At 35.2% G+C, this 144,179-nt stretch overlaps 3 protein-coding genes across 8 annotated transcripts in view; all 3 read right to left on the reverse strand.

Moving 5' to 3' along the window:
• Nucleotides 1–343: 343 nt before the first annotated feature.
• On the reverse strand, nt 344–81,693 carry LOC142344608 (uncharacterized). Of its 3 annotated transcripts, none has more exons than XM_075396408.1 (8): nt 81,500–81,693; nt 72,247–72,344; nt 68,562–68,832; nt 45,913–46,468; nt 42,364–42,698; nt 41,491–41,727; nt 4,279–4,480; nt 344–792 (listed from the first exon to the last, which is right to left on the reverse strand). In XM_075396408.1, the coding sequence occupies exons 3-8, from the start codon at nt 68,764–68,766 to the stop codon at nt 504–506; spliced, it is 1,824 nt and encodes a 607-aa protein (XP_075252523.1). In that variant the 5' UTR covers nt 68,767–68,832; nt 72,247–72,344; nt 81,500–81,693; the 3' UTR covers nt 344–503. The 3 variants fall into 3 exon arrangements, with proteins under 3 accessions (XP_075252523.1, XP_075252521.1, XP_075252522.1); XM_075396406.1 differs by having other exon boundaries at nt 68,562–68,836; XM_075396407.1 differs by lacking the exon at nt 4,279–4,480 and having other exon boundaries at nt 344–829; nt 68,562–68,836.
• A 12,202-nt stretch (nt 81,694–93,895) lies between these two features.
• Nucleotides 93,896–126,282, reverse strand: LOC142344612 (tRNA uridine 5-carboxymethylaminomethyl modification enzyme MnmG-like). The gene is made up of 6 exons (XM_075396417.1): nt 125,724–126,282; nt 125,504–125,606; nt 108,509–108,743; nt 95,636–96,482; nt 94,624–95,136; nt 93,896–94,189 (listed from the first exon to the last, which is right to left on the reverse strand). Exons 1-6 carry the CDS (start codon nt 125,821–125,823, stop codon nt 93,957–93,959), a joined length of 2,031 nt encoding a protein of 676 aa, XP_075252532.1. The 5' UTR covers nt 125,824–126,282; the 3' UTR covers nt 93,896–93,956.
• Nucleotides 126,283–126,427: 145 nt separating this feature from the next.
• LOC142344611 (uncharacterized) overlaps nt 126,428–144,179 on the reverse strand; it is a 324,571-nt gene continuing 306,819 nt past the window's right edge. For 3 of the 4 annotated variants that reach the window (XM_075396414.1, XM_075396415.1, XM_075396413.1), the window contains 4 exons: nt 130,058–132,570; nt 129,153–129,769; nt 127,169–128,341; nt 126,428–126,707 (listed from right to left, as the gene is read on the reverse strand). In XM_075396414.1, the coding sequence (XP_075252529.1) occupies nt 126,544–126,707; nt 127,169–128,341; nt 129,153–129,769; nt 130,058–132,570 (4,467 nt within the window). In that variant the 3' untranslated portion in view covers nt 126,428–126,543. The remainder of the gene's footprint in view (nt 126,708–127,168; nt 128,342–129,152; nt 129,770–130,057; nt 132,571–144,179) is intronic. The other variant, XM_075396416.1, reaches the window with a different exon arrangement.

The following is a 144,179-nucleotide window of genomic DNA, read 5'->3' on the forward strand; positions in this document are numbered from 1 at the left end:
AAAATGTTAACCCTGATCTCCTCGTGTCCGGCAACAATACGTGCATCTGACTATTTGATGTTTATTGTGCTCCTTCAAATTGTGAATAAAAAAGAACCGCTTTATAGGTTTAATTCCAGATTCACATTAAATGTGAATTTGATAACAAAATAATTAAAAAAGATTTTTTTGAGATCATACAAATCAATAAACTGAAAATTACTTTGGGGAAGCGGCAAAAATTAAGCTCAAATTTTTAATACACTTTCAGTTTGTTCTACCAGTTATGAGAATTGCAATTTTAGATTAATTATTTAGGTGATATAATTTCTTCAAGTTCGGAAATTTTTTGTATTGTTGATCTCAAAGTTATTGTGGATGATCTCAAATTTTATGGTTTTGTTTAGTTTTAAAGAAACAAAAGAAACATATGATCACGGTAGATACAGATTTAAGCTTCTGTTCCACGACTGGCATTTTCCATTTAATCGACATTCTGGCCCGAAAAAAGTCTTTTTTAGTTGTCACTGACATATGCAAACTTTGGGATCCACCCATGGAACTTTTGCCAAGCAGTCTTCGAATTTGGCGTAAGAATCAATTCGATCGAATGTCCTCAGTTCGAACTGTTCGAGACCTCCTGTTAGCTGCTGGTTTACAATGACAGCAAAGAATACTGGCTCTTTTTCGTGTCTTTTGAATGCGACAATACCGGAAAAAGTGTACTTTCTTGAACTCCCATTTGTGTGGGTATGATTCTCTTCATACTTTGTGAATTTGGAGTTTGCAGATAAATGAAGCCGTTGGCAGTAGCCTGTGGTACCCTTACACATGTTTCCAATCACCCTAACTACACATAATGTACACTCTTAATAACATGCAGGTAAACTTACCAAAAATACAAGTAAATTTACCTGAAATGTACATGTATTTTAGCGTTCCTTCAAAAAGGCTACCCGCAAAGGATTTAGAGTATACCCTAGTGATGAAAAAATTTAAAATCTTGCAAGAATCTTGCAAGAAATTTTGCAAGGGAATGCATAGTTTTTCCATTTTTTTGCAAGATTCTTGCAAGATTTGTATCCATCTTGCAAGATTCTCGCAAGATTTGCATCCATCCTGCAAGATTCTTGCAAGAATTTGAATCCATCTTGCAAGAATCTTGCAAGATTTTGAATTTACATTTACCTTTTTGTCCTGGTTACCTGGCTGCTTTTTTGCTGTTGGTTGAGCTGAAACAGTTAATCAACTTTCGGAAAATCTTCTAAAGTCAAGTTAAAACCTGAACTTTTTGAGATTTTCCAGAATGATTTTTGTGGTTCTTCCCTCCTCAGCATGATTATATATGCAGTATTTTCGGAACTGCATATCATATATGCAGTTCCGAAATTTAATTCACGTTGACAGATTAGTCCCATTAAGATAATCATGCTGGTGCTACGACAATAGGGCCATTTGATCGGAAGTGCTTATCATTATCATGTTTGCATTGGCCAATCAGATTTGAATACTTTTGGCTCGAACTTAACTAAATAGCGGTTTCAAATAGCACTTAACTACAGTCGATAAGGTTAAACTTTTCCATAATACTACTCAATATTGCCTCTCAGGTGTTGTGGGATCTTATCCGGAAGTAGCGAGTTGGTCATAGTTGCGAAGACGCAACGTAACCAACGACTGTAGACCAAGTAATATTGCGGAAAAGATCACTCATTATACATTATACATTATACAAATATTAATATTATACAAACAATATACAATTTTACTTATTTCTCTGATGTGGCGCATTCACATCAATACATTCGGATGTGATCCCAAGATGAGGTGCGCGACCCAAACCGGCCCTGATCAGACCGACTTGGGTCGCGCACGGGGGATTAACCGCGACCGCTCCACAGAGTCTGGCAGCACTGTCTAGGGTCTGGATAGTCTGATCAGGACCCCATCCAGAGTCTGCACGGTCTCATCAGGGCACTACCTACGGTCTGGACAGTCTGATCATAGCGTGGTCTAGGGTCTCGACAAGTGTTGTGGTATGATCTTGATAGTCTGAACAGAACTCCTTCCAGAGCCTGTAGGGTCTGATCAGCAACCTTTCCAGAGTCTGGAAAGTCTGATTACGACAAAGAGAAGCAATCAAAAATGACCAGTCCCCTGAAGAGAAGTTAGTTAACTTTCGAGGGGGCTGTTTTTGAAGAGCACTTCCAAATGTTACTTGATGAACATAAAAGACCACAATAAAGATTAAGTTCTGGTAAATGTTGTTCAGCTGAAAATTTTGCTTTCTTTAGAAAAAATATGTTTTATTGAAGAACCCAAAAACACAATACATAAAATGGCGTCTTTTTTTCCGAAAATTATAAATTATACCAATGATTAGTGGTATTTGAACAGTTAAAAGTGTCAGTCTTGTACCCCCCAGTTGACAGCCAAACAAAGGTCTGGCACCTCCGTGCGCGACTCAAGTTGGTCTGGCACCCCCAGTGCGCAACTGAAGTAGGTCTGGCACCCATAGTTCGCTCCCCAATTGGTCTGGCACCACAGTGCGTGACTCGCGTCAGCCTGGCACCCACCGTGCGCGATTCAGATCTGTCTAAACAGAGCCAATATTGATCTGGATGGTCTGATAAGAGCTGGCTTGGGTCGTGCACCTCATCCTGGGATTGGTTGTTACTCTGGTTGCGAGGTTGCGAACTTCCAGGAGGTTGGTGGCAGAGCAAATCAGACCTGAATCAGTCTAGAGACATTCTGTTTTTTAGGATGGCCAATACTCTGTTCCTGTCCCAATTTACACTGGCCAGTCTTGATTTTCGAATAAAAATTACTGCATGAAAAATAATATGTTCAGCTTAACTCCCGCCAACAAGGTTTGCTTTATATGCGACTCGAAACCCCGCGTGGGTACTTGTAACATTTAATTTAAGTAGCATGTCGTAACCATTAAGCCTAATGGGCTTTGTGGTAAATGCTGACAAACTAGCTTATGTATCAAAAACTGAATACTACTATAGTAATTACCAGTTAGAAGCTAAAATTGTATGGCATTACACTGCTCAGACATAATTTTCTGGTATGAGTATTTTTCAGACCATACTAGAAAAGTTTAGGCTGGGCGAACTCTATGACGTTAGTATAATCATCATGAAGAAAAACTGCACATTACCGCATTTAAATTATTCTGGAGATTAAATATTTGTTTTGAAACAGGTTTTACGCTTCAAATGTGCTGATTCGGCGCTGAAAGGCTCTATGACTCAAGTCCGGGTTAACAAAAAAGGTCAATTTGAAATTGTATTGGCATTGAAAATTTTTTCTTCTTAATTTTGTTCATTTCTAACTAAAGCAGATGCAATATTTTGCGTTGTGGATTTCAATCATTAAACATTGAAATTTGGATTATGTGTATTCTAGGCATCAGAAGCATTCAAGTTTGGCAACCTCCACCGCCACATATTTCTCTTGGTGGGCTTTGCTTGCAAAATTTTGAATGTAAGGAGGTCAGTCCTTGGTCACTGTAATGATATCAAGGCGTTGAGGAACAAAAACCTGCATAGTCAAACAGTTTTTTTAACTATAGGCGAAAAGTCATATTGCGAGATGAGAATGCAGCAAGCGGAAATAGACTCAATTGTCTATAGTAATGAATAGCTAACACTCAACATTATTTTTTCAGTAACTTTAGCTTTCATTCAGTCTATAATTGGCTATCCAAGGCCAAATTTGCAAGAATTTTTTCAATTGTGGATTTTCAGTAAATTTATGGTGGATTCTTCCTGCAAAAATTTCTAATCATTTTTTTCATGTGCGGGCCCTTTACTCTAGCTATTAAGAACCAATGTATTATCAGAAATCAAAATAAGACTTCACTTTCAAAATGAAGTAAATTTCCTGGTAACGAGAAACTGAATTTCTTGGTGCCTTATCTGGTGTTAATAATCACTCTTAAATCTTCCTCACTCCCCTAACATAATAGACAAGGATTGTTCATTCTATTTATGTTAATATTGCTCAGAATAGGCAAAAACATGCGGATAGCAAACGCAAACCCGTTTCAAAATAAACCTGCCTTATTTCCACTATCGTCCAAGCAATCGATTATGAGTCGATAATAAATCAAAGCTTTTTCCTTTAAATAGAATTTAAAAAGTTCAGCGAATTCAGCCCATTTCTGAAAAATTTTAGCGCGTTCAGCATAGTGCTTCCGCAAAAAGGCGGTGACATATCGATCCATGAAAGAGAGTTTAGATATGAAAAGGTAGCTTATAGAAACCGATTAGAAGAGAAAACATGCGTATTCCTGTTGCATTTTGGGGAATGAGACGGTTGAGACTGGCTTCTGCAGTAGATACAACTCTATCTACTTCCTCTACAATCGCATCGGTGCTATTTCGTTCACAAATACACAGGTCAATATTTCCGGTGTTGATATTACTGGCACGCACATCCAAACAGTTTCGGCTAGGCGAGATTTCTTCCAAGATGCCTCTGCGGCCCAAGCCTGAAGGTTAAATTTGACTATAAACTTCATTTTAACTTAATAAATTGTCGTTGAGGGTTCTTGCAAAATTTTATAGAAACGAACCTACTTGTCGGAAACAACTCATTCCCCTATCGTGAATAAATTTTAATTTCAGTACCATATGTGGTCAAACTCATGCTTGTTTCCGCACTGATTGCGGCTTGTACAGAATGATACTATATAAGAAGCGGCAGGAGAAAAAAAATAATCGAATTGAGGGATTAAAAAATTTCCGCCCAGTTACAACAATTAACAATCAAAGAAAAATAGACAACCCGATTATTTCCATCCAGGTTACATCCGGTGGAAAGTTTGACTTTATCGTGGGCGCAAATTTAATTTTAAAGGGGGAAGCGGACTCATTACGCTGACAATGCAAAAAACGCATCTTTGGTGAGCCCAGTGGACCGAATGCTGGAAACAATTCCAGGAAACCCGGTAATCTTAACTTCTCTCGGTATTGAATACCAAAATACAACAAAAACGTAGATTGACAAAAAATAGTCAGTTCGAAACCTGATCGTAAATAGGTTCTCATTGATTTCTCATTGTACAAATTGAAGCCAGATACGGGGTATACAACAAAAAGTTTTCAAATACATCACGACAGCTTAATAGAGAGTAAGAAAACACATGGGGTTGACTTCAATGTACTTTGTCCAGTAAACGGACCTCTTTAAACTCAGTGTAATCTATCGCCAGAAAATTAGCGAGATTAGCATAATTTTTTATTTTCCTGTCCTGACGAAAAACAAGAACAAAAAGCAAGAGCTAAACGCATCAGACGCAGTTTCGGATGAAAATTGTCACTTTAGGTTGAACCTTTTCAATCATTTTGGACTTGGATACAGGAATGACTCTTCTCAAAGAGTAAAGGACAAACTGTCATTCATCCAGTTGGTAGTAAAAAGGCAAATTTTTGTCATTTTTTTTTTAATTGCTTTGCTATTTTTTCCTTTTTCAGATGTATGAGTCAAAAGAAGTCTCCTCCGTCAGTTGAATGTGCTAAATTGTGTTTTTCTACAGTTATACAGTCTCTTCTTATGTGCATCAGCATATTATTTTCAATTTCCATGAATACGTTCTTCAAAATCTGTAAAATTGAACTCCTAATTCTCACACGATGTATTTAAATGCGGAAAACAGTTCACTGTGTGCTTACATACATAGGCTGAGCTTGCCCCTTACTAGTAGAAGCGATCGAATTTGAAGATATGGACGACAAAAAATCAATTACCTCAAAAAAAAAGGATTTGAAATACTTTCCTTTTTGGAAACTAATTTTTCAATCGAAAGTTCGAAAGTTTATTTTACTGGTTCACAAAATTGCCAGCTCTTTATTTCTCGAATTTCAGATCTACCTTGACTCTCAGATTTGCCAACTAAGAGTTTTGATGTAGAAAGAATTGGCTGCAAAAATATTTACGACAAAAAACCAATTTGTCTTTATTTTTAGCTTTTTCTTCACGCTTTAATAAAATTTCTATTTGTTCTGACCCACTTCATTCGGAGAGGAAATATATGCTCAACTGGTTTTCTTTTGTTCCGACAATTTTGGCCGATCGATATAATCATCGTAGAAATTTGTGAGTAGTATCATTAGAAAGCTTCTCCAGCGTAAAATATGGAAATAAAAAGATTTTTTCAAATTTTGTTTTTATAGGGAGTTGTCGAGGCTTAAAGTTCTGTCAATATTAGCTGTTTCAGTATTTCAGCTGTTTCTGTTCACATTTTCGGTGTTTTTGACCCAATTTTTGTCAAGGTTGCTAAAATATGTTAAAATTGTTAACTGTAGCATCATTGATTTCATCTCTAATGAAGGAGGAGGGTTGCTGAACAGTTCAATTCGTGTTTTTTGGCTAAAATTAAAGTTAAATTTTTTAAAATGCAGATTTTGCGTCAAAATTGAGAACAAATTTGCATATTTTAGCGCACTTGCTTTAAATTTGCTGGAAGTAGACAACTTTAAACTGCCGTCAAATTTTTCTGAAGCTCGAAAAGGAAGTAGTTGTACTCCCATTGAATTTAGGAGTCTTCTGGAATCATAGTTTTGCCAGTTTTTTTAAAATTAAATTAAAGCCGATAATTATACAAAATGTGTTATATATTTTTGACAAATTGAAAAAATTGTTTAATATTTAATCTATTTTGCAACCATTTGAATTATTGAGTGTTTAGTTAGACGCGGAGCAATATCGGGCTGATCTTGATCTCAACATGGATCCAAACGATAAAAAATTTTTAATGGGACGCGACCTTTTTTTCAAAATATTTCCGTTATGTAATTTTTTTTATTCAAATTACTGACAAGAATTTCAAATCACAGATCAAATAATGACAGCTACTACAAGGCTCAATGAGATTATGGTTTCAGAGTTTGGCTCATTGCTTTCATGGCTCTGACCAATTGTTTTCGTAAAACTTTTATGGACTTCTTGAATTTTGCTTCAATTTGTTACTTTTTGTAGCCCAATGTCTTGCTGTCCCAATCAAAGATCGAGTTGGTTTTCCAGGATGTATAACGAACCTAGGCAGCTCCTCAAATTGTTATCTATTCTTTGTTATGACTTCGAATATTTGTTTTAAGAAAACATTGGTGATTTTTTGAACGTTGATTCTACCGAGCGCAGTCTCAGTAAAAATAGGCGAAAACCAATTTTTTGTGTGTTATAAATTGATGTTGATAGCAGTTTTACGTCCATCTAATGATTTCTTTGTTTTGATACCACACGTTTCCATTTTTTTTGTATTTGAGCGGGAATAAATGCATATTTTATGAGTTCAGTTTGTTTCCTTGTCGAATTCTCACATTTTAAAAAAAACCAATTGAAGGAAAGCAAGGTATAAACAAAGCACAACGTTTGGTAAAGGCTTATCTGGATAAGTTAACTGTTTTTGTTCAATAGTCCATTATTTCTGGGCTGAGACACAGTTATCTCGCAAAGTTTTGCGGAATTTTTTCGTTTTTGTCTACGATTATCTTTCTTTTTGTTGTTGTACGCCAAATTCTTGCTGAGGATCGGTTTTAATTGCTTCCAAACATTTTTGTACGCTTTGTTATACGTTGTGATTGATTGCTTCGACCATTTAGTTTTACAAAAATTTTTCGAGACTTCTATACTGTTCATTTTTTGGTTTTCTTTTTGTTGTCTTGTCTACTTTGTCCTTTTATAAGGACGACTCGTTGATGTTAGGATGAATAGAAAAAGATAATTTACAGTTCTTTCGGTTAGCATCTTATAATTATAGTGCCTCGACCAGAGTAAGTTCGTAAAATTGTTTTAAGTTTTGTCTTCTTTCTGTATTTGTTGTCCGTTCTTGACTTAGACTCATTATTAACAGTCCCAAATGGCCTCCCGAGGGATTGAAATCTAACTCATTGCTTTTTCTTAAAGTCTTAAGCCAGTTATAACTCTTGAAAATATAATTTTTCGAAAATTTTTAAAGGTTTTTGAGCTTCGTCATTTTTTAACTATTTTTTTGTGGTTGGTCTCTGTAAGCACAGGTCACAACTCGTTTTCAGTGCGGAATAATTTTTTCTATATAACGGTTTTAGTTTCAAACATTTGCTTCTTGGCTTTGTTTCTTATGTTTTTACGAGATTTCCTAAAATGTTTGAGATTTTTTTTATGTTAGTACATTTTAAAGAATTCGTTTTCTTTTTATTTTCTAACAGTAATCGTTGGCCCCATTGGCTTTGAAGTTTTGCGCAATTAAACATTTGATAATCACATGTCTCAATTGCTTCCAACGGAGAAATAATTGAACACTTCAGTGATTTCCTTTGATATCTGATGACATCAATAAATGTGAAATTAATTGTCTTCAAAAAAGAGACGTGTTTTTGAATTTCTTTGCACTTTTTTGTCGACCTGTTAACCCGTCACATTGAGGACAGGTCCTATATTTTTTACAATGAAGCATAGGTTAAATTGGAAGCATAGGTTAAATTGTTTTGTTTAGGTTTTTCTGTTGCGAGTTTGATTTTGTTATGATTTTTTTATTATAGGCATCGAGTTTTGGTAGCAAGTAATATTTGTTGTTTGATTTTTATTATTGTCCTTAATAGTAGTCCTATTATCAACAACTTTAAACGGCCGTCTATCGTGGCGTTATTGTATTCCATTGCTTGTTTATCTAACGATGTGTATGTTTTTGAAAGTTTTCTATCTCTTCATCATTTGGTAGTCAATTAAGTTAAGAATGTGGATGAGCGAAGTCGGAACATCATGTGCGTACGCACATTAATGAACCTCCTTGTTCAACTTTATATTCAGTTTACGGCATTGTTTCCCTTGTTTGCCAATTCTTAAATTTTTGTAAGAAAACAGGTTTGTTCAGAACACACCAAAGCAGATTGCTTAATAAAAGAGTAGTTAATTTGTTCGAAAATTTGTAGTTTCTGTTCAAAAAAAGAACAAAAACAAAAGTCAAAAGAGCAAAAACAGACACTGTGGGAAGATATGTAGGAAAAATTCCCGGATGTTATCAGTCAAAAATTGGGTTCAGATACTAAACTTGACACGGCGCAACATTGTGATCCCGCAAGTTGAATCATTTACGAAAACAAACGTTCTTTGTTGATGTTATTGAATTAGCACAAAACTTTTGAAAAAAATTGCTTATGTATAACTGATGTAGTGGGAATGTTGATGTAATTTGTCTTTATTCATGTGCAAAAAAAGCTTTTTGATAGAAAGAAAGAAAGAAAGAATAAATTTCTCCTTTATCATAAAAATTATGAACAATTTAATTAATTACATAATACATTATATAATTCATAATATATATCAATTGAAATTACTTACATATCAAAGGTATCTCGGAGAGGACAGATAAACGGGGCTATTAAGCCCACCTAGTATCTGCCCTGGCTAAAATTAAATAGCTTAGAAGAGAAAACGATGAGAAAAAATAATTTTTTGATGTCGAAAACAGAAAAATAATTTTTTTTTTAAAAAAAAGCAGTTTTAAGCTCAAAACGATTCTCTCTTTTGACTCATTACCAAATAACGCTAACACTGTATGCTGTGTTACGCTTAACGAGAGAGCCACTGATTCCTGGCAAATTTTTTAAAAAAGAAATTCAAATAGAATTTTTTTACTGCAATTCAATTCTTTATCGTCAATTTTCTATGTGTAGACTTCGTTATTGTGCAAAAATAATACCATTTTTGAGGCCTCGGCACTTACAAAGTAAGTGCCGCAACAATTTTTGACAAGAGTTCATGGAAAAGAAATAGGTGAAAAAATATTTTGAGGGTGGATACGGAATAAACTATTTAAAAATATAGGATACCAGCTCCTCATTGTTTAGCAAATAACTTTCTTTAAATTTATGATAAAATAGCAATATTTTTTGCCAAATTTCGGTTTCAATGTTTGGTGCTAGAACTTCATTCTTTCTTAGCGTGTTAAATAGCTTTGCACAACGATATGAAATAGAGGAGCGCTCAAACTGCGTTTTAAAGGAGGGTATCTTTAGGTAGTTTTTGGTAGATCTTCTGGTGTTTCTGGTACTATGCTCATATTCAAAGAGTTCATTTAGATAGCTTTCGCTGTGCATCTTTTTCAATGATTTCAGGACAAATTTCAGTAGCTCAAAAACATGGAACTCGAATACTGTTAGTAATTTATTAAAGATAAAAATGTCCCTAGAACTATCTGACCTTTTCCTGAAGTAAATGAATTTTAAATTTTTTTTCTGCAGAATGTAGATAGGTAGAAGCGACGAGTAACTGCAACAGCCATATACCAAAATACCGTATTGAATTATTGGGTTAACATTGCTTCGATAGTAATCAATAAGCTGTTTACGGGGTACATAGTGACGCAGCTTACATATAATACCACACTGTTTTGAGAGTCTTTTCTTAATATACTCTATATGTGATTGAAAACTTAATTTACTGTCTACATAGATTCCGAGATACTTACAGAGATTACGAACTTCAACAGAAACATCATCAAAATTAAACACTGATTTGGAAGCACTATTTTTATTCCTTATATTCATTTGTACTGTTTTATCCATATTTAGTATTAACTTTTTAGCAATCAACCAATTAAGGTGCTTTGCAGATCTTCTTGCACTGAATTATCGTCTTTGTTGATTGCGGTGAGGTTTGTATCGTCCGCAAACAACATAACATCAAGAGATTTGCAAACTAATGGCAGATCATTGATATAAATGAGGAACAATAACGGGCCCAGAATTGAGCCTTGTGGAACCCCACAAACTATAGATTTCCACAATGAACAAGCTCCATTTACAATAACCCGCTGTTGTCACCTTTTTAAGTATGTTGTTACCCAACTTAGAGCTGGGCCTCTGATGCCAGTATTTTCGATCTTTTTCAATAAGATATCATGCTCAATGGTATCAAAAGTTTTTTTAAGATCAAGATAGAAACTGATAGCTTTTACATTTCGGCAGTTCAATCTTATTTTTTCAACTAATTCAACTAGAGCGTCAATTGTGCTGTGTTTGGTACGAAATCCAAATTGCCTATTGAAAAACAAATTATGATATTCCATGTAAGCATATATGCGAATGAACAAAGCACGTTCAATAATTTTACTCCATACAATTAGTAGAGAAATTGGTCTGTAGTTATTTTCATCAAGTTTTGATCCATCCTTGTGAAGAGGAATGACTTTGGCCTTTTTCAGATCATCGGGAAATATTCCTTCTTCAAAAGATAAATTGATTATCTGGGTTAGATATGGAATCGTAACATTTGATGATAACTTGACTATGACATTTGAGATATCATCATCACCAGATGAGAATTTATTATCTAGATTATCAATGATTTCCCTAACCTCGTCACAGGTTATTGGCTTTAGATACATTGAGTGATTAACTTCGTCCATCTTAGTTAAAGGAAGGTGTTTAATGTTGTATTTCAACTTCGGACCAACATTGGTGAAGAATGTGTTAAATTCTTCAGCAATGTCAGCGCTGCTTTGATCAGTGCAACGTGCATTGCATGAATTCAACGCAGGGACTTGCGAACTTTTTCGCGTTGTTCCTTTAATATCATTGAGTAACTTATATGTTTGCCTTGAGTCTCCAATACATGATTCGAATTTTTGTGCATAAAAATCTGTCTTAGCTTTTTTAACACTTTTTCCAAACTTGTCGCGTAACAATTTGAATTTTTTTGCTGCTTCATTGTTATGCGGTTTTTGTTTCATACTTCGATGTGCTTGGTTTTTTTTTGAAGCGCAAATTTTTAAGGGTGTTTGTAAACCATTTCGGTACTTTCGATTCTTTATCAGCCAAGCATTTAAGAGGGGCATACTTGTTAGTGATCTCCAGGAAAAGGCTGTTGAATTTGTTGAACAACTCATTGGTACTATCAGATTCGAAAAAGTGACACCGATTTCTTAGGTTCCAGTCTAAGTCAGTTAAATATTTCGACCGTTTTTCTTGATCTTTTATAAAACTTATGTCTCTAAATGGCAAATAGTTTTTTTCAGTATCAACATTAATTGGCCACTTCATTAGGATGGGATAATGATCTGAAAAGTTTTCATGAGTTAGTACACTAAATTCAGGGCTGGCAAAATTTTGATATATAAAATGATCTAGACAAGTTGCGGAGGTAGAAGTTTCCCTGGTAGTTTCAAGATTAGCAATCTCAAAATTATTAGCAGATATCGTGCAAAAATAATTCGAATGTAATTGATTCTTCACATGAGTGTCGATGTTAAAATCTCCAGTTATAACGGTAGGACAATTTATGGAAGTTAAATCATTCAAAAATTTATCCAGCTTTTCGACGAACTTTAATATATTTGTTCTTGGTGGATTGTAGATAGTAGCCAATTTAAATCTATATTTATTGTATTGAAGAGAGACCAAAAGAGTCTCATCCATATCTGTTGAATGTGTTTCTAACAAGAATATTGGATCCTTAATTTGAATCATTACACCTCCGCCAAGCGTGTTCCAATTCTTAATTGCATAATTATTATAGCCTGGAACTAATAAGGAATCGATGTCATCATTTTCAGTCAGCCAAGTTTCAGTGAGACATATGACATTTGGTGGAGACTCAAGACTATGAACAAGTGCTTCCAAATCACTTAAGTGTTTTTTTTAAAGAACGAACATTAACAGTTAGTATGGAAATTGATAAATAGGATCTAGCACATGAAGATAAAACTGATTTAGGTTCTCTCTCCGTGCATTTCTCTGCCGGAGAAATGCCGCTGAAAATGAAAACAGTTTTACACATCTTGCAATTGATAGCCTAGTTCATCACCACCTTCGTACAGTCCCGTTGTCTTCTGAATAGATCTTTCATTCTTGTATTGGAAAAAAATGTTACTTTCTCGGGTCCAAACCATTGCAATACGATTATCGCGCTTCATTAGGTTAAAAAATGCTAAACGGGGACGACTACTATCTTCTAAGACTTTAACATTGGCGTATCCGTCAAGATTCTCCAAACTTTTCTTCTTCTTCAGCATCTCAATTTTTGAAACTCGCCTGTTGAAGCGGACAATTATTGGTCGCTTGCCTCTCTGTGAACTTGGTAGCCTGTGTGCAATTGAAATGTCCTGCTCATCCACGTTAACTTCTATTTTGTTCGCAAGTTTAACAACTTCCTCGATAGTCTCCGCGTGCGCTTCAGGTTTTCCATCATCCTTGATAACCTCAGGCAGTCCAATAATCTTGATGTTATCACGCCTGTTGTAACTTTCCAGTAGCTCGGCTTCGGATAGGGACTTCAAGTTACATCTTTCTTCTTGCACAGTTAATTTTTGAGCGAACTCATCTTTCAATTTGGCAATTGCATCGTTGATGGCTGCTGATACCGAATTCCGAACTTCTGCTTGAATGCCTGCAATTATACTTGGCATTTGAGCTGCAAGTGCGCTTTGAATGACTTCTTCCATCGATCTTTCTTCAAGCGGACTCAGTTCCGAGCAACCTCTTTTGCTTGCACTTGCCTTCATCAGGGGGGTGCGATCCATGTACCGGAGAACAGGTGGTTGTCCATTGACGTCATTGCCGGTTTGGTCATAACTCATCTTAAACTATTTAATAAGTTTATCACAACAATTAGGCTAATGATTACATTACAGACATTACAGACCACTCAATTTGCGCAGAAAAACAAAAAAAACAAGCCGGCAGAGAGTGGAGTTAGCTAAAAAAAACAATACATTTGCTTCCAATTGTAGATAAAAAAGATAAGGATTCATTGTTAATGAATTGCAATTGATAGCGCAATTCTATTTGAAACACTCGTGTTGTTGAATAAATTTTTCGGAGTAATTTAAAAGAATTTAAAAGATTATGTTTTGTTCTCAATTCTTTATAATGAAACCCACCTTTCTACAGCGTTCATTGGTTGACGTAGAAAAATATAGAGCTTCAAGTCAATCTTAGAAGACAAATAGTGAATACAGGAATTTGATAATGATAAACAACAAAAGAGGCAAATCAAACTAAATTCACTGGTTAGTTCTCGAAATGACATCACGCTCATGACAACAGCTGACAAGAGTTGACAAGAGTTGAAATAAACGCAGCTGTCTCTTGGGCTGTTGCACCTTGAAAAAGAGAAATAAAAGCTTGAGACAACTAAGGTACCCAGAATTGATTAAAAGAAAAAAAGAGTAAAAACCAGGCACTCATTTAATTTTTTTATTATTCATTATCTATTTTGCAAAAGTATTAATCTTTACGGTTTACGACACCTTAACACATATTTTCAATACTCTGAATGGTTTTTTCTGCCTACTTTTGTTGTCTTTAATAGGCGGTAGAAATTTAAAAAGGAAGAAATAAATACCAAAAATTACCAAAAGACAAAGGTATGCAGACAAGAAGAAAGGGTCGGAGTTTGACATTTTTTTTCTCAAAATTATTTTTAACAACTCCCCTAAAACAATTTCCGCAAAAAAGAGCAGCGTCTGAGCGTTAATTTTAAAAATCCCTGTGATATCGTTCTTGTTTGCCTAATAAGAAAACAAAAAAACCGAAAAAGAAAACGCCAAAAGGTAAAAATGAGTAAAATGTTGGTACTTCCTTTGTTCTTGAACAACATTAAGAGAGCTCTTTTGTTGTATTTAGTTTTAAGAACAAAGAGCAAAGTAAAGTTCTAGAGTTATTAAAATTTATATTAGAAGTGCCAATAAATTTATATTAGAGGTGCCAATTTCATTTTCTGAGGTAATCGTAGGCAAAGCGTGTTTTGGAACTTTCAACACAGCAGGTAGATTGCAAAAATAACTGCAAAACAGACTTGTGTGCTGCATACTATTGGGTCAAAGACAGAATGAAATTGATATTAGTTGATGGAATTTCTGAAGCATCTTATACAAGTTATTTAAAAATAAAAGGTATTAAAATCTCCCAAAAAATTTTCAATAATCTTATAATGGTTACCGTACCGACAATTTATTATTATAGTACCGACAGTATTTAGTTTATGAGGGTTCTTTTTGATTTTTAAGACTTAAAAAAATTAATTGACAGTATTAATAACAACAAAAAGTCATTTAGAAATGCAGTTAGTCTTTTGTGATAAATAGGTTTAAGCTAAACAGTTTGAGACTCACTGCCATTTAGTTTATGAAGTTACGTCACGCACATAATATCAGTAAAAGAACCGAAGAAGTGGTATAATAAGGAAAGCAAATTGTTCTTTCGAGATTTGCGGAAATGTAAAACAAAAAATGACACTCAGGCGACGATACAGACAAGAGCCGGAATACACTGGAAATCGACCAAAAGCTCTTCCTATCTCAAAAACTTAACGTTGCTGCTGTAGATTTTTATGTCAAACGATTTCCAAAAAAAAACAAAGGTACATAAAACAGAATCTTAAAAACACTGTCGACCGAAAAATATGATTTCATTAAAAGCCATTGAGGTGATATCTGTGAGGGGTTCAGAGGAGTTGAATGAGAAAAATTGGAAAAAAAGTTGTCAAATTTGCAACGCGACCGTTTCTTCTAGCACAATAATGACTCCTTGTCAACCATTCAACTTATCTTAGTGAGTAAAGAAAGTGAGGAAAGTCAAAAATGACTCCTTTCAATTTTAATCCAAACGTCTGAACAAATGTTAAGAACACAAAAACATAACCGATAAAATGCCGTGAATGATCCAAAACAAAGTTGCACAATAAAAATTCTCAATGAATCTTGCTTTAATCAAACAAGAAACTGGAAAAAAAAACGAAAACCTAATTCACTAAAAACCATAGAAAGTGTTTTTGTTTTTTAACATTGCAGACAATAATTTTGTCTGGATGAGGTAGGCCTGAGAAAAGAATCTGGACGGCGTGACTATGATTATGAGGCAGTAGTTGCGGGAGATGGTTGGGTTTGGGGCTAGAGGGTTAGAGGTAATCACGGGAGGAGGTATGAAGCGGTAGCTAAGTAGGGGTTGCCTATAGTTTTAATAGAGAGGAAGGACTACTATGGGAAGAAAATTTGAGACTACTCCCACAATGATTTTTATGAACTTAGATATTAGCAGCAATTGTTTCCTATTACAAAGTTTTGACCTTGTATGTTGCCAGTGGTTTCTAATTGCTATATATTAGAATATAAACTGCTGTTGAACTTCCGTGGTCAAAAACGGAAGTCAAATTTCTATAATAAGAACCCAATATCCAAAAAGAATGGAACTAAATCCAAAAATAAATTGTCAGCTAAAATACAACGCCAGAATACCCCAAACGAGAGTAGTGGATAAAACAAGGGATTCAACCACCAGTAAAATTTGTCCCTTTCTCCTAACGCTAATCGCGCATGTCGAATCGGGCCAATTTTTACTGTTTGTTGAATCCCTTGTTTTATCCACTACTATATTCACCACTATAAATACATACTACACGCACAATTTTGTGTACAAAAATGTACATAGCTAGTATAATTTATGCAATTCATACACTAATATCCAAAAGTTCTCAAAGCTAGATTTAAGCCTAATTTCATATCTAATATGCCAAACTATACTGAAATAAATCAGGTTAATCATCTCACAAAGTTTTTTTCAATAGAATCGGATGGACTGAAAATAACTCAAAACTGCTTAGAATTGGATAATAAGAAACAAGTTTCTTTAAAATTTTTAACTTTAACCAGGAGACGATTGATCTATGATGTTTAACTGAGTGATTCTATGTACCTGGTTACATTTTTGAGCCGAGTCTTGGGAGGTCTTGTTAAAAGGTTGACTCGCCTTTACCACGCTACGGCAGTACTGCTCGACCTTTCTTAATGGCAACTGTGGGGGAGGGTGCAACTACAGAATGCTTGAACACCTTTAATTTTAATTATTAGGCTGACTGAAGTCTAATATTAAGCTGACTGAACAATATTAATGTATCATTTTACAGGTTTTTGTAGTGAAGTGAAACTCATGATGAATAGCCAAAAAGTGCCGTGGAGAAAAAAGGTCCCCACGTGGAGAATTATTCTAGAACATTCTTTTTTCTAGAATATTCTCACATGATTTTTAACTTAAAATTAGTTATCATTTCCCAAGTAATTACATGTTTTAAAGTAAAATAATAATTAAATCCTTCTATTAAATTGAATGATTTGTATAATCTATTAAAAATTAAATAAATATTTTAATAAATACTTACTTTACTAGCTAATTTTTAAGGGTATCTTATATTCGAAATTTTCACTTGTTTTCATTCTGTTAGTGGTGGTGGCTTTCTTTGTCAATGGCGGCGGCCTTTTTAGCATGACATGCACTTTTCATTGGATCTGCTAAGCAGTGTAATGCGATGTTAAACCAAGCTTGTTGACTTCTTATACTATTAGCGGTTGCTAAATATGAAAGAAAGCGAACAATAATAGCACAGTCAAAAACACTGAGATCGGTGGAAACACAGTGATTAGTGTTTTTCTATGTCTTCTTGAATATTATACTTATAAACATGCTCTCTGAATTGATTTCTAGTATGACCATATCAATATCTAAGAAGATAAATACATAGTCTACATTTGCTTTTTCTAAATCTATATAACGATATATGTTTATAAACATTACACATACTACACGTTAGATATTGATCAGGATCAGAATAATGATATCCCAAATGTTCTATATAATCTTTAACCTTAACCATATTTTTACATACATAACAAGAATATTCTAATTCTTTACAATTATTACAACATTCTTTCCAAGGTTTATTTATACACTTATCGCATTTCAATTTCATTTTTCGAAAAATTATTTTTTGATTATTCCCCTAAAAAACTACATCATGTCTCAGTCAACAAATACTAATGTCATAAACTTCTGTGATGTCTGTAATCTATCCTTTGAATCAAAGAAGGCTTTATACAGGCATCAATCATACGATCTCAAACATAAGGAACTATTGGAGAAAATGTTTGAGTCTGAAGAAGAGGAAATCTCGGAGAGGGTGTAAAATTTGGATGAAGATGATTATATTATTAAAACTAAACCAGCCACCAAACCTAAAACTAAAACTGAAGAGGATATCTAAACCAGAATTAATCATGAATGTAAAGAATGTCATGAAGAATTTAGAAGTAAAGTAGCTCTAACTACTCATTCATATAGTCACAATCGCATGTATCTAGAAAACACAGAAGACTTCAATATAAACTCAAGTCAGAACATGAGAGAATTTTATATTACTGATAAAGGTGGGAATTACATTGAAGATATAGATGAAGCAACTAATTACTCTTTAGAAGAAATTAAAAACTGTTACCAGTTTCGTAAAGTTAAGAGTTTTAAATATAAATTCAAGGCTGAATGTGATTATAAGAAGAGAACCAAAGAAGAAGTTAAAACTACAAAATATTCTTTAATACTGATTATATTAAAAATAATGCAATATATGAATATGGTGACTTCAATCGGTGGCTAGATTTCGAAAAGGAAATATATGAAGGTTATGGTTATGATTTTGAGTTTCTTGGAATAAGAAGTACTCAGTTAAACATTGAACCAACTAAAGCATCTATTGGTAGTTATCTAGATTTACCTCCTGATCTCAAAAACTCTAAATCGATTTTAAATATACGTAGTTATAAATACAATTGCTTACAACTAACTATAACTGCTTGGCTACATTCCGCCCCACACCATGCAACTCGAGAAAGTAAATATGTAGATAAACTAATTGAACCAAGACGACAACATGAAGATGATTTTGCTTATATAATAAGAATACAGAAATTGTATAATATTAATATTTGGGTATAGACACCTTGTGGTAATGGTAAAATAGAATTGTTTAAACAAGTGGATGATTTTAATAAAGATAGAAAAGATGTAAGAATACTAGTTTGGAGTAATGGTCAAATAGAACACTGTGCCCTAATAAAAAATATAGAAACCCTGTTAGAGCGACCAAATAAAAATAACATAAAATATTATTATTGTGATAGGTGTACCTATTGGTTTAACTCACAAATTAAATATGATAAACACGAATGCAGCAACTCATTCAAACCAGAGATTGTTTGTCCTAAGAAAAAACATATTATTTTTATAAATGAACACAAACGTCAGAATATAAAAAATATTATAACTGCCGATATAGAATGTTGCATTGTTGAAGTCTCAACTAATGATTTAAAATATGTAATAGCTGAACATATTCCAATAGCTGTGAGTTACACCTGGCAAGGTTTCTTCAAACACTACTTCGGTCTAGGCTGCATCAAAAGATTTGCTAGAGATCTGTTAGAAACAGAAACTGAGAATAATTTCAAACATAATGAAAAGATGATATTCACAGAAGAAGATAAATTATATCATGAAACTAATAACACTTGTCATATCTGCAGTAAAACATGTATTATTAAAGTAAGAGATCATTGTCATGAAACTGGTAAATATAGAGGACCAGCATGTAAAATATGTAATCTAAGATACAAACAACAAAACTTCATTCCAGTAATATTCCATAATGGCTCTGGCTATGACTTCAACCTACTATACAGTGAACTCTTTAAACAGAATAATGATAAAAGAAAAGTAGATAACATACCACTAGCTGCTGGTAAATCTAAGATGTTTAGCATTGGTTGTCTCAAATTCTTAGACAGTTATAACTTCTTAGCTATGCCTCTAGATCAAATGGCAAAGATATACGGATGTAAAACCAAAACATTATATCCATATGAATACTTTGGTTTAGACTCCTATAATAATCTTATAGGTAATCTAAAAAAAGAAGACTTCAAATCCTCACTACATAGTAAGTTACCAACACAAGAAGAAGTAGATAACTTTAATAATGAAAACAGTCATAAAACTGGAAAATATCTAACTATAGAGTATTTACAGAATGATGTGGAAATATTAGACTATTGCATGAAGGAATATGTTAAACTAAGTATGAAAGAATTTAAGCTCAATCCACTACATTACGTTAGTCTCCCGGGTTATAGTTTTGATTGTTGGTTAATGTCAAGTGGTGTAACATTAGATACATTACAAGATAAACAAGTGCTAGATGATTTTGTTGGAGCAAAGAGAGGTGGTATATGTGGATTAATGGGTGATAGATATATAGATAACAGTGATGGTAAGAACATATGGTACATAGACGCAAACAACCTATATGGTTATGCAATGATGCCAAAGTTACCTTATAAGGATTTTGAGTTTGTTACTACTACTACCCTAGATCCACGAACAGACTTCGTCCGTGGCAAGCCAAGCGGGTTCCTCGATGTAATATTGAATACTCCAGATGATAGTGATCATGGTTACTATATAATTTGTGATATTGATTATATTAATGAATGTAAAGAGAGAACAGAGCAGTTAGCACTAATACCTAATAAGAGAAAGATAAATGATAATGAATTGGGATACCGACAAAGAGAGAAAAGTAAAGCAAGATCCGAGAAATTATTCTTAGATCAAAACAACAAAACAGAATATATGGTTCATTATAGTATGTTAAAGTTCTATGTTAAGATGGGAGTAAAAGTAACAAAAATACATAGAGTAATTAAATTTAAACAAGATTATATATGTAGCGATTATATTCAAAACAATACAAATAAAAGAGCAACAGCTAAAACTGAGGCAGAAAAGGATGTAAGGAAATTAATGAATAACTCATTATATGGAAGAATGTGCATGAATCCTCTATACTTCGTTCAAAGCAAGTTCTTGCATGATGAAGAAAAGATAATGAAAAGTGTAAGTAAACCAACATTTAAGAATATAACTAGATATAAGGATTATAGCCAAATTGAATATATAAAGAAAAAGATAGAATATGACTCTCTGGTATATGTAGGTGTTACTATATTAGAATTAAGTAAATTACACATGTATGATGTATTCTATATTATTCTACAACCATCTCTCAAAAATCTACAACTCCATTATATGGATACTGATAGTTTTGTATTAAGTTTTACTGAAGGTAATGTCGACAATGAACACATGGATTTAAGTGATCTAGAGCCCCCTATCAAAACAAATAAAAAAGTCCCTGATAAATTCAAACATGAAATGGGAAGTAAGATCATAGAAGAGTTTGTAGCCTTAACACCAAAGACATATAGCTTTAAAGATTATCCCAACAAAACTAAAGAGAAAGGAATAAAGAATTGTAACAATGCTAAACATGAGGAGTATTATAATGCACTAATGTATAATACAGAGAGAAGTGTAGATTAATGTAGAATACAAAAAGTTGATGATAACATGACAACAACAAAAACAAGTAAGATAAGTCTAAACACATTTGATGATAAAAGATTTTATGTAAATAATATTAAAAGCTATCCTCATGATGAGAATCTATATCTAATCAAAAGAGATTTAATAAAAAATGATCCGCCAAGCATCGTTAGATGGAGACAAAGACCTACTGGTTAATAATATTCTAGAACTAACCATTAATGATGATAGAAAGTTAATTGAAGTTGCTATTATATTATATAACGAGCTTTGCTAATTTTTATAACAAATAATTATAGACCTAATTCATTCATTACATCCATCTGGTTGGTAGTTAGTATATTATAAATCATTATCTGAGCCATATATTTTTCCATGGTGTCTCCCATGATTGTATTCTTATGTAGTGTAGCTCCAGCTATTATAATTCTAGAATTTTTATTATCTTCCCAGCCCCATCTACATATTTAGAATAATTTGAAATTATCAAATAATCATGATTTGGTTCCTTAATATGATCAATAAACTCATCTATAGTATTACAACGTCTTTTACAAGCTAAACATCTTTTTAGATTAAGAGAGAAGCTGTTTTCATTATCCATTTTTTACTCTTATTATAATTTTTCAATACATATAAAATGACTAAACTAGATAAACTTATAGAATTAAATAATCTAGAAAAACGAAACAGAAGAAATAGATTAGAAGATAAATTAAAACAACAAGAGTATTATGGCGAAATAAAAGATTTATTTGATCCTCTAACCAAAATTATCAGTGAAACTGCTTCGCAGATAAACGCAAACAATGAACAGAATCTAGCATTAAGTGAACAAACATTAAGAGCAATAGATTGGCAAAATCAAGAGTTAGATAAACAAACTAAGATGATCGAGCAAGCTGGTTCCCAGTTTAATGAAACTGCTTCCAAGATTGGTGAAACGTTAAAGGGGACCATAAAGCAAACTCAAGATATAGCACCAGTTTATGTTGATACAAAAACAGCCAAACTTCTTCATGACATGGGGGCTCAAACTAATCCTCAATTAAAATTAGAACTCGTAGATTTACCTAGTAGGAGATATAAAATGAATGGTGTTGATATAACTCTAGAGCAGGGTGCATTTTTAGTTAGGGATAATGTATATGAGTTTTCAGAAGGATTTACTGATTTTCTTACTAAAACAAATGTAACATAAGATGATGAGGTTGAGGAAGATGAAAACAAAATTAAAAGGCTTTTAAAGGATATTAGATATGATTTAGGAAAAGAGGATCAGAAAAGCGCTAGATATAGAACAATAAAACATATAATGGAGGTAACAGATGATATATTTGGCAGGGGATTAAATGGCAACCCAAACAGTTTAGTAGAAAGACTAGAATTATTAAAATTAGAAACAAAAGCTGGTCATGATGGGTTATATGATGAAACGCTAGATATATCTAAGCAACTATTATCTATGAATATTATTAATCAAAACCAACTAGATAATTTTGTTTTTAATTATGTTAAATAGGTGAAACCATGACTACGTCCATCAGGGAACCTGCTTCGCAGATGACTATGGCCATAAATAAAACGATAGAAAAACAACAACAACTAGCTAAAGAAGTATTCAATCCTCGAATAACAAAGTTTAGAAGACAAAGAATTATAACATTATATAAAGATGAAACAAGGTCAGCTGATTTATTTGATAAGTCATCTCTAGGTAAATACAACAATAATTATAAGTTTTTATTAACAGTTATAGATATATTCACAAAATATTCATGGGCTATTCCTTTAAAGAATAAATCTGGTTTATCTATAACTAATGGTTTTAAAATAGTATTAAGTGAACATCCACAAGGTGGCTCTGAACCTAGAAAACCAGAAAAGTTATGGGTAGATAGAGGTAGTGAGTTTTACAAAAAAACATTTAAATCTTTACTTAAAGAATATGGAACCGGCAAAGCCGCTTCAGGGATAGAGCTATATTCTACTTATAGTGATTTAAAGGCTGTGTTTATAGAGAGATTTAATAGAACATTATTACACATAATAAATGAACCAATGTTCATCAATGGCGATGGTAACTGGGTAAATATATTAAATGATGCTGTTGTAACATATAACAATAACATTCACTCAACAATTAATATGACACCAGTTGACGCTTCTAATAATCCTGATAAAGTTAAATACTATGTTAATTCCACCAAAGCAACACCAAAACTTAAAGTTGGTGATTATGTTAGAAATGCAGATAAACGTAATATCTTCTCTAAAGGTTACACTTCTAATTGGAATAGAGAATTGTTTAAAGTGAATGAAGTTCTAAAAACACATCCACCAACATATAAAATAGAAGATATTGATGGAGAGATAATAGAAGGCAAATATTACGAACAGAAATTATTAAAATCTGAGTTTGATTTTGAATCTAATAATAAAGTTTTAGAATCATTAAATATCAGGGAACCTGCTTCTCAGATAGACCTCCGGTCCTAAGTCTAATTATAATTCTAAGTCTAAGTCTAATTGTAAGACTAATTACAAGTCTAATTACAAGACTAATTATTATTCTAATTATATGTAAACAAATACAAAGATGACAAGAAATAGATTCAATCAAGCTAAACATAAATCAACATCAACATCAACAAACAACTTAACACTAAATAAGGCTCCTGGGTTATTCCTAGAAGATAATGATGATATTGATATGAAGGATACCTATAAAATTACAAATGTTCATCCTCCTAGAGACGAAAAAAATGTTGTTAATAAAGAGTATTGTGACAATAACTTATTATCCTCTTCTAATAAAATGGACATTTTAAGTAGAAACCTAACTGAACTAAGAAAGGGTGACTTTGATAAAGTTACAACTAAAACATTACAACTAAACGAAACACAAGTTAATGAAGAACTAATTAATGAGTTTATTGAATCAACAAATGAAGTCAGAAATACTGTTAAGTTTTGTAATAAAGTTGCTGCAGATACTATCTCTAAATATAATCAATTAAAGCAAGAATTTGATAATAATAAGTTTAATCAGAATATCACTAACATACAACTAGATGAAATGTTTACTAACGGTCTGAGAGAAATGAAAGAATACAATAAATCTCTTAGAGGTGTTATAGTACAATATATAATTGCTATACTTTTACAAAGTAAGTTACTTGATAATAAAGAGAAAGATAGACTTGAGATGCATTATAGTTTTAATCAAGAAGATATAATGGAAGAAATAGAAAGAATTTTTGCTAATGAAAATAAGCAAAGCAATGACCAATCCAACAGCACCGAGTGAGAGATTACTATATCCAGATTTGTCATCAGTATCAGAAAGATTGATAAACGAAAAGATTCAAGCTAATAATAAATTTAACAACAATATTAACATTATAAAAGATATTAGAAATTATTATGAAACTGAAACCAATAACTATTATAAGAAGTTAAGTAGGTATAAGAATTATCTTAACCTAGCTGAGATAACAGAAATAGCATTATCATCAATAGCAACAACTGCAACAACAACATCAGTTTCATTAACAGGTATAAGATAAGTTTATTCTATAGCAACAGCTTTTGCTACAGCAACTGTTTGTGGTTCATTATCAAAAACAATTAATACTAAAATTAGAAATAAAATTATAAAGTATTCACAAATGTGTATTTTAAGTAAACAGTTTAGTGATAAGTTTAATAAACTATATACTAAATTAATGAATGATAATAAAATAGATAATGATGAGTATAGTGAATTTGTTAAGTTATATGGGGATTATAAGAAGAATAAGAAAAACAAGCTGAGTATTTTTTTAGATTAAAGATATTAGTGCTTAGTAATAACAATGTTTTTAGTAATAATATTATTAGTAATAATATTTATCCGCGAAGCGGTTATACCGATCGATAAATATATAATCATAATCTTAGTTATAACCATAATCATAAACATAATATAATCATAATATAATCATAATCATAATCATAATCATAAACATAATATATTCATAATTATAATCAAATAATTATCTTTTCTTTGTACCTAAGTATAACACTCTTCCTTTTTGTACTACTTTTATACCTTCACCAGTAGTTGCAAATTTAATCAAATCAGGTGTGGCTGATAAAGCAGCTCTAGGGTTTCTAGATGCAGCTGCACTTCCTATTTTACTTGCTATTTCTAATGCTCTTACTGGATTTTTAGCTACTTTCTTTCCAAAGTTAACTGTAGCCCTACCAACACTTTTAAAGAAATCTTTAAGTCCTTCTGCTTCTATTGTTGCAACAGATACTGTCATTGATTTATTCCTTCTACATAAAACACAATTACCTTTTAACATCTTAGTTCCTTTTGAAGTAATAGCTCCTCTTACATTAACAGTAGCACTATAATGTCTACCTCCAACACAATATGAATTAGTTTTGAACTTATTTAAAAGACTCATTTCTGTATATAAAAAAAATGGAAGTAAAAAAGTATAATCCCTTTGTTGTTATTAAGCCTAAGCCTACGGGTTCCACCCGCGAGCTAAGCTCGAAGACTGAGCCTAAGCCTAAGGTTAAGCCCAAGCCCAAGGATAAGCTTGAAGCTAGAGGCTTGGCTCTAGAGAATAAAAAGAAATTAGACATTTTTTATGCTAAAGGTTTTGTTAATACTAATAAGAAATAGTTAGGTATTAAAAAGAGTAACAATTAGAGCTGACTAGCTATAAATATAAGTATAAGTATATGGTTATGTATAAGTATAAGTATATAATTATAACAATAACTATATTATACTATAATTATAAATTATCGCTAGAGTTTTATCTAAAATTATAATTATCGCTAGAGTTTTATCTAAAATTATAATTATCGCTAGAGTTATATCTATGACTTAAATTATATCTATGACTTCAATTATATCTACAACTTAAATTATATCTATGATATTATGACTACCATCTTATTACCATCACTATTCACTCTAACAATCTTTCTAGTTAATACTAATGCATGACATATAACATCTGCAACTGCAGCACTAAATTTAAAATTAAGTTGTATTGGTTGTGGACCTATATGATCCCTTTGATGTCTAGTATCGAATACATATATTCTATACTTACTTTTGAATGTTCTATGATTTATATATGGTTTTATATTATGTGGTAGCCCATTATAATCTTTATTAAAGCTAACAATCTCTTTAAAAGCCTCATTAAAATTATTGGTTCCATAATTAATATTGATTCTATCCTCGGGATAAAACTCACTACCAATCTTACAATAACATTCAGTAACATTCATTACATCAAATGTACTTGCATCATGAGTTTGTTCATTAACATTATTACTTTCAAAACCAACTATTATATATTGTGGTCTTTCCATACCAATTTCCATACCTAGATCAAACAAGAAGTTAGTAGCATTGGGTACATTCTTATAAAATGTCTTCCTTTCATAATAACTAAAGTCTATATTATTCTTTCAATTTAAACCCTTTTGCACAAAAATTCTATTATCATTACTAGGATCAATACTAGGTACACACCATGATATATCTCTAATTTCTATATTACCATCATTGGCAACTGCACCAGGATTAGCATTAACTCTATATAGAGCTCTATCATTATTATTCCTTTTTATTATTAGTTTAAATCCTAAACCATATATAATCTTTTCTAAATCATTTACGAAACCAAATAGATCACTCATCTTTATCATCATATACATATGTCCTCGTTGTGCAGCAATATGGTCACCTTTAAGTTGACTATCTCTATTGCCCTGATTTCTAACAAAACCACTCTCATATTCATCACCAGTACTAGTTAATAACTTATACATCAATAGATTAGGATGACAATGATCTATATATTCAATAGTCCTACCACCATTGGTTTCAAGCTCAATTGAACTAAACAATGCCATCATACCATAATTAACTAATCTAATATTAGCATCATTAGCAAATACACCACCAGCATCATCTGATACAACAAACTCTATCTCTAGATATGAATCATGTATATTTAAGTGATTCTCTTCTCTATTGAGTATGATATTAATATTGGTATTAACCGTATTCATTGTTGCTAGATTATTAGGTTTATATTTTATAATCTTACTTTTATGTATATCATTATTATAACCATAAGTTGTATCCAAATTAAAATCCATTTTTATTAGTTAAAAAATGACTGATTCACGAAGCGGTTTCACCGATAGTTTAATGTTAAGAGAACTACAAAATATACACGAAGCTTTAACTAAAACTAAAGAAGAGCATACACTTAACTTTAGAATGATAAAACCAACAGAAAAGTTTAACTTTAGTGAACCTATACTTAATACAACAAAATTAGGTTTAATTAGATTATCTGTTTATAATTCAGTGTTTAATGTGAATAGGAGAAACAATCAATTCTTATATGCTAGTACTGTTATAGAAGATGATGAAGCATTACCTCGGGCTCTTAGCTCTGATCCCAACCTTAACCCTATCTCTACCTCAAGCCCAAACATTACATCTATACGTAATTATAATTATAAAGGAATCCCATTGCTATATTCAACTATTACACCGGGAGCATATGAGTTAACTGACATAGTAGAATTAATAAAAGAAGAAACTGATGGTAATGTTATAATAGAACCTGATAAGAATATGATGAAATGTTTAATGGAAATAAAACAAGGAGCACTCAGCTTTGATATAGAAAACTCACTAGCCTCATTACTAGGATTTAGAAAAAAAATTTATAAAAAAGGTAGATACAAATCTCAGAACATTATTGATATTATGGGTTTTAGTACTATTAACATTCATTGTAATGTGATATCTGGAGCTAAAGATAATGGTAAAGATACAGACATACTATATACTTTTAATCTAACTGAACCACCAGGTTCTTGATAAATATTATACCAACTAATATCTTGTATCAAAATGTAACTAAAGTTGGAATAGAATATATAGAATTTCATATTAAAGATGAGCATGGAAGACCTATAGACTTTAATGGTGATGTATTAAGTTTTACTTTACATTTGATTTAGACTTATACTTACACTTACACTTAGACTTATCTGTGAAGCAGGTTCCCTGGTACTTATACTTATACTTATCTGTGAAGCAGGTTCCCGATACTTATACTTATACTTATCTGCGAAGCAGGTTCCCGATACTTAGACTTGTACTTAGACTTACACTTATCTGCGAAGCAGGTTCCCTGATACTTAAACTTAAACTAAACTACAAAACTCTCCGACCCCAATTAATTCTTAGTTTACCATTAATATTTTTATTTTTAGTTATATCAATGACAATATAATTATAAGGCTCTTTCCATACTTTATTACATATATTAGCAAAATCATTATAACTAAGTTCAACATTATTAAAGAAATCTTGATATATAGATATGACGACTTTACCTCTCTGTTCAAATAAAATAAACAGATTACAGTTCTCTCTAACACTCTGCCTATCCAGAGAGAACAGGTTTTGATTAAGATATATCATATTACAGTTATTATGTCTACCTCTACAAAAGTATTCATTAATAACTGGTTCTTTGGCTCTAACATCATCAAATATCATTAGTTTCTTTAAGCCTTTGGGTAGTTTATCAGGAGATGGTAAATCTTTTATATCTTTAAAAAATTCAACATCTGCTTTTGGGTTTATTCTTTCTATACCATGGTACTGATCACCAGTAGGTCCAATGATGTATATCTTATAAAAGTATATATTAGCTAGAATTAGTTTTTTCAATAAGAATGTCTTACCACATTCACTAGGACCAGATATTATACATCTAAAGTTATCTGGGAATGCGGCTTCAGTAATTATTTCATCATCATTTAACCATGAATATAGATCATCATTTATGTTTACAGATATCGGTGAAACCGCTTCACGGATATTATTAGTAGGACTATTACTATTGCTATTCCTATTAGATTTACTCCTTTGATATTTTTCATCAATTAGATATATAAAATTATCTCTATCATTATCATTATCATTATCATTATCATTATCATTAACAAAATCATTAACATTATCATTAACATTATCATTAACATTATCATTATCATTATCATTATCATTATCATTATCATTATCATTATTAGCAAAGCTACTTCGTAGATCTTTATCAATGATAATATCACTATCGTTATCATTATCATTATCACTAACATTAGCATTATCATTATCATTAACATTAACATTATCATTATCATTATCATTAACATTAACATTATCGTTAACATCACCTCTACTACAATTCAAACAAAAACACATTATATATTCCTGGATATTTACATTGATTAACTAAAATATTCAAAGCACTTTTTATTTTAAATCCTCTATCAATAAAATAGATCATATATAAACAATAAGCCCCACAATAAGATTCATCAAATTGTTGTATTCTCTCATTAGAGCCTAGATCAACATATTCTTCTCAGAATAAAGGTGGTGTTTCTACACCAAAACTATCAAAGTAATTTGTTAGACCACCTTCTCTTCTTATAACTAAATCCCAATGTGTACTTTCAGTTGGATGCAGATTTACAATAATGTTGAATTAGGGTCCCTGATACTATCTGGAGTTTGATCTCTCATTACAATCTCAATTGGTGTTAGACTTATATCTTTACCTATATCTTTTATTCTGATATCACTCATAGCATTATTATCAATATTAAATTTATTATTGAATTCCTCAAAAGTTAGGATGAGCATTTTTATATAATAAATTTGTTAAATCTAAGTCTAATTATAAGTCTAAGTCTAAATCTAAATCAAATCTATATTTATTATATAAAAATGGAAACAGGTAGTGCAGTTTTTATTTTTATTATTATAATTGGAGTTTGTTATATAATATATGATTCAAGACCAAGTAAATATACAAAACTAGGAGAAAGCTTTGGTGGTATAGTTAGATTTGAATATGAAAAGTCACCACTACATACTATTGTTTATGGTTGAACTGGAACGGGTAAAACATATTTTATTAGACAATACTTAAAGTTATACTTAGACCATGATCAAGTTCAAGATCAAGATCAAGATCAAGATCAAGTTCAACATCAAGTTCAAGATCAAGATCAAGTTCAAGATCAAGTTCAAGATCAAGTTCAAGATCAAGTTCAACATCAAGTTCAAGATCAAGATCAAGTTCAAGATCAAGTTCAAGATCAAGTTCAACATCATGTTCAAGATCAAGATCCGCGAAGCGGTTACACCGATCAAGTTCAAGATCAAGACCAAAGGTCCATAGTTATAGTTTGTAGAGATGACAGAGACTGGATAGATCCTGAGTCTAATAAGTTTTATACTGGGTTTAATAAATGTGATATAAATATGATCACAAAAAATAATATGCATAAATTTCAAAATTGTGTAATAGTACTTGACGATATGGGTGATAGGTTAAATAAGGATATAGGTTATTATTTTACTGAAGGTAGACATTATAATATTCAAATGATTGTAATGTGTCATAAACCAGCTCAAACAATTAATACAGCAAGAATGAGTTGTGATACTATTTATTTAACAACTTATAATGGACCTGACCTATTTAAAAACTTTAATGAGATATTTAAATGTGAACATGACTTCAATAAAATAATTAGTAAATTAAACAGTAACTATTATAATTGTACAGATGGAATGTCAGATGAACCTCGTTATGGTATAATTAAATATAATAAAGAGGAAAATACTTTTATTATTATTAGTAGTAATAAAACAATGATATATGATTCAAGAGTTGGTTTCCTTGATTTAAAATCTCTTAGTCTAAAAGATGATTTAGAAAGAGATGATATAAATAAACTTATATCATATATGAAACAACTAATGATTAATGCAACAGATAGAAATGTTATTAATCATGATAATTGTCAGTTTTATTTTAATAAACTTCTTACTTTAAATAATATTAATATTCAGAATGATGTTTTAACAAAAGAGATGATTAAGGGAAAGGGTATGAAAATTTTATCATATATTGGTGGAATTATAGGCACAGGTTTATTTATATTTAATTGTTTTTATCTTGATTCAATCTCAAGAAATGCTGGAACTGTAGCAATGGGAGCAAGCACAATGTTGAGTAGAGTAAATACATTAGTTAATGTTGGATATGGAGAAGAAATGGAAGGTGAAACACGAAGCAGTTATACTGATAGTGAAACATGGTCGAAGACCTATCAGGGAAGCAGTTATACTGATCAGTGTAACTGTGACTTCGTCAGTGAAGAGATGGAAATTTTGAATAGAAAGGGAGGAAAGTTTTTAAACAAATTATATATAAATATTGAAGAATTTAGAGAAGAGATTATAAATTTTGTTAAAGATAAAAAAGAATTAGACCTTGATTTGATCTTAGATAAGAGATGTAAAACTAATACACTCAATACTTTAGGAAATAAATATTTAGCAGAGTGTATCACATCTAAAGATAATACTAAATATTTAATTGAAATCATGGCTAAATATTATCCACAAAGTTTGTACACCGATTCTACAGCATAGCTAATGTTATCTGCGAATTTGCAAAACAACTCCGTTGAGCAGTTTGGTAAACCACGAACAAAGTTCGTTGGAGAACCACGAGCAAAGCTCGTTCACTGATAATTTTATCTATTAAAAATGCTTTTACAATGTTTAGAGTGTAACTATAAATGTGGAAACATTGCTGTTTTAAAATATCATTATGAATCATTTCATAAAGATAAAACTGATAAATGTATGTGTGGTAATATAATATTAAGTGGTATTTGTGCTAATGAGTTTTCCCCATGGGGTTGTTCTTTAAAAAATGAATCTAGTTCTAGTTCTAAATCTAGTTCTAACACTAGTTCTAATTCTAATTCTAATTCTAGTTCTAACCCTTGTTCTAGTTCTAACTTTAATTCTAACTCTAGTTCTAACCCTAGTTCTAGTTCTAGTTCTCGTTCTGGTTCTGGTTCTAACCCCAGTTCTAGCTCTAGTTCTGGTTCTGGTTCTATCTATGACTATAACTCTAACTCAGATCCTAACCCCAACCCTAACCCTAACCTTATCCCCAACCCTAACCCTAATCTTATCCCCAACCCTAACTTTAACCCCAGCTCAGAAGTATTAACTAGATGTTGTAATAAGTGTAATTATATAAAACCACTAAATAATTTTGATGAGGGTAAGTATACATGTAGAAGTTGTACTTCAGCTAAAGTTAATTGTCCATATTGTACTTCTGTTGTGAGATATGATGGGATACGGGCTCATGTAAAAAAACAACATCCAGATATAGAATTGACTAGAGGATTTAGTAGAAATTTAACTGATCGGTGTAACCGCTTCGCGGATAAAACAATTAATCCTAGTTGGCAAAGTCCTAGAGCTGTAAGTCCTTTAGTTATTAACCAAACAGAGGAAAGTTGTTCATGTAAATACTATAATTTTGTATCATTTTCTATTAATAATGGAATAAATATAGAAAAAATAAAAGAAAACATAAATTTATTGAAAATTATAGATAATTTGAAAAGTATAAAAAAATAAAAAAAAAATATCAAAAAAAGAGGGAACAAAGCGCGAAATCTTTAAGAGCGAAAAAGAGCGATCTTTTCTACTGGTGACCACTCCGAATAAGAGTGAATCACTCTTAAAGAGTGAAATGTAAATTTTGCTTTGATTTTTTGATTTTTTGTTTTTATGTTTGATTTTAATTGATTTTTTATCGAATTTAGAGTTGATATATAGTAGCGGATAAAACAAGGGATTCACCAAACAGTAAAATTTGGCCCGATTCGACATGCGCGATTAGCGTTAGGAGAAAGGTACAAATTTTACTGGTGGTTGAATTCCTTGTTTTATCCACTACTAACGAGTTGCTTCATCATACAATTTAAGCAAATCACTAGTTTTTCTTAAAAACATGGCAAAAAAATTCTTATGTTAAAAAAATGGCAAAACCAGAAAAATAGTTGGCTAATAAAACTATAGATAGTGTGTTTTAAAGTTTTAAAATTCCAAAATGATCGCACATTTTATTAGCATGGGGTTTTTGGTCGTGTTTTTTTTTGGGGGGGGGCTCATGGGGGAATTGGCGTTGAGGGGAGATGGGGTGAGAGCCTGTGGTAAGTATTGTCGTCTTATGAATTTCTGCTAGGCTCCAGAGTGAGGCGAATCTGTCGCCCAGAAGATCAATCAAATAAAACAAACCAAAGGTTTTGAGTTGGTGAAGCAAGCGTTACTTTGTTACTTTGCATTTTCCCCTCTTCCACTCTTGTGAGCTGTTGCAAAATAGATTGCCTTGAAATAAGTTAAATCACAATGGAGCTCGTATTATCAATTCTAGTTAATTAGACAACAAATGTCAAAAAAATTTTTGCATATCAATGGAAAGGACAAACCTAAGACAATTTATAATAGTAAAAAACAATATCCACGGTTCACTTCCCAAAAGAACTAAATCAAAACCGCTCACAGTATCCCAACTGGTCTTGCAATTACACACTTCTAGAGTTCAGTCTTACTCTCAATGTCTTCCCTGCTTTTTACACTATATTTAAAGCGTAGTCCCGCTAAACCAACCACTTGTGCGAAAATCTCTCCTGTGTCCAAACTTCTGACGTTCTCCCAAAAATCTCCAAGGTCTGCCAAGTCTGCTAAAATTTATCTGTGTCACTTCAATTTATATTCTTATTCTCTTAATTAAACATTGCAACTTACACTTGAAATCTGTCACAATCTGTAGGAGGGCTTTGTTTGCTATGTAAACGAATCAATATAAAATTTTGCTCTGTCAATCAACTGCTACCAGAAATTGTTCAACTTTCTCCTTATCTTAAGTGCACGACCTTTGGACGCGTATGTAAGCAATTCCACTCCGCGTTATCTCATATATGCACTTGACATGGCAATCAGTATTTGCTTAGTAAACATTGAACGTTGCTCTGGAACGTTCTTATTCTTATTCCTCTATTCCCGTTATAAATTTATTTAGCTGCAATCAATCCCTGTCAAAAATCAAGAGCCAATTAATTAACTAAACTCAACGCTAAAGCTAAGAGCAATCGTCATTCTGAGCTTTCTCAACACCTCATGCAATTCCCCATTTAGCAGCCGAAATATCTAATATTCCTAAAATCCCACAATTAGACCTCCAGGGGTCAATCAAATGTCAATCCAAGATTAGTGGTCAAGTTGATAAAAACTAATTTTTGTTATAGAAAATCCTCTCAGAGTTGCAGCTACCCACAAAATTTAATGGCCTAACTCCCATTAGACTACGGGCAATGACCGCGCACACTTTTTATCTACCTCCTGGATGACTCCAAAATTCCAAACCTAATAACTCGCAAAGTAGTGCTCAAAACGTCTTCGGATAAAAATTTCTAGTAAATATAGGATGCTACCAAATTGCCTGCCAAGTTTCATGACCAACGGATTAGCCGTTGAGAGTCGTTTGCAATTTGAACATTTTCCACGAGTCCTGCCAATAAAAGTCCGAAATCTAGAGAAGTGATCGAGATGGGTATATTTTGTCACTAACTCTCTTGGGTTATCATAATTTTACAATATCAAACTCATTTGGGGCAAAAAAATTTTGTATTTTTCGGTTTTCGGCTTTCAGGTCGTCCCGCAGCACCCCGTGAAGTTGGAATCTCGGTTTGAGAATATCAACAATCGAGAGCCCTTGAAATGTTAAACTAACCCTCCAAAAATCTTAGAGCTACAACCAGTACTCCACGAGCAATTCGAATTTTACGTTCCCCAATACGGGCGTGCGCTAGTTCCGTGCAGGTTGTGCAGGTTGGTGGTGGTCAAATCTGACACCAAAATGGGATTCCTCGTACCCAAATTAGTCTATCCCCCATTTTTTAGGTCAATCCGACTTCAATTTTTCGAAAAAAAATACTACTTCAATTTAGGTGCTAACTGCCTTCCTGTGATAAAGAGCAATATTCTCAAAAATCGCCATTTTACATCTTAAACCCTTCACAAAATCATGCAAGACCTTAAAGAATACGTGCATGACATTATGACTAATTAATCCCGTTCTTACTTACTCAAACAATCATATTTCACAGTAAAATACCTAAAATCCTTCAAATCACACAACTTTGCATTTTCCCCTCTTCCACTCTTGTGAGCTGTTGCAAAATAGATTGCCTTGAAATAAGTTAAATCACAATGGAGCTCGTATTATCAATTCTAGTTAATTAGACAACAAATGTCAAAAAAATTTTTGCATATCAATGGAAAGGACAAACCTAAGACAATTTATAATAGTAAAAAACAATATCCACGGTTCACTTCCCAAATGAACTAAATCAAAACCGCTCACAGTATCCCAACTGGTCTTGCAATTACAAACTTCTAGAGTTCAGTCTTACTCTCAATGTCTTCCCAGCTTTTTACACTATCTTTTAAAGCTTAGTCCCGCTAAACCAACCACTTGTGCGAAAATCTCTCCTGTGTCCAAACTTCTGACGTTCTCCCAAAAATCTCCAAGGTCTGCCAAGTCTGCTAAAATTTATCTGTGTCACTTCAATTTATATTCTTATTCTCTTAATTAAACATTGCAACTTACACTTGAAATCTGTCACAATCTGTAGGAGGGCTTTGTTTGCTATGTAAACGAATCAATATAAAATTTTGCTCTGTCAATCAACTGCTACCAGAAATTGTTCAACTTTCTCCTTATCTTAAGTGCACGACCTTTGGACGCGTATGTAAGCAATTCCACTCCGCGTTATCTCATATATGCACTTGACATGGCAATCAGTACTTGCTTAGTAAACATTGAACGTTGCTCTGGAACGTTCTTATTCTTATTCCTCTATTCCCGTTATAAATTTATTTAGCTGCAATCAATCCCTGTCAAAAATCAAGAGCCAATTAATTAACTAAACTCAACGCCAAAGCTAAGAGCAATCGTCATTCTGAGCTTTCTCAACACCTCATGCAATTCCCCATTTAGCAGCCGAAATATCTAATATTCCTAAAATCCCACAATTAGACCTCCAGGGGTCAATCAAATGTCAATCCAAGATTAGTGGTCAAGTTGATAAAAACTAATTTTTGTCATAGAAAATCCTCTCAGAGTTGCAGCTACCCACAAAATTTAATGGCCTAACTCCCATTAGACTACGGGCAATGACCGCGCACACTTTTTATCTACCTCCTGGATGACTCCAAAATTCCAAACCTAATAACTCGCAAAGTAGTGCTCAAAACGTCTTCGGATAAAAATTTCTAGTAAATATAGGATGCTACCAAATTGCCTGCCAAGTTTCATGACCAACGGATTAGCCGTTGAGAGTCGTTTGCAATTTGAACATTTTCCACGAGTCCTGCCAATAAAAGTCGGAAATCTAGAGAAGTGATCGAGGTGGGTATATTTTGTCACTAACTCTCTTGGGTTATCATAATTTTACAATATCAAACTCATTTGGGGCAAAAAAAATTTGTATTTTTCTGTTTTCGGCTTTCAGGTCGTCCCGCAGCACCCCGTGAAGTTGGAATCTCGGTTTGAGAATATCAACAATCGAGAGCCCTTGAAATGTTAAACTAACCCTCCTAAAATCTTAGAGCTACAACCAGTACTCCACGAGCAATTCGAATTTTACGTTCCCCAATACGGGCGTGCGCTAGTTCCGTGCAGGTTGTGCAGGTTGGTGGTGGTCAAATCTGACACCAAAATGGGATTCCTCGTACCCAAATTAGTCTATCCCCCATTTTTTAGGTCAATCCGACTTCAATTTTTCGAAAAAAAATACTACTTCAATTTAGGTGCTAACTGCCTTCCTGTGATAAAGAGCAATATTCTCAAAAATCGCCATTTTACATCTTAAACCCTTCACAAAATCATGCAAGACCTTAAAGAATACGTGCATGACATTATGACTAATTAATCCCGTTCTTACTTACTCAAACAATCATATTTCACAGTAAAATACCTAAAATCCTTCAAATCACACAACTTTGCATTTTCCCCTCTTCCACTCTTGTGAGCTGTTGCAAAATAGATTGCCTTGAAATAAGTTAAATCACAATGGAGCTCGTATTATCAATTCTAGTTAATTAGACAACAAATGTCAAAAAAATTTTTGCATATCAATGGAAAGGACAAACCTAAGACAATTTATAATAGTAAAAAACAATATCCACGGTTCACTTCCCAAATGAACTAAATCAAAACCGCTCACAGTATCCCAACTGGTCTTGCAATTACAAACTTCTAGAGTTCAGTCTTACTCTCAATGTCTTCCCAGCTTTTTACACTATCTTTTAAAGCTTAGTCCCGCTAAACCAACCACTTGTGCGAAAATCTCTCCTGTGTCCAAACTTCTGACGTTCTCCCAAAAATCTCCAAGGTTTTTCGAAAAACTGGTAAATTGCCTTTTCTAATTTCAAAATGCAAATAAATTTCTCCCACAAATTACTAAACCATTCCTATGATCACCCAATACATTACTGAACAAGTATATGCTAGTACGACCCGTTATTTATACCGTTATTTCATCCATACACTATCAAATTTTTAATTAAAATATCAAAAACTCAAAAACTTTCGAAAAACATCAATTCGGGTACTAGTAAATCAGATAAAAAAAATAGTAACCGGCCGCGCACCCTTTATGAACTATGGACAATCATTATGGGAATATCCCCACAAATTTTCAGAGTCCAATGATGAATATAACTTAAAGAGTTGAGAGGTACCAGGTTTGGGGGTCACCATTATTTTGCAATTTCAACTCGGGAACTTTTATTTACTTCATATGCAAATTCCAATTCGGTTCAAAGTATTTAGTTCCCTTCAAATGTTCGCTCTCTAGTTTTCTTGCAAAATTTAAATCCCCGATTTCGACTTTGGCCTGATGCAGAAATTCAATTTTGCTAAGTAAACAAAATATATCGACAGCTCAATATGCTTTTTTTGTTCATTAATTTGTTTGTTTAAGATTTATCACTCAACTGGCGCCTTCGAAACAATTTATCCTCCCTGGCGCCTTCGAAACAATAACCCTTTGAGAAAGAACGCTTATTTCAAACACCTAATTAACTTGTCTAAGTTGACCTAATTTATCTAACTTACTCGCGGTACCTACTTATGAAAATTTCCTGAGTTCTACAAGTGTTCTATGGGGTAGGTAGAAAGACGTAGAAAAGGGAGTAAGTTGGTGAAAGCATTTGAATGAATGTGGGATTGTACGAAAACAGAAGGCACAAAACATAAACATTAAAATACTGGAAACAATTCCAGAAAAAAATTAATTGAAATTAAACCTATATAAGCTTTTCGTACCATCACCAAGAATAAAATTTTTGATTAAGGTTGTTGGTGCAGGTTGGGTGGGGTTAGTTGAGGTCTTAGCCAAGGGATGTAGACAAACGCGGACGTAAGGTAGACTTAGGTTGGTGATCGTATGTAGGGTGATTGGATAGGTCGGGTTGAAGGGGTAGGCACGTGGATGACGGGTTAGGTAGTCAGGTGGGCGGTTACAATGGTAGGTAGGTAGATGGGGTCAGGTAGATAAGTGTTAAATAGACGGGTAGTTAGGTAGGTAGGTAGGTTGGGCGCCAGGATGGTGGAGGAGATAGAAAATGAGGGAGGGATATTTGTGGCTTTGGTAGGAGGGGGGAATGTTATGGAACCATAACTCCTCAAAATGAACTCTCGATCTTGAGTTTCACCGAAGCCCAATGTTCGAAAATCTGAGTTACTGTTTGAAAGAAGGATCAAGCTTGTTCGAAAACTTTTAACAAGACGTGTGAAAATTGGATAGCGAGGAAGGACTGATACGGGAAGAAAATTTCTCAAAACAAAGCTTTCGAACTTGAATGCTTTCAACAGTTCCGAATTGCTACGTATGTTAGCTACTGTTGAAGTCCAATCAAGTTCGAAAATAGAAATCAACTTTCTAAAACGTAAGTCAATATTTGAAATCCAAAAATACCACCATATATCTCAGCTCAGCTTCCAGCTTTGCAGCTATAGTAAATTTTGAAAACAACGTAGCTTAATTAACACCTAAAGAACCTTAATTTGTTAAGATGTGCAGATCTGGTTAGCTATGAATAGCAATGAGTTATATGATTTCACTTCCCCAAACAGCATTATTTGTTTTTGGATGGCACTCGTGTTGAGGAATTTTGTTTTTCAGTTTTAAGAAATCGTCGTTTTTAATCGTTTTTATTAGACAAAAACGATCAAAGCCCTTACGTGGTAATCGTCGTTTTGTTCGTTATTTCGTTATTATTTTTATGTAGGAAATGATCGTTTTTTCCAAAAACGACGAAAAAAACGTGATCCCCGCTGTGATTCGAACCATTGACCTCTCGATAAATTACCTAATGCCCTGACCACTGCGCTGTCATGCCATAATTCAGAGATGCCAAAACGCTCTAATAGAGAAAAACTAGTTCAAGAGTAATCAAACGACGAAAAAACTATCAAAAAACGACTATTTCTTTTGAAAAAAAACGACGTAAGAAACGACAAAAAACGACGAAAAACGATCAAAAAACGACCATTTCTTTTGAAAAAAAACCGACGTAGGAAACGACAAAAAACGACGAAGAAACGATCAAAAAACGACAATTTCTTTTGAAAAAAAAACGACGTAAGAAACGACAAAAAACGACGAAAAACGATCAAAAAACGACCATTTCTTTTGAAAAAAAACCGACGTAGGAAACAACAAAAAACGACAAAGAAACGATCAAAAAACGACAATTTCTTTTGAAAAAAAAACGACGCAAGAAACGACAAAAAACGACGAAAAAACGATCAAAAACGACAATTTCTTTTGAAAAAAAAACGACGTAAGAAACGACAAAAAACGACGAAAAAACTATCAAAAACGACTATTTCTTTTGAAAAAAACGACGTAAGAAACGACACAAAACGACGAAAAAAACGATCAAGAAACGACAATTTCTTTTGAATAAAAAACGACGTATGAAACGACAAAAAACGACGAAGAAAATATCATTTCTAACACTTAAAAGACGACTTAAACGACAGAAACTAATGAAAACGAAGAAAAGACGACAAAACGACGAAAATGACGGCAAAACGACGAAAACTACGATTTCTTACAAAATATTGTTGTTTTTTCATCGTCCTCAACACGGGCAATGATGCCAAAGACCAAAGTGTGAAAAACTTTTAGAGGTTTGTAAAAGGATACCCTTAACAAACCTTGCCTAAATCTGAGACCAAAAACAACTTTATGACGTAGTTTGAATTCTTTTTCACTGATAGCGATGCAGTAATTGCCCTAAAAATTTAAAGCTTTCTTATCCTTATCTCTAATCATCAATCCGGATCTAAGCCATGGCTCTCGTATGAGTCTGTAAATAATTCTGTAACCATGCGTTTTTTTCACAGTATCGTTTACAGACTTACAGGAGATATCTAACTATTCTGTTCAGGAATTTAGAGGAATTCTTCTCTAAATTACAAACAAAACAGACCCAGGTTGAGGTGCCATCCGGAAGTGACCTCTGAAAGCGACCGTGACAGACGAAAGTAACCTCTGATCAGACCATCCCAAACCAAAGTATCCTCTGATCAGACTAAAGTGCGCTCGGAACACTGTGTGCGCTCGAAGTGCGCTCGAAACTGTCTCTGATCAGACCTTTCCAGACGGAAATGACCTCTGATCAGACCAAAATCAGACCACTGTCAAGGCGATTGTGCGACCATGGCCTGCACACCGTCTGGAATTTTCTATCAGCTGGACCTTTTGGTTCTGATCAAAACCATCAGACTCCAGGTGTGTCTGTGATCAGAATGCTGCTTTTTGTTGCCTCTTGGCAGAGCCAACATCTCTGGTTAAAAGAAAACAAAAAATCAAAAGAAAAAATTTCTGCTCCAAATGGTCTCTGATCAGACCCAATTGCGCTCAAGATCTTCGCTGATCAGACAAATGTGCGCTTGAATCCGCCTCTGATCAGACCATTCCCATCCTGAAGTGACCTCTGATCATAACATCCCCAGACCGAAGTGACCTCTGATTAGACTATTCCCATCCTGAATTGACTTCTGATCATACCATCCCCAGACCGAAGTAACCTCTGATTATACCATCCCCAGACCGAAGTGACCTCTGATCATAATATTGTGCGCTCGAACCAAATTCCAGACCCTGTAATTTTGGTCTGGGAACACACCGTGTGCGTTGGACTTGGTCTGATCAGAGGTCACTTCCGGATGGCACCTCAACTTGGGTAGTGTTTTCAATTCGACCACTTTCACAACCGCACCATTATATCTAATATGCTAACCACTGCGTTCTTCCTCTTCGCCTTGCTTCGAAAATTTTGTCAAGAGGTAATGCACGTCAGTCACAGTCAGCAGCCGCTCCTGATTAATTTCCATCGCTTTCAACTCGTCAGGCGTGAAAAACCTCAGCGGGTTCTCTGGCATTACAATGAAGAGAAACGGGTGCCACTTGTCCCGTACTCCCTCGGGACTCTGGCTCTGCACATAATGTGACCATTTGTTCGAGTGATCAGAGAGTACTGTTATTGAATCATTCGATTGCAAGTTTTAAAATGCCAGCATATCCCTGCAGCTTCAAATTCTTAAGTACCATACTTTCCTATATACACTTCCAGATTTTAAAACTTGCCACCTTCGTATTTCTGATGAGGTTACGTGACTCTGTAAAGTCGCAATTTGTTCCATAAAGTTGAAATAATTAAACGTTAGAGATATGCAATTGGGCATCAACTAATTGATTTGAATGTCAGCGCTTCTTCTTTAAGCTCCATTTTATCAATTTTGCTTTACATTTTTAAATTTTGAACGTCGACCCTCAAACTCTGTCCTGTGGCTCGCTCTTGAAATATTTGCTTATTTCAATTTCACGGGCCATGCTATACTTCGAAATTCTGGTTGACATCCCAAACCGCTACGTGGTCATTTTCATTGATCCATCAGCTTGAAACTTAGGATTGAAACGCACATATGCAAGGTCTGAAGTTCTGCAGTGCTAGATTTTAGAATGCCAAAGTTCTTGCACAGTGTCTTTTTATTCATAATGGTTGAGTTATGCTTCAAAAGGTGCTTCAAAAATCTGGCTAATATCTGGAACTTTTCGAGGTTCTCTGTGTTGATATAGAAAATTCTCAGTGACCTACAAAGAGTGACGTAACCTATACTCATGACATCATTCATGTCTGAAGTGACTTGGTGCAAATAATAAGCCATCGACGCATCCAGGTGTTTAATGTGTGTGAAATGGTCGTTGTGAGCCATATTTGTCTCCATCATAGTGAAGAACTTGAGACCCTTGGAGTACCAGTACTTCTGGGTGTTGTGAAGTTGGTTCAACTGGTGATGGGTGATCCGCTGACCATTGAAACACTTCTCATATTCATACAGCATATTCCATCGTCCCGTTGAAGACTCCAACATTTGGCAGATTGAAGCAGAGACGCCCATATCATCCAGCTCCAGATCTTTCTTATGTTGCAGAAGCATAGAGAACCTATAATAATTCAAGATTTTGAACGACTAAGAAATGGGTTGTAAAAAATAACGTGCCATTTTTTGTATTCAAATAGTCGAGAGGTCGAATTTATGAAATGCTTAGTAAAGTCCAATAAAGTCGAGATTTGGGATACTTCTCAACCTGAATTGCTTACATCCTTGACGACCCGCGTAATGACCGCCTGCCAAATTTTTTTCTGAACCAATATATCTTTCTTGTGGTCTTTTCAAAGATAGTTTGGATCAACCTATCGTCCATCTCAACTACTTCGGGTCCCCGGGGTCAATCTCGAACTTTTCATGCCCAATATCAGTCGACAACAGTCGGTCGTTTCTTAGGTCGACCTCCCAACAAGGGTATTCTTATAGGACGCTTGTTGAACATCCCGGGCCTGAGTTCCATTAAAAATCAGTACTGAATCATAATAAATTCATTCTATTTTTTTCTTATCAGGGCACTTATTGTTCCGACCCCTCTTGAGGGGGAAGGAACTATATACTCAAATGGGTTTTTTTTGTTCAGTCAATTTTGGCCGATCGATATATTCATCGTAGAGAGTTGAGACTGGTATCATTAGAAAGCTTGTCCAGCGTAGAATATGAAATTAAAAAGATTTTTTTCAATTTTCGTTTTTTACAGGGAGTTATCGAGGTTTTAAATTTTGAGAAAATAGAGATATTCCGGTGAGATATTTTTCACATTTTCCGGAATTTTTGACTAAAACTTCGCCAATTTTGCTAAAATTTGTTAATTTTTTTTTAATGTTGAATTTTATTTGTAAAGACAAAAAACTTTATTGTAGGCTATTTTTTAAAATTTTTTGTCAAAAATTCTGGCTAAATATTTCAAGTTTAAGAATTTTTCATCAAAAACAGCACGAAAAAAGTTTCCTTAGTCCAGTTTGTTAAATTTACAGGATCTACAGGATGTACAGAACCCAACACCACTAACATAATCATTTTAGATTCAAAATGGGACTTTTTGAACTTCAAATTCTGTTGAGAGTGCTCTGTAATTAAAAAATTTGCCGTTTTTTGCTAAATTTATTCGTTGATTATCAAAAACGCAGCATCTATTTTTGAGTTCTTAACTAACAAAATATCAATATCTAGAATATCTATGATCCTAATAGACAAACAATATTAGCTGAGCTATTTTTTTTGACCAATCTTGGACTGGTATAGTCCAAAAATAATTCGGATTGGAATCAGTCTGTCTTTTTTATTTAAGAAAAATTGATCTTTTCTACCTTAATTAAATAACAGAACATTTCAAACCAAAACTCACTAATGATAGTTACAATTGGATTCCTAAATAGCTGCACATTGTTGTATCTAATTGATTACTTAAGAGCTTAAGGTTGTTTTGACTTTTAAATTATTTTATATTTAAATAAATAATGACTTATTGAACTTTGCCTCTATTTCTCTCTTTATTTGGTCAACTTGTAGCTTATTGTCAGCAATGAAAGAATGCTTCTTCTTTCTATTGAAATCAAATTCAATCTTTATTGCGGTTTTACGCCTTAACTTATGTTTTTCAGGCTTTGATAGTACTAGAATTCACATTTTTTAAATTTTTTTAAGGTACTTGCCCATTTTTCACGTTTTCTAGTTTTGTCACATTATCACGTTATTGACAGTTCGTATATAACCTCATAAGCTTTCGAACTAAGGCGCAATTGATAATATTAAAATCCTTGGAGAAATAGATTCTGAATTTAACTGCTTCGACACTACTTTCTCCAAGAATTTATTTGAACTTTTTAATTTTTGTCTTTAGATGTCCTTTTTACTTTGTCTTTTTAGTCGTATGAAAATTCCAGTACAATGACCCGGTTTCATTGGTTCTTCATGGAAGAATAGATGATCCGATTTTCTGATATTAGTAGATAGTTGATGGATTTCATGAATCTGAAAACAATTGTTCTATATATTAAAAAGAGACACTTTGTAAATTCACAATTTTGCTCCTTTTATGGTCGGTTTGTTATCTAGTCTCGTTCGTTACAAACCAAATATGACAATCTTAGTGTCATGGGAAGGTTTCAATCGGGATTGGTGTCACACAATCCAATGTTTTTAAAGAGTGCGTTGACTTTACAGGCTTCGACACGGAAAAAAAGTATATTAATTTTGAATTTTGTCACATTTGACCTTTTTTTTAGACGTCAGACATATTCTGGATAATTTAAATTCTCAAGGCCTTAGTTTGGAAGAACAAATGTACCTATTTTATTATTTCATTCTGTGATTAATCGCGTTCATATCTTTGGAAGTATTTTTTTCGAAAAAAAAAATAAGGTGTTAATTAATTTTGCATTTGTTTCATTTTTATCTACTCGTTACCTAGCTTCATTAATGAGAGGTAACATAATACATCATCGATGCTCGCAGAAAGTGCAGTCGAACATATTTTGATGGCCACAGTATGGCTTTACGGTTTCGAAGGCGTTTTCTGCCAAGTTTTAATTGATTTTTTGTTCGTTGTCTATTTGTTGTTCTTTTTGTAACCGCATAAAAAATTGAATACCGATAGCTCTTAATTCATTCTATGGAAGAATTGGCAGTCGTGCATCTATGGGATATTTTAGTTGATTTCAAAAGGTTTTCATTAATTTGAAATTAATTGTTTAAAAAAATAATCGAAGTTTACAATTTTACTGTTTTTGTTCTTTATTGTCTAATTGTTACCAAACCTTTTTATTGAGTAGTCCCATACCTTTTCTCGTGAATTAAAAGTTATTTTGTTTAATATCAGTTTTATCTGACGCTATTTTGATTTGGTTATTAAGTTTTGTTTTTTAAAACGGACATGAAGTTTTTGATGTAATTAATTTTTGTTATGGTTGTTTGATTTTGCTGTTCGTCTTGACTCGCTTTCTTAATATTTGCACATCTCATCACTCTAATCTACCATTATTCACTCCACCACTGAGTTATTTGCTTTGGAGGCTATATTTGCTTTGGAGGGGGTCGGAACCTTATGTGCAATTGCACATTACCGAGTCGCCTTGTTAGACATTTCATGGTAAATTTCAGAGTAAAAATCTGAGATTTTTCTGAATATCATGAATCTCAGATTCTGAATTCTCCCTGAACACAATGAATTTTTATCCTGATTTTTTAATAATTAGTATGAAAAAAATCAAATCGGCTGGAACTTGGAAAAAACTCATAAGCTATAGTAACCAAACTTAGAGAAACGATACCTTTGAAAATCGTATCTCTTTTGAGAGCGATATTGGTCAGCGTAGCAGATGTCACGTGAGAATGAAGTCATGTAACCACTCTCTTTCATTTTTCTGAAGAAATGCTTTCCCATTGACTGAAGAAACTCATCCTCAGCCACCTTTGTTGTGTCATTCGGCCCATTGAACAGCCGGTACATGTGTGATATTGTGCCCGTGTCAATGCTTTGGAACAATTTGTATTCAAATACTTTTCGATCTTTACTAGCCGAAAGCCTTCTTAGCAGACTGATAACTTTCGGCCAAGCATAATACATGATTGTTCGAGAAACGCTGTCTATAAATAAAAGATTGATGCTCGGTTTCTTCGACATGGCAAGTTTGTTCGTTTTCGATGCCCTGGCGTCATTTTTGATCAACGCTTTTTGAAATGAGAATAGCTGTTGTGCAGAACGATTGACATCTAGGCTATAACCACTAAGTTTGAATGCAAAGAATTTTACAAATGTTAAGGCGCATCTTACAAAGACGAAATCTTCCTTTGTAGATATTTGAACAAGACGCTTTTCCAGTTTTCCTGGTGACCATAGTACACGACAATCAATCAACCAATCATACAGAGAACTATTTTAATCCGAGCTAACTGTGTTAATATGAGTTCAGAATTCCGCTGTTATAGAGACAGGTGTGTTTTGGCTACCCAAAAGTCAAAACAAACTTGCCTCTTCCCCTCTTTTCCAAAATCTTACGGTACTAACGGAGCTCGTTTCGTATACGAATAACATAGCTAATTCAGTATAGCAATCGCATTAATAACGGTAGGCATTTTGGCCTAGTTTTATGGTATTCGTCTTGTTACATTTTACGAAAAAGTGGACTTCGCAGTAGCTTTCCAGATTTTTTCATTTAATCGTTGTAGAAATTTAGCGGTCTACGTGCGTGTCTGCGTTGGTGATGGATTGGTGGGGTAATTCTGTATATCATTTTCTTAGCTGTTCCGAACCTTTTGATTTGATTCATGTCATTTCAAAATTGTTTTCGCACAAAAAACTGACTGGAATTGGTCAAATTTGGGCATCAATTTCGTCTCACAAGTTTTCAGACTATTTAGGGGACTTATTTGTATAATAAGTTTTCATGTTCCTTTGCTTGTTTAGAACAATGTTCTGGTTTTGTTCACAATTTTTTGCAGTCATTTTCTTCACTCTTGTTCTTCTACGATTTAATTGATATTCATCGTGATGAATGGATGTCTTGTGTGCAGTCAATAACAAAACAGATTCATTATCACATGAAGTTCTGTGGAAAACAATTGGTGGGAATTTAAGGAGATTGATTTAATGAGATTTTGTTTTTGTTCTTTGCCCTTCTCTTACTTTACATGGCATGCACCAGTTTTAATTCGTACCTCATGACGTATAATTTCCTACAGAAACGCTAATTATAACACTCACTCAGTTAAAATGAATGTTTATTGAGGTGGCAACTTGTAAATAGAAATTGAAAAATGTTAAGTTTGTTCTTCTTTTTGTTTTCTTTTATTGTTTAAATTGAACATTAAAAAGAAGCAAATAAGATATTCGGCTCAATAATTAGCTGAATCAGAAATTTGTGCTAATAGATAAAAACTTATTTTCGAGGCCTCATAATCACATAATTATTGCAAATTCTGTCTCACGGGCCATCTACTTTTCTGTGTTTATTCTTGTTTAATGAAACTTTTTACGCTAGTATATGTTTTACGTTTTTTCTTGAAGGCAGACATCACTCGACAGGTTCTGGCCTATTTGAATGTCTCTCAAACGCTGTTTGTACCAATGCATTGTACTTTTTATACAGCCTTTGGAAATACAAATCTAATCTACGATTTGGAAACGAAATAGTTGAAAATTGAAGAGAACTTTTTGATTACTCTATTTTTAATGAGCAGTTGTCAGTTATTGCACAGAAATGTGAAAAATCCAATGAATACAGCTACTCACAAGAAAGTCAAAGGCCCTGAATAGATAGTTGCGAATTCTTTGTGAAACAAATATAATCCCAAAAACAATTTGCAGCTCATTGCTTTATGGCTGACATTTCTGCGTGCCCACATAAATCATTCTTTTTCAACCAGCAATTCATTCTGATAATTTTACAATGCTGGTTGAAATTTCAATATTAAAGTTGAGTTTGCGCTATCAGAAGTTTGTTTATCTAAAAAGTTTAGTACAAGGAGACAATGAATATAAACAAAGATCCTTGGTAATGCGCGTTTGCAAATAATGTTCCGACCACGTTCATCTACATTTTTTGTTTAAATTTCTACAAAATGAGGAAGAGAGAAAATTTTCAAAAACACAAATTTAATTCAAAAATAATTTCTAGTATTCCTGGTGCCCATAGTACACGACAATCAATCAACCAATCAATCAAGGAACTATTTTGATCCGAGCTAACTGTTTTAATATGAGTTCAGAATTCCGCTGTTGAGACAGGTGTGTTTTGGCTACCCAAAAGTCAAAACAAACGTGCCTCTTCCCCTCTTTTCCAAAACCTTACGGTGCTAACGGAGCTCATTCCATATACGAAAAACATAACTAATTTAGTATGGAAATCGATTACTAATGGCAGGAATTTTGGCCTAGTTCTATGCTATTCGTCTTGTGTTACAGGACGAAAAGCATAAAACTAGGCCGCAAATAATGAAAAATGCTTGAGTTCAAAATACACTTTTTTCACAAATTATTCTTGTATGAATAAAAAAATTGCCTCCAACTCAAATCCCTTATTAAAGTGATTAACGCAACCTTAGAGGGACAATGAGACCTGTCATAATTAATTCTATGAGAACAAAAAAACATTTGACAACAAGAACCATTAATTACATCCAAAAATCAATGCCACATTTGTTGTGTTGTTCGGCCCATTAAACAGACGGTACATGTGTGATATTGTGTCCGTGTCAATGCTGTGGAACAATTTGTATTCAAATACTCTTAGTTCTGTACTAGCCGAAAACGTTCTCAGCAGACTGATAAAATTCGGCCAAGAATAATACATGACTGTTCGAGAAACAATGTCTATAAATAAAAGATTGACGCTCGGTTTCTTCGACATGGCAAGTTTGTTCGTTTTCGATACCCTGGCGTCGTTTTTGATCAATGATTTTTGAAATCAGAAAATTTGCTGGGCAAAATTAATGACATTTATGCTATAGACACTAACTCTGAAGGCAAAAATTTTTACAAATGTCAAGGGGCATCTTACAAATACGAAATCTTCCTTTGTAGATATTTGAACAAGATGTTTCTCCAGTTTTCCTGGTGACCATAGTACACGACAATCAGTCAACCAATCATACAGAGAACTATTTTGATCCGAACTAACTGTTTTAATATGCGTTCAGAATTCCGCTGTTGGAGACAGGTGTGTTTTGGCTACCCAGAAGTCAAAACAAACTTGCCTCTTCCCCTCTTTTCCAAAACCTTACGGAGCTAACGGAGCTCATTCCATATACGAAAAACATAGCTAGTTCAGTATGGAAATCGATTACTAATGGCAGGAATTTTGGCCTAGTTCTATGCTATTCGTCTTGTGTTACAGGACGAAAAGCATAAAACTAGGCCGCAAATAATGAAAAATGCTTGAGTTCAAAATACACTTTTTTCACAAATTCTTTTTGTATGAAAAAGAAAAATTGCTTCCAACTCAAATCCCTTATTAATGTGATTAATGCAAACTTAGAGGGACAATGAGACCTGTCGTAATTAAGTCTATGAGAACAACAAAACATTTGACAACAAGAACCATTAATTATATCCAAAATTCAATGCCACCTTTGTTGTGTTGTTCGGCCCATTGAACAGACGGTACATGAGTGATATTGTGTCCGTGTCAATGCTGTGGAACAATTTGTATTCAAATACTTTTTGTTCTGTACTAGCCGAAAACGTTCTCAGCAGACTGATAATCTTCGGCCAAGAATAATACATGACTGTTCGAGAAACGCTGTCTATAAACAAAAGATTGATGCACGGCTTCTTCGACATGGCAAGTTTGTTCGTTTTCGATACCCTGGCGTCGTTTTTGATCAATGATACTCGAAATCAGGAAAATTGCTGGGAAAAATTATTGAAATTTATGCTATAGACCTTAACTTTAAAGGCAAAAAATTTTACAAATGTCAAGGGGCATCTTACAAATACGAAATCTTCCGTTGTAGATATTTGAACAAGACGTTTCTCCAGTTTTCCTGGTGACCATAGTACACGACAATCAATCAACCAATCATACAGAGAACTATTTTGATCCGAACTAACTGTTTTAATATGCGTTCAGAATTCCGCTGTTGGAGACAGGTGTGTTTTGGCTACCCAGAAGTCAAAACAAACTTGCCTCTTCCCATCTTTTCCAAAACCTTACGGTGCTAACGGAGCCTATTCCATATAAGAAAAACATAGCTAATTCAGTATGGAAATGGGTTACTAGTGGCTAGATTTTGGCCTAGTTTTATGATATTCGTCTTGTGTTTCAAGACGAAAAGCTTAAAACTAAGCCACAAATAATGAATAATGTTTGTGTTCAAAAATACAAATATTTTTCAAAAATTATTCTTGTATAAAAAAAATTGCTTCCCACTCGAATCACTTATGAAAATTGCTTATTAAAATGAATAATGCAACCTGAGAGGAACAATGATACCTGTCATTATTAAGACTACGAGATACAAAAAACAACAAAACTGTTTAACGACAAGAACCATTAATTACATCCAAAATTCAAAGCTTACCTTTTTTGAAAAAATACCTAATATCAAAGTCACAATTGAGTTCAATAAAACCTTAGCTAAAATAATTCACCACAAAATCACTAAAAAACACGGCAGCGGTCTTTATTGAGATTGGGTAACAAGTAGACTTAAAAAACAAAAACGCCAGTGTTAAAAAATTCGTTTTTATTTTTCGAAATTAAAAAATTTCAAATAATTAAAACCATTAGATTTCAAGTGAAATCTTCAATTAGATTCATGTTTAATCATAACTCCATAAGAAATCAATGAGATTTGTCATTATCCAGAATATGATTTACGTCTACAAAACAAACGACAAATACAGATGAAAAAAAAGTCCTATTAATTTTTGCAAACAAACGGTGAGCCGAACCCGTCAAAAACCATAATCTATTCCATAGAAAATAAAAAAAGGCTAATCAATTTCAATTTTGTTGAACGCCAATAGTGTGGTAGGTAATTGCTAAATAATGAGACTAGCCAACAACGAGACGAAAACAGCAAAAAATGGCAAAAGAAAAAAAAGTTTCAAAAACAATTAATTTCCAAGTCAAAAAAAAGTTACTGTGAAATGAAATACGTCAAAACAACCATTTTTTGTTTAAAAAATCCATTGAAATCTTTCATTATACAGAATTTGTCACAGGTCTACAAAAAGAATGAAAATTAAAGACAAATTGAAAATTGAAATAATTAATAATCGAAAAACAAGTGTTCAAGCCGTTATATCAATAAGCAATGCACCAAAACGTTAAATTTGTTTAATTCTGCTGTTGTTCAAAATCAATAAATTTAAATGCAATCTGTAGTTATTGTCACGAGGTAACAACAGACAAAAAAGCAACAAAGATCAAAATAAAGAAAAAAACAACCTTTTTTTAAAAGCATTTGATTTCAAAGTCATGGAAAATTTTAGCTATTATCTGTAATAAGTAAAAATGAGTTTTGTTGTTTAGACTGCCCCTAGAACCTGCTGTCAACCTGAATTTTTCATACGAAAACAAAAAAAACAAACAAAGACAAAATTTAAATTAAATTAAAAATAATAGACTCTGCTTTGAGACTGCGTCGAAGCCGTTAAAACCAAAATGCATTCACTGAAAGAAATGATATACATGCCATTCTAAACGCAAACAATTTGACATCTGACGTCACAATAATGCGCAAAGACAAAAAAAGAATCTCAAATCAGTGAAAAAGTTCAAAAGTCGAAAAATCTTTATGAAATCTCATAGTATTAAAGCCGAAAACTTTACTCATTACTTAAAACACAAAATCGGCAATAGACATTAAATTTTTATCTCTTAGAAATTCAGTACGACTTGTAATTGCTGACTTTAAGCCACACGGTAATCAAAATTTGGCAAAGCTCAATAATCCCTTGTTTAATTTGAAAACAAGTGTGCCTTCAAAAATCAAAATGACCATAAGCTTTCGACAAAAAAATTAGGGTTTCATTCAAAATCTTTAGAGATTTCAATCAAAATCTTTGGGAAGCCAATTGAAGCAGCCACTAATGTATCCGGAATAAAATTGTTCTGTTCTGCATTTAACATAAAAAAACACCAAAAAAGTAGAAAAAACAGTCCGAATTTTTTAGACCACAAAAATTACTATTAGACCAAAATTAGCCTAGATTTTGCATCGAACCAAAATCTAGCTCTTCCGAATATTCTTGATACGGATAATTTGGTAAAAAAAGGTCGTTTTTTTTCAAAAAATGATGCATTTTGGATACTTCTCGAAATAAGTTAAAAGAAGCCGGCAAAAAATTTAAATTCAGAGCCTTCTCACATGAGGCCGAAGTGAAAATACCCCCTTCTTGAGTTTACTAAATTTCTGTCAGTAGTTTTAAGCTAAGTGATACCGGCAAAATGAAATAAAATGGCCTGAAAAAGCATATTTTGTGTCATTTGTTATAAAAAAAAGTATTTTGTTTCAATTTTGAAAATTTGAGCCAAAAATTTTGCCAAAAAATTGGAAGAAACAATTCAACAACATTCTTCTTTCTGTAGAAGTAAAACAACACACTGTCGACAAAAACACTATGCTTGACAATTTTCAGCAAAATTTGCAAAAATTATTGTAAAATTACGGAAAATGTGAACAAATACAACGAGAATGTGTCGATTGATCACTCAAATTTAAACCTCAATAGCTTCTTGGAAAAACCAAATTTCCAAACAATCAGTTGAAATCTATATTCTGCGCTGAACGAGATTTCTAATGATACCACTCACAACTCTCTTCGATGAATATATCGATCGGCTAAATTTGACTGACCAAAAAAACCCATTTGAGTATGTAGTTCCTCCCCCCACTAAATTGGGATCATCATTTCATCGATATTACATATTTAGTGGTACGAGCTTTTTTATTTTTTGGTTCCGTTATTTTTTAATGAACATTTTTACAGTGGTATATCTATGACTTGGAAACGAAATTGGAAACGGAACTTTATGGTTTCTCATCAATTTTCAACGGTTAAGTATCACGGTTAAGTAAAGTGTAAAAATTTCAATGATTACAGATAAGGACAGCAAACCAAAAAAAACAAATTCCACAATTTAATTCATTTTTTGTTGCCCCGAATAGATAGTGGTATGCATTTTTTTGTGAAACAATTATATACAACAATTGCAATTTGTCACTATTTTTTTATGGCTGACGTTTCTCTTCGCCCACAACAATCACTCTCTTTTTAATCAGCAATCCATTCTGATAATTTGAGCAATTGTCTACATTGGTAATCAAAGCCAAGCTTTATTTGACATTTTACTGGACAAATCTATTGCGATTGAATCGTTCTTTATGGCGTCAAAATTGGTTCTCTCATTTTAATATTTTTCCCCTTTTTAAACTTGACAGCCCACAAAACTGAAAACACGACTGAGGATCATTTATGCAACTCAAACTGAAGCCAGACAGATGTGGTAGCAAGCAATTGCTATGTCCACGTTAACTTCAATCTTTTCCAAATGCCTGTGCGGCCTGCGTCTGCAGAGTGAACAAAGTTTTAAACCTTTGATCAGGGAAAATAGTTATTTCATACAAACCTGCACTGAGAATTTATTCGGAAGCATGCATAGATGTCTCCACATCAGTTGAATTATTTAACCAGATCAATTGTAATTGAAAAAAAATCAACTGCCGGGAGGGAACAATCCCAAGAAAAGTTCAACGCCTTAAAGGTGTCCCAGAGAACAATGCTTAACGAATGCTAGAAGCATTTAAAGATAAAAGATCGATAGAAGCATTTAAAAAGATCGATTAAGTTTCTGTCTTTGAATACATAATTAGTTTTGAAATCAGTCAAAAAGGAATTGAAAACTACTGAGTTTGACATTGACTTGAGGTTTATCGGAATTAAGTTATTAAACTTTGCAAATTTGAAGACGAAATTCATTCTTCTTCGTGCTGAAAACTTATTATGTTTGTCCGATAGCGCGTCACTAGCAGCAAGTTTATCTTTTCTCTAGTTTTCATTTTGTACACACAAAGGTTCTCGTTAAAAAAACTTAAAGGGTGATAAATTTTGCTTTTCTTCAAAACATCTTTGGACACTTCAAAAAAAAAAACATTTCAAAAACTGAGAGCAGAATTCTTTGAACTACAAACGTTTCAGTTGACCGAAATTATGCTTTTCTAGTATGAATTGTAAAAAAAGAAGCCGTTTATTTTTTTCTGAAAAATTTTTATAATGGAAACAGAGTTGATTTCAACATATTGCTGACTCTTTTCAAAACAGTTTCGATTAGAAATGATAAAACTTCCAGAAAAATCCCACAGTTCATGTTTTTTTTCTGCAAACAGTTTTTATTTATTCAAAAAAAGTATCCAATGAAAAATACTCTTTCAAAAACACAACCTCAAAATAAAAGTCATCCTCACAACCTCTAAAAGTCATGTGCCTGCAACTATTAACATCATTTTTGTTCACCCATTTGGAAAGTAGTTTAACATTAGCAATTTAAAATAAATTGGATAATAGCCTTCGCAGTAGCATTCGTTACAAATTTCAGCTAAAGGTTCTCCAAGTGCAGTCAAACACATCTTCAGTTGGTTATTACCTAAACCATCATGGATTTGAATTTTTGATTTTTTTGAACTATTGTATTTTTTAAAATAAGTGTTATTATTTTTTCATTTGGAGCAGTTTTTGGGGCAACAAAAACACCTGAGACTATTATTGCGGTTGGTTCATGCAACTCATTTTTGTCAAATTGAATTGCACCTATTTGCAGAAAAGTTATTAAAGTTATCAGGCGATAAATCTATGTTTACTTGCCTTGACAGATTTTTTGATGTTTGAGAAACCTATTGATTCTTTTTCACAATAGGCAATCTCATTAGGAAGGGTTTTCTCCATTTTTTTCTTGCCCAAAAGTATTTAAATCTATACACTTCTGTTGGACGGGTAATCCATTTTTGAAAGTCTGCTTTTTAAACCGGGTGCTTAAAACAGTTTTTAAAAATTGAATTTTCTGGAGCAAATCTTTCAAGGAAAATTGTTTTATTTTTCAGGTGAATAAGTGATCTTGGAGCCCATTTTTGTCTACATTATGATAGACAATAGTAGAATGTAAAACAAAAATTAAGATCTGAAAACTCTTTTGGGACATCCTCTATTTTTTAAAACTGAACGAGCAGGAAATTTTTTTTTTCAATTTTTTTAAAATCAATGGCAGCCCAGAGATCTAATAGAAGGGAACAGTGATTGCTAATTAAGTTTTCAAGGTGAATGTTTTTTAAAAAAGTGTCTGCAATCAAATGATCCATGCAAAATAGAATTTTTTGGTATTTGTTCGCGTAGGAAAAGTATTTAAAATTTGTTAACCACGTGATGTCACTGATTTGAAATACTCAATGGAGAAAAATTGATTTCAGTATGTCAAACTTAAAATTACCACAAATTACGGTTTTTGTTATTTTGATTTATGTTGTTTGTGAAAGGAAGTTTGTTCAAGAAATCATCATCGTTTAACAAATGTGTTTTGTATTCTAATTGGAGTTTTAATGTGACGAGAAATTGTCGACGACAAATTCTAAGAATGATAGTTTTTATCACACTCTACTGTTTCAAAAAACGTCATTTTGAATAAAAAATTACTAAGATTTATCTATGTCCGTTAGTTGTTTGTGTTGTGGGTAATCATTTCCTGCTATTCATTTAAGAAGTAACAACCAAATGGGTCATTATGAGTTTGGCCGGGTAGTATTGATAAAAGTTTTCGCCCAAAACTGTTGATTAAACATCCTGGTTGGTCATGACGGCTTCTTAGAGATCATGTGTTTAGAAAAAGTACATTACTGTTAATAAATTCACTTATTACGCTTTTCCTAATCAATGTTCCCATAATCAAATTAAGTGAAGGTCAAACAATAAAAATTATACCACTGTTTGTTTTGCAGCACGATAATGTATTAAAAACTTCGGTCACAAATCACCACTATCACTTGGCCCGCCATCAAAATCGATTTGTTTACCGTCTACAAATGTATTCAAGTCGATATTGAAATTTCTCGAATCACCAAAGTTTGTAACATATTCCCAGGTTGTATGTTACTGGGTAAAGCGAGTAATATATCAAAATGCGTCATTTTTCTTAGCCAATCAGAATCGAGTATTTAAATGCGCATACAATTCGTTCCAATTTACGTACGAAGCTCGGAAAAAGTGCAAATAAGATAATTTCAAGTAAATCTAATCATAAGACCTATCAAATAAGACATGATTCGGCTCAGTAATTTTCGGGTTTTTGGATGCATTGGTAAAAAATGGTGACTGGCATTGAACTGATTCGTTATCAGACAAAATACCGGCTAAAAGAGCATCAAAAATTGCCGTCTAAAAAACCACTTGTTGCTATGTACGTACTAGACTTAATACGTTAACAATGTTGAAACGTTGCTTTATATTGTTTGTATAGACTGACTATATCGATTTGAACGATAAATTGAATCTTCGAAAGAGTGGTTTTACACCTTTACAAGTGGCGCCCACAAGGGACTCGATTGCTTGTTTATTTGCCAGTAGTGCTCACAGCTGACTCCAGAGGAAAGAACAACAGCATCAAATCCACTGTTCCTCTAATTCTGCTCAAGAAGCAGATCCACACAGTCACTATGCTGCATCGGATAGAGCCAGCAAATCGATAGCGGAATTAATAATGAACGAACGCGACTACCTCCAGCTGTGTTATCCCTCGTGCCATATTCTGCCTCACCTTTTACAAAAATGAACACAATAGGAAGAGAGGAACAGAGAGAATACCCCAAAACCCTCACAAAGGAAGTGGTCTACACAACAAGCTCCAACTGACAGTGGAGACAGTGGAGAAGCGCCGGAACAGCCGAGGGTGGCCAGCAAGGATGTTCTCACCTAGCCGAATGAAAAAGGCATGTTCCCTCTGAAAACAGACATCTGGTGTTTCCTTAGCTTTCAACATTGAAATTTTGCGGCCTGAGCTTACGCAACGACCTGAAGTTAGTTTTCAAAACTGTAAGAACAGGACATTTTTTCTCCAGTAAATTGATCAAAATACCAATTTAGACGGCAAGGACCCAACCCCTAATGGGAAGTATTAGTAATTTCTTAGAGACATATTGCCTTAAGAAGATCTTTAACTGTATCAGCTCAAAAAATAGTCGGTCACCATTAACACCCAGAAACATAGTTTTTGAGACGAAAAAACATCGATTTTGAAAATTTTTGATCGAATTACCGAAAATTCGAAAAAAATGATATACTCGGTTCGTAAATCAAAAAATAACCTCTGATACAGAAAAAATTGAGAGAATATTCTGCTAAATTGTCCAATTTTGAAAATTTTTGGTCAATTTTGATACAATTCTAGAAACTTTAGAAAATCAATACCGAATATTGATAAACCGTATTTTCAAGCTTAAAACCGTCCAGTTTACTGGACTACCGTCCGTAATCAAGAATTTGCAAAACAATTGAACAAAATTTGAAAAAATTTGAGAAAAGCATAAAATTTTGAAAAATTTGTCGAAATTTTGACTTTTCAACTAGAAGGTTAGTCAATTGAGTGAAACTAAATACACACAGATAATCTGTGAAAAAATTCAAAACCTCCGGCCTACAAAAAAATTATCAAATTGCCAGAATTCTGTTTCGTCGCTCGTTTAGGTAACGTCTCGTACCCGTCCTTTTTTTCCTTTCACTCGTCAATTCTCCGTGTTCCGTTTTTTTCACAATAACGTCGCTCTCCCAAAATTTCGCTTTTCGTTTCTCCGTCTACTTTTCCGGATTTCGCTGTAGTATGTTGTCATATGTGATGAAGTATGTTGTGTTCGTTGCAGTATGTTAATTATGCTAGTATGCTGGTGGGTTGTTTTGGTCTTGTTGCTTTCTAAGGTGTGACTTAAGTTTGTTCTAGAGTTACGACTAGTTGGTTCCTGGACTTTTTCAACTTACTTATTTACTAGCTCCCTGTTGTAGTATATTGATTTTTGCTGCTGTATGTTTGCGTATAACTGTTTGATTGTTAGTTGGTTTGGTCTTTTTGCCTTCTAAGGTGTGACTTAAGTTTATTCTGGAGTTACGGCTAGATTGCTTCTTCACTTTTCCAGCTTTCATAGACTACAAAAACGCTGCATATTATTGACTTTTGCTGCAGTTTGTTTAATATTCTTGGTATGCTGATCAGTTGTTTAGGTTTGAATATTGCTAGTGTGTGACTTAACTTTATTCTGGAGTTACGGCTAGTCAATTTCTTGCTCTTTTCATCCGTTTAGTATCTGCCTTGCCGTAATTTAGCTTGTTATTTGTATTTATGAAACCCCATAATGACTTGTGCTAGTTTGTCTAGCAGTAGCATCTCTCCTCCTTCCTAGGGCGTGACTTAGGTTCGTTCTGGAGTTTTGTTTGATTGAGTTTGTTTGATTGAGTTTCGGCTAGTTTGTTTGATTGAGTTTGTTTTTGTGGTTTGTTAGCATAGTACTTCCCGGCCTCCCCGCTCGTTGCTTAATTGTCCCCCGCCCGTTCCGTCCCGCCTTTCCGTTTCGTTGCGCGCTACTCGCTCAACGCCTACGTCCTGTCGGTCTCGTTTCCCGTTTCTTCGTGCGTCGCTCATTCCGCGTTTCCGTCCCGTCCCTTGCGTCGCCTGTTTCCTACCCGCGTTTTCGCCAGTTCCGTTCCGTCTCCTGTTTCGTTGTGCGCCGTTCACCCGTCCTTCCCCCGCCCAGTCCGCTTCGTTTCCCGTTTAATCGTGCTTCGTCCACCTGGTCCTCTTTCCCCGTTTGCCTGTATTCCTGTTTAGTCTTACGTTGCTTTCAAGCACGTTAGACGCCCTTTCCACTTGGTTACTCACTTTCGCCGAGTAATTCATTACTCGGTAACTTCTTTTCGGCTCCTCGACGTCTTGATTATCAAGTCGTTGTCATCTGGGTTCGGTATAACCCTCATTCCACGTGTTTGGTTGAAAGTTACTCAACATTGATAAGTTAGCCATTTCAAGATCGCGGCTAGAAGCTATATTGACACAGTTGCTGACCGTGAAACCGTATGTGAGGGCGTTAATCCTTAAGGGCAGTCTAGGAGAAGTTCACGCCGAACAACATCATCAATGTCCAGCCAGCGTAAACATGACTTTCTCATGCCAAAACTAAAACGCGAAGAGGTCGAAAAACAAGAACAAGCTGCCATGTGCCTCGCTAAACAAAAACACGAAATTGCCATAAGAAAAAAGGAGCTTGAAATGCAAATGGAGCAGATGGCACTTCAAGAATTGGAGGAAGACCACCGCCAGCGTGTTGCTGCAGCTAAATTAGATGAGGCTGAAATAATGGATAATCATTCTTTGTTTAGTCACCACTCAAGTGAACTGAAATTGCTTAAAGATAGGGGACCAGATAGAAGTAAGAGACTTGTCCAGGATTGGATAAACTCTTTTCCAGCAGGTAATTCATTGACTGCTGCAAGTGAGTTAAATTTTTCTCGTCATGATTCAGCAACCGCTGACCCTCCTGTTCAAGATACTGCCCCTAGTAATCCTCCAGAAAACACAAGTAATGTTGCCGGTATTTTGAATCATCTTGAAATGCTTTCTCAGTACACAAGGCCAGGAGTTGCAATTTCTATTGCTCAGCAAGAAGCGTTGTATCGGGAATACCTCCAGGCTCAACTACAGCAATCACTCAGTGATCAAAGGGTTGAGCGGGCACATAATCCCTCAGGCAGTGGTAAGGTGAACCAAGTGAACCAAGTACCCGTCGACGTACAAATTGTCGCACTCCCACCACCTCAGCCACCTATGCAACCTCGACGACCACCATCACCCGTTATGGCACCAACGAACTCCATGTTTGTACCTGATTTTTCAACAAACCCGCAGGTTCATAATTTCTTGGGTCCGAAAAGCTCCAGTGTGCCTGGTGAATACATATGTCGATGCCTCATGTTCCGCAACTACAGAATCCATCTCAAAGTAATATTCCACACCAAACACCAGTTCCTATTGCCCATTCCCCGCATAATGTCCTTCCAACTCTAAACCCACTCGTGAACCAGCCACCCGTAATCCCGCCTCAACAGTTGTTTATGCCGCAGCCTCCCGTGATTCCCTCGCCCATTCCAGCAAGCACAGCAACATACTTACCCGTCTCCAACACTCCGCAACAAAACACTGACCATTCAGCTCAAACCCGCACGGTACCGTGTATTACCGCACCGAAACGTCCTCTTAACCCTAACCCCGATTTAAATTTGTGGCATTTTCCTCAGAACACTTCCCCAAACGTAAACCAGGCGACAAATAATACTAAAGTCTTTAACAATGTTCAACCGTACCTACCCCCAAGCACAGCTAACCCCGCCATCAACCATTCCATCTTGCAAGTGAATGCACAACAAAATCCTAATAGTAACCACGCAGCAACCTATAGCATCCCTGTTAACCCCTTTAGTACAACTACTAACATCGCGCCACCTTTTGTCACGCCGGTTATACATCCAACATACCGGCATACTGCTCCGATACCATTGTGATGGGGTGGCCCACCGCATCCCAAGCCTCCAGCGCCAGCATCTGAAGGTGCAAGCTTGATTAAGGCATTCACTTACGCCCTGACTAGCAAGAGGAATGATCCGCTTCCCGAATGGAAGTTGTCCCAATACAATGGGGATCCCCTACAGTGGCACGAATGGTATGGTCAATTTAAAAGCGCAATTGACTCTCAGTCCTTAACTGATGATATAAAATTGACATACCTTAAGACCCTCGTAACAGGTAAAGCTAAGAGAGCTATAGCTGAGTTCGCCTACTACGGCGTAATGTACAAAGACGCACTGAGGACCATAGAACGTAAATTTGGCCAACCACAGGCGGTCGTAAGTGCCCATTTGGACAAACTCAAGAGCTTTCCACCATTGAAGATGCACAATAGTGATAACATCATAAACTAATCGGCGTGCATTTCAAGTCTTGCCGGGGTATTTAAATCGTTGTCATATGATTCGGATTCAAGGAGTGCTGCGCTTCTCAACACTGCCGTACAGAAGCTACCACCCAATATGAAGGATTCATGGTCACTATTCACGGTCAAAAAGCATTGGTCCAACCTACTCTTCTGGACTTCAATGACTGGTTAAAGGAGAAGGCTGAAGCGCACGATTTAATGAAGAATACCGCAACTAAAGCAAGGACTGAGGATACCATCAACCCAGTAACAAAGTCAAAAGTTGCATCAAAGGCATTTGCTGCAAATACTCAACACAAGAGTAATCTTAAGCCGCAAGAAAGTTCGCCGTCAACATCAATCTCCAGTTGCATTGTATGCAAAGGCAGCCACCGGCTGTGGGAAAGCCGTGTCCTTAAGGAAAAGACGCAGAGAACCAAGGTCGTGGCTCAAGCAAAGCTCTGTTTCTCTTGTTTGCGTGACAAACACATATTTAGGCAATGCCCAAGTCCCCGTAAATGTAGAAAAGATGGTTGCAATAGCTCCCATAACACCTCACTTCACGGAGCTGAAAGGGTTTTTCCAGCTAAACCTTCAACACACAACAACATCGATACTTCGAAGTCAAACGCAGGTACCAGTAGGCCGTCTACCGGTCAACAACCAAGCAAAACAACCACTTTGTCTTCTGTGACGGATGTCAAAGGCCGCCTCCTTCAGGTCATGGAACTGAAACTTACTAAATCTTCTGGTACTAGTACTACGGCGTTGGTTTTATGCGATACCGCTGGCAGTAAGTCTTGGGTGTCCGATAGTCTCGCAGCTAGACTCGGCTTGCAGGGTACCGCATTAAAACTGACCGTCAAGGGTATAAACACGGAAGAACTCATAGACACAAAGGTGGTCAATTGACCGTGACACCTCATAGAGATCAAGACTTCGAAGCATTTACTAAACGTCCCTACGTGAGGGAAACATTAAACGTAGGTTCCGACATCATTGAAGTTAAGTCCATGCAAGAAACTTACCCACATCTAGCCGTCCTAGATCCAGTAAAGTATAGCTATGGGAACATTGAGATGATACTTGGACAGGATGTCTACCATGCCAACCGCCCGTTAGAGTACTTTGCAGCCGACGAAAAGTGCTCACCGTTCGCTGTTCGCTTGCCCAAGGAGTGGGTTTTAAGCGGTCCACTTCCGTCAAGTTCAAGTTTAGTCTCAACGTGTTTCAAAGCCAATGTCAAACAGGATTATGAATTAGCTTGCCAGGTTAGGTCTTGGTATGACATGGAACCGTGCAGCGCCTACAAGCAGGTTGACCCACGATCCGCAGTGGATGCTCGCGTGCAGGAAAAACTTGAAACAACAACTTTTCATAAAGGCCAAAGATACTATGTCGGTATGCTATGGGCTGATGACAACATCCAGCTCCCGAATAACTACTTTTCGTCACTGGTACAGCTCAAGTCTCTCGAAAAGCGGCTTTCGAGAGATACATCTTTTAAAGAAAATTATGCTAATACCATCCGTGAAGACTTGGAAAAAGGTTACTTAATAACAGTCCATGATGCTCACAAGGTCGAGCAACGGTCAGTTAAAGAGTGGTACCTACCACATCATCCCGTAACCAACCCGAAAAAACCGGGGAAAGTGCGTAGGGTATTAAATGGTGCAGCAAAGTTCCACGGTACTTCTTTGAATAAATCTTTGCACACTGGCCCCCAACTGCTCCAAAACCTAATCCACGTACTACATAGGTTCCGTCAACAGCAATTCGCTGTGTCCGCAGATATCGAGGGCATGTTCCTCCAAGTGGGTGTCCCTGACTGTGACCAGCCATCTTTGCGTTTTTTGTGGCGGGAGGACCCCACAACAATTGTTGTAGTGTATCAATACACGCGCCATATCTTTGGGGCTAAAGACTCGCCAACATGCGCTAACTATGCATTGCAACGCTCGACACGAGATATTGTCAGTCAGTACCCGGAAGCAGCTGTCCTAGAAAACTTCTACATGGACGATTACTTGGATTCGGTGGAGTCACCTGAAAGGGCTCTCAAAAGATCGAAGGAGTTGGTACATCTTCTCCATCTCGGTGGGTTCAAGCTTACTAAGTTTGTAAGCAATGTACCAAATCTGGCTGATCGAATTGATGGATCACCTCAGTCCAGCGAACCAAAAGTAATTGCCTCATCTAAGGAGGAATCTTCGCACGTGCTTGGGTTGAAACGGGATCACAACAATGACACTCTAGTTGTGAGTCGGGGTACCTCCAGTACAGTAGCTAAGTCTTTAACACAACGCTTGGTTTTGAGCCTAGTGTCTAAAGTATTTGACCCCATCGGCCTAGTGGCACCATTTACTGTTGGTGCCCGATTGTTACTAAAGGACATCTGAAGTGTCAGCGGGCAGCACTGGGATGAAGAATTGCCAAAAGACATTGTTGAAAGGTTCCTCGAATGGAGTGTAGATCTACCTAAACTTGCCGAAATCACTATACCGAGAAGCTACTTCTCCGGAATTTTTGAACACCTCGAACTGCACATGTTCGGCGATAGTTCACAAGAAGGCTTTAGTGCCGTTGCATTTCTCCAAGCCCGAGTAACAACTTCGAGTGGGCCCCAAACGGAGCTTGCGTTTGTCCTGGGTAAAGCTCGCGTAGCACCTATGAAGATCATGACTGTTCCAATGCTGGAACTACAAGCAGCGCTACTGGCCGCTCGATTGAAACAAGACATCTGTCGAGCACTTACTGTGCATATTAGCAAAGTTTTTATGTGGACCGATAGCACTACTGTCTTGCAGTGGCTAAACTCCACAAGCAAGCAGCCAGTATTTGTTGCAAACCGTGTATGCGAGATTTTAGAACACAATAGCGTTGACGAATGGAACCACATTGCCTCAAGCGATAATCCGGCAGATGCCGGCACTCGTGGTATGTCCGCTGAGGTTTTGCAATCAAGTAGCTGGGTGAGAGGTCCAGATTTCTTGAGAAGCAAGGAATTCGCGTTCGAACCAAGCACTGAAGTAGTAAATAACATCAAACTCGGTATAGTAACTAAGGAAACTGTTGAAACAAATACATCATTGGCCGCATCCGTAACCAAGCCAACTAAAGAACCGCCCCCGCAACTAATTCCCTTCGATAAGTACAGTTCTTGTCAGAAGTTGCTACGGATAACAGCGTACCCACTCCGCTTGTTACCTTCTCACGAATGTTACCGTAATGCCAATGGTAGCATCATAGACCCCACGGAGCTTGACGAAGCCGAACGTCATCTCCAGTATCTTGTCCAAGGGGAGTCATTTAATGCGGAGAGAAAAGATCTCCTCGAAAACAAACCCGTTAAACGGAGTAGCCGTATTGCCCCGTTTTCTCCCTTTATTGGGCCAAATCGTCTCATCCGATCGGCAGGCCGCATCAAGCGGTTGGTCGAAGTTGACTTTGATGTGAAACATCCTATCATTCTTGACGCACGCCATGCATTTGTAAAGTTGTTCTTCAGGCACACCCACGTTAAACATCATCATCAAGGTATTGACTACCTGAGGGCAAAAATACAGGAACGCTATACCATCCTTAAGTTACGATCCTCAATGCGTTCAATTAAATCCAACTGCGTCACGTGCAGAATGTTCCGCGCTGCCACTATTCAACCCATTATGGCTGACCTCCCAGTAGAAAGACTCGCATGCCAGTCTCCCCCCTTCACGAACACCGGGGTCGACTATTTCAGCCCGTTTTACGTTGCTGTACGTAGGACTACCGAGAAGAGGTGGGGTTTCCTCTTCACATGCTCAACTACCCATGCAGTTCATGTTGAAATCGTTCGGTTCATGGACGCCAGTTCGTGTGTAATGGGAGTGGAGCGGTTTGTCTCCCGTCAGGGCACACCTGCCATCATTTGGTCGGACAATGGCACTAACTTTGTTGGCGCGGAAAAAGAACTACGCGAGAATATTGAGAAGTGGAACACCATCAACATCGCCGTCGAACTTGGCCACAAAGGCATTAAGTGGAGGTTCAATCCGCCCAGTTTGTCACACCAATGTGGTTTCTGGGAGAGAAAAGTATGTAGTTTCAAGCGCGTACTTTACACAATCCTTGGAACACGTCGCCTCACAGATGAGGTTTTAAGTACCACTTTTTGTCTGTTCGAACACGCACTTAATTCACGTCCGTTAACGCCCGTGAGCACCGACCCGTCTGACCTAGGCGCATTAACACCCAATCATTTTCTCCTCGGTAACCAAGCACGTAGTCTCCCTTCCATCATTGGCGTAGATGAGTTTGATCACCGTAAGCGTTACGCCCGCGCGCAATCTTACGCTAACGCTATTTGCTCTCGTTGGATCAAAGAGTACGTACCGGCGCTGAACCGACGTTCCAAGTGGCAGACGCCTGCCGAGCAACATCTAAAGACTGGTGACTTGGTCTGGGTAGTTGAAGAGACCAACCCAACGGGTTACTACCCTATTGCTCGGATCACTGAACTCCGTTACGGTTCACACAGCGTCGCACGCTCCGCCGTATTGCGCACGTCCTCCGGATCGCTCGTTCGCCCGCTTGTAAAATTAGTGCCGATTCTCCCAACATCTTCTTCTGGGCCGGAGGATGTTACTGGGTAAAGCGAGTAATAAATCAAAATGCGTCATTTTTCTTAGCCAATCAGAATCGAGTATTTAAATGCGCATACAAATCGTTCCAATTTACGTACAAAGCTCGGAAAAAGTGCAAATAAAATAATTTCAACTAAATCGATTCATAAGACCTATCGAATAAGACATGATTCGGCTCAGTATTTTTCGGGTTTTTGGATGCATTGGAACAAAATGGTGACTGGCATTGAACTGATTCGTTATCAGACAACATACCGGCTAAAAGAGCATCAAAAATTGCCGTCTAAAAAACTTGTTGCTATGCACGTACTAGACTTAATACGTTAACAACCTTGAAATGTTGCTTTATATTGTTTGTATAGACTGACTATATCGATTTGAACGATAAACTGCATCTTCGAAAAAGTGGTTTTACACCTTTAAATTGTAAATTCTCCAGATTAGGTCCGTTTATTTTGATTGTTAGTAGAATTTTCTGCCACTATAATTTCTGATGAAAAAGTTGAGCCGTTAGATCAAAACAATGAATCGTAGTTGCTTTAATTCTCAATGAATTCTTTCGTTCTTTTCATATTTTTTTGTTTCTGAAAGTTTTTCAAAGCTTTTCCTTCCATTGCAGTAAGTTAACGCTCCTTTTTCACTATCACGTTTTTATAGTTCATTGTATTGACTTTGTAAAATCATTTTACATTACTATTTGTATTGGTAGTGTTTAGATTTCTACCGCCAGCTGATTCTAGGATACTGCGCTGTTTTTCTTGAAGTCGTCCTCGCATTTTAATAACTTCGTTATTATTTGCATTACGTTTGCCTGCCAATTTCGGTTCTATGTTCTAAACAAATGTTTTCTTCTTGGATTGTAAGTAACTCACAGTAATCTGAGGAAAATGGATTACTTTTTTCCATTTTCCTTTAAAATGAAAGGCCTTGAAAGTTCTCGGTTGAGTTTTATGTTCCAGGAAATTGTTCAAAAAATACAAACATGACGTGCAAGAAGGTTGCTGTCATTTTTTAAGGGTAGTTTGTAAATTGCAAAGAAATCATTTAACAAATATTGCTATTGTTTGGATACCATTTCTTTAAAAGGTTCAGCTTTGGACTAAGTTCAGTATGAATTCCGTCTTTTTGGCGAATTCGGCATGTCAGGCAAATGACTTTTACTTAAGGTTTTCGTCCGGAATTGTTTCATTAATATCTCGAGATTGTTGGCCATTTGTGGCTGAGAAAAGTTTAACACAAAAGGAAACAGTAACTTGACACGTTAGGGATGCGCTCTGTTAAAAAACGCAGTCAATTAGACTCATGAAAGAATAAGCGATCAAACAATTTAATGTTTCGTAAGCACAAAGCCAAACATCTTTTCACTGGAGTTCAATTCTTGTTCAAGGTCATATTCTGGAGAGTCTGCTTTGAGCACAGTAAACAGTCCAGATTGCATTGTTATATGCTCTAGAGAGTCTGAGCAAAATCTTTTCCAGATCTTGTACGATCTGATCAGAACACTTTCCCGAGTCTGGAAATCCCGATGATTGGATAATGTGGGACAACACGAGTCGGCAAAATTTTTAGACATAAACAAAAAATTCCGGTTAAGAAACATGACGTTATCTTGACACACGGCACTTTGTGCAAGGCTACCCTTTACGGATTTTAAAGTTGCTACCACATGGCTTTTCAGAACATACTCGGTAAGTTCTTCAGTTTGACGAGCAAAAAATCCTTAGTCCATCGAGAGGTATGCTGCGCCTGAATAGTTACAGTTCCAGAGCGCTGCTTGTTCTGCTTTGTTGAAATAGCATGTGATTTAAAAAACTTTTAGTTTTTGCGCTGTGACTTTTCACACAGTTTGCCAGCTTGCTTGAAACGAGCACGAAAATGCAGTAAGCATCAGATAAAAACTTTTAACGTAGATTGAGAAAAACAAATTCACTTCTGTTGAATTTGCCGGAGATCGATCAGTTGAACATTTTCGTAAGCTAAACAAAATCCACAATATATCCCCAGGATGAGGTACGTGATCCAAGCCAGCCCTGATCAGACAGACTCGAGTCGCGCACGGGGGGTCAACCGTAACCACTCAAGGGAGTCTGGCATCACTCTCTACGGTTTGAATAGTCTGATCAGGAATCGAGTCAGAGTCTGCAGTCTGACCAGGGCTCTACCTGCGGTCTGTACTGGCTGTTCAGGGCCCCGCACATAGTCTGAATAGTTTGACCATAGAGTGGTCTAGGGACTAGATAGTTTTGTGCTATGATCTGGTTAGTCTGAACAGAGCCCTTTCCGGATTGTGCACGGTCTGATCAGGCCCTTTTCCAGCTTCTGAAAAGTCTTCCCAGAACCAAGAGGTCCAACCGAAAAAAAGCGAGTCCCCAGAAAAAAAGAAGAGATGATTAACACCCGTCGGGGACTAGTTTTTGTATGGCCTGTATGGAACCATATATGGTTCCTGGATATGGTTCCCAAGAAAGGTCAACCCGGGCTGTTGCTTGAAGAGAACTTCTCCCAATTTTACTTGATTAGCATAGAAGACCATGCTAAAGACATATTTTTCGTAATTGTTGTTGAGCTGAAATTTTTTTAAAATTTTGTTTGGAATCATGTAATCAATCATTTTTACTGAAAAAAAACCAAAAATCATACATAAAATGACTGCTACTTCAACAGTTAAAAGTTCAGTCGGTCTGGCAACCCCAGCGCGCGACTCAATTCGGTCTGGCACCCCCCAGTGTCTGATCAGGAGCCAATTTTGGTCTTAATGGTCTGATCAAAGCTGGCTTGAATCGCGCACCTTATCCTGGGAATTTGCTTAATTGACACGTTTTAGGTTGATTGTTTGTTTGAATTTTGTCTATCACCTATTTTTCTGTCTGAAAATCTTTCCCACAAAATAATGCCCGATTCTGAATCTATCGTCCCCAAATACACCCGTGCGCAGTTCATTTGGACAAAAGAGCAGTTGAAGCTGTACACATTTGAGTCAATGTCCCAGGTCTGTTCACACAGGGTGATGTTGTTGGGCTTGGAACAGTAGACATCGTCGGCATTTAGCATCCTCTCCATCACATGGCAGGCGGTAGAGGGGTTGATCTGTGCTCTCTTGCAGGACACCTCATCTCCAGAAGGGATCTGGCTATGATTAAAAGACTATTGATTACCTGACAGCTCTAGTTCAGAGTCTCTCGCAAAATACGCGTTAACTTGATGAGTTTTCGCGATCTTACTCAAATATATGGCCCCCACTTTTGATAAACCGAAAAAGTTTTTGCCCAAAGCCGGCTAGATGTTTTTTTTGGAAACGTAAGTGACATATTTTTCAGCGGATAGTTTTTCAGCCATTCATAATTATCCGCTCAATGTGCTCAAACTTCAGCTACTTTTTCACATAAACTTACCATTTGCCAACACATTGTTCGGATAATTTCAAATATTTAACCGCAGAAATTTATTATATGCAGCGGCTGTCCGCTCAATTCTAGCATTATTTCAATACACTCCAAAACTCTATACCCAATTTTAGCACGCCCCAGGTTGAGGTGTCAGACGGAAGTGACCTCCAATTAGACCGTTTGGGATCAAATTAATCTGAGATCAGACCATCCGAGGCTGACGTAAACTCTGATCAGACTGTAGCGCGCTTGGAACATTGAGCTCGAACTGCGCGCTTGGAACATTGAGCTCCAAAGCTGTCTCTGCTCATATCTTCTCAGACGAAAGTGACCACTGATCAGACCGAAATCAGACTAATGTCAATAATCTTGTGCAATCCTGGCCCAGATCAATTCCACACCATTGTCCAGATGTTTGTGCGCTTGAAATGGTCTCTGATCAGACTATCCCCGGCAAAATTTCAACTGATCTGATTATTTTGTACATTGCCATACCGCGATGCGCAGATATTTTCGAGACCATTATCCAGGCGTTTGTGACATCGAAATTAGTTTAGATTAGACTATCATGCACTCAAAAAACACTTCCGATCAGGTGCGCTCGAAACCTCATCAGAGCAGACTAGTGTGCACTCAAATCCACCTCTGATCAAACTTATGTGCGCTCGAAATTGTCTCTGTTCAGACTCAAGTGCACTCGAAAAAGTCTAATCAGAGAATGCTTTATTGAACAAATCTCTTAATACGGTTGTAATATATTCTTTTAAAGAAATTGATTTTTGCAGTAATAATTTAACTAAGGAAAAGACCAACTCTCAGAGTACTGCCAATGAAAACAATAGTGTTGAAAAAATAGATAGTTCAATATGCTATATGCTATTGGCGCATGTTCCTGAATAAATAGATGAACTTGGACAGCTTTCAATAAAAAATTTCTTGATCTGCAGTTATTCAAAATTACTTGTAAAGGGGAGCGGCAATTGCTATCAGCTGAAACCTTAGTTCTGAACTACGCCATAAGATTTTCGAAAACTTTTTAGTCAGAACGCTGCCCTATCGTTGGCTCCGAGCAACAACTTTCAGTCAAAAATACGGTAACAAAAATGGAAGGAAAAAAATACTCTCGAAACGATTTCTGTTCAGACCCAATTGCGGTCGAAATCTTTTCCGATCAGACTATTAGCTAATTGAATCCGTCTCTGATCAGTCCAGACTTTCCAGACTTTTATGCGTTTTGACAACTGTCCAGACTTTTATGCACTCGAAACAATTCGCAGATCGCTATTTTGGTCTCAAAACTCACAGTGTGCGTTTGCCTTGAGGCTGATCAGAAGTCACTTCCGTCTGGCACCTCGACCTCGGTTTTTTCCTCTTCTCCCAGTGCGGTACCTGTTCAGGTATTAAGATTTTGTCTGTTTTTGCAATAAAAAGGGATTAATTTCACTTTTTCTGATTCGTTGAACTAATGAAAGGAATGTAAAGAAAATTTGCTGAAAATTCTGAGAATTGGCTGATTGCGTGAACTTTATACAAGCACAGCGCTGAATTTGCTCAGCTTAAAGTTTTCCGAAGTGTTGAATTAATGTAAGAGATCTTAGAAAAATAGAAGATAAGTCATCTTTTTGTACGAATTTTGCCCCAATTTATTAAAGAAAGGCTCTGAATATGCTGAATTCCGCCTTTTTAGAAGTGTTTATATTATGTAAGGAATGTTCAGAAAAATAAGTTTAATTCTTAATTAAAATTGGCCATGACAAGTCTTGAATCTATTTTTTTCATCATATTTAGCACCTAACAATAAACAGTCATGACATTAAGCACATCTCGTACATAATTTTCACGCATTCCGCGGATTTCTTAACAAATATCTTCCAACACCCTCCGCAAACTCGACACGGGAATTACGGTCGACCAAAAAACGAATGTGCTTGACTGATTGACTGAACTTAGGTCCAAAAAGCTGATCGAAAGAAGACTCATGAACAGGTCAATCTCAACTGACCGAGCAGTGACGGAAATCGAGTAGAAACATTAACAATGTGTTCGACAGGTAAAAATAGAAGAACCAGAGTATGATTCAAATCCTGTGAGAATTTGCGCGAAACTGTTCGAAACGACTCGAATACACGCAATGCCCAGACCGATCAAATAACAATGAGAGGGCACCCAAAACTGAAAAAAAAATTGAGTCCCACTTCAACCTCAAATCGAGTAGGTTGACTCACGAAAGTACCCTACTCAACTGACCATGAGAAAGAATTGACCGCTGCGAATTCACGATTAAGCAAGGGTCTTTGCATAAAGTTTTCAAGTGATTAGTGCTATAGGTGTCTACCGGTTATAGAATTTTTGAGTAACTTTACCTTGTTCCATGGCAATTAATCAGATTTATCACAATAAAATGTAAATAATATATCACAAACGTTATTGCTATGTAAAAAATTGCTTCCAATTTTGGATACTTTGGTATTTACTTTTCACAATAATTTGAACAAAAACTAAATACAAAATTTTTATTTCAACGCAGATTAATGGGAGTTGTCTAAAAGTAAAACGAGGAAAGTAGCAAATGAAAAATATTTTTAGTCACCAAGATTCAAGCACACATACACACAAAAATTGATAAATGATAAGAATTAAGGCGCTTCTTTTTTGCTTCGTTTTCGCACCGTTTGACTGCGCGACCGAGTATCCCCATAGATAACAGCCAACAGGTAGCTCGATGACGCAAGCGTATAGATGATGTCGTTGGTAAGGTCGCCAAAGCCATTTTGGTCTGGGAAAGTTTTATCAAAACACATTGAAGTTTGATGCGAGGTCCACTTGCATAAATTGTTAGTCAATAAATTCTCTATGGCCTGATCAGATGTGATTTCGGTTGGGACGGTGTGGTGTGATCAGAGGTTTAACTTGATGAATCTCAAGCTCTGGTTACTTAGTATTTTATTTACGCTTTCTTAAGCTGGGGTTGCTTTCAGCAGAACATCGCTTTACGATCGTTTAAATGATAACTGCGTAAATATTAGAAGACATCGAACGATACATACATACATATGTATAAATGTATTAAAAACAAAAAAAACAATCGCAATCCGGGTTGCAAACAGACAGAGGGGTTTGAAACCAAGAGGATTCTCAATATTGTGTAACTTGCCTTGCATGAATAGTGAAGTTGTCGTATACCTCCTGACAGCTTCTTCGCTTCCAGATATCGTATTCATCTCCATTGGGCCCAACAAGAGCAGTCTGTCTCTACAACAAAGGTTCTCTATTAATTCGAAGAGGCAGAAGTTGTTTCGTTTTCGCAATACACTTTGAGTTCCTGAATGCTTCCGGATTTTTTCAAAAACCAAAATTTCATGTTCAAACGAATCATGGAAAAATTCCAATTTTTTCAAAACATGCTTTTCTGTACTTGCTTCGTTTTCCCTTTGACCAGCTAAAGTAAAACAAAAGTCTTTTAGAAAAAAAACACGTTAACTCTTGAAATGATATATAAAATACATCATGCAGGTAGTGTATGTAATCAACTGAAAAGTCAATTCTGAATTGAGAACAACAATAATTGGATAAAAAAAATAGAAACACCACATATCATGAACTGAAAATAATTTCAGTTAGCGAGGAAGCAAACTCCGAATTTGCTGAATAACAAAAACAATCAGGCGCAAGATTTATAGCTGATGCAAAGGAATAGAACATGTTGTTAAAACTTGCTGCACAGAAAAAATACGATTATTAGAAATCACTTTTTTTGCGGATTGATTTAAAATTTCGTTTTATAATTTCAAGTTCCAGATTTGTCCCGTACATCTAATAACCCCTCTATAAAAGAAGTTGCTATTCCATTTAACAAATCTTGTAAATTTTGCTAATATGTCATTCTCCATGGCCAACTCAACAATTTTACTCTTAAAGAAGGCGAGTGATGTTGTAGCTCCGTATCTCTTGCATACGATAAATGTATCTAATTAACGTATTTTTCCCCATCATCTTAATTACAAGCCAAAAGAAAATATCCAGAAATAAAACGTTTTTTTTTCATGAGCCTGAAATAAGCATTCAGTACAGTTGATCATGACATTCCACAAAGCAAATTGTATACTTATGATATACAAGGATCTTGTCATATAGGGTTTGTATCATATCTATAAAACATCAATCGTCAAGTTGAATTGAATGTAGTATCTTCAAAATGACTAAAAGTGAGGTTCCTTACAGCCCAATTGTTAGTCCTACTTTGTTCATTATATACATCAATGATCTTCTTTACAGAGATATCCCTTTTTGTCGATGACACTAAAATAAATGCTCTTAGTTTGTCTAATTACAGACATACAAAGAGATCATGATGAAGTAAGCAATCGGTTGATAGTCAACTGATTTGGGACTTTTTTGTCTGAGACTGTATTGTCTGGGACAATTAGCTATTTGGTACTGTTTCGTCTGTTCACTTTCTCAAATTAGAGCGGGCTACTACAGATCACACAAAATGGGATCTCTTTATGTATGCCGATCTAACTTGACAAAAGATAAAACAAATCGAAGGCAAAGATATATGCCTAACAATTTTTTGTGCAATAGGTCACAATTTAAAGATGGGGGGACTGAAAGTGTTGTTTATAAAAGCATGAATATAATTGTACCCACTTACTAATTACCAGTTGAATAGTTGAATCGAGATGAGCTATTGTGGTGATGGGTTCAGCGCTTCTTGTTATGAGTTGATGTATCATAGTTTGTGCGAAAAAAGGATGGGCCGAAAGAGGTTATTTGTTAACAAGTTGTTGAATTGTTGTTCATTGTTTAAAGAGTTATAATGATAGTTAAGTTAATTTTGTAAAATGGAAAAAGACCTTTTTCAGCGGTCCAAATCAGAAACACTTTTGATTTCATCCTGCTTCTTTTCCTCATTTTTATCAGTGAAGCATCGGGTCGATAGAATTTGAAAACCTTGTTGACGTTCATAGTGAAGCGGTTTCCTAATTTTCTGTTGGCCGAGAAATCGAGAGAATCAACTCTGCTCATCATAAAATTTCTATTGTTTTTTCCTTTACCTAAAATTAAAAATCAGGAGTCTTGAGCCTCTTTTCTTTTTTGCGTAGGCGCCTTAACTCTTCTCCTTCAGCTCATATGACCTTGAAGTTTGCGGACGGAAATCATTGCTTTCGTTCAGATGCACCTACTTTGCTTTCAGTAGTTTCCCTGAGTTGCAAATGTCAGTCCAATAACAAGGAAATTGAACAGTATTAGCGGTGTCTACTCATATTTAGTTCTAGTTCTAGTTTGGAATTGGTACTCGATAATTAAAACTGAGGAAAGTTTAATAATTAAAAACGAAAACAATCAAGAAGTTAATATATTGTTCGCCTAAGCGCGTAAATTTGTTTGGCGGATGCTAAGAGCGGTGGTAATTAATGCTTTAAAGTATACGGTCGATATGCAGGATTAATTATCCGTTCATTTCTAGCAATCCTAACACAACAAACTTTATTTCCAATCAAAAATTGTGCATTATTTGTGTAGAAATTAAAGCAACTAATCTAAAATTTAAACGTAATACCAATTTAATTGGAGCACAACGCACTTTCAGCGGTTTCAAACAGCAAGCACACACATTTTTAACGAGAACTTTTTTTTTGTTATTGATGATAAAATTTTTACGGGATGAATTTCCAAAAAAAGTCTTGCGATCAATTCAAAAACTAATATTAAAAGGTGAACCCACCAAAAGAATCAGCCGTACTAGAAAAATTCAGGTACAATTTCATGAAAAAATGTGAACTATCTGGATAAATTGTTTGAGCTATTGCAAAATAAAATTTTAACAAAACGAGTATTTACCTTTATACCCCCACTTAGTGGTCAGCTAACCTATAGCCCCCAAAAATTTTTGATGGTTATTTTTGTATTTACAAAACATTTTCTGCAAAAATCTAATTTTGTGTCGGTTGACTTGTCTTCCACAACATCAAATAGCCACTGTTTACAATTATTTTATTTTAATGGTTTAAAGGTAACTAAACTTCTCAACATAACTTTAAAAACTCACACTATCAGAGCAGAAACCTAAATGTTTAAAACCTCATTAATTAGTTCGTAGAGATCTGAACAATTAAAATCTCGCCATTGTTTGATTTATTCTCGTATTTACTTTCTGTGTCCAGACAAAGCAGTCACAGACAAAAAAGTCCCAAAAAATCAGATAAAGCAGTCCTAGACAAAATAATCCCAAATAAAATATTGAAACATTGTAAATATAATCCACAAACAAATGAAAATACAACCTATGCACTGTTTTTAATTGATAGGAATTCAGAATCAACCAAAAACTTGTTTCAAATTACAATAAATGGCAAAACCTATGTTGTTGTAGTTAGCCTAATATTTGTTTAAAGAAATACAAAAATAAGAATAACTTAAGTGGTTTCTTTGTTAATTGGTTTTCATATGTTTTACTCTATTTTTAGTTCGGACTAATTTGCTGGGGACTGTTTTGTCTGATTTGGGACTTTTTTGTCTGAGACTGTATTGTCTGGGAACAATTAGCTATTTGGGACTGATTCGTCTGTTCACTTTCTCAAATTATAGCGGGCTACTACATATCACACAAAATGGGATCTCTTTATGTATGCCGATCTAACTTGACAAAAGATAAAACAAATCGAAGGCAAAGATATATGCCTAGCAATTTTTTGTGCAATAGGTCACAATTTAAAGATGGGGGGACTGAAAGTGTTGTTTATAAAAGAATGAATATAATTGTACCCGCTTACTAATTACCAGTTGAATAGTTGAATCGAGATGAGCTGTTGTGGTGATGGGTTCAGCGCTTCTTGTTATGAGTTGATGTAACATAGTTTGTGCGAAAAAAGGATGGGCCGAAAGAGGTTATTTGTTAACAGTTTGTTGAATTGTTGTTTATTGTTTAAAGAGTTATAATGATAAAAAGTTTTTAAGTTAATTTTTTGCAAATAGAAAAGGACCTTTTTCAGCGGTCCAAATCAAAAACACTTTTGTCTTCATCCTGCTTCTTTTCCTCATTATTATCAGTGAAGCATCGGGTCGATAGGGTTGAAAACCATGTTGACGTTCATAGTGAAGCGGTTTCCTAATTTTCTGTTGGCCGAGAAATCGAGAGAATCAACTCTGCTCAACATAAATTTTCTATTGCTTTTTCCTTTAACTTAAATTAAAAATCAGGAGTTTTGAGCCTGTTTTCTTTTTTGCGTAGGCGCCTTAAATCTTCTCCTTCGGCTCATATGACCTTGAAGTTTGCAGGGGGAAATCATTGCTTTCCTTCAGATGCACCTACTTTGCTTTTAGTAGGTTCCCTGAGTTGCAAATGTCAGTCCAATAACAGGGAAATTGAACAGTATTAGCGGTGTCTACTCATATTTAGTTCTAGTTCTAGTTTGGAATTGGTCCTTGATAATTTAAACTGAGGAAAGTTTAATAATTAAAAACGAAAACACTCAAGAAGTTAATATATTGTTCGCCTAAGCGCGTAAATTTGTTTGGCGGATGCTAAGAGCGGTGGTAATTATTGCTTTAAAGTATACGGTCGATATGCGGGATTAATTATCCGTTCATTTCTAGCAACTCTAATGCAACAAACTGTACTTCAAATCAGAAATTGTGCATTATTTGTGTAGAAATTAAAGCAACTGAACTAAATTTTAAACGTAATACGAATTTAATTGGAGCACAACGCTTTTTCAGCAGTTTCAAACAGCAAGCACCCACGTTTTTAACGAGAAGCATTTTTTAATTATTGATGATAAAATTTTTATGGGATGAGTTTCCAAAAAGTCTTGCGATCAGTTCAAAAACTAATATTAAAAGGTGAACCCACCAAAAGAATCAGCCGTACTAGAAAAATTCAGGTACAAATTCATGGAAAAATGTGAACTATCTGGATAACTTGTTTGAGCTATTGCAATAAAGTTTCAACAAAACGAGTTTTTCCCTTTCTACCCCCACTTAGTGGTCAGCTAACCTATAGCCCCCTCCCCCTCCCCAATCATGGTAATTAAACCATAATGGGAGGGGCTATAATTTAATGGGGACAGACCCATCAAAACTGTTCCTCATATTCTGTTTCACAATTCAAGTAGCGTACATAACCAACCTTTGGAAGAATTCCTCTCAAACAACGACTGAAGCTTTAGTTTTGCTTGTAGCTTAAACTTTTCGGATGCTAGATGCGCTTTATATGATGGTGGAAGAACACTCGACAGGGTACAAAATCAAAATCAGAAAAATGCGCATAAAAAGCCAGAAATTCTGCCTACTTAGTGGCATCGGTAAACCTTACACTTAGTTAGAAACCTCGACTAAGGCTCCAATAGAGCTACATAACGATTTAGTGGCCCGCCTTTAACCTTTAGTGCCTTTTCTTTTGACAAAAATTAAAATCTCTCAAGCGAGGAAACAAAGACTCTAGAAACAGTCAAGCTAAAATTTTCCACTCGACTTCCACAGTTGGATCTTTTCCTGTGTCCCCAATACCTGCACTCCCAGTATTGCGCAATAAATATGAAAAATATGGAAAGTGCGATTGGTGGTGGAGGGGCCGACTTATCCGGGGGTTCCGTGTGGGGGACACAAATGGACAAGATCCAATAACTTTGGCCAGACCCATTGATGCAAAGCACGCCACTTGTTTTTAAATCTATAAGGCACACCAAAAGAAGGCATGTTTTATTTTTTAACACGTTGTTTACAAAAAGCTGAGCATAAAAAGGTTTTGCATTACCAAAACTGCAAGGCAATGATCAGAAATTTTACAAATTTGCTAGGTTTCCTCATTTCAAATTAAAGCAAGGAGGCTCGGTAATTTGCCTATGCACATAAAGTTCCGACCCCGCTCATCCGCATTTTTGGCATAAATGTCTGCCAAATGAGGAACAGATAGAAAACCCCCCATAATTCAAGTATTTAAAAAAAATGTGTATCAAGAAAAAGATCACCTCCAACGCAAAAAACTCAGTGGAGGAAAAAACGCCGCATTAGATTGACGAGAGAAGCTATTATTAAGAAAGTAAGTCAAGACGAACAACAAAATCAAACAACAAAAACAGCAAGCATTAACTACATCCAAAATTTTGTCCATTAAAAAATATTATTAACAAGGTCACAAAAGCGTCAGATAAAACTGAAACTAAACCTGTACAAATAACTTGTTTTTCACCAGAAAAAAACAATATAAGACCACTCCAAAATAAGACTTGGTAACGATTAGACAAAAACGTACAAAAACAGGAAATTAAAAAAAAATTGGCTATTACTTTTGAAAACAATTAATTTCAAAGTAATGAAAACCATTGGATAGCAATTGAAAACATCCAATCTGTTTATGATCACATACGCCTCTATAGGAGGGAATTAAGACCCGTGAGTATTCAACTTTTTGTGAAGTTAAAAAAAGAACAACAAACAGAGACAACAAACAGTTAAAACTTGAAAAAAGTCAAAACTTGACAACAAACAGTCAAAAAAGTGTGGTATGCGACCTCTCATTAATACGTCACAAGCAGACACAGAAAGAGAGAAGAGGGCAAAAATAAGTAGTACTTTTGTATTTTACTAAAACAATTTTTTTTCAAAGTTATGAACGCCCTTGGCTGAAAAAATGAAATTTTTAAAAAGGTTCGTTCAGTCGTCCAAAGGAAGTGCCTGAGACCTGCAATTATTCAGAATATGTCCAACGTTTAGAAAAAAAACGTCAAATATAGACGAAAATCAACACTTACTCTACACTTACTCTACATCAAAAATTATTGAGACCGGTCATTATCCAGAAAATTTCATAGGTCTAAAAAGACAAAGTAAAACTACAGTTAAAGACAAATATAAATCATCGACTTTTTATGTTCAATTATGCCTTAAGTTGACACCAATAAAAAATGCAAACATTCAATCATGTGATAACGTACAAAACCATAAAAAATGTGACAAATGGGCGGGCCAATGCCTAAAAATAAAAATATGTGAAATCCAGTATAATCAAAGCTAGAAAACTATAACTTAAACCGTAAAACAACAAAAAGATTAAATTTGAATTAAATAAACAGAAGAGAAAGCACCAGGAAGAATAGGAAATTCAATAAGCATTGTTTATTTAAAATAACTCTTTTAAAAGTCAAAACGACCATGTTTTTTCGACTAATGAAAGTAGATACATTGGAACTGCTTAGAAAGGCAATTGGACCTTTCAACAGTGAGCTTTGATTTGAATTTTGAGTACCAGGGCGCACCTAATGGAAGTGGTAGTAAGAAAGGCCCCTTTTAGAGTTGACAAAGATTGTCTTAGTTGTTTTGGGTGGAATTTTATGAAAAAAAACGGAATTTTGAAATTTTCAGCCAAAATGTTAGCCAAAAAAATTTAATCAAAACAGCCATCAATACTTTTTTGTCATTAACATTAAAATCAACAGTACAATTGTTAATAATTTTTACATATTTTAGGAGAATTGACAAAATTTCAGGCAAAAATTCCGGAAAATGTGAATAAAAATAACGCAAATCGGTCTTATATTCACAAAAACCACGATAGCTTGATCTTGAAAACGAAATTAAAAAAGTCCTTTTAATGCCATATTCTACGCTGGACGAGTTTCTTAATGATATCACTCACAACTCTACGATGAATAAATCTGTCGGTCAAAATTGAGTGAACAAAAAAACCATTTGATTATATACTTAGTTTTCATACCCCCGCCCCTCAAGAGGGGTCAGCACAATTTTATACCCAGCTGCCAGAGATCTCAGCTCACAAATAACAAGGCAGACCAAAAAAAATGAAAATAGGTCTATATTGGAGGCAATGCTCATGTATGGCCACATGCGGTTGAAGGGAATATAAATTGTTAAAGCTCAATGATCCATATATTCTTCGTTTTCAATTTTATCTCCGAGCAGACTAAAAGTTCTTTTCGGCTTGGTATATTTATCGTTTACACAGATATAAATTAAAGCAAAAGTGGCTGGCTAATTTTTGAAAGTAAGTAAATTGACTGACTTATATATCTACCCGGGAACAGTAAGCTGGGGTCCCAGGTTGAGGTGCCATCCGGAAGTGACCTCTGATCAGACCGTGCCAGACGAAAGTAACCTCTGATCAGACCATCCCAGACCAAATTATCCTCTGATCAGACTAAAGTGCGCTCAAAACACCGTGTGCGCTCTAAGTGCGCTCAAAACTGTCTCTGATCACACCTTTCCAGACGGAAAGGACCTCTGATCAGACCAAAATCAGACCATTGTCCAGACGATTGTGCGACCATGGCCCAGATCAAACCCAGACCATCGTCCAGACGATTGTGCGCTCAAAATTACTTCTGATCAGACTAATGTGCGCTCAAAACTCACTCCTGATCAGACTATTGTGCGCTCGAAATCACCTCACCGCACGAATTTTGTTATAATATATTCATTTCATACAAAATGATGTTTGCGTTATCAAATTCATCTAAAGAAAAGACCATTATAAAAGTATTAATGCTAACAAAAAGATAACCCAACTGCTGACAAAAAATTTATTTAAAATACATTAGTGCATATTTCGAACTCAATGGATGAACGGAGACAGTTTTCCATATAAACCATGTTATTCTACAGTTAAACAAAAATTCCTTGTGAGGGGACTGGCATGTTCTATCAGCTGTAACCTCTTGTTTCTGATCAAAGACATTAGACTCTAGATGTGTCTCTGATCAGAATGCTGCTTTTTGTTGCCTCTTGGCAGAGCCAACATCTCTGGTTAAAAGAAAACAAAAAATCAATAGAAAAAATTTCCGCTCCAAATGGTTTCTGATCAGACCCAATTGCGCTCAAGATCTTCGCTGATCATACTAATGTGCGCTTGAATCCGCCTCTGATCAGACCATTCCAATCCTGAAGTGACCTCTGATCATACCATCCCCAGACCGAAGTGACCTCTGATCATACCATCCCCAGACCGAAGTGACTTCTGATCATACTATTGTGCGCTCGAACCAAATCCCAGACCCTGTAATTTTGGTCGGGGTACACACCGTGTGCGTTGGACTTGGTCTGATCAGAGGTCACTTCCGGATGGCACCTCAAACTGGGGTAGCAAAAGTTACCCTGTATAAAATATTACATGCGTGAAAATGTCACGTAAAATAATGCACGGGAGCACGGAATAGAGTCGCAAAAATGACCAACCTGGAGTTTGTAGTAAATTCCCAGTTTAGTAGAATCTGACATTTGGGGAAAATCATTGTAATAAGAACGCCCTCCCCCTTGTAATTACGTTTATATGTGAAAAAACATCAGGTTTACGTGCGCCGGGGATGCAAAAGTTACAGGCCCCCTAACCGTGGGGGGCTGCTGATTAGGAATCACCAAAGATTCCACCAGATAGATTAGCACGTCTTTACCTGAGTCACAGATTTGTTCAAGAAGAATGAGAAGAACTGCAACAAGAGTATCATAATAATAATAAAAGCGAGAAACTTTAGAGTTCGAGGAGGAACCATAGTGAACTAAGCCTCAACTGGCTTCAGTTGTTTTATGTAATGGTTAAGTGACTCCGCTTGAAGTCACTGAGAACTTCTGGCGTTTATCGAGAACCGCGAAGCAGTTCGAGATATTAAGTCAGAATTTAGAAGTGACTTCTGCAGAGTCACTTAACCATGCTTAAAACACGAAACGTGCACGTTTTAAAATGACGAAAGTCAACCAAATTCAACTTCTGGCTAAGTAAGTGACAACTTCTACCCAGGATGAAGTCCGCGACCCAAGACACGTATTGGCCAGACCGACCATACCCAAAACAGGCATTGGCCAGACCAACAATACCCAAAGATAGGTAATGGCCAGACCGAGCAGACTTTGGCAATCATTGGCCAGACTGAAAAGACTTTGGAGAACATTGGCCAGACTGACAGGATATTGTCCAGACCATTGGGCAGACCGAAGAGACCCTAGGCCAGACCATTGTCCATACCATCGGCCAGACCGTTGTCCAGACGAATGGCCAGACCGAACAGACCCTAGGCCAGACCCTTGCCCAGACCGTAGGCCCGATCATCCGCCAGACCGCTGTCCAGTCCAATGGCCAGACCGAGCAGACCTTAGGCCAGACCATTGTCCATACCATCGGCCAGACCGTTGTCCAGACGAATGGCCAGACCGAACAGACCCTAGGCCAGACCCTTGTCTAGACCGTAGGCCAGACCATCCGCCAGACTGTTGTCAAGATTAATGGCCAGACCGAACAGACCTTAGGCCAGACCATTGTCCAGACCGTAGGCCAGACCGTCCGCCAGATCGTTGTCCAGACCATTGGCCAGACCGAACAGATCCTAGGCCAGACTATTAGCCAGACTCATTTAAACGTGTAAAAGCATCCAATAAAATTTATAATTTATTCGTTTCAATTTTTTGAATGACAAATGAATATGAGATTTTAATTTGGCTCTTATTTGGCTGGACCTCTAGGCCTTGAAAATTGGTATTGGCCAAACCGAACAGGCCGAAATATGGGTATTGACCAGACCGAACAGACAGAAATATGGGTATCGGCCAGACCGAACAGACCGAAATATGGGTATTGGCCAGACCGAACAGACCAAAATATGAGTATTGGCCAGACCGAACAGACCAAAATTTGGGTATTGGCCAGACCGAACAGGCCGAAATCTGGGTATTGGCCAGACCGAAATATGGGTATTCGCCAGACCGAACAGACTAAAATTGCCATTGGCCAGACGGAAGGCGCGACCCAAATTTTTTCCAGACCATTGTGGACGGTCGCACCGGACCCCCTGTCCGCGACCCAAATCGGTCTGGCCAATACCTGTCTTGGGTCGCGGACTTCATCCTGGGTAGCATTTTGACTTCTGGCACTGCAGACTTTCGGCATTTTAAAATGTGCACGTGAGTGTTTTAAGCTGACATGAATAACCAGGAGCGGCACGTGCTACTGGAAACATGTTCATATTAAGTTCATCCGCAGAAAAGAGCGATCCTCTGCACGATATGAAGATACTCCATAATTTTAAGAAAGGTAGTCAGAACTAAAAACTACTGTAAGCACTGGGGAACCGGAGGGACTTAATAACTAAGACTGTTGTATCCGGGTTGAGGGTTTAGGCCTAAATTTGATCACTTTAAAAACACCTATTTCAATATTTCAAAAGTATGTTCAAAAACATTGTGAATCTTAAATCGGTCCTGGATTATATCTGCAAGATCTGAAAAAAATTCACTGACCCTCAAAGATCGATTAACAAAGAAAATGACAGAAAAGTTTTAAGAAATCATTCGCATATGCTAATGAAATGTTGCTGAAAGTCATGATATAAATATCTTCCGAAGCATTTCTGTGTCTCTAGAGGCTATCAACTAGCCCAATTCCAAGCCTTAAAAAATCCAATGGCTCAGAGATCGACATGCAGTAATTTATATAAAATTGAATATTCATAAAACTAGAAATTCCTATTCCTTCTATTAAAATATTGAAAACCTTTCCCCTACCCCCTAACAACTATGTTACAACATACTATCAAACCCTGGAGGAGGTTACCTGGCAACTTAGGCAAGAAAACTCAATAAAAGACAAATGTTTTAGAAAAACTTGAAACTTTATCAAAAACTTCTGAAATTTGAAATGTTAAAACAGTTCCATTGACAGTAACAACCAGGCACCAACTTTGTTGCAGACCGTGAGTTGGTTTTCTGGCACTTAAGAATGGACAAATATCAAAAATTGACAAAAAAGTTTAGGAAGACTCAAAAGAATTGCAGATTTTATCACAAAAAAATGCAAAAATTTGGGACATTAAAATGCTGAAAACTATTCTATTGTTATTAGAAACTATGCAGTATCCTATTATCAAACCATAAAAGAGATTTTCTAGATCCTAAGGCTGGAAAAACAAAAAAAAAGAAAAAACGTTTAAAAGAACTTGAAAAAATTGCAAGATTTATCAAAAAAATTCCAAAGTCCAAATCTTAAATTGTTGAACACAATTCCATTGACACTAACAACCATGCAGTAACTTTTAATCAGACAGTCGAATAGGTTTTCCAGCACTTTGAATGGACAAATATCACAAATTATAGGAAAACTTAAAAAAATTGCAGATTTTATCAAAAAAAATGCCAAAATTTGAGACATTAAAATGTTGAAATCCCGTCCATTGCATCTAGAACATCTGGAAAACTATGCGATGCGCCATTATCAAACTTTAAAGGAGATTCCATTGCCCCTGATGCTGAAAAAACGCAAAAAAGGAAGAAATGTCAGAAAAATTGCAAAAATTAGAATCATTTGTGTTTGTAGTACCAAAACATACACTTCAAAAAATGTCCATAACAAGTATTTTTCGCTAGCAAAACACCTTCTCTAGCTTTTAAAAACTTCAACCATAGATTAAAAAAAAACAAAAAGCTCAAAAAAAACAAAGAAAAACATGGAAAATTGCACCATATTGAGACCAAAAACAACTAAAAATGAGCTTTTCGCCTTCAATTAAGGCCATCCCATCAGTTGCACCGCTCTAAGCACTTGCAGGGCTACTAAAGCCCAAATTGGGTCTCTAATGAAATTTAATACCTGCTTGGCTTTACCTGTTCATCCCGTTTTGAAAGATCAAAGTCATTGAAAATGTGTCAAAAGATCTAAAACACAGCGCCCCAATACAATTCAAATTCTTTGAATAGTAATAAACACAACCCTGGCAGAAGACCGAAAAAAAATCGCAATTGCTTTGTGGACCTGTAAAAATACCAATGAAAAGACAGAAACCAAAGAGCAGTGGCAGAGAAAGTAAGCTTTTCTACACATTGTTGTGATTTTTCAATTGATTTAGAGTCATATAAGACAAACAGTTTTCAATTAGAGCAGGATAAACTTAACTTTAAATTATATCATCCTAATAAATTTTGATTAGGTCAATTTCAAATTGAGACAAGTTACAGAGGATCAAAATCAATTCGATAAGAATAAACTTATTCCCATAAGTCTGACAATGACGTCATGTACATGATTTAGTAAAAAAATATTGATGGTTGAAGCAACGACAGTTGCTTTGAAATGAGTGTGGGGTCATAGGTCAAAACAAAAAGTTAATAATCTGTTACGGCTGCTCAAGAAACTCAGCGGAACCCAATCATCGCAGCTTGGTTCTCGAGTTCTACGCCAGCCTGGTTCTCTCCGTTGTTCCAATTGAATAACAAACTCTCCAAAAGTATTCGCCTCGAGGACGTTTAAAAGAACTGTTACCGTAATTGATTGAAACTAAGAAACTATTAAAAGATAAAATAGGTTCTTCGGTCAATAAAAGTGTTGTTTGCTCACTTCTCTCAGAAAACTGAACTAACTCAGAAACTTTGCCTTTTGGAAAAATTTCTAAAACATTTCTTCAAACACAAAGATTAAAGTTGCTTTAGAATAAAATTACAGTCCAAACAAAAACCTAGTACAATTTGTAACAGCTTCTCATGGTGCTAAACAAATAGTTTCACTATCAATACAATTCGCTAAGACAAACAGTAATTTAAATATCATCTAGTGCGACTCCGTTCACTAAATGGGGTGGATAAATTTCCGGCACCAACTTGCATCCTTTTGTCGGTTTCAATTTCCGCTTATATCACGAGTTCCAAGTTTCTTCAGTTTACTGTTTAATTTTGTTGATCTCATGCCCCATGCTTCTTCTCAGTAGCCGCTACAAAAGAGTTTTAAAAAATAGAGGATAGGTCCTGCACTAAAATCCAAAGAACTTTCCTTCAATAAAAATTGGTACAACTGGAAATAATTGGGAATGGACTGAGAATACCGACAAAAAACTAAAAAAAAATACCCTTTAAAATGACGAACGTGTACGAAACTTCAACCGAATGTGAAATTTGTTCGATTACAATTTTCTATATACCTCATAACTTTTCCGTAACAAGTTATTTTCTCTCGCAAAAGACCTTTTTCAACTTTTGAAAATTTTAACCTCAGATTAATAAAACAAAAAAACCAAAAAAACAATTTTTAAAAAAAATGAAAAACTGCACCATTTTGAGCCCAAAACACCTAAAAATGACCATTTAACCCTCAATTAAGGCCATCTCAGCAGTTGCACCACTCTAAGCACTTGAAAGACTACTAAAGCCCACTTTGGGCCTCTAATGAAACTTAATGCTGCTGGGGTTTACCTGTTTATCCCATTTTGAAAGATCAAAGTCATTGAAAATGTGTCAACAGATCCTAAAAAGAACACAGCGCCCCAGCACAATTAAAATTTTTTGAATTGTAATAAAAACAACCCTGGCAGAGGACCAGAAAAAAAACAGCAAATGCTTTGTGGACCTGTGGAAATACCAATGAAAAGACTGAAAACGAAGAACAGTGGCAGAGAAAGTTAGCTTTTCTACACACTGTTATGATTTTTGAGTTGATTTAGAGTCATATAAGACAAAGAATATTCAATTAGAGCAGGATAAACTTTACTTGAATATATATTATCCTAATAAATTTTGACTAGGTCAATTTCAAATTGAGACAAGTTACAGAGGATCAAAGTCAATTGGATCCGAATAAACTTATTCCCATAAGTCTGACAATGACGTCATGTACATGATTTAGTAGAAAATATTTTGATGGTTGAAGCAACGAAAGTTGATTTGAAGTGAGTGTGGCGTCATAGGTCAAAACAAAAAGTTAATAATCTGTTACGGCTGCTCAAAAATCTCAGCGGAACCCAATCATTGCAGCTTGGTTCTCGAGTTCTACGCCAGCCTGGTTCTCTCCGTTGTTCCAATTGAATAACAATCTCTCCAAAAGTATTCGCCTCGAGGACGTTTAAAAGAACTGTTACCGTAATTGATTGAAACTAAGAAACTATTAAAAGATAAAATAGGTTCTTCGGTCAATAAAAGTGTTGTTTGCTCACTTCTCTCAGAAAACTGAACTAACTCAGAAACTTTGCCTTTTGGAAAAATTTCTAAAACATTTCTTCGAACACAAAGATTAAAGTTGCTTTAGAATAAAATTACAGTCCAAACAAAAACCTAGTACAATTTGTAACAGCTTCTCATGGTGCTAAACAAATAGTTTCACTATCAATACAATTCGCTAAGACAAACAGTAATTTAAATATCATCTAGTGCGACTCCGTTCACTAAATGGGGTGGATAAATTTCCGGCACCAACTTGCATCCTTTTGTCGGTTTCAATTTCCGCTTATATCACGAGTTCCAAGTTTCTTCAGTTTACTGTTTAATTTTGTTGATCTCATGCCCCATGCTTCTTCTCAGTAGCCGCTACAAAAGAGTTTTAAAAAATAGAGGATAGGTCCTGCACTGAAATCCAAAGAACTTTCCTTCAATAAAAATTGGTACAACTGGAAATAACTGGGAATGGACTGAGAATACCGACGAAAAACTAAAAAAAATACCCTTCAAAATGACGAACGTGTACGAAACTTCAACGGAATGTGAAATTTGTTCGATTACAATTTTCTATATACCTCATAACTTTTCCGTAACAAGTTATTTTCTCTCGCAAAAGACCTTTTTCAACTTTTGAAAATTTTAACCTCAGATTAATAAAACAAAAAAAACCAAAAAAAAAATTTTTTAAAAAAATGAAAAACTGCACCATTTTGAGGCCAAAACACCTAAAAATGACCATTTAACCTTCAATTAAGGCCATCTCAGCAGTTGCACCACTCTAAGCACTTGAAAGACTACTAAAGCCCACTTTGGGCCTCTAATGAAACTTAATGCTGCTGGGGTTTACCTGTTTATCCCATTTTGAAAGATCAAAGTCATTGAAAATGTGTCAACAGATCTTAAAAAGAACACAGCGCTCCAGCACAATTAAAATTTTTTGAATTGTAATAAAAACAACCCTGGCAGAGGACCAGAAAAAAACAGCAAATGCTTTGTGGACCTGTGGAAATACCAATGAAAAGACTGAAAACGAAGAACAGTGGCAGAGAAAGTTAGCTTTTCTACACACTGTTATGATTTTTGAGTTGATTTAGAGTCATATAAGACAAAGAATATTCAATTAGAGCAGGATAAACTTTACTTGAAGATATATTATCCTAATAAATTTTGACTAGGTCAATTTCAAATTGAGACAAGTTACAGAGGATCAAAGTCAATTGGATCCGAATAAACTTATTCCCATAAGTCTGACAATGACGTCATGTACATGATTTAGTAGAAAATATTTTGATGGTTGAAGCAACGAAAGTTGATTTGAAGTGAGTGTGGCGTCATAGGTCAAAACAAAAAGTTAATAATCTGTTACGGCTGCTCAAAAATCTCAGCGGAACCCAATCATTGCAGCTTGGTTCTCGAGTTCTACGCCAGCCTGGCTCTCTTTTGTTCCAATTGACTAACAATCCCACTGAAACTATTAGCGCCGAGGTCGTTTAAAAGAACTGTTACCGTTATTGATTGAAACTAAGAAAATCCTAAAAGATAAAATGGCATCTTCAGTCAATGAAAGTGTTGTTGTTCACTTCTCTCAGAAAACTGAACTAACTCAGAAATTTTGCCGATTTTAAGATCTGGAAAAATTTCTAAAACATTTCTTCAAACACAAAGATTAAAGTTGCTTTAGAATAAAATTACAGTCCAAACAAAAACCTAGTACAATTTGTAACAGTTTCTCATGGTCCTAAAAACAAAGGTTTCACTATTAATACAATTTGCTTAAGACAAATAATAATTTAAATATCTAGTGCGACTCCATTCACTAAATGGGGGTGGATAAATTTCCGGCACCAACTTGCATCCTTTTGTCGGTTTCAATTTCCGTTTAAATCACGAATTCCAAATTTCTTCAGTTTATTGTTTAATTCTGTTGGTCTCATGCCCCATGCTTCTTTTCAGTAGCCGCAACAAAAGCGTTTTAAAAAAATAGAGGATAGGTCCTGCACTGAAATCCAAAGAACTTTCATTCAATCAAAATTGGTACAACTGGAAATAACTGGGATTGGACTGAGAATACCGACGAAAAACTCAAAAAATAGCAATCAAATTGACACACGTGTACGAAACTTCAATGGAGAATGTGAATTTTGTTTAATTACTATTTCTAACTCTTTTATTAAAACAAAAGACAAAATTTATCGCCGCAAAACTAATCGCTTTTTGCTCCACTTCCTGTTTCGGCGTGACCAAGATCAGAACTCAAATTTTATATCAAAATTCATGAAACTGAGTGAAAAGATCTTAAACAAGATTATCAACGCCCCATACATTTAAATATCCTTGATTTGTTACATTTATGAAATGGCCGATAATAGCTCACCTCATATATAGCTTTGGCGGCTACTGATCTCTTTGGGGCATTTTTTAAATCATTCTTAAGTAGTAAACTAAACTCCTGCGTACAAAACTCCAGAAGTTAATGGTTGAAACCGCTTAGAAGGAGTCACGCGAGAAATAGTGGGGCTAAAATCCAAGTCTATTAGCCAACAAGTACCGTGATCATACTAGCTAATTTCTAGCGGAGGAGCTACAGTGTGAAATGAAAGATTTGGAACACTGAGACTTATGCTTACTAATTACCTCCAACAAAAATTCTAGCTGTTATTTGGATCCGGCTGCTCTTCGTTGCGCAATTTTTAGCTTGATCGATTTTTCTCTGACCGATTTGGCTGTTCGTCCTCACAAAAAGCAAAGAGGTAAAATTTGAGGGCACAAACTTACTGGGCAGTGCTCTTAAAGCGTTGATAGTTTAAGACTCATTATACTAGGTCTCCAAAAACAATGTCTTCTGGTATGGTAAAAAATAGCTAATTTTAATCTCAATGTTCGCTTGTCTTCTGTGCATCCCCTAATTTTTTATATATAAATTTTCAGGCGTGCTTCCAGTGGCCAGGGCAACAGCGGTTTGGACATCACTACAAAAATCAATAAAACAAAAAATGCCGGAACTTCTAATTAAAATGAAAAGCCAAACGGTATAATTTGGAACAATTTTGCTTTGACAATTCAACTACTCTATAAAGTATCAGTAGTTTGGTCTCAGGCTATTAGGTAAATTCAAAATGGGTCTACGTGTTGATTACTTAATGAATCTTCTTAAACATAGACGGCAGCTTACCGGACAACAGACTCGGAAGAGACGCTGAGACCCCATGGTTAGCAAAGTCACCAAGCACAAAGAAAAAATTTTGGTTGAAAGTAAGTATGACTCTGATTTCAAATTATCCTTCCTTACAAATTAAATTTCACGCACAGGCGTATTTCGAGTAAAATAGCCTTATATATCTCAAATTTGGGTGATCTCTATTCTGTTCGAAGTTTACCATCTACATTCAAATTTATTTTAATAACCTTTGCGGATAATAATAAACAATAAAATAACATGCTGTTTTGGCTTCGACACTTCCAAATTTGATCAAGTTGTCATGATTGGAGTGCAGTTCACCGTAACTGCAGAGAAGGTATGAAATCATTTTCGAAGGTTTTACTCCTTCCACCCCCACTTTTTGAATGTCCGTCGCTTCTGTGTCCTCCCAGTAAGACCAACCTCGCTAAGCTTAATTTAACTACTACCAAAGCGAACCTACACAAAAGATGCACGAATATCACACCACCACAACAGCAAAAGCATCATAAAGTGTGCGAAAATTGAAAATCGCTGGAGTTAAGATTGACAAAATATTTTGAAAGCAAATATTTGATAACTGCATAAAAAACCCTAAAAAGTACATGAGGCCAACTTTTAGAAGCGAACTAAGTGATAGAAACTCAAATTTTCCTCAGCAAAAATAAAAAATTAATTATAGCTAAAAAAAATTGAGATCACATGCAAGCAATAATCTTTCTAACACTGAAAACATTAACAAAGTCCGCATATTGCAAATTTTAACTGCCAAAAACACTCATGTTTTAGAAGACAGATCGAAACAGATACAGAAATGGGATATTTATTGCACACAATTTCTTTTGATCTTATTAATTTATTTACACTTCAGTTTTAAAGTGTAAAATTGGATACGTGCAAGAGAGCCGACGTTATAAAAAGCCGACGCTAGAAAGCGCCGAACACTGTCTTTATTTAAAAAGAGCCGAAAGCAAAAAGTTGCCTTTAATTACACTAAATTGTTAGTTGATTACCAAGAAAAGTACTTAAGGGGGTTAATTGGTCTGATGTTCGGTTGTGATAGTTTCATATCAAGTCCCATAAGCCGCTAAGGCATGGACATGGCCCGCTATAATTTGAAAATAATTATTTATTACTTCGCTTTCAGTTTCTTTTACTAGAAAATATTAAATATTAATTTCTCAAATACTCCGTTATGATTGGCTGAGAATTTGGTAGTCTCATTTCAGAAGGCAATTTAATTAAATAAATTAAATAAATTTTCGGCTCTCTTTCAATCGGCTCTTTTCACTTCGGCTCTCTTACAAGTCACCTATAAAATTATTCAACGCGGAGTGGTCTGGCCACCAGAGTTTAACCGTAGCAATGAACGGGGGTTTGTTGCCTTATTTGTAAAACATTAAGCAAGGTTTCAAAACTTGGAGATATTGTAAATTTGAAATATAATTAATGAGCCAACAATTTTCCAATGAAATCAAATGGCTGTTCTTTCTTTATGGTAATTACACTTCCTCTCCTTTTTCCACGTCTTCCCTTCTTATTCCCTTTTTTTTCGTGTTTCTTTTCTACATTTTTTGTCTACCTTGCTTTTCTTTCCTTTTTAGTCCAATCAGAATTGTTCAATGGAAATCCATTAACAAATGTCAAACGGAAAATACAAATACGAAATTAAGAGTGTCGCGAAATTGGTACGTTAACCCTGCGGCTTTTCAGTCACAAAAGCAAACAGCACTGCAAAACAGCTACGCTCCCTCACAACTTCGCAGCTATTACAATAATTTACAGCTTTAAATTTCATCGAAATCATCATTCTCAGTTGAAATAGGCAAATAGGACTGCAAAACATTTCAGTATTTAATAATGTACTTTAACAAAACAGTACATAGCTTTAATGTTATTCTAATGACTTCACCGCCCCCCCCCCCCCCCTCTCTAAGAGGAGTCCTCTAAGAAGTTCATGAAGGTACAAAAAACTGCATAAAAATTTTGTTGCTTTAGTTAAAAGTAAAAAAATCTTGTCACCTTGTGCTGTTTAATTTGTCTTTGGTTGTGGACTGCTTCCAATTCTTATTCCAGTGGAATCAATAGGGGATTTAACCTGTATAATCAGTGATGACTAAGCAATTCCAGAAAAGCCCCAAACAGCAATTTGCATATCAAAAATGATTAAAAAATCCAAACTTAAAAACCAAATTCAGATGGTTTTCATTGAGATGCACAAATCAATTTGACTAGCAAACAACGCCATTTAACGCAGTATATATAAATGTAAAACAGTCAAAGTAAAATAGAAGAATCAGTCGTATTTTTCGATCTTATGTAGCTATTAGTGTATTGTTAGCGCCATTACTGACATTAAGTGATGGACCAACGATTATTAAAAAAACAAGCGAAACTAAAAAAAATAAGAGATAACTTTGAGATCAAGGAGTTTCCAAGTCGTTAAGAACGTCAGAAACAAAAAGAAATAAAGTGCCAATCAGGAGAGCAATTAAGCGACTAAGTGCCACGTCAACAAAAAGAGATATAAAAACGGGCAAAAAATAAAAATTCACTAATAATTTCTGCAAAAAAATAATGTCCACATCATAAAAACCGTTAGCTGCTTTTTGATGAATCCAAAAACCAAAAGTATGCACCAATAGCACGCTTGTGGCAATTTTATAAAACATTCGTGACAAGAAACAAAGCTAAAAACGAAATTCAATAGCCGCACGGGGGAAAAAGTCTCGCAAGAACCGAGAATTTGTTCAAACAGTTTTTTGACACCATTTCAAAAGAAGTTAGAACAATTTCACCCGTTCTAACTACTTGCTTTTCGCTCTTTTTTACTACTCTAGCGTGACTGAGATCGCTACACTTACTTAAATAAAAAATGTCGAGAAAATTGAAACGATAAAAAAAACAGCGCATAAATAGAATTCAATTTCTTGGAATTGTAACAAAACGTCGAATGAATTGCTCTGGAGCAACAGCAGGGGGCAATTTTCTTTGAGGTGTAGCTAGAGCTTTTTTATGGGCGCAAAAACCACCTCCACAGAGGTTCAAACCCTGAACCTCAACGTTGGCAGTCTGACATCTTAACCACTGAGCTACATGGTTTTCATTTCCTTGCGCTCACAATCGCTTTTAGAAACGAACTTGATTTCAGAACAAGATCAACTGAGATCAAAAACTAAAGTGCAAAAAATTCAATCCAGAAGTCAAAGAATGTTCTTGAACAAAAGCAATCGAGAAAAAATTTTGCCTATAAGAGCAAAATGTTTAATTAAAAACTGACACGGCTAAGAGGTTTCAAATGGTATCATCAGAGGTTATCACAGAGCACTATAAATTTAGTGAAAAATTGAAATTAACTTCGGCGCCATTATCAGATACCTTTTATTAGTGTACTACCACCAATTGAGTTCAGCTGAAAGCGTTAAAGTCGAAAGCGTTAAAGTCGAAAGCGTTAAAGTCGAAAGCGTTAAAGTCGAAAGCGTTAAAGTCGAAAGCGTTAAAGTCGAAAGCGTTAAAGTCGAAAGCGTTAAAGTCGAAAGCGTTAAAGTCACTCGAAAGTCAAAACGGTCGAGCAAAAATTTTGCATAAAAGACGTTAGCAATAATTGCTTCAAAACTTGCTTGAGAGCAATTACTAACGTTAGCAAACTGCTACACAGGTGTACGTTCCTGGCCTATAATTCTCTACTTAACGTAAAACTTGAGTCTGGTGAAAAAAATAATCTATTTACTCTTTTCTAGTTCAAAATTTGAGAAAATTATATGTCACTACAGGGTTCTCATACTTCTTGTAACAAAATCTAGGACAGTTTTGGCACTCGAGTCCGTAACACCGGGCATTCTTCGCAAAGATGCCAGACTTCTGGGCTGCACGTTGTTCAGTTCCTCGATAACGCCCGGCGGAAGGGTGCGCGTGAGGAAAGAATAATCAATGGCAGAGGGCAAAAGGATTTGCTCATCAAGTGCAAGCTCCTTGGCACTCAGTGACTTCAGAGGCCCACCTTGAAACAGGTAAGATCCGTTCAATTGAGACATGATTTGCATTAAGATGAGATCCTGAAAACTATGTGCATCCACGCGTCTAAGATTTATTTCGCTTTTGATCTCACGAATACAATACGGCAATGAGTGGGCGAGGAAGGCATCAAAAACTTCAATAAAAAGGGGATATAAAGCCTCTGGTAATAATTACACTCAAACTTTTGTCTTACTGTGTTCATTTGTCGTTTTATTACCTATGTACATACATTGTTTGTTTTTGACTTTAATACCTCTTGAAAACATGTTGAGTTGTTGCTTGATACATGTGCAATTTTAATGAGTTGTGCGGTTTTTAAAAAAACTTTGGCGGAGTATTCCTAAGTTCTTAATTAACTGTTTTTATGTCCAAAAGAAAGAAGAAAGGAAACCGAAACATATGATTAACTTGACTTACTTTTTGAAGCGTATTTAGTTAGATAAACAGCTTCAGCGTGCAATCTCCAAACAAATCTGTGATCAAACAAACAATTGCTCAATTTTGATCCTTCCAATGACCTATCAACGCTAATAATTCCAGCAAGGTCTTCATAATTTTTGGACGCAATCACATTGAGCAAATTGGTTTTAGGCTCGAAAGCCGATGAAATGATTGAGCTAGATTTCAAATCTGATACTTTTAGATGTTTCAAGCTATCCATCGTGCAATCCAAGTCACTTTTCGTCTTCTGCAAAATATTGAAACGGTTATCGTTCACACATCTCAAGTCGTAGCCAATAGGGGTGAGCCTGTAATCGGCATTATCACACCGAATAGCTGTTCGATTTTCAACACGACTCGTAAACATTCTATAGGGTTCTTTTGTGCCTAGAGTAGTCAAATCATCGATCATTACACCAATGTATGACTCACTGCGCTTCGGGACAAACTGAGGCATTTTCAAAGCATTCAGCGCCGCATTCAGCCCACCTAAAACACATTTGAGATGAAGCAGACAACTTAAGCTGAATAGGAAAAAATACCCCATTAACGTCGGGCGAATTGCTCTCAAACGACCGGCAAGCGATGGCCTTCGGTAGTAGCTAGCTGGGGCTTAGTGAGGCTATTATTGGGCGAGTACACGTGACTAAATCATTTATGATTGAAAATTGTCACACAATACAGCTAGAACCAATAAGTTTAAGGCATGATGTCAGCAGCACGCACACGTTAGCTAGTCAAACTTCGTCGCGGATAGCTATGAATGATCGGTATGTATGAACGTGCGAACAAAACCGATTTTTTGAAACATGGACAAAAATAATACGAAAGATGGCGTCAGACAACAAAAAATCCAAGATCAATGCAAAATGGCTTCACTCGGCTTACAACTATGCAGCTTAAAAATCCAATTTACCCCTCACTCAGTGGTTAAGTATCCTCTTTTCAAAGAACCTCTAGTTTACGTGACTCCGAAATAAAAACGTACCAATGATTCCCTGAGCCGCTGCCTCTTCGTATCCCGTCGTGCCGTTAACTTGACCTGCCAAAAACAGTCCAGTCACTTTTTTAGTCTCCAAAGTAGCATGAAGCTCTCTTGGGTCAATGAAATCATACTCAACACCATAAGAATATTGCGCAACTTCGGCTCGCTCTAAACCAGGAATTGAACGAATCATTTCAATCTGTTTCGTTTCAGGAATGGTGACCGATATTCCACTGGGATACACTACATCGGATGACAAACCTTCGGCATCAAGAAAGACTTGAAAATTCTGAAGTTTGAACCGCATAATTTTGGCTTCCAACGACGGGCAAAACCTAGGTCCAGATGAATCTTGTTCAATCAAAGCACTATTCTTTATATTCTCTTCAACAATTTTTCTCGTTTCATCAGTAGTGGTTGTCAGGAAACTCGATAGCTGCTTTTCTGGAGCAATAGATACTTCGTTGTTGATAAAACTGAACGGAAGTGGTTTTGAGTCAGGTAAAATTTGAGAGCACTTTGAGAAATCGATTGATTTTTTTAATATCCTAGGCGGTGTACCTGTTTTCAACCGTCCCAACTTGAAACCCAATTCACTCAAAGTTTTGGAAAGCCCATAAGATGCCGATTCATTTATTCTACCTCCCGGAAGCATCGACTGTCCACAAAATAATGATCCTTTCAAGAAAGTTCCAGTACAAATAATTGTGCTGTGCGCTGTTATTGCCCCGGAAGTTGTCCGTACGCCAATACACTGATGCTTGTACTCAGCTTCGACGTTGACGTTTAGTAGCAGGTCTTCTACAGGTGTCGTGAGAACAATCAAATTTTTGTTGGAAAACAAGGCTTTCTAAACAAAACGAAGAACTCAAATATACGAATAACATAGCCAGCAGGTATTTTAGTCAAAGAAACATCCTCAAACGACTTCCAAATCATGCAAGTTATCACTCCATTCACAAAGTCAATTATTTCAAATCCAGAATCTTTAAACAACGCCTATATTCAGCGTGCAAAATCTAATCTGAAGGAATTTCCGCAAGAAGCACGAAATCAAATAACAATCAGCAGAGCCTTCGCACACATAAAAGACAAAAGACTTCACCCACTGACTGTTGTCTCCTCACCAACATACCACTCAATTAGATCCCGAGGGATTCGTTTGTTTGACAAAACCATTTTTCCTATGGGCAAACATCTCAACAAAGAAATTTTTATCCCAGAAGACACAATACTAAATTCATTCATCTCCCTTAATTTGCTTAGACACTGAAGCCCTGAAATTATGGGAACTCTCAGCGGGAATAGAACACAGCCCAAAAATTAACCGGATGAAAGACAACATAGGAGGCGATCTTATTTACTACGGTCGTGCTACACTGAGCAAGAAAAACGGAACTGATGAGGAAAGATGGCAGAATAACAAGATTGGAACCAAATCCCATGCTCCCCCACTTCATAATTGCACCTACTGTGAAGAAAACAAACAAAGATTTAAAGAGCTTCAGAGAATCAAAAAGGTGCAAAAAACATTAGCAAAGAAATAAAGAATAATCATGCTGAAAAGCCGAAACCTAAAAAGATAAAACTCAAAAACATGAAACAATCAGTGAAACTTCCTCCGGCAATTTCACCATAGACAAGCAAATAGAAGAAACTTTTGCAGAACAAATTTTCAGCGGCACAACAGAAAACAACAATCACCGAACAAGAAACCAAACCTTAACCACTGAACAAACACTGAAATCAATTAAAACGCCTATTTCAATACAGACAAGCTTCAAAAAATGCAATCACGAGATCATAGTGGAGTTACTTTTACGCAACTCAATCTAGCGGTATTCAAGGTATATATGAATACAAGCGTTCATATTGACAAATTGAAGCAGTTGAGCTCAAACATCTCAAAACTCAACACAACGATTTTTTGTTTTAACGGGATTTTAATGCGCTCAATCATGATCCGAGAAACACATCAACTACTCTTCGAAGCTAAGACGATAGAGTGAAACAATTATTAAAGTTCCAAACGGTTAGAGAGCAAGCACTGCTCTTTGAAACAGCCATGGAACTTGATTTACGTACTTGATTTCACGCATCGCAACAAGAGAACATCTTTTTTTAACAAGACTATTTTTTTACAAACCAAACTCGTTAAAGCGAAATGAAGTACATCGGAGTAATTTCTCAGATCTTAAAGTGATAGAACTAATTAGAAAAAGCGAAAAAAACGGGGCCAAAGATTTTGGAAAATAAATGATACTATTTTGTTGCAAAAAAGTACATTAAAAATAGAAGCACCTGGAACTAATTGTTTGACACATGAAAGTTATGAAGAGTTGAACAACACCTTGGCCAAATAAAACAAATTCTCTGAGAAAAGACTCGAGAACACATTCAAAAACATGACTCCGATGAAATCATTTTAAAACGGTATGATGAAACGGTCTCCAAAATAAATGAGTATAACAACAACAAACAAAAAGTTAAGTTCAACTTCCACATGAAACTGACCCGAACATGCAAAATTTGAAATGCCAAAGATCTAAGCCCGGGCAAAATTACTTCGCTGAAGGTTAGTGCAAGCATAAGAACAAGTCAGTATAAAATCATCAAAGTTTATGAAACTCATTTTACGCAGAAGAAAGCTTCCTTAGAGATATTTCTTGATCAATTGAATGAACGCAAAACTGAAGCAAAAGACGATGTATATGAAATCACTATCCATGAAGTGTTGAAAGCAATTAACAAACTAAATGCAGACAGCTCACCGGGATTGGATGGAATAACCTCGAAAATTTGCAAGATGTTTAAACAAGAGATGACCACGTTGCTGCAAAAAGTTTTTAAAAATATTGTTCGAACAAACAAAAAGTTACAAAAAGCCAACAAATTGCATTCTTAAAACTTCTGCCTAAAATAGATAATCCAATAATTATTGACAAATTTAGACCTATAAGCTTGCTACACCCTGACCTTAAAATTTTATCACATTTTCTGTCTGCTATCATAGTAGATCTCGAAGACATAGCAGTTCAGCATCTGTATGATTATCTGAGCAAAAGGCAAATGCATATAGCATTGATTCAAGTACGAAAATCCCATAAGCAACTAAAAAACAGCAAATGCCTTGCCAATCTGGATTTCTCAGAAACTTTCGACAAAGTAGAGAGATCGCATCATCGATCATCGACAAAGTTGGCGTGGACGAGTACATAAAATCTGAAATAAGAACAGTTTAAAAAGAAAGAAAAGCAACTATTGAGATCAACGGCTACCTTTCCCAAACGATGGTACTACGACGTCGAGTTAGGCAAGATTGTCCTCTTCCAGCTTTACTTTTCATACTCGCTGTTGAGCCCTTGCTCTGCTGTATAGACAATCCACAAATTATTAAAGGATTCACCAGCTAAAACACAATAGCTTAAGCAAATGACATTATTTTTTCAATTCATACATCATCGATTGAAGTGCTACACGATACCTTGAAAAACTTTTGTTAACACATTTAAAAACAATATCAGTTATCAAATACAATTGTTCTACGTATGAACTAAGTCGCGTTTGCCAAAATATGTGGAAACCTTGAAAATTATCACAACAAAATTTATTATATTGCTTTGCCTTCAATTGTCTTGCTGACAAACAAATTGGATGGATAAAAATTTTCAGAGTCCCCAATTGGTAGCCTTTGCGGAAAAGAGTTTGAAACCTCGGAACATTAAGTTCTTGAATGCGACAAATTATCTGGACCCAAAAGTATCCTGAGAGTGACTAGTTGGTGCAACGTCATTGTAAACATGAAAGTTTAAAGGCTAGATTTACGGCAAAGGTTCTGAATGCATCTGGGTTTGAAACCCTTGAACCAACAAAAATTTGCATTCAATTTTGTAATGCTTCATACGAAATCTGTACTTACGAAGAATAATTAACGTCTTCGTAAATACCAACTAAATGACCGAATTTATTATTTAAAAGTAGGCAGGTATGTGAAAATCAATTTGCCCAAAGTTCAAAAAGCTCATTTTAAAAAATCTGAATCATGTGAAATAAACTTACCCTTTGGTTAATGTTACAAATTTCAAAATCAAACATGATTATCTTCCTAATTCACAGCAAACTGAGGTTCGATAAGCATTTCTGCTATAACTTATTAAATTTTCTCTCAATTTACACAGCCACGTATTTAAACTAAGCACTACCCAATGAAAACTGAGTAAAAAATCTCGCAATAGCTACTGGAATCGATGCAGAAAAAGACAAGAACATTCACGGCGAAAAAGTTGATCAAATGACGGCTAGCATCACTCGAAAATATAATAGTACTACTCATATGGCCTTCAAAAAAGACTCAAGCCATTAACGAATTCAAGAAATGATACTGCACGACAAAACTAATTCAGCACCAAATGTTAGAAAAAAGTGCATAAAAATGTCGCCTGTATGGAAAACTTATCTGCTTCTAAGCGATGAAAATTATTGAATGATAAGCACAAAGAAAATTTATCACAAAATTCAAGGTTGTTTCGACAGTCAAAGTTGAGAAAAATTACGCCCGGACGTGCTCCCTGCATAAAAAACAAGCCGCCGACTAAAAAAAATACACCAAACAATCTGAAAGATTGAAGGAATGTCAGAAAAGATACAACTACTTCAATTAAGCAGTGAAAAAAATTTATTACACCGGATACAGCTCGTCGATACCAAAAAATATGGAACAAAGTGTCGACTCAAATACTTACTATAACAAGGCGGCTCGGTAAGGTGCGTCGGCACAAAACGTTCCGACCATGGTCATCCAAATTTGTCTTGCACAACGTCAAACAAATAATCAGTTTTGTACGTCTACAAAAACATAAATAAACTACAGACAAAAAACAAAAATTCAAAAAAAATTTAGAACGATGTCGAAGCCGTTGAAACCATGATCTATTTCATAAAAAATAAGATACAATCAAATGCACCTTCTTTGAAAACCAATAATATAAACGGTCACGTCTGAATAATGAGACTAGATAATAAGTAGACAAAAAAAGAACACGTTTTTTCCTGAAACAATAATTTTCAAAGTCATAAAAACATTAGCTATCAACTGAAGTAGTTAAATAGGTTGATTTATTTCTTCAAAGAAAGCCAATTGGATCTGTCATTATTCTGAATAGGTTATACGCCTACAAAAAGAACGACGACAAATACAGAAAATCAAAAATAAAATTAAATTTTTGAGGAAAACCCCGTGTCGAAGCCGTTAAAACAATAGGCAATGCACTAAAAGATTAGGTATGTTCAACTACGACTTCCTTCATCAACATTAATGTGATATGCGACCTGTAATCAATGAGACTGGGCAACAATCAGACAAAAAAAACTGCAAAGGACAAAGTTAAAGAAGACTTCATTTTAAAAAAGCTGTTGTTTATTTGTCATGAAAAACTTTAGCTACCAACTGAAATCAATAAAAATGTTATTTTGCTCATCCATAAGAAGCCGCTAAGTACTGCACTTATCCAGAGTTTTTCATACGACTACAAAAACAACTACAAAAACAAAAATAATTTATTGAGTTTTCCTAGAAGACGGTGTCGAGGCCGTAAAACCAATCTATTCACTGAACAACTGGTGTGTTCAATTGTGCCTTCTTTTTAAAATTCTAATATTCTGATATCTAACCTGTCAATAATGTGACATACAAGAGAAAGAACCTTGAAGGGAAAATCGAAATTTTTTGTGAAAACAGTCAGTATCAACGCCGAAAAACAATTACTTAAAACAGCAAAAAATAATAAATTTTAATCAATTTGAAAGACGGCGCAGTGCAACCTATCTTTGCGAAACTTAAGCTAAAAAATTACCACGAAAAGAGAACACCGGCTGATTACAATCCAAATTATTTATGGACTGTAAACAACGATTAGACCAAAGCTAGCCTGGATTTTCCGGTTCATCAATCAAAAAACACTTAAATGTTCCGAAAATTATGGATATGGAAAACTTGACAAAATAAGTCAGCATACCAAACACCTGCATTTCGGATAACTGTCGAATTAAGGCAGCAAAAAACGGCAAGTTTAAATCGGTAACACTCAAATGAAGCGCAAGTAAAACTAGTCCTCTTTAGAGTTAAAGATTGTGTCAGCAGTTTTTAAGTGCGTTAATCAGGCGAATTTAAACGAAATGCACTAAAGAAGCTTATATCGTGCCATTTTGAAGGAAAAAAGGCCGAAAATTTTAGCAAAAAATTTGGCTAAGATGGAGCAAACAGTTCAACAAAACTCTCCTATCTTTAGAGGTAAAACCAACAGCACTATCGCAAACAATTTCAACAAATTTTTAAGCAACATTGGCAAGAAATTGCGTAAAAACAGGTAAAAAGTGGACAATGAAAATCAGTCAGATGTACACAAAACTTTCAGCCTCGATAACTCCATGGAAAAACGAAAAGCAAAAAAATTTCAATTATATATGCGATGGACAGGCTTTCTAATGATACCACTCACAATACACTTCGATGAATATATCGATTGGCCAAAATGACTGAACAGAAAACGCATTTGATTATATAGTTCCTCCCTCAAAAAAGTGGGACGGAACAAAGAGCTCTCACGTCCCAGTTAATCTCCATACCTCAACACAAAGGAGCAAAGAAAGGAAACATCCAAGTCGAGAAAAACCAAGGAGAAAACATCAGCCAAGTTTAAAACGCAGTTCTTCTCCTCAATGTGCGATCAAAGCATTTATCTAACCAATGCCGCGTCACATTCATAATTCTCGCACCCAAAAGCCGTCACAATGCCTATTTACTGTATATTTGTTTCCGTTGAGAGAACAAACCTTATAACAGTTCAGCACACAAACGAAAAATAGCAAAAATCGCAGAAAAATTGTACGCAAATCCAGAACAAAATTACAGGCCAAGCAAAAATTTCAAAATCGCGAAACTTTGAGTTGAAAAACTGATCGTCTATACTGTGAATGTCTTTTTTGCAATATCAGCAAAACCTGCACTTTTTATCAACATCGATAATTCCCTGAACTCAAGATATATTTTTTGAACTCAAGCATTAGAACAGCTTGAAACCCTCAAAATTTGATTGAAACACATGCGACAAAAATAATTGAAAATGATGTTAAAAGAGTTAGAAATCGATGCGAAGGTAAGATCTGCCATCATTTCAAGTGTCAGGAAATGGGTATGACGTAAAAAGCTCTTGTTTTGGTGAAATATAAAAATTCCTGCCGTTTTAAGCGCGATACCAATCAAAAATAGACAGACCTTATTCAGACGGACCAAACAGACCAGCAACCCTGTCAGATCTTTGGAAATCAATATGACGGTATAAGCCACAATTAGCGAAATGAGCCAATGGTGGACAATAAAACCCCTGGAGGTGATCAAATCGCACGTTAGCAACACTTAACTTCCATGACTCTTCAAAAAAGCGGCACTGAACGCTTACGGTTAAAATATTTAGGCTACACGACCTTCTTAATCAATCCTTTCTACCAGAAGTCTAACGATTGGCCAAAATTGAACATAACTGGCAGATTGCCAGAAAATAGCCGCAATGGATTCGTAGATCGGCAGTCTAAAAAAGACAGTAAAAAAGACAGACCAAAAAAATTTGTCTTTTCATTGAAGGCTGATCTGTTATATTTTGATTAAAAATCTGTATAAGTTATTGCTGCCCCTATTAGCTGCACTTTAATAACCTTCATTTAGAGTGACACATACCCATTTGACCTTATCTCTTTGAATTAAAGTAAATAAAAGTCAATTTCAAAGTGAGGAAGTCATTTTTGAGAGTGGGGTAAGTCAAGTGTGACCAAAAATTTAATCACTCGCATGAACAAAAAAACTCGCTCCACTAAGAGCGAAAAATGACGTCACACATGCAATTCAGTTGAAATTGCATGAACGAATGAACAAAAAGTGGCTGTGACGTCATATGGTCGTAACAAAAATCATGACGACGAAATAAAAAAACATAGCAGGACAAGTCCTGAAATACAATTCAAAGAATTGAATGAAAAACTCAGACGTACTTTACCTGACCAGCAGATCAATTGAACAATGTCAGACAGAACACAAAAATTATCAAAAAATTGAGAAACTAAAAGAATCAAAACTAAACAAAAACATACTCATTGCTAAAACTCTTAAGCTTTTGAACCTAAGACAAAATTTTTCCCTATAAAATACCACTGGCAAAACTGTTCAAAATCAACTTTTCTTTCTGAAATCGGTCCAGTATTTCATTTGCAGGACCTGAAAAACATTCATTGGCCCTTGAAGATCGATTAACTCAAAAATGACCCAAAAATTTAAGAAGAAATCATTTGCAAATTATAGGGAAATTTTGCTGAAAATCGTTATATAAATATCTTCAGAATCATTTCTGTGTCTTTCCAGGCTATTCAGTAACCCAATTCCAAGCTTTAAAAACTCAATGTCTCATAGATCGATAGGCAATAATTTTTAGAAATTCGTTCAATTAATTTGTTGAAAGCCATTCAATTGTCCCATAGCAACAATTTAAAAACATACTATCAAACCCTGGATGAGGTTACTAGCTACTGAGGCAAGGAAATAAATAAAAAAACAAATGTTTGTAAAAACTTTGTAAAAATGTTTGTAAAAATTTGCAAATTCTATCAAAAAACTTCTGAAAGTCGAAAGGTTAAATTATTGAAATCAAATCTATTGAAACTAAAAACCATGCAAAAACTTTTTATCAGAACGTGAAATAGGTTTTCTCGCACATGCGAATGGACGAATATCAAAAACTGACAAAAACTTTAGAAAACCTTAAAAAAATGCAGATTTTATTTAAAAAATATTAAAATGCGAGACATTAAAAAGTTAAAAACCATTCCATTGTTATTAGAAACTATGCAAACCTATTAACTAACCTCAAAGAACATTGCCTGGTCCCTGAAACTGGAAAAACTGAAAAAAGATGAAAATTTTCAAAAAAAACCTGAAAATGCGAATTTGGTAAAAAAAAATTGCTAAACTTTGTGATATTCAAAAGTTGAAACCTATTCCATGGCAACTAACAATTTTTCAGTAAATTATTATCCAACCCCTAATGAGGCTTTCTGGCCCCTGGGGGACTCAAACAATTTGAAATGAAAAAAAATGTCAAAAAAATGAAAAAAATTGCAAGTTTTGTATAAAAAAGCTAAAATTCATGATGGTAAAAAGTTTTAAAACCTTTCCATTACCACTAGAAACTATGCAGTAATGTATCATAAAGTCCTTTATCAAACCCTAGAGGAGGTTTCTTGACACCTAAGGCTAAAAAAACTCAAAATTGACAAAAATTTTCAAAAAACCTGAAAAAAATTTTAAAAATTAGTATCATTTTGTGTGTTTGTAGTACCAGAACAAATAGCTGATAAATTGGTCATAACAAGCAATTTTGTCTCGCAATAGGCCTTAATCAACTTTTAAAATCTTCAACCTGAGACTAATCAAAACAAAAAATCGCAAAAAACATGAAAAATTGCACCATTTTGAGTTCAAAAACTCCTTAAAATGACCTTTTAATCTTAAATTAAGGCCATCCCAGCAGCTGCACCACTATAAGCACTTGAAGGACTACTAAAGCCCACTTTGGGCCTCTAATGAAACTTAATGCCCGCTGGGCTTTACCTGTTTACCCCGTTTTGGAAGATCAAAGTCATTGAAAAATGTGTGAACACATAGAAAAAAAAACACAGCGCACCAATACAATTCAAATTCTTTGAATTGTAAAAAACCAAGAGAAGGCCAATACTAGCCCCAGGTATCGCTGTGCGGCTATTAATAAACATAGCCGATAGATTGCCAAATAGCAGCGAAATAGTACTGCGTGATGGCAATAAAGATAGCAACAGACACAGAATTGAGTTGATTGAGTTGTGGATGTAGCTTATAACAACAAGTTTTCAAATTTATCCAAACAATTTGCTATGTACTAGTCGTCATAACTTTTTGTTATCCTATTTATTATACAGCACTCCTTGATTGAGGGTTCAAAATGATCTGAATTGTTTAAAACGTCAGTTAAGTCGATCACGAGAAAAGCATAACTGACTCCGGACGCATTACTATTGAAGGGTCAATCAAATTTAAAGGGGCATAGGGTACCAAACTTTATGATGCAAAACTTCATAGAGACTTCGTAGGGTTTGGAATTCGCGACCTACCGGATTGTAGTCCTGGACAGTAACCACTACGCAACACTGACAATGACTTTTCTCCTCTCAAAATCCGTTTTATTTTAGCAACAGATTTAACTCTGAATACTCGAAATTTAAATCACTAAGAAAATCAAAAAGTTACGAGTGAAAACGCCACGCCACTCAAAAAGTGAAATCAAAAGTTTTATAAAAAAACGGTCAAGCAAAAAATTTGCATAAGAAACGTCTACAATAATTGCTTCAAACTTCGTTTGAGAGCAATTAAAAACATCAAGCAGTTCAGCTAAAAACTGACCGCTAAGTATGAAACGACGTCACGCACATAAATGCAAAAACAGTAGAGAAAACAGTAGTGGCATGAAAAGAACAAAATTGCTCTTTTGAGGTTTGCAGCGTGAAAAAAAGAACAAAGAACAAAGCAAGAGCACCATAATATAGCTCGTTTCAGCTTTGCTGCTATAAAAAAAATAACGGACGAATTGAGTTCAGATTCGGTTGTAGTTAATTTTTCTTAGGAGCTAGCCCAGTGAGCAGAGGTAAAAAGAGTGAAGGGGTGGGTAATGATAAAAAAAATCTCAAAGCCGCCCTTCACACCCTGAACGTCTGCTCAGTTGTTCCACAGCCACTTCGCTGAACCGTACTTTTAAATATTAGTAGAGCTCTAAGAGAGCCCCTCAGAAACTTAATGCCCTCAGGCTTCACTGATTTATCTCGAATGAGCATTTTAAAGGATATTCCAGCGCGGTCACTCATTTGACTGCACAGACCTCCCAGAGCATCCACTTCTGCCATGAGATGACCTTTGCCTACTCCCCCGAATGCAGGGTTGCATGACATTTGACCCACAGTGTCCTTTCGGTGGGTGAGGAGAAGTGTTCTTGAATCATGAATATACATTTGATATAAGTTAACAAGCCAAAAAATACAAAGTAATTGCGCGTAATGTTGCCATGGAAGCCAATCACTGAGCTCCAAAATTTTTTTCAGAATTATTAATTGCAACATACCTCAGATTTTCAACAGCCTCTAATAGCAAAATAAAAGTATAATAACATAGCCTACAATAGAAATTAAAATTGTACAATGTAAATGGTACAAGAGATTGAGCCTCAGGGAATAAAAAAAAATCATAAGATTCCCAAGTTCGAGAGCTTAAGACCTTTAGCTGTATTGGTGTAGTGTACTAACTTTTCACGTAGTTTATTAGAATCTACTGGTCACACTTTCTTGTCTTTCGCCAGCCTAACGTTTCCTGATATGAGATATTCACCTCAAAATGCGAAATTCAATTCCAACTGTTGTAATGTCTTGAAACCAAATGGAGGAACTTGTCTTAGAAATAGATGGATTAACTTTAAAACACGTCCCCAATTGAATTACAACCAGATGGCTCGTGCGAATCTGTTCCAACACAACTCTGAAGTTTGGAAAAACCATTAATTTCTGTGAGAGAAACCGTTGGGTGTATCCGAAAGCAACCTATATGCCTGTCTTTTTTCGGCAGGCAAAAAAGAAAACTCCTCAGCACGTTCTAGAAAAATAAGTGTTTTACAATTTGAAGGACACAGACAGACAAACCAAACACACAAAAACACAAACACATTGAACATACAAACAAAATCACAAATACAAAACCCAACAAAAGATTTTAATTTTTTTCTTTTCGGTAACTGATTTTTACTCAAGGTTCGTCACTTTCAATTAGCTTTTCTTTGGCTTCTTCATATAACTAGGTGGGGATTGGTTGAATTGTTTAGGTAATTGTAACATTGGTTTTATACTTCGAAATGAAACCTTTTTTAAGTTATTCGAAAAACTTTGTCAATTTTGATGTCATATGAGCATAATGAAAATATTACCTTTTAAAATCGCGCAGATGTGTTACCAACAAGATTAGAAGAACCGAATGTTTGTTTTGGACAAATTTAGAGCTCTAAGAGAGCCCCTCAGAAACTTAATGCCCTCAGGCTTCACTGATTTATCTCGTTTCGTTTGACAATAAGTTAAATGACTCAAGCGAGCTAAAGAATGTCCTAAAAACGACCAAGTAAAAATTGCAAATGAAAAGACACACACGACAGAAATTGCTCCAACCTTCGTTCAAGAGGAATTTAAAAAAAACCGCATTAAATTTGTCCATCCCACTAAGTGATGGCCGGAAAACATTTCCTGAGTCAGCTTCTCATATCACTTATAACACAAACGAGACAATGTTTTAGCGATCCGAAAATCACCAACAACTTGCTTAGAATCTTAGAAAGGAAAAGAGATCAAAACTTTCTACCATTTCACCCGTGAGCATCTCATCAAATTTCGTCGTAGTGAAACGAGAAAACATCAGCCTACAATTATTTTGCAGAAAATTTGCATTTGACTGCAAGGAAGCACTCAGGTCTTCATTTAACAGGTAAGTGTTTTAAGACATGCTATGGTTCTACTTACGCTCAGTTTCAATTCTTCTATTATTAATAGAAATCGAAAATTTACACCAATGCGCAACATATACTGCAAACCATGAGAAGACTTTTCTCAGCTGCTTTTTATATCTGTTATTAATGTCCACATAAACAGTTAATCTTGAGCAGTGTCATTATCTTGCTACCAAGAAAGAGGTACGGCTTCGACAGAGCACTGACAATCCACATTGTTCTTGGGCTAACATTGTATCAGCGTGAATAAAACGATAGGTACCTGCATTTCTCGCTTATAAAGATCCCGATCAACCAAAGCCCGAGGTCCATGTACTGCAGGTCCTCGACTTCTGTTGAGCATTTTAAAGGATATTCCAGCGCGGTCACTCATTTGACTGCACAGACCTCCCAGAGCATCCACTTCTGCCATGAGATGACCTTTGCCTACTCCCCCGAATGCAGGGTTGCATGACATTTGACCCACAGTGTCCTTTCGGTGGGTGAGGAGAAGTGTTCTTGAATCATGAATATACATTTGATATAAGTTAACAAGCCAAAAAATACAAAGTAATTGCGCGTAATGTTGCCATGGAAGCCAATCACTGAGCTCCAAAAATTTTTTCAGAATTAATAATTGCAACATACCTCAGATTTTCAACAGCCTCTAATAGCAAAATAAAAGTATAATAACATAGCCTACAATAGAAATTAAAATTGTACAATGTAAATGGTACAAGAGATTGAGCCTCAGGGAATAAAAAAAAATCATAAGATTCCCAAGTTCGAGAGCTTAAGACCTTTAGCTGTATTGGTGTAGTGTACTAACTTTTCACGTAGTTTATTAGAATCTACTGGTCACACTTTCTTGTCTTTCGCCAGCCTAACGTTTCCTGATATGAGATATTCACCTCAAAATGCGAAATTCAATTCCAACTGTTGTAATGTCTTGAAACCAAATGGAGGAACTTGTCTTAGAAATAGATGGATTAACTTTAAAACACGTCCCCAATTGAATTACAACCAGATGGCTCGTGCGAATCTGTTCCAACACAACTCTGAAGTTTGGAAAAACCATTAATTTCTGTGAGAGAAACCGTTGGGTGTATCCGAAAGCAACCTATATGCCTGTCTTTTTTCGGCAGGCAAAAAGGAAAACTCCTCAGCACGTTCTAGAAAAAAAATAAGTGTTTTACAATTTGAAGGACACAGACAGACAAACCAAACACACAAAAACACAAACACATTAAACATACAAACAAAATCACAAATACAAAACCCAACAAAAGATTTTAATTTTTTTCTTTTCGGTAACTGATTTTTACTCAAGGTTCGTCACTTTCAATTAGCTTTTCTTTGGCTTCTTCATATAACTAGGTGGGGATTGGTTGAATTGTTTAGGTAATTGTAACATTGGTTTTATACTTCGAAATGAAACCTTTTTTAAGTTATTCGAAAAACTTTGTCAATTTTGATGTCATATGAGCATAATGAAAATATTACCTTTTAAAATCGCGCAGATGTGTTACCAACAAGATTAGAAGAACCGAATGTTTGTTTTGGACAAATTTAGAGCCGCAATTTGTAAGAAAATGTCATATTTCTTATTTCCGACAGTTTTTGCACTCGGCCTCTATTTGTGTTTGCATACACATAACACATATTACATTACGTACAAATGCACTCACGTACATGTGCACAAAAGCACGCACAAAAATGAAAACGGAAAAATCCCCACACAAAAAAATGTTGAATTTTAATTCTTGCAACTGATATTCACCCATGGTTCGCATCGTTCAACTAATTCTAATTTGTTTTCATCTGGAAAACTAGGTGTGGCCATCTTCAGGTAATTGTAAAATTGACACTAACTTGAAATCAACTCTTTAATAATTTTTGTCATTTTCGATGTTTCATAGAGCATAATGGGCCAATTCGTCTTTTTTCACAATCTCATCCTGCCAAACAGATTTATTAAACACAATAAGAGTATTCAAACCGCAATTTGTAACAATTGATAAGTAATTTTTGTAACTTTTTTTAAAACTTCTACAGTTTTTGCACTCAGCCTCTATTTGTGACCAACATTTGAACAAACTCTCTCAGACCAACTATGTCTTTCTCTCTTAGACACACTACATACCACATACGCACACACTTGCATACACCCATCCAAGTGCACGCACATAGAAACAAAAAACATAAACACAAACCCCTATACCAAAAAATATTTAAAAAAACTTTATTTTTGGCGATTGATCTTTTGAAGTCTTTTTTCTTTTATTTGGAAAACTAGCCGCGGAACTTGTTAAGCAAATTTATCAATAATTTTAAAAATGACTAAAAATTTTAAATGAACCTGTTTAAACTTTCTGCAGAAATTTTTGTGAATTTGATTTTTATGAGAACAATAGATCAATTCGTTTTTTAATCTCGCAGATCCGTAAAACACAAATTGTTATCACTAAAACTTCTTGCAGTTTTTGCACTCTGCCTCTACTTGCGTCTAACATGTAAGGGATCGTTCAAGGCTTTTCTTAAAAGCTCCAATTTAGCAGTATATTAACAAAATTGTTAGCCGTAAATTGCATGTTTTGGCTTTTCCACTATTCGTAGTATTTTTAAAGAATAAAAATTTCAATATTTTTTATAAGAACTGATGAAAAAAAAGATAATATATTTTTCATTCTTCAAACACTTTTCATTTTTTAATGAGGAACTTCACAGTCAAAAATCTATTGTAGTTAAAAAAAACAGAAACTCCAATAGTCTGGAAAACATAATTCAAAGTGCAACTTCAAAGAACAGAAAATAATTCTTCTAATTTTCAAAAAACTATAAAAGAAATTTTGTATTTCGTTTTTCAAACTGGCCATCGATAAACGCTCTAAATCTGAAACCGTTTTGTATTGCATTAAAATAGAGGAGGTTAGTTCGAACGATCTGCTCTGACAACGTAGGAAGACAAAAAGGATAAGAAAATTTTTCTATGTTTGAAATTCAATACTGAATTTGGTTGATATGATGATCATACCACGAAAAAGTTTTTTTTACGTCTCCGCAGTTTTGAAAATAACAAATAGTTAGTTTTAATTAAATAAAATAATTGCTTGAAAAAACAACTGAATGAATTATTTTTTCGGCTTTTAGTTTTAGGTTTTCAAAGTTGATTTCTCAAAGTTTGATAGCTCTTAATTGCCTGAAGTTTATTTTACAAAAAAATGTTCGATGCAGTGAAACATCGGTTCTTACAATAGTTTTTCATCGGCAGGAACAGAGAGAGAGACGGGAAATTAGACAAAACATTTGAAAAGAAACGACATAATTTTTTAAAATTTTTGGTCATTAAGTCAACAACAAAAAACTTTTACGCTTACAACAGTACTGAAATACTCCTCAAAATTAAAACCTCCTTTCAACTAACAGAATATAATATAAGTTAAACCATTAATTTCTGAGAAGAAAAAACAGTTGTGTGTAGCCAACGGTTTTCGGATACCAATAATTTCATGTGAGAAAATCTTTAATTTCTTTGAGAGAAGCCGTTTCGTGTATCCGAAAGCAACTTATATGCCTGTCTATTTTCGGCAGCCAAAAGGGAAAACTCCTCAGCACGTTCTAGAAAAAAAATAAGTGTTTTACAATTTGAAGGACACAGACAGACAAACCAAACACACAAAAACACAAACACATTAAACATACAAACAAAATCACAAATACAAAACCCAACAAAAGATTTTAATTTTTTTCTTTTCGGTAACTGATTTTTACTCAAGGTTCGTCACTTTCAATTAGCTTTTCTTTGGCTTCTTCATATAACTAGGTGGGGATTGGTTGAATTGTTTAGGTAATTGTAACATTGGTTTTATACTTCGAAATGAAACCTTTTTTAAGTTATTCGAAAAACTTTGTCAATTTTGATGTCATATGAGCATAATGAAAATATTACCTTTTAAAATCGCGCAAATGTGTTACCAACAAGATTAGAAGAACCGAATGTTTGTTTTGGACAAATTTAGAGCCGCAATTTGTAAGAAAATGTCATATTTCTTATTTCCGACAGTTTTTGCACTCGGCCTCTATTTGTGTTTGCATACACATAACACATATTACATTACGTACAAATGCACTCACGTACATGTGCACAAAAGCACGCACAAAAATGAAAACGGAAAAATCCCCACACAAAAAAATGTTAATTTTAATTCTTGCAACTGATATTCACCCATGGTTCGCATCGTTCAACTAATTCTAATTTGTTTTTATCTGGAAAACTAGGTGTGGCCTTCATCAGATAATTGTAAAATTGACACTATAATTTGAAATCAACTCTTTAAAGATTTTTGTCATTTCCGATGTTTCAAAGAGCATAATAGGCCAATTCGTCTTTTTTCACAATCTCGTCCTGCCAACCAGATTAATTAAATACAATAAGGGTATTCAAGCCACAAATTGTAACAATTGATAAGTAATTTTTGTAACTTTTTTAAAACTTCTACAGTTTTTGCACTCGGCCTCTCTCAGACCAACTATGTCTTTCTCAGACCAACAAACTCTCTCAGACCAACTATGTCTTTCTCTCTTAGACACACTACATACCACATACGCACACACTTGCATACACCCATCCAAGTGCACGCACATAGAAACAAAAAACATAAACACAAACCCCTATACCAAAAAATATTTAAAAAAACTTTATTTTTGGCGATTGATCTTTTGAAGTCTTTTTTCTTTTATTTGGAAAACTAGCCGCGGAACTTGTTAAGCAAATTTATCAATAATTTTAAAAATGACTAAAAATTTTAAATGAACCTGTTTAAACTTTCTGCAGAAATTTTTGTGAATTTGATTTTTATGAGAACAATAGATCAATTCGTTTTTTAATCTCGCAGATCCGTAAAACACAAATTGTTATCACTAAAACTTCTTGCAGTTTTTGCACTCTGCCTCTACTTGCGTCTAACATGTAAGGGATCGTTCAAGGCTTTTCTTAAAAGCTCCAATTTAGCAGTATATTAACAAAATTGTTAGCCGTAAATTGCATGTTTTGGCTTTTCCACTATTCGTAGTATTTTTAAAGAATGAAAATTTCAATATTTTTTATAAGAACTGATGAAAAAAAAGATAATATATTTTTCATTCTTCAAACACTTTTCATTTTTTAATGAGGAACTTCACAGTCAAAAATCTATTGTAGTTAAAAAAACAGAAACTCCAATAGTCTGGAAAACATAATTCAAAGTGCAACTTCAAAGAACAGAATATAATTCTTCTAATTTTCAAAAAACTATAAAAGAAATTTTGTATTTCGTTTTTCAAACTGGCCATCGATAAACGCTCTAAATCTGAAACCGTTTTGTATTGCATTAAAATAGAGGAGGTTAGTTCGAACGATCTGCTCTGACAACGTAGGAAGACAAACAAAAAGGATAAGAAAATTTTTCTATGTTTGAAATTCAATACTGAATTTGGTTGATATGATGATCATACCACGAAAAAGTTTTTTTTACGTCTCCACAGTTTTGAAAATAACAAATAGTTAGTTTTAATTAAATAAAATAATTGCTTGAAAAAACAACTGAATGAATTATTTTTTCGGCTTTTAGTTTTAGGTTTTCAAAGTTGATTTCTCAAAGTTTGATAGCTCTTAATTGCCTGAAGTTTATTTTACAAAAAAATGTTCGATGCAGTGAAACATCGGTTCTTACAATAGTTTTTCATCGGCAGGAACAGAGAGAGAGACGGGAAATTAGACAAAACATTTGAAAAGAAACGACATAATTTTTTTAAAAAAATTTTTGGTCATTAAGTCAACAACAAAAAACTTTTACGCTTACAACAGTACTGAAATACTCCTCAAAATTAAAACCTCCTTTCAACTAACAGAATATAATATAAGTTGAACCATTAATTTCTGAGAAGAAAAAACAGTTGTGTGTAGCCAACGGTTTTCGGATACCAATAATTTCATGTGAGAAAATCTTTAATTTCTTTGAGAGAAGCCGTTTCGTGTATCCGAAAGCAACTTATATGCCTGTCTATTTTCGGCAGCCAAAAGGGAAAACTCCTCAGCACATTCTAGAAAAATAAGTGTTTTACAATTTGAAGGACACCGACATAGACAAACCACAAACAAAAACACAAGCACATAAAACATACTAACAAAATCACAAATACAAAACCCAACAAAAGATTTTAATTTTTCTCTTTTTTGCAACTGATCTTTACTCGAGGTTTGTCACTTTCAATTAGCTTTTCTTCGGCTTTTTCATATAACTAAGTGGGGATTGGTTGAATTGTTTAGGTAATTGTAACATTGGTTTTATACTTCGAAATGAAACCTTTTTTAAGTTATTCGAAAAACTTTGTCAATTTTGATGTCATATGAGCATAATGAAAATATTACCTTTTAAAATCGCGCATGTGTTACCAACAAGTTTAGAAGAACCGAATGTTTGTTTTGGACAAATTTAAAGCCACAATTTGTAAGAAAATGTAATATTTCTTATTTCCGACAGTTCTTGCACTCAGCATCTATTTTTGTTTGCATACACATACCACATATTACATTAAGTACACACGCACTCACGTGCATGCGCACGCAAGCACGCACACGCGCTTAAAAACTAAAACGGGAAAATCCCCCACAAACAAAAATTTTAAATTTTCATTATTTCAACTGATATTCACCCATGGTTGAATTTTCTTTTACGTTTCCGCAGTTTTGAAAACAACAAATAGTTAGTTCTAATTAAATAAAATAATTGCTTGAAAAAACAACGAAAAGAATTAAGGAAAAATTATTTTTTCGGCTTTTAGTTTAAGGTTTTCAAAGTTGATTTTTGCTACTTTGATAGCTCTAAATTGCCTGAAGTCTTCTATATTACAAAAAAACTGTTCGATACAGTGAAACATCGGTTCTTACAATAGTTTTTCATCGGCAGGAACAGAGAGAAGGGAAATCAGACAAAACATTTGAAAAGAAACGACATAATTGACTTTTTTTAAAAAAAAATTTCGTCATAAAGTCAAAAACAAAAAACTGTTACGCTTACAACAGTACTGAATTACTCTTCAAAATTAAAATTTCCTTTCAACTAATTGAATTTAATATGAGTTAAACCATTGATCTCTGAGAAAAAACCGTTGGGTTTAGCCAACGGTTTTCGGATACCATTAATTTCATGTGAGAAAATCTTTAATTTCTGTGAGAAACCGTTGGGTGTATCTGAAAGCAACTTATATGCCTGTCTTTTTTCGGCAGGCAAAAATGAAAACTCCTCGGCACATTCTAGAAAAATGAGTGTTTAACAATTTGAAGGACACAGACAGACAAACCACACAAATAAAAACAAACATATAAAACATACAAACAAAACCACAAATAAAAAATCCAACAAAGAAGATTTTATTTTTTTCTCTTCTTCTCAACTGATCTTTACTCGAGGTTTGTCACTTTCAATTAGCTTTTATTCGGCTTTTTCATATAACTAAGTGGGGATTGGTTGAAATGTTAAGGTAATTGTAATATTGGTTTTACACTTTGAAACGAAACCTTTTTTCAGTTATTCGAAAACCTTTGTCAATTTTGATGTCATATGAGCATAAGGAAAATATTACCTTTTAAAATCGCGCAGATGTGTTACCAACAAGTTGAGAAGAACCGAATGTTTGTTTTGGACAAATTTAAAGCCGCAATTTGTAAGAAAATGTAATATTTCTTATTTCCGACAGTTCTTGCACTCAGCATCTATTTTTGTTTGCATACACATACCACATATTACATTAAGTACACACGCACTCACGTGCATGCGCACGCAAGCACGCACACGCGCTTAAAAACTAAAACGGGGAAATCCCCCACAAACAAAAATTTTAAATTTTCATTCTTGCAACTGATATTCACCCATGGTTCGCATCGTTCAATTAATTCTAATTTGTTTTCATCTGGAAAACTAGGTGTGGCCATCTTCAGGTAATTGTAAAATTGACACTAACTTGAAATCAACTCTTTAATAATTTTTGTCATTTTCGATGTTTCATAGAGCATAATGGGCCAATTCGTCTTTTTTCACAATCTCATCCTGCCAAACAGATTTATTAAACACAATAAGAGTATTCAAACCGCAATTTGTAACAATTGATAAGTAATTTTTGTAACTTTTTTTAAAACTTCTACAGTTTTTGCACTCAGCCTCTATTTGTGACCAACATTTGAACAAACTCTCTCAGACCAACTATCTCTTTCTCTCTTAGACACACTACATACCACACACACGCACACACTTGCATACACCCATCCTAGTGCACGCACATAGAAACAAAAAACAGAAACACAAAACCCACTACCAAAAATTATTTAAAAAACTTTCTTTTTGGCGACTGATCTTTTGAAGTCTTTTCTTTTATTTGGAAAACTAGCCGTGGAACTTGTTAGGCAAATTTATCGATAATTTTAAAAATGACTAAAAATTTTAAATGAACCTGTTTAAACTTTCTGCAGAGAACTTTCTTACGCTGTTCTTAGAGGCTCCAATTTAGCAGTATATTAACAAAATTGTAAGCCGTAAATTGCATGTTTTGGCTTTTCCAATATTCGTAGTATTTTTTAAAGAAAAAAAAATTTCAATATTTTTTATAAGAACTGATGAAAAAAAGATATATTTTTCATTCTTCAAACACTTTTCATTTTTTTATGAGGAACTTCACAGTCAAAAATCTATTGTAGTTTAAAAAACAGAAACTCCAATAGTCTGGAAAACATAATTCAAAGTGCAATTTCAAAGAACGGAAAATAATTCTAATTTTCAAAAAAACTATAAAAGAAATTTTGTATTACGTTTTTCAACCTGGCCATCGATAAACGCTCTAAATCTGAAACCGTTCTGTATTGCATTAAACTAGAGGAGGTTAGTTCGAACGATCTGCTCTGACAACGTAGGAAGACAAACAAAAAGGATGAGAAAAATTTTCTGTTTGATATTCAATACTGAATTTGGGTTCATACCAAGCAAAAGTTTTCTTTTACGTCTCCGCCGTTTTGAAAATAACAAATAGTGAGTTCTAATGAAATCAAATAATTGCTTGAAAAAACAACTGAAAGAATTTAGAAAAAAATAATTTTTTCGGCCTTCAGTTTTAGGTTTTCAAAGTTTATTTTTGCTACTTTGATAGCTCTAATTTGCCTGAAGTCTTCTATTTTCCGAAAAATCTGTTCGATACAGTGAAACATCGTTTCTTACAAAAGTTTTTCATCGGCAGGAACAGAGAGAGACGCAAAATTAGACAAAACATTTAAAAAGAAACGACTTAATTGATTTTTTTTAAAAATTTTTGGTCATAAAGTCAAAATCAAAAAACTTTTAGGCTTACAACAGTACTGAATTACTACTCAAAATTAAAATTTCCTTGCACCTAACTGATTATACTATAGGTTTATCCGTTTGTTTTATCTTAAATTGCAATGCGATCTGTCACCCCCCCCCCCCCCCCCCCCCCCCCTCATCAAGCAATTTTTTTATCCTTTTCGAGTTTTCCTTCGAAATTGTAAAGCATTCCCCCATTTTCAGTTTTCTGATATTTTATATCAAAACTAGATCCCGTGGGCTACAAAATAGAGTTACTCTTTTTTCTCTACAATGCGTAAACAAAAAATGAGAATTTGACTGACAAAAAAAGCCAGCCCTGCATATATATATATATATATATATATATATAATATATATATATATTCCCCATTTTAAAAAACTGTTGGAACAATTAAACTGAGATGTAATCAATTAAGCATAACTCCTTAATTACTCAATAATTAAAGTTGCTAAGAGTCACTTTCTGAGTGAGGCAAGAACGAACGATCACACTACTAAGCGCCAAAAAGACGTGAAACAAAATTCAGCCAGAAATAGCAAAAAACAGGTTCAAGAGAGAATCACAAAACATTGAGACGAAATATAGAACCAAAGTAGGTCAAGTCCTGAATCACGATTCAATGAATTTTCGTTGAATGAAACCACACTAGAACTCAAATAGCTGCCGAATGGACTTTGTGATCAATTAATTGACAAACTTCAAAAAGCAGCAAACTGATTATAAAAGACAAAGAGAACAGAAGTCGAAGAACTGCATGTAAACAAACATAACCGACTAAACGTCGGACGAATTGCTCTCGAACGACTAGTGGGAGCTCTAATCAATTGCAGCCTGCTTCAGTCGGGGGGGGGGCTAAATGGGACTAAGAAGTTCAATAGTGGGCTTCAAATAACCACTTTAGAGGTTAACATATACCACTATTAAGATTTAAAGTAAAAAATAGCACCAGTTTCGGCGCTTTTTTCATTTGACTTTTGGTATTAAATTGCCGCTAATTGAGTTAAGCCGCTTGAATTTGTGATTGAGAGAGAATTTTAGATCACGCGAAACGCAAAAAGTCAAGGGCGTAAAAGTCACTCGAAAAGTCGAAATAGTCAATTTTGCATAAAAAAGACACACACGTTTACAATAATTGCTACGAACTTCGTTCAAGAACAATTAAAAACTCCTATATCAATTTTTCATATTTACGACCTTTAAGATTTAGAAACCCGACTCCAAAATGACTGCATTAAAAAAAATAATGAAAAATGTGAGCTGAAAGAACAAGAAGTGTCTCAATACAAGTCCATTTTCATTCGTTAAACAAACCAAGAAACTAATAAAAGATCGACTCACGTATCTCCATTTGCTTTTTAAAAAGTACGCCGTCAACAGGTTTCAGTTTTCTCATCATTACAAAAACTAACCGCAAAGACATCGATTTCAGGAAAAAAAATCGCAGAAAATGAGTCTCGACCAAATTTTCAACTACAAGAATATAAAAAATTCCGCAGGCAGATTGTCCAAATAGCTTCACCTTGGATTTCCTTTCAAATTTACAGCAACAGATTGAGAATCAAGGTCGTAATCTTAATAATGCAATTTCAAAACATAGACAACAAGTTAGATGGAAATAGCCACCGTTGACCCCCTTGACATCCACTGGGATTGAGATACAAAAAGAAAAGAATTTGACAGCATTTTATTAAAGAGTTTAAAATTATTCTAATTCGGTTTACAGTTTTAAATAGACTACACAGTAACACAGAATTCAGCTTCTAAAGTTAAGACTATCAAGCTTACTACTATTACAATTAGCATTCACTCTAATGACCTTTGATAACATAATGCGCGATGAATTAATGACTGAGCATTGTCAGCTTATTTTGAATTGGCTCTTTTAACCTTGACCGATATCACTATTTTGTGTCAATAACGCAACTTTGTTGACTGAATTCTAAACTTAATGCATTTGAAACAGTGAGAGCAAGGTAGGTCTGAAAACAAACGTGAAAATTATTACTTGCGCAAAATGAAAAACATGAACAAAAGGTAAAACGAGGAGAGCGCCTAAGCAAAAGCCGTTCGGATTGATGACGACGGCTAATAAAAATTATCAAAAACAAGCCAACAAACTTTTTGAAAATGCCCTTATTTGTGTCGAAATGATACTTATTACCAAAAAAAGTCACACATGTGACTGAAAATCTATTAAGTCCAATTAGTAAATTAAAAGTCATTAACAGATCACATATTAAGAGTTCACTATTTACAGTAGATTTCATTCCCTGCAAATATATTCAAAAGTATAGTAAAGGTCAAGAACAGTATTTACAAAAATAGGTGGTAAAAATTATTTCTATCAGTACCAGTTGAGAACAAGAACGAATTTAAAAAGGAGATGAGAGAAGGTTGGATACAACAAAGGGTTTGCTACAAACCAGCAATCAACTTAAATGAGATAAAAATGATCAAAACGTAAAACTAAATGAAAATCAAACAAAGGAGAATCATCTGAAAATTTATAAATTCGTGCAAAAGAGACAAATGATACGTTGGCGAACTCTTTTAAGTGAAAAAAATTCCAGGACAAATAAACGAACAATGAAAAAGCCAAAGACAACTTCATTTTAGCTTCTCTTAGCTACTGGATCATTACAAAAAACTTGATATTTATTCAAGACCAATAATGCAACAATCTGAAAAACATAGTGCAAATAATTGCGTATTTATTTTATTGAAGCATCACAGAATATTGGAGAAATTACTAACGGACTTGATGTTCGATATCAAGTTCTTTGCAACTGAATACTACTAGACTAGTCTATTTGATATTTTGAAGTCTATTGGAAAAGGGGATAAGGAGTATAAGTCCAAAACTATAAGAACTGCCCTTCACATCATGATTTAGTCTCCTCGGCAGATTATGTGAATCTTCAGACTCATCTAGAGAACTACGACTTATAGTGACACTAAGACTTTTAGTGAGAACTGCTTAATAGCTTTATGCCCTCGTGCTTTACCACTCTCTTCGGTTTCTCCAGACGAAAAGTCACTCAAATTCGTTGCTCAGACGACAAAACGGTCAGATAGAAAACTGGTAGTACGAAAAATCCAAAACAAGAACATAGCTGGCAAATTGCCAGAAAATAGCCGCAATAGCTTCATAGTTCTGTAGTCTCAAAAAGAAGGTAAAAAAGACAGACCAAAAAAGAAACTTATTCTTTTCATTAAGGGCTGAGATGTTAAATTTTGATTAAGAATCTCTATAACTCATTGCTGTTTCTATGGGCTGCTTTTAAATAACCTTCAATTAGGGTGACAAGCATCCATTTGACCTTCTCTTTGAATTAAAGCAAAGAAAAGTCAATTTCAGTGAGGAAGTCATTTTTAAGAGTGAGGTAAGTCACGTGTGACCAAAAAATTAATCACGCCAATGAACAAAAATAAGCTCAACTAAGAGCAAAAAATGACGTCACGCACGCAATTCAGTTGAAATTGCATGAAAGAATGAACAGAAGCAGATTTGAAGTGGTTGTGACGTTATATGGTCGTAACAAAATCTTGACGAAATAAATAAAAACATAACCGACTAACGTCGGGCGAATTGCTCTCAAACGACCGGCGAGCGGTTGGCTTCGTCAACAGCTAGCCACGGTTTAGTGACTTCAGGGCGCTACCTCTTTATCCCGTTTCTGAATACGAAAGTCAAATGAGTCAGACGAAAAATCGGCCAAGCGAAAAATTGCATAAAAGACAAACAGGATTAATATATTTGCTACAAATTGCTTTTGAGAGCAATTAACAACGGTTTCCTAAAAGTGCCTGTTAGATAATTTATGAGAAAAAAAATTTCAACTATAACTCATTGATGAGGATCAGAGATGGTGACATTACGCCACATAACAGCAGCTGAAGTGTGGAATCAACAAAAAGACAAAGTGAGAGAGAGAGAGAGAGATAAAACGTGAACGAGAAAGAGAAGGAAAGAAATCCCAACAGAAAGAGAGAGAAGGAGACAGGCATATATTCCATGATTGGATTCGACACTGCAAATTCTAGCTTTCTAACCTTGTTTATAAATTAACCATATAAAAACTGAAAAATGCAAAATTAGAAAAAAGTTTTCAATTTCGCAATAAAATAAAAACCATTTTTTGTCTTGAAAGTTCTATCAAGTAACCCATCTCTGAGACTTGAAAAGTTTCGTTGGCCAGTAATGGTCGTTAAACTCAGAAAAGGACAAAAAATATTGAAAAAATTTGAACAACATCTTGCTAAAATTCAAGACATCAATATCTTAAGAACCATTTCCTTGTCTCAAGAGACTATACAGTATCCATGTTTCAAGCCTGAAATAGTTTCACTGGCTCAAAGATCCACACGCTTGGAACAAAAATTTTCCAAAAAAGTGAATTTTATCCAAATATTACTAATAGTGGAGTCATAAAAAATGGTGATCACAATCCCATTAACTCTAAACTATTCAGCAGCTTACTATCAAACCTTGAGGAGGCCCAGGGCCTCTTTTGGCGGAAAAAAATCAAAAACAAAAAAACTGCAAATATTTTTAAAAATTGCTTAAATTCGTGATATTAAAATCTTGAAGAACATTCCATGAACATATCAACCGCTAGAGGAAATTCAGTGTTTCTTGAGGCTAGAGAAACCTAAAAAAATGACATAAAATTTCAAAAATATGCTTAAATTCGTGATATTAAAATCTTGAAGAACATTCCATTAACATATCAACCGCTAGAGGAAATTCAGTGTTTCTTGAGGCTAGAGAAACCTAAAAAAAATGACATAAAATTTCAAAAATATGCTTAAATTCGTGATGTTAAAATCTTGCAAGACATTCCGTTTAATCTAGAAACTATTCAGTAAACTATCTTCAAACCCTAGAGGAGGTTCCTTGGCTTTTACGGCTGAAAAAATCTAAAAATCGACAAAAAAAATTCAGAAAAACTTGAAAGCAAGTTTTATCAAAACAAATGCTAAAATTTGTGATATTGAAAAGATGAAAAACTATTCCATGACCATTAAAAATTTGTCAGTAACTTATTATTAAACCCCATAGGATGTTTTCTGGCCCCTGGGTCTGGAAAGACCTGAATAAGGAAAAACATGTCAAAAAACTTTGAAAAAATTTCACGTTTTGTCAAAAAAAATGCTAAAAATTCGAGATGTTAAAAAGTTCCATTACCACTAGAAACAATGCAGTAACATATTACCTAACATTTCAACTATAACTCATTGATGAGGATCAGAGATGGTGACATTACGCCACATAACAGCAGCTGAAGTGTGGAATCAACAAAAAGACAGAGTGAGAGAGAGATAAAACGTGAACGAGAAAGAGGAAAGAAATCCCAACAGAAAGAGAGAGAAGGAGACAGGCATATATTCCATGATTGGATTCGACACTGCAAATTCTAGCTTTCTAACCTGGTTTATAAATTAACCATATAAAAACTGAAAAGTGCAAAATTAAAAAAAAGTTTTTAATTTCGCAATAAAATAAAAACCATTTTTTGTCTCGAAAGTTCTATCAATTAACCCATCTCTGAGACTTGAAAAGTTTCGCTGGCCAGTAATGCTCGTTAAACTCAGAAAAGGACAAAAAATATTGTAAAAATTTGAACAACATCTTGCTAAAATTCAAGACATCAATATCTTAAGAACCATTTCCTTGTCTCAAGGGACTATACAGTATCCCTGTTTCAAGCCTGAAATAGTTTCACTGGCTCAAAGATCCATACGCTTGGAACAAAAACTTTCCAAAAAAGTGAATTTTATCCAAATATTACTAATAGTGGAGTCATAAAAAATGGTGATCACAATCCCATTAACTCTAAACTATTCAGCAGCTTACTATCAAACCTTGGAGGAGGCCCAGGGCCTCTTTTGGCGGAAAAAATCAAAAACAGAAAAACTGCAAATATTTTTAAAAATTGCTTAAATTCGTGATATTAAAATCTTGAAGAACATTCCATTATCATATCAACCGCTAGAGGAAATTCCGTGTTTCTTGAGGCTAGAGAAACCTAAAAAAATGACATAAAATTTCAAAAATATGCTTAAATTCGTGATGTTAAAATTTTGCAAGACATTCCGTTTAATCTAGAAACTATTCAGTAACCTATCTTCAAACCCTAGAGGAGATTCCTTGGCTTTTACGGCTGAAAAAATTTTAAAATCGACAAAAAGAATTCAGAAAAACTTGAAAGCAAGTTTTATCAAAACAACTGCTAAAATTTGTGATGTTGAAAAGATGAAAAACTATACCATGACCATTAAAAATTTGTCAGTAACTTATTATAAAACCCCAAAGGATGTTTTCTGGCCCCTGGGTCTGGAAAGACCTGAATAAGGAAAAACATGTCAAAAAACTTTGAAAAAATTTCACGTTTTGTCAAAAAAAATGCTAAAATTCGAGATGTTAAAAAGTTTAAACCATTCCATTACAACTAGAAACAATGCAGTATCCTATTATCAAACCCTAGAGGAGCTTCCTTGACACCTAGGGCTGATAAGAAACAAAAAATGTCAAAAATTTTCAAAAAGCTTGAAAAAAGTGCAAAATAGTATATATTTGCGTTTTTAGCAAGCGGTTGTTCGTCAGTAGCTAGCCATGGGGGGTGCACCGGGGGCTGATGCGTGGGGGGACACTGGGGTGGGGGGCAACAGCGCGGTGGGGGGGGGTGGGGCAATAAGGGGGGGTCAACAGTGGGGGTGTCTTCAACCTCAAGAACCGCCATTCACACCATAAGTATAAGTATAAGTCTCCAAAACAGTTTGAGCTGAAACAGAGCTGAAAGTCTCCAAGAGCACTTAATGCCCGCAGGGCGCTACTTATTTATCCCGTTTTTGAGGACGAAAAGTCGAAAGCGTCAGACGAAAAATCGGTCAAGCGAAAAATCGCATAAAAAAGACCGACAGGACTAATATAATTGCTACAAACTTCGTTTGAGAGCAATTAAAAACCAAGAGAAGGCCAATAATAGCCTCAGCTATCGCTTTGCGGCTATTAAACAACAGGTCTAAAATAATTGGTATAAGCTTTGTTTGAGAGCATAACCCACTAACGCCGGGAGAATCTCTCTCAGACCACTGGCCTGCAGATGGCTTCGTCGGTAGCTACATGCGGCTTGGGGAGGCCAGCTTTAGTTTAATTGAGGGAGGTGAGCACGTGGGAAGGGGTGGGTGCTGAATGCGGGTGAGGGCGAGCGTGCTGGGTTGCAATAAGGTGGAGGGGTGAAGTGAGAGGTGGGGTGGGGGTTAAGTGGGAGGAGGTGAAACTAAGAACCAACCTTAACACCATAAATTTATGTCTCTGAAACAGCTTCGGTGAAGCCAATTGTAGAGTCTGTTGAGCCAAAATTTCAAGAAAAACTTAATGCCCACCGGGCGTTACCTGTTCCCATTTTGAGATCGAAAAGTCAAAAGTGTCAGACGAAATATCTTTCAAGCAAAAAATCGCACACAAAAGACAACAGGAGTGCTAAAATTTAATTAAGAGCAACTATACATTGGAACTTAGTTTAACAAACGTATCACGAAATTTTTAACGATGATAACATTAATCAGAAACATGAAACATTCAATTAAATTACAGCACACCACGGGATTTCTCTTCAATTAACATCAGCCTGAAATACATAGATCATGCCGAAGAGACTAGACCAAAAACAGCTGAAGCATATCTCGGATACGCATACTGGTCGAATACGAATAGCTACGTTACGAATAGCTACGCAAATACATATTACAAAGCGCAATGAACACTGAATTTTTCCGTTTCCGATTTCTTCTGAATCACTACTGAAAACACGGAAATTTCGGTGAAACCGGAACACCGCAATTGTTCTGAATACTCACTGACCCTTTGTTACGAGACATGTGTAAGATCATAAAAATTTACCTGCGTCCAAGTCTGCAAGCGGCAGCAGCTGCCTCACAACCCGCGTGGCCTCCACCCACCACAATGACGTCATAGTCACGACCTTCACTTGGTCCATCAGATACTAAAATAACATTTCGCCATAAAATTGACTATTTTTTACAAAGATATTTCAAATTGAAAAATGATCAAAATGTTAACTGCAGGCTAATGTTAAACCCGGATCTAAACAGATTTTTACCTTTCCGTAACGCTAAGAAGGTTGGATTTTTCTTCTTGAGTTGCAACGTTCGCGTTGCTCCTCGACTGATAAGGGCCCCATAAAGACATGACAATATCATATCTCATGGCTATGCAGAAAACAATCAATCTGAAATAGCATGAATCTCTCACGTCTTAACATTTCATTTTCATTAAAACATCAATTTGTGTGGTATGTTATCAATTATGCAAAAGATAATTGGAGTTGAGCTGTGTACACAAAGTTGACACTGATTGATTCATAACTCCAACATTCATTATTTGAATGTAAACTCAAAAGAGTAAACTCAAAAGCGCTTTCCCCAACAATAATAGAAACCCTCGGAAAAACTCTTAAAACAATTTGAGTTTCAACACACTTATTTGAATCCAAAACAGTAGTCTAATGAAAGAATTTCATTGGGAATAATTAACCAAACTAAAAGAATAACTAGGGAACAAAATTAGTACTTTTTGCATTGATCTTATGGATTTTTTTCTTTACATTTCCACAATTTGATGATGGCCTTTAACTGAAGAAATTTTATCTGTTTCCTTTCTGCGACTAGAATGCAATCTTCTATATCTCATAATTTACACCCTAATTTGTTGAATCAACTAATTCGTATTTATTAAGATATATAGTATTTGTAGTGGATAGCGACACCTGTTATTAAACTGTACAATTCGATATCAATCCATATTTCCTCACACGGGGTAATAAAAATGGAAAATTTATTCGGGTTGCAAAAGGAAACAGATGGGAAGGAAACTGTATTAAATAGGAACAAATGAACAAGTTTAGTTTAATTTTGTTTGCTTCAGTGCTGATGGCTATGAAGCATTTCCCCTTTGGGCAGGAGCAGACAGCACTGCTGGCACACCCAATGTTGTCTGCACAAATTGTGTCTGGAGCTCAGGTGCTCCAGTAGTTTAGCACCATCATTCGGGAAGTTCGCGTCACATGTTGAACACGCGAAATCATCTGAAAATATAAACCAACATCAAATTGTCCCACGGAGCGAGCTCTCATAACCATCAAAAAGGGCTTCGCTAAGTCTCAAGGTTAATAGAAACAGAAGTTCAATTTAAAATTTACAGCAGTACATTTTAAAAGTACACTTTTAAAAAGATTGTGCTGAATGTCTATGCTTCGAAACAGTTGGCTAATTATATATTAGCTGTGCAATTGGAAAGATCGTAAAACTACATAGCTTTGCTCAATGTCCAGGCTTGCATGGTTGCGACAACTTAGCCATTTCCAAATTAAATTTAGCAATTTCAGTTAATGATTTATCATGAATATGCTTTCCAACCATGTCTGAGAGCTCAAGTGCTAACACAATCATGATAAATCATAAATTCAACAAGGGATTTTACTGGAATTTGTCCATAACTATAGCTTTAAGCCTGGCTGATGCAATTGCAGTCATAACTTATCATTACCTGTTAATTTTTGTTTATGAAACTCTGACAGGTGAATGTTGAAATCTTCTTTGTTCACGAACACATTCGCTTGTCCACTCTTTCCTGGCGGACATTTCAGACACTGAACTAGTTCTCTCGTCCAAACACTCCGAGGACAATGTTTGCAATCGAACAGAGTTGTCAGGTCGAGCGTAATCTTTCTCGAAGAACTTTTTCCACTTCCATTGTTGTTTATAACAACGCGAGAATTGCCCGAAGCATTGATTGAAAAGCTTCCCTTGAAAGTGGACAATTTTGATAGTCCAACAGCAGTTTTTGAACTTCCAACATTTTCGGACCGAAAGCTTCCATCAAGTTTAGAAGACGATTCAAAGCCTTGCGCTAGCTGCCGAGATTTCAGAGGACTTTTCTGTTTTTTCTTAGTAGCGCCAGAAGATGTCAAAACCTTAACATTCCATGTTTCTCTAGTGGGAATTTTTCCTCGACATACTTTCAAATGACCAGGAATGTCTTTATCAGCATCGTACATAGCATTGCACCCTTCTAATGGGCAAACTTTATGCTGCTTGCAACGTTTGTGTTTCAACTTAAGGTGTTCAACTAACAAATTTGATACTGCTCTGTATGTTCCCTTGGGACATTCATCGCAATAGAATGTTGTCGTAACAGTTAATTTATGCGCGGATGCCCTGTGACTAGCTTCTTCAACAGCACTTATAAACTCCTGCTCACAATTTTCAACCTTGCAAACAAACATCTGCTTAACTGTCGCGTTCAATCCACAATCCTCACATTTCAGAGTTCTTTTCGTTTTCTGTTGGCTCAGAGCGTTGTTCAGAACTTTTTCTGCAACAGCCTTGCGACATTCATGTTTCTGATCTTTTTGCTCCATGGCAGAAAACAGGAAGGCACAGCCTTTAGCGCCGATTTGCGGACAAAACTGGTGTATTTTGCAAAAGTTGTGGAACTCGGTGAAATGCTTGTATGCATCTTTAGTGTTATGGTAGATTGTATCGCATATATTACAATGAATAGGAGAGAAGAACACTTTATTGTGTTTTGAGGACATGTGGATCATGAATTCAGGATTGCTGGCAAACATTGCTTTTCTCTTCATCATGCGACACAGTTGACATGAATACACTTTAGTTTCCAGTTTCACATCATCACAATCTTTACATTGCTTGGGTCCTGCAAAAAACAAGCATAGAATAAACATTTAAACAGAAGTTTCAAAATATGAAAAGGCGAAATTTTATTTGAGAGATTATCGTTTCAACATTCAGCTCACCTTTAAAACCTCGATCTTCGCTGTCAATCAATACAGCAACTGTCAAAACAGTAAATAAGCCGAAGTTGTTTTTCGAATCAAAAGAAATTTAGATTCGTCTGAAAACTTGTCCATGCTGATAAATTTAAAAGAACTTCAGAAAACATAAACCAACTAAAGTTGGGAAAATTGCTCTCGCACAGAAGAAGGTTCCTCGAATCAACTTTAGACTGATTCAGCCGGAGGTGTCATTCAGGCTTTTAATCCACAACTCTGATTTAGTAAATAAACGAAACTATTTTGGAGCAATTTCAATCGCACTTTTAGTATTAAACTGGCACAAATTAATTTAGCAGTTAAATTCTGCATGAGAGCCAGATAACTCATTCAAAAATCAACTCCAACGTGAAAAGTTTACTCATAAAAGTCAATTCGCTCAGGCAAGCGAAATAATATTGTATAAAAACATAACCGACTAACGCTGGGCGAATTGTTCTCTAACGACGGGCGAGCGGTTGGCTTCGGTAGTAGCCAACTGGGGCTTAGCGATGCTAGCATTGGCTTATCTTGATTGAGTACGTATTTTTTCACGTGTCTCTATGACTTAACTACAAACTAACTCACTAAGTTCAGGGACCTACTGGTTTGAGCGTTTAATTGATTCTCTGATAGAATTGCAGCTTTCAAGCTATTGGCACGAGGAAAGCCGAAGTATCAAAATGCTGTAGTTACCTAGATTCTCCATAGTTTCCAAACACACCACGTCAACGCAGTCAGGGTTGTTTTCTAGATGTTTGTCTCTTTCTTCCACAGTGGGAAATAGTAGCTGGCACTGCAAATTGGGACAGATAATATGCATTTTACAAATGCCGTGGTTTTTTAGTCTATGCTGACGCCAACGTCCTCCCGAAATGTCCGTTCTGTTTGCATGTTGCTCACACGCATTACACGCGTAGTCGACATTCTCTGGCACCGTAACCGGCAAGTTATGGTCATAATTCATATGAGCATAAAACTCGCGCTCATCAGGAAAGAAAGCATTGCAAAATTTTTCGTTGCATTTGTATGTGTCTGTAACTATAATTCCTAACGCACAGACGCTGCAGACTTTGACAACTTCGTGTTCTAAATGCTCGTATGGTTGCTCCTTCATTACTTTGTCAGGCCTGAAGATCTTGCATTCGAATTGCAAATGTGCGGTGAGGCCATCAGCACCCATGAGTGCCTTGCAGCTGGGTTCAATGCACCGAGCATGCTTGTGACAGATGCCATGTGAGATGTAGCGGTGTGAGATGAGGTCTTTGAGGTTGTCTTTGAATGACTGTTCTTGACTCGGACACGCATAACACCTACAAAAGATCATGCATTGACAATATCAAATTCGACGAAACTTCGCGTCTGAGCAAAATACGTTATATTAAGAGCATGTTTATTTTTTGCTACTTAAAAGAAATCTTAAAGTTAAAACTGAAGAACACCAGATCATCGAAACTTCCTTGGGGAGTATGGCGGAAACTCCTAAAACTAAAAACTATAGAATTAACAGATGCGTAATTGTGATCATAGAAATTTAACAAAAAAAAATTAGATGCAAGAATCAGATGTTTTTTGCAAGACAAAAAACAAATTCGACAAACCTGAAATCTCCAACCGCCTTCTTTCCATGCTCTTCCTCCAAATGAATCAAAAACTCATCCTGTACAAAAATTTTAGGCGCTTTTCCGGGTTCACAACGAGTGCATTCGTACTCTTTATTGTTCTCGTTAATTGCCATTTTCTCACAATCCGAGCACACGAGGAAACTTGAAGGATCACTTTTAGTCAACAACTCCAAGCGCTTCGATGCGTCACTTGACAGTCTTCCAAGATACAGATCGTCAATGTTCGTCATCGACATTGTATGTTTAATCTTCAGGTGCTCTTTTAGGGTACTGACATTACCAGACAAAAGCCCACTGCATCCAAAACTACACTCGATATGCTCATTACAATAATGAGAGGCTCTGTGTTTGAACAAATCATCATAAGAATCACAAAACTTGTCACAAAACTTGCATCTTGGAACGGAATCAACTGATTGCGGATCAAGAGGCACTTGATGTTTGGACTCTAAATGGTACTCCAGTGCAACATAATCAACAAAACTCAATGAACAGGACTTGCAAATTAAAGGCATAGGGTGATAGATTAAAGGACATTTGACGCAGTGCATGAATCCCTTTTCAATCAAGCTTTCTCTACTTTGTGATTTTATGAACTCTTTCGAAGTGTCGATGAACTGCCGTTCGCCAAACACCGACCTACTATTCATGAGTAGCAATGTTACATCACGAGTGGATGTAAGTTCTTTTTCAGGGTGACTCAGATTGATTACTTTAAACTTATGAAGTAGAGATTGCTTAATAGGAGACAACGACTCTTGGTTAACATGAGTTGAACTTCCGACAACCAGGCAATCATCATTATTCTCCTCTTTAACTCGAGTAGGCGAATATGAATTCATTTTTTCAGATTGCAGTTGACGTGTTTGAGGTTCTTGATTTCGTTCTTCATTTACTGGCAGACCCTCATCGAGAGCACCCTGGGCCATTTGTATGGCTGCTGTTTCCTCTTCGTCTTTGCACACTTTCTTCAAAGGCGGGGGCGAGGGACTTTCCTCGCGAGCAAGCACATTGTTCGCAATTTCGACCAGCTCATTGCGAGATGTAGGTTCTTGTTGAATAAAATTTTTCGAATCTTCTGAAATAACTTGAGGGAATTGTGCACTCGGCAGAGGAACATCAACGGCTGTTTCTTCAATTGGGGTGAAATTCGGGCGCAAAGGATTCGCGCCGACTTTTTTATTGACTAGTTGATTAGTACTTAAAACTTGGCTGTTTTTGGAAGTACTCTGCTCCATTTCATTACTATTAGCGATGGGGTCATCTGTATCGGGTTCACTTTTTGTGTCCGGTTTAGATGGTTGATGAGAAGCAGTAGATCTGACAGCCTTTCCCGGTGAAGCAGTCTCTTCTTCATCACTGTCAAAACGAAGATCCACAACTTCAATCTCTTTAGTTGATTTAGAACCCAGTTTCTTCTTTAGAATGCTTTTCAAATTTTTAGAAAGCTGTTTAGACTTCCCACCTTTGTTAGACTTTGATGTAATTTTTTGTGTTTGCTTCCGACCAGACGCTTCCAACGTTACGCAGCTTTGACTTGGCAGACGATTTGCCCTTTTAACCCCGCTCTTTGAGTCAGTGCTAAAAATTCGTTGTACATTGTCAACTTCAGAGTTTAAACCGTCTTGAATTTCTTGGGCCACTTTCTTTACCATTTTGGCTTTGACCTGCTTTTTCTTCTTTTGTAGCTTTAAATCATTCACTAAATTTGCAGCATCAACTGTTGATTTCTTGGCCCCAGATTTCTTCGTAGTGGTTTTTGATTTAAATGTCGATTTGGAACTTCTAACAGCACCAGTTTTCTGTGAGTTCTCCTCAGTAGTTAAGTCCCACTGAGTTGAGCTTGTTTTGTTTTCAGCTGATGTGTTTGTGTTGCGGAACGTTTGATCCAACTCCCCTGTAGCAAGGTCAACGTTTGAACTAACTGGAGCCACTGTGTTTTGCTCTTCCATGTCAGAGGCAATTCGGATATTTTCAGATCTAACGTTTTCGGTGCCCGCTTTAATCTCACCGACAGCATTTTTTGACCCAATGGTTGCAACACTTGATGCTTTCTGAGGACTTTCACAATCTTTGAAAACATTGTTGTTCGTTTCCATGCCACAAAACTGCACAAAAGCATCAGAAGCATCATTTTCAATGGAAACAGATTTAGTTGAACTTGGTACAATAACTGAGTTTTCAATTACTCGTTTTCGTGTTTTCACACCAGTTATTGTCCCATCAAGATCTCTGTATTCATTTTGAAGGTTGTCCAAACCATGCGCGGATTCCACAGAGTTATTTTTGCATGTGTTAGATTCTCGCACTTTATCTGCAGTACATGAAACGTTAGCTAAAACATTCGAACATTCAGCAGCCTTCGTTTGACTGCCAGTGTCGAGGCTGTCATCGACTGAACAGCAATCAGAAGCATCGAAATCAATGGGCTCTTCCTTTTTATCGAGGGACACGCCAATTTTTATCACATGGTCGGGTGTTGCTGTTTTCTGTTGCGAATCAAGTGCTTATTTAATGGAATCGAAGGTCAATTTCAACAAAGGTTAAACTAAAATCTCACACCAGAATTTCGAAGAAAAATAGCAAAACTTTTGAAATCAGTCAAAAACATTTAATAATGAACAAAGCCGAAGACGAGTGGACGTCACACATTCTCAACGCGACAAACTACTTGTTCCGACCCCACTTAGTGCGGGAGAGGAACTATATGCTCAACTGGGATTTTTCGCTCAGTCAATACATTTGACGCAAAAAAGACATGGGCGATATCATAATGAAGCCCATCGGGCATAGAAAGCTATATTACAAAAATTCGTGTTTATTTTCAAGGAGTTATCCAGTTTTGAAGTTCTCTAGTAAAAATACGGCATTTTAAGGTAATTTTGTTCTTTTAGAGCTTAAATTTAGCTCAAATGTGGATACTGTTGCCCAATTAAGTTAATATCAGTCAATATTTTCGTTTTGTTAATAACCGCGCAACCCAATAGCGAGGCTGTCATTAGTCTCATTGTGGTTTTTACTATTGAAAGGATTTGGATTGTTGTTGAGCCACTTCTTAACTCAATGAGAAGTCATATCGAAGCAGTGATTTCGGTACTGCAACAATAGTAAAGGGAACAACGATGAGTAATTTCGAAGCGTAAAATTATTTCAAACTGCGTTCAAAATGAACAATTTTTCGGATTTTAAGAGGTAAATTTTGACGTGCGGATATCTGACTGCTGTTTTAGCTATTATGCTTCTGGTTTCTGTAAAGTTGATACCCGTCTTCCAATGATGCACAGTTGCTGTTGTTTGAACCGATCACGACGTCGAATTAATATTATGCGTCCACTGGATTCTATTTCATATTTCCCATTTTCAGTTTGTCATATTTGTATTTTTCATTTTCTTGTAACTTAGTTTCAATAAATAAAAGTACCATTGACAATTTAAAAAAGCGGGAGTGAACCTATATAATGTTTCAACTTTCAATTTAGAACTTTTTTTGCTCTGTCCGTTTTTTTCTAGGAAGCCTGATCGCGAAAACTTATTAAGGAGAGGAAAATTAAGCTCTCCAAGGAAGAAAGCAGTGACCTAGCGTTAATAGTCCATAGTCTAGGGTTATTATGGCTTCAACACTGCTTTCGCAAAGTTTTCGCCAAGTTTTGAGATTTGCGTATTTTGTTTTATTGTTTAAGCTCACTAATGAAAGGCACCGTTGGGCTTTCTAACGACGCAAAAGGGAACTTATATAATGATTTCAGTATATAACATGTTTTTTGGCTTGAAAGCCATGTTTATTTGTTTTGCATATTTCCTGTTGTGCCAGTTTTTGTGGCACTAACAAAATTCCAAGCTGGCTTTCTAAGGAGCCATCAATGAAATTTTTTATGTTTGAGGTCAAGAGTTTGTATCTTTTATGTCATCGGAAACGTTTGCCCTCAAAAATACTAAATGGTTTTCAAATTTGGCCTCCATTCTTTTTTTTACTTGTATATTAGACTCACAGCTTCTTTATAGAGAAACCAAGTGAACCTGTTTAGTAGTTTCAGTTTTCACCGACAACTAATTTGACAACAGTAAGTTTTGACGACACTATTTTTCAAAATGTTTAAAATTTGCGAACTGACCACTTTTTGCCTTTTGGTTTTTTCTAGCAAAATTATTTTTTTGCTCAAAAATAAAGCCTGTAAATTTCTAAATCATATTTGTTCGGACAAAATTTTAACTATAGCTCGCTCGATTAAAGTTTAGTTTTCCTTTGTCTATATTTTTCTGTTTCCGAAAGCCTTTTTTGCTGCATTTTCTTGTTTTCAGTTTGACAAATTTTTTCTTGACAAAACCAATGTTTTCCTAGCTCGAAAAATTGCATTGATGTCGATTTCTTTTTTCAACTAAATGCGAAATAAATTACTCAGAAATTAGAAACGTAAATTCGGTTGGAAACAGTAAAAAAAGGACGAAATGAAATCTAAAAGAAAAACTTGCTAGTTAAATGCCTTCCATAAATGGTTCGTACAAAAAGTTTTGAAGTCCTATTAGGCCGAATCAAGTTATTTTGAGGTTCTTTCAACTTAATCTGCACAGTGTTATTCTAAACAATCTCTATCGAGGAGAATTTCCTCTGCTGGTCATCTATTAACCAACGTGAAAACAACAACTCATCAGCAAAAGCAAACCAAAATTACACCAAACTTTGATAATTGAGCAGCCTACACAGTGCCAAAACTGTCTTTACGTCACCTATGCTAGGTTTCATTAAAGAATTACAATAATGAGCATGAGTGACAACAGAACTTGCTTTTATATCAAGACAAAAGCGATAGCGAACTGTCAATGAACTAATACAAAGTTAAACATAACCAAAGCATAAGAAAAACAACTAGCAAACAGTTAACGCAATAAGTGCAAATAGACAAGTCTGTCCGAAAGCTCAGAAACAAACCGATAATAGATTCAATTTTTATTTAATCTGCAAAACTTCAAAAAAAGTGAAACACTTAGCATCAAATTTTTTCCGCCATGATGAACTATCAGACGCTATATTAAAGGTTAGGTTGAGAATTTAGAAAGGATGTTTTTCATGTTCATTCACAAAACATTTCCGTCTGATTTACTTAATCTGATATTCTCTGTCAACAACATCTCACTTACTTCAGAACCTTCTCGATCTACTCGAAAACATATTTCAACCAGGCACTCAAGAAGAATCAACAAAAATTACGGTTTGTCATACTTTACAGTTTGTAATATGCTAATTGCAAAGAGTTTCAACCAAACAATAAACGAAATGAAATTTAATTAGATTCATTTTCAATGCTAGTCAAGAAACTAGAAAACATTTCCTCATTTTATAATCAAAAAGAGCTTTTTAATAAGAGTTTGTTAATAAGAGCTTTTTAACAAATTTCTCAAAAACAGTCTTGATATATTTCATCAACCAAAGCCCCCGGTTGCATTCTAGACTGTTTATTAGATTCAATTTTCGTTACCATGAGCATATTTTGGTTGGTCGTATTTTGATTTTCTTTTCTAGTTTTCAACAAATGCTAGTTTCTATCGGTCCACTGTGTTCACTTCTAGTCAATTCAAGCCAAATAACTCAAGAAGATGAGATGAATTTCATTCATGAAATTAGAGAAACATAGCCGGCAGATTGCCTGAGTAGCCGAGAAATAGACTTGCGTGCCGTATAATATAGATAGAAAGATAACGAAGCTGAAAAAGTTATTGACGCCATTCAAAACGCTATGAAACATTCCGCGATAAATTAATACAGCTTGTAAATTCATTCCGCACAAGCTTTTATATTAGGGACCTTTATTACACATATGAGTTCCTTTGACCTTAATCTATTTCACATTAAATTTCAAGTTTCAAAGTGCAAAAGTCGTTTTATAGAGTGAGGTAAGTCAAGAATGATCAAACTCTAATCACGCAAAAGACCTAAAAACGCTCGCTAAAGAGAGTGAGAAAAGACGTCACGCGCGCAAACGCCGCTTGTGAGTGTAAGAAGTAATATAGAAGAATTGACTTTCAGCTTTGCAGTGTGAAAAAATGTAAAACAAAAAAAGAACAGAGGACGAAACAAAAATAACAGGATATAACCAAAGAACCTATTCAAAAATTGACATGACATAACAGGAAAACATACCAGGATATAAACAGAGAGTCCATTTAAATAATCACCTGACACAAAATGGTAACAGCAACATTAAATTAAGAGAGTAAACAAAGCCCGTGACCCTATATTCGCAAAAGCGAACACAATAAAAACTAAAAAAAAATCTTTATCCGAGATTTAGTATTTTAAAACTCCCAAAATATAACAAAAATTTAAGAAAATATCCTTTTCGTCCTTAGAATCACCTTATAATAAGGCAACCTTATGGGAATCAGAAAAACCAAAAAGGCAAAAACTTGAAATTTGGCAAAAATCAACTTGGTAAGAAAAAAAACTCGTGGATGTCAGTTGCGTCAAAGTAAAGAAAGCACATTACTACATGCCAAAATCCTTAACCAGAGAATACCGAAAAAAAACATAAGAAGTCACAAAATGCCTTTTAGCAGATCTAATGGCTGAAAAAGTACAATAAAACAAATGAAGGCAAAATTTGCCGAATCATAAACATTTCGAAAACAAAGGTTATCTCATTGAAGGAAAAAGTTAGATAAAAGTTGGATCCCATAAAAAACGCCTCACTAGAAGACCAATAGAAATTTATTGTTTTTCAGACTAAGCGATAAGAGCACACGAAAAACAAACGTAGGACCAAAGAATCAACTCCATTTTTTTTAAGAAACTGGTGTCGAAATCTTACAAACGATTGCTGTGAACTCAAGCGACCAATTATCCATCACTCAATGACAACCGATGAAATTTGCCATTAATGAGCTCAAGTGAAAAAACAGCATGAAGTACTACAATAACAAAACTCAAAATTCAGTAAATCTTTTTTGAAAACGAAGTGTATTTATTCTCAAAGACAAAAACAGATAAAGAACGACTAACTTGAATAATTTAGGCATCTTTAGCAACCAATTACAATTGTCATTGAAGACACTACGAGAAAAGACAATAAATTGAGCAATAAAAACTGTTAGAGCAATAAAAATCAAATTCGAAAATCAAATTGAGCAATAAAAATCAAATTCGATAATATTCATTGATAACAATGGAAGTCAAAGTCATAGAGAGTATTGGCTTTGAACTGAAACAACTAAATCGGTTAATATAGTTCGTATTAGCGACCTATGATATCTGTCCCCAAGGAAATCAAATAGTTTAAAAGTCATGAAAACCGCTTACATTTATGCCTCACTAGCAACCAAGGATACTGCCATTAATGATGACAAGACAACAGAAACAATAAAAAGGGGCAAAAACTGAAATTTCAATAATACTTAATAAATAGTGTCGAAGTAAAACAAGCATTAGCTGCCCGTCGATGAGTTCAATCAATTGCAAAAAGGCGCCATTAGAATACATATGTACCATATCAAAAGCACTAAAGAGAAGAAACACTGAAAACAGCAGTCGAATTAACGCACGTGAAAAAAAAACCGCTTCAAAAACCCATAATTTGTCCAAATACCAACTTCTCACTCCACTTTAAAGGTACTTGAGGAAAATCAGAATTCAAAATTACTTGCTTTTTCGCTCCTTTCACTTCCTTAAAGTGATTAAAAAATCCCCACTCTAATTTGACTTCTCACTGGCGTGAAAAAGACGAAAAAAGTATTAACAGATCTTAGATAGCGGGAAGAATTCTGGAAACGACTCGAAAATTAACCACCCTAGAACACAGCACACTGATACAATCCAAATACTTTAGATTGTAAAAAATACGAACACCGCAATTTATCGCCGCTCAGCTTTCAGCTATAAAAGACCAGGAGGTTAAAATTTTTCAACTTTTAATAAATTAGCGCTTAATTAATTTCGGTAATCCCAAGGGAGTGCCATTTTATATTGTAGTATAATAATCAATTTCACTAGATGTTCAAAGTTCAAAACATAAATAGAAAACTACAAAAGTCCTTTAATGCTTCTCCTTTATTGATATCGTCTTTTTGCTTCTTGAGTTTTCCTTCCAATTTTTCTCTTTTTCTTTTTCCTACACAATGCGTAAACAAACATTTTTGCCTTTTATCTCCGATAAATTTTTCTAGCTGAGAAAATTGTCAAACAAACTCAGAATTCCAACTAAGAGTACTATCTGATAACAAATGCCATACCGCCGATACCTCGAAACCATCATCTTCAAAATTTCATTAATGAATAGACGCAGATTTGAGGTCAGAGAGCCAAACTTCAGGTTTGCCCTAAACTCAAATTTGGCAAAACCTGCTGCAAGTCACTCGAATTTAGGTTAAAAAAAAATCAGTCCATTCCCAGATAAATTACAAATCAAAGGCACTCAACAACTTGATTGTGGACTCGAAGATCAAACACCCCAAAAGCCGTTTACAAAGCCAACAAATGAAAACCTCGAATGACTGGGTTTTCTAGCATACATTAATCGTTTCAATGTATTTTGTGCTCTTCGAACAACTTTTTAATTTTGCACTCAATTTAGATGTCCTCAAATGCCATTCTGCGGCCTCCGATGCTTTGTGCATTTTTTTTGAAGTTCAAGGATACTGTATTGGCTGCGGCTTTTATTTAGTCTAACCACTTGGTAATCAATCTCAGAATACCTGTCTGATAATTACCACCGAAAACTTAAAAAAACGAGTCTAAAAAACTGAAGTCACAACTCAACTGAACTAAATTGTTGATTTGAGCATTTAAGGCGCACACAAAGCTTTAACACTCGACACCAAAAATAAGTTAATTTTTCACGACACAAAAGCGCTCGCTCATTCGCTATACTTCATTTTTTATCGTCACCAATCACCACTCAAAAATCACTTAAAAGAACCCAACAATGAGGTCTGAAAAATTTATTAAACAGATGTCATAAAACTCTTGTGAAACCTGACTTCGGCCGAAGATCTTCAATAAATCAGTTTTCAAAATTTTTTCCCGTAAATTTCTTCCTACAAAGACAGCCAAGGAACAAAGACCAAGTAAAAGGAAACTCAAGGTGAAAACAATATCGTTTGACCATTTAATCTATCAGAAAAGTGCCAATATTGCCATAAAATGGGTCTAAAACTGCAACCCACAAAATTCGCTTCTGTAGCAATTCAATATTTCTCAACAAAGAAAACAACTTCGTTTTCAGCGAAAGCGCGACAACCAAAAAGATGAATATTAACCGCAGCGATATCTTGTGAGTGTAAATTAAAAGGCTGTTAAAAAATGAGGCCATGAAATAATAGAAACAACGAGATGGCCGATTATTGTTCCACTTTGATATCCTTTCGAGGCTATTATTAAAAAGGAAATTTTCCGACACTAATTCAATCTTTTTTCCAGTTCAAATGGGAACCCAATAGAACTATACTGAAAAAACACGAAAACGAGCAAATGCCCGGATCCGTTTTTCTAAAAATTTTTTTAGCCTAATTGTTGTGCTAAACTTAAACAGACCAAAATGTAGCACAGAATGCAGTCGAATTGCGCAGTTGACCGAAAAGCGTCAAACTGAACACAAAATTGCTCATTTTCTGGGTCGAAAATTCTGAATTCTCTTGAACAAAGCCATTTGTTCTACAAAAATTAAAGAACAACGGTGTTCATTATCAACTTATACCTGCAATATGAGCTCAGAGGAGATTAGCAACAAGGACCAAGCCCTGGCCAGTATACAAGACGAGGGGTTATGCATGTTTTTGATGGAACTGGATCAGAGAGTTTGAAAAAATCAGCAGGCAACTCGGAATCAATTGCAAGCAATCTTCTCAATGCTTGGGTAAACAATGACCGACTCAAGGCCACTGAACGCTATATATCGAAGAACTGCTTGGTTATAAAGAACCCACCATTTGACCCCCGAGACCAGCAAAAACTGTTAGATAGACTACTAGACTTCTTCAAAAACTTTTTGAAAACTTTATGTCGAAGACCGCCTAAAAGCCAATCACATTTTGCCACGTGCTTCTATGCCTGCGAATCTTAAAGAGCCTGTAATCGTTAAATTTGTGTACTTTAATGACAAGGATGCCATTTACGCCGCCTCTAAAAAAAGTCATTTAAGAACAACTCGAAAAATCCTTTGAACGGCAAAGACATTTATGCGAATGAACGTTTACCTAATTTTGAAATGGATTTAAAACGTTCCGTTTATAAGCTTGGAAATGTGACTGTTACAAAGAATTGTACTATCCATGCGGTTTGTTTAGATAAAGATGGGAACACAAAGTATGTTGCTATTAACCACTTAGAGGACTTAAAAAATTTGCAAAATCCCGTCTTTCGCGATCCTAAACCAGATCTTCAAACACCAAGGCCCGTCCTAGTACTACTTTCAAACGTGGTTTCAATGCTCTAAAAGATGAGGAAAAAGTTGAAGCTATGTTTAATTCTTTGTCGCCTGATCAGAAAAAAGCTTTTCTTGAGAAACTTCCAGCAAGTATTAATGTTATCTCAATAAACAAAGTAACTCTTGTGTCGGGAGAGCTGTTATATTTAAACTTATTTCTTCATGTGTTATAGCAGCTTCTATAAATAATTTCGTCTTGTGTTCCAAATGAGTTTTGTGACTTAAAGCAATTAATTTGCCATTTTTAATTTCTTTGTGTTCATAATCACGTTTATCAAGAGCATTTCTGAGGTATAAGATAGGGCTAAGATACGAGAATGCCTTCATTCAATTTGAATGCAGGTTATGAATACAAAACAAGAGTCTATGTAATTATATTTTTAAAATTTAAATGACAGATGAGAGTCGACTTTCCTACTCTCATCCAGGAATGATGCCTTCTCTTCACTCCTCCATTTCCTCTTAGTTCATTTTTTTCTTCCTGTTAACTGGCTAGACAACAAACTAAAAAAGAAAAAAGTTGGTGACAGGACAGTATGTGATCAGAGATGACTTTCCTTCTCTGGTTACATCAAGAACTATTTAAAGCAGATATTTTTTAAAACAAAACAATAAATGACGCTCTGGATAACTGAAATGCAAGATCTGACACCTGAAAATAGAAGCGTATTGCTTTAAAACATAAGGCCAGCGAGTAAAAATCTGGGCGATGGTTTCAATTCACAGATAATGATAGTTTCAATTCTTGATGGTTTCAATTCACCGATAATGTGCAATCGAGCCCGCAGAGGAGGCGGAGTTTCAATCTCTGTAAAAGACAGGCTAAAATTTAGGGTAGTCAAAAAAAGTGTCGAAGACCTTTTGCAAATATTAACTTTGCAAATTCAAACGAACCCAAAAGATATCCTCAATATCAGAGCTCTCTATAAGTCACCACAAATGCCCCATAACACGTTCCTTAACAAACTTACTGATCACTTAACATCTGTGGTATACCTAAGTGGGAATAATTTGTTATGTGGGACTTTAACATAAACATCCTTTTGCCTATGAATGAATCAACGAGTTTGAAATATTTAAAGGAGGCATTTGGTCTGACAATTCCGAATATTATCAACACCACAAGAACTACAGGTAACACGGCGACGTGCCTAGACGTGTTCTTTTCGGATTTTGAGTGCAACAATCATGTCCAGGATTACAATATTAGTGACCACAGTTTAGTTAAGTTGAAAATGCACACCTCCGTAACAATGAATATAGAAAACACTTTTAGAAGACGAAACTGGAAAAAAACTTGAGCTCGAAAAACTTCAAACTGTTTTTCAACTACAAGTTAAACATTCCCCTTAATGATCAAGAACAGAATTTTCACCTCATGGAATTGAAATCATCCTTTATTTTGTTCAATTCAGTTTTAGAAACTGCACTCGACACTTTCCTACCCCTTAAATTCAAGAAAGCTAACAGTAAACATAGAGACTGGATTGCAATGATGTAAAGAAAGGTACAACTTTAAAACAACAGTTCTGGCTACGGTACAAAAACGAACCAACCCTCACTAACTTTTGGAATTGGAAGAGAAAAAAACACAAGTCAAAGCTATGATAAAACATAAAAAGCAAGAATTCTTTGAACATAAAATTCTCAATAGCTATGAGAAAAAACCCCGAGAGTTTTACCAAACCATTAAAAAAAAGTTGAATGATTGCCATGAGCCAAAAATACCTATCGATAAATAACCAACACCATCCAAATTCAATTACTTCGTAAACGTCGGACAAAAACTGCAAACCAATACAAACCTTACTCCAGCTGAAGCTGAAGTGTGACAACGATCTCAAATATTTTTTACGTAAAGCCGTTTGAAGCTCAAGAAGTTTTTGATTGTATTTTGCCTTTGAAACCTAAACTCTCTACGGGTCACTGAAATGTCCAACTGGTTCTTGAAAATTATCAAACCAGTGGTGGTTCCTTATCTCTATATTCTATTCAACAGAATTTTTGAAGAAGAAAATATTCCAACTTTTTTAAAAATAGCTAAGGTAATACCACTACACAAAAATGGAATCAGGAACGAAAAGACTAATTACCGACCTATTGCACTGACTCCAGTACTGTCTAAAGTATTTGAAAAGCTTTTAGCAAGGAACATCACAGACTTTTTAAAAAAACAATTCAATATACTCAATGTTGTACAAAATGGCTTCAGGCAGAAAAGAAGCACAGTTGATGCAATTTTAAAACTGGTAGAGAGCATAAGCTTGTCTCTAAACCTCCAGGCAACTTTCTTTGACTTAGCTTAGGCATTTGACACCGTAGACCATAAAATTCTGATCCTCAAGCTTGAAAACTAGGCTTCCGTGGCCCAATAAACCGAATTCTTACTTCTTACCTAACTGGTTGAGAACAATATGTTGAGTTAAACCAGTCCACATCTAGTTGTTTACCAGTTATTTGTGATTAACTCAGGGGTCTGTTTTAGGACTTTTGTTTTTAATCTACATTAATGACCTTCCCACTTTGCAAACTAAAAGTCAGATAGTTCTCTTCGCCGACAATACGACTCTCAGTGGTAAACTACACGCTGACACGGCAGAAGATTTTGAAAAAATGTCAAACTGGGTGGCTCGAAACAGTCTTTCCCTGAATAAAACAAGAACTAAAACACTTATTTTTGGCAAGGCAGCAGGCGCCAATCAGGCTCAGCAGTTTGTTCCAAATAGTCAAGTAGTGACTTCTGCAAAGTATTCGGGTCTCGAAATAGACCAAAAATTGAGTTTCAAGGAGCATGCAAATCAGTTGCTGAAAAAACTGCAAAAAATGTTGCGTTGTTGTATAACTCAAAAAAGTTTTTGCCTTCTTCCTCATTGTTTAGAGCATATATATCCTTTATTCAGCTAATCTATCAGTACGGCATACTCGTGTACGGTACTGCTGATAAAGTGATGGAAAAAAATTGAAAATCAACAGAAACTTTTGATCCGAATTATTTTTTAAAAAAACTTCGAATAGACACTCAATTTGCGATCAAAATACAAAATACCCCTAGTCAGGGAACTTCATATCTACGAGCTTCTGGCAACTGTTTTAAGACAAACACATGCCCATCCAGAGGTTAATAGGTACATTAGCCGCAAAGAAACACATTTTGATCCGGAGAAAAGAAATACAATTTTGAAAACTGAAATAAGACTTACAAAACAAAATAAAAAGTCCATTAAAGTTCGCGTCAGGATCCTATGCAATGTTTTAGTGAGGTATGACATAAGTATATTAAAAAATATTCTACTACTTGCCAAAAAACAATTAGACTCTTATTTGCATGGTATTAGAGATGTCTACATATATGAGAATCCAGAATTACTCGCTATCTTTTGGTAACAGAAATGCTCTCAAAATATATCAAGACACCTGAGAACGGACAATAATAGTCTAATGGTGCTCTTGCAAACTGATAATAGCTTACTTATTGTTTGTTTATTCTGTCATTTGGTATCAGTTTGAGAACGAATTTATTATTTATTATTATAAATGTTTCTAAAACAAACAAAAACCACAAAAATTTTCAAACAAAGATGAACCGATATTCATTAAAACATATTGATTAAAACTAAACAAAAATTGATCACATTTTAGTCAAATCTACCGACTGTATCCAAAAAAAAACTAAATCAAACACGACC

Source organism: Convolutriloba macropyga, chromosome 8 (assembly GCF_964194025.1).
Source record: "Convolutriloba macropyga chromosome 8, txConMacr16.3, whole genome shotgun sequence".
In the NCBI taxonomy this organism is placed as follows: Eukaryota; Metazoa; Xenacoelomorpha; order Acoela; family Convolutidae; genus Convolutriloba; species Convolutriloba macropyga.

What these genes read in the sequence shown, in the direction of transcription:
- LOC142344612 (XM_075396417.1), bottom strand. Translation starts at nt 125,823, where the DNA reads ATGATATTGTCATGTCTTTATGGGGCCCTTATCAGTCGAGGAGCAACG. An exon ending in AGCGGCTCAGGGAATCATTG is followed by an intron (nt 95,137 to 95,635) that starts GTACGTTTTTAT and finishes AATGTGTTTTAG; the next exon opens with GTGGGCTGAATGCGGCGCTG. An exon ending in AACTAAATACGCTTCAAAAA is followed by an intron (nt 94,190 to 94,623) that starts GTAAGTCAAGTT and finishes ACCTGTTTCAAG; the next exon opens with GTGGGCCTCTGAAGTCACTG.
- LOC142344608 (XM_075396406.1), bottom strand. Translation starts at nt 81,598, where the DNA reads ATGGTTCCTCCTCGAACTCTAAAGTTTCTCGCTTTTATTATTATTATG. An exon ending in AACTTCACTATTCATGCAAG is followed by an intron (nt 68,837 to 72,246) that starts GCAAGTTACACA and finishes TTTTAATCATAG; the next exon opens with CCAGATCCCTTCTGGAGATG. An exon ending in CGAAGAGGAAGAACGCAGTG is followed by an intron (nt 4,481 to 41,490) that starts GTTAGCATATTA and finishes TTTAACCTTCAG; the next exon opens with GCTTGGGCCGCAGAGGCATC.